Here is a 144,179-nt window from a genome sequence, read left to right as displayed (position 1 = left end):
TGCATTGAACTACAAAGTCGTGGCTTCCTTATTGTAATATTGCATACAACATCCGTCAATATGAAAAGATGATTTAAAATAATATTGCCTTGAGTTATTATCCTCTAGCCCAATGAGGTTACCTTCTCTCATTCCTCAACACTTCAAAAGATCCTTAGCATTAGGATCTATTTTGATTAGGACCTCTCATGAGATGCCTGGGTAGCAAAAGGGTTCTCTTTAAAAGAGGTTCAAACATTATAGCCAAAATGACAATTAAGCCCTCTGAATAAAGTAATTGACCATGTATATCTATACAATTTATGTACTTGTATATAGATACATGAAAGCTAACCCTCAAAAATCTAGATTAGAAACTAAACATCCACATTTGTAACTCTTCTATTCAGGCAATGTCTACATGATCATTCGTGTTTACTAATCAGTCTTCAGCCTCTTATGTAAGCTTTTTCTCTCTTTGCTACACAGTACAATATTCACGTATATAAAATGACTACATATGTTCTTATATGTACCGAGAAAACAAAATATTTCCAAATATATGTATAAAACCAATACAAATAACATTACTTTGAAAAAAAATATATAACCTCTGGTAATTTTATTTTGTATGCCATTTACATGCTCTGTTCCAGTGGTTCTTAATTTCACCGGTCTTAATTGTTGTGATTAAAAGCTATTACACAGGCAAATCAGAAGAGGTTTGGTGGTTCTAAACAGCAGGCAGACACTAGCTGTAGTCCTTGATGCACCAACATAATTAAAAATGCAATCAAGTTGGAGAACTGGAGGTTAAAATAGAGGCAGCGTGAGTGGACATGAGTCTCAGAAACTAAACTGTCTGTTTGGAAAAGAGTCACTGGAAATAGCTGGTGCATCCATGTAATCTTGGTAAAATTCCTTTTTAAAATGCACATATTGAAAACAGATGAGAGTTATTAAGGAACGACACTAAGTATTACATGACGTTAAATATTTTGGCTGATAAGATTTCAGAGAAAAAAATAATCCTTTTTCGTGCAGATAGCAACAGTAAACTCTCCGCCTAAAAATCGTGCTAAAAATTTCCATATCACAGCTGCCCAAAGTGCATAACAAGGAGAATATTAGTAATGTCCAGATGCACATAAATCTACAGGGATGCCTGTTGCCAACAGCAAAATGAAAGGGATGACAGTGTCAATCACATCCAATAGACTATGTTAATGCTTTTCAAACAGTTCTTTCACACTCAAAAATAGTACTCATTAATAATGTATGGTCCGGTATGAAGGAGAAGGAATGTTGCCTACAAAACCGATAGAATTCATTGTTCATTGCTATACTCATGTGAACAATAAAGCCCATTTCTGAAGGACAATTTTTCTTTTGTCTTTAGGATTGTGCTAAAATGATTTCAAACCTATTATACTAATTGGGCCCTTTAGTTTACGAGCGTGTGGTGCAAATGTTGCACTTTAAGAGACTTCTCTCCCCCACTGCCTCCATCACCCCTCCTGCCCTGACTGGCATTTCTGGATTGTATGAGTAACTTACCAAGCTGTTGTTTGAGCAGCTGTCAGGAAGGTGGGCCTGTGGGTTTGCAGATATATTTTGAGGCTAACAGATTGTAAGCTCACACATGAGAACAGAAGAAATACTTAGAATCTGAAAAGGTTATCCACCCCTTGGAGACTAATCTCCTAATATATTATTTTTGTCAGAAAGCACCTCAATTGCTTCTGAAACAAGCCCATTATTTTTGCCTCACAAACCATTCAGAGTGATGTTTAGAACTGCCTGCTTATAGAAAATGGTCCTTTTATACCTGTGTGAATTCAAGTTTTATTTACTTTCAGCCACTTCCCTTTGTTCTATCATCTGAAGTGACAGTCTGCATTTGAAACAGCGACTTGTAATGTTCTTGCCCCAGAGGACAACCACACCAGCATGAGATAAATCAGTACACTTTCCTCCCTTGCCCTTAGAGAAGAAACAGACAGAATAGGGTAGACTATCAAAATCCTTTGCTTTTTTGGGCTGCTCAACATAAACAATCCCTTCAGTTTTTCACCAACTGTAAAAGAGACTTTTTTTTTTCCTCACTTCCTAGATGTACTTTTTTCTTCCTCTCTTTTCCACATACGTATATACACAAATACATACGGCACCAAGTGTATCAAACAACCTGCTGGTCCCAGCAGCTTCTCCCTGTACACTGAGGACAACAGCAGGAGTTCAGGTTTCACAGGCCCTGATCTTTCCAGTCAATTTAAAGTTAAGACTTTCAGTTTCTTTTTAGACCAATTTACAGCACTGCCACAGGAAGAATAGAGAAAGAATGCTGGTAAATGTTGCATCCTAGTAGCCCTCAACCTCACAGTCTGTTTTCATTTTATAAAGCACAAAACTTATACTCTGACCCCTTTTGACATCCCTCATATCTCATCCTAATCTGTGAGAACCTGTCTTAATCTTCCTTTGGCACAGTTTAAATCTATGACTGTTGCTAAAACAGATACTACTTGCCTACTGATTTGTTTGTCTTTTTGTTTTTTGTTTTTTTTTTTTTTTCCCCTAAGTACAAAAGCCTTTTTATATTTTAAAACCCCTTCAAGTGGACTCCACGTTTTTATGAGGTCCAGTGCATGAAGTATCAAGTCAGGGAGAACTTCAGTCTCTGTATTAAGGAATTTTTCCTTGTACATGTTCTTTTATATATTTTTTTTCTTTGTTTATTGTCTAATTTATGATATTTTTTGTTACATATACTTCAAGTAATACATTAGAGTATTTTGAGATTATAAGCCTAGAAAGAGGACTAGCTCAGGTTAAATGAAAATTAATTTGGAAGATCTCAGTCAGAAGGTAAATACAGAGCTCTCCAGAAAGCAATTACTGAAAAAGGACTTTCAAACAAGAGAAAATTGTGTAATATCTGGTACACTTCACAATATGTGATTGCAGTCAAGATAATCGGAAGTATTTGTATATTCCTTATTAACATGAATCCCATTTAAAAATGCTGGCTAGATACAATAAGGGATTTATACACCACCTAACTCAAGATGTGTGTTCATGAATTCTGCATAGCTATAGTGGGCTGAATTAAACTTTTCAACTGAGACTGGAAAGAGGTAAAACAGTAGAAGATGCTTGAAACCAATTCAGGGTTACCTCTTAAGGGATGCCAAGCACCAGTATATGCCTCAAAATTCCTCATCATTTAGGATTCCAGAAGATTCACTCCAGTGTCCTCTTTCTAGATAGGTGCCTCCATCATGTCTTCTCTGTGTGGCTGCTAGGACAAGGAGAAATGAGAAGACAGGTAAACATAGGTGGTCAGCAGGTGAGAGTAATCAACAGGAACAAGCCAAGGAAATGGATTCCATCAGCTTGCAATAGGCCTGGCTGCTCAGCAAGGCTGAAACATCCTGAACAGCAACTGTAGTAGACAGGAAATAACCAGAGTGTATAAAAGTTACCTTTCCAAAGGAAAGAGACTGTAAATTGTTACTGAGAGAGCTTTTCTTATCCTGTTCACCTACTTTGTCAGAGTTTTCTTCTTCTATTAGTAAAAATGCAGTTTGTTAGCTATGTCATTTTTATATGCAACTGAAAAGAGTTATCTGACTGATCATCATAATGTTCAGTAAAAATTTTGTGTCTTTCTATGTTTTTGGAAAGATTTTTATTAGACTAGAACCAGATCTTGCTGCTGACAATGAAGCCTGGCAGAAGGGTTATGCAGACTTCACTCTTTTGTATTATAGCATTGCTATATATATATTTACATATAGATAGGCTTTGCTAATATTTCTACATAGCAACATTGCAGAAGTTCTCACATAAGTAAGATCAAAATTCTCTATAATCATTAGCCTGAGAAAATTTAAACATTAGATATTTTTTTCCACCTCCCAGAAATATCCTGACCAGATTCCTATAGGCTGCTCTTCCTAAAGATAACTTTCTCTCTCCCACCACTCTACAGGAAAATATCAAGTCTCCTTGTGTAGTTTCTAATGAAAAAATATCAAGACACAATACTGTATAATCAATAATTTGACCTTTTGTAGGGCAATTGAAGTGTCTTCTGTTTCAGAGGCAAGAAAGAAGTCTGCAGTGGTTGAGACAGGAAGAAGGTGATGACTTGCCTCCTTTTTAAGAAAACTCCATCTATCAGGGCATTTGGTAGAAAACCTTATGATTATGATATCAGTTCTGACAATACCAAGGTAATCCAAGGTAATGCCAAGGCAAATTTAGACGGACAAAAGTTGCTGCCTGCATCGTGGAGGAACATTACACTGATCAAGTTTCAATCACAGTTTGTACTGGCACAGGCCTTGGAATCCCCAGGATTTGTTTAAAATCATGTGAGACATTTCAATATCTCATTTTGCATGAGGTCTTTTAAGATTCAGCCCAAATTCTGTAGCTTCAATTAATCAGGATTTTCCTAGATGCTTTTATTTTCAAATTCAAATTAATATCTACGTGAGAATGTCATTTTGATGAAACTGAAAATAGAAATGCATTGATTTGTTATAGTTTAGCATGTTTTGATTGGTTCTTCATTCTAGAAAATATGTGATCCTTAAACATCACTGTCTTTGTATATATTTTGATAGCTACTATGTACCATCCCTGAGGATCAATTTTTTTTGAACTATTCATATTATCAAACCTTATGATGTCAGATATTTGGTCAGGACTGACTCAGAAGCCTTTCTTAGTAGAATAAATTTAAATGGAAATAACCAGTACTTTAAGAACATAGGCATTCTTGACCACAGTGAAAGCATCATTTCCGGTGGTTGGAAAATTCACTATGGAAGGTCACAGTAAGAGTTCATTATTGTAGAAAACAATATGTAGTTTCCATCAGACATCTAGCACATATAGTACATAAAAAAATCATAGAATGTCCTGAGTTGGAATGAACGCACCAGGATCATGAAGTCCAACTCCTGTCCATGCTTACCATAGGATGTTGCAATATAGTCATATCCAGTTTTCCTTAAATCTGAGGAAAAAAATACTTCAGCTGTATAGGGAAGTTTTAAAAAACATGGACTTACACTAAAAAATGTTACAGAACTTCTTGCAGTAAGAAATCTGTGTATACACAAGTTGACACCATTTTAAAATAGTTGAAATGAATTATTGCTCACCAAAAGACTCTATGTACCTAATTTAACATTAATGGAAATGATACTTTAACTTCTGAATCTATTTACTAACTATTTACTTAATCATCCATTTTGTGGGAGCAAAAGGAGAAAGTAGAAAAACACGTAGCAGACAGAGTTAATCTGACACAAATGGCATCATATAAGAAAAGCATATGGAGTTTGCAGGACAAAAGTAATTTTCTATATAACATCTGGTGCCAGTTATGGACTATGTTCTTGGGAATGCTTATGTGGAGAAGTGAAAAAATCATGGAAGCCAATGACATTGTAGAATACCATCTTACTTATGGCTGATATACAGTCAGGACTTCACTTGCAATTTGAGCTGAACAATACTATTTTCAAATTATACTTGTATAGTTTTTCTCTTCACCACTTCTTTAATATTTACGGGATAGCTTTTTATCTAGTAGAGAAGGAGGAAGATTCACTGGTTTGGAAATCTGCTGGTCAAGACAGATTTTAAAAAAGCATAATATATGCATATTGCATTCCAAAGTTGTTAAACGCCATGCAAAGACATATCAAGTATTTTGATTCCTAGGGAATATGTACTTCACCCGCATCCATCAGTTGCTACCTGCCAATTCTTCCCACTTTCCTTACTAGTGCCTCTCTAGGCAATCTCTAGCTGTGGTGGACTTCAATCCCTCATTCCTGTGAAACATCAGTATATAGTAAGTCATATTTACTTCCTTTTGGACTCTCCATTTAATAAACAAAACAAAACAAAACAAAACAAAAACAAAAACAAAAACAAAAACAAAACATGCAAAACATGGAGATGCTTCATTTACCCTGTTTTCTACAGCTGCAAAATCAGAGTAGTTCACCTTCAGTGAAAGACATTGAAAGAGAGATGGAGACTGTAACACTCCTTTTTCTTCTTCCTTGGCACATGTTGTTAATTTTGTTGAAGTCAAAGCATTTCACAATGAGTTGAGCTGCAGCTGTGATGTGTCAACAAGATCTTTCATTTCATACATTCTACAGCCAAACAGTAGGTATATGACAAACTTTTTGGTTCAAAAACATGCATGCAACATGCCACAAATTAGCTTAGCCGTCTCTGACAGTTTGTATAAACATTTTCCTTCTTCTCAAGCATTGTCACACATGGCATTCATAATCTGTTAGAAGACAAACTCTGCCCATTTTTTTTCCATCCTCTGAATCTGCAAACTTCCAAGGAGAAGCAAATGAAAGGTAGATTGGTTGAGGTTTTTTTGTTTGTTTGGATGTTTATTGGGGAGGAAGATTGCAGGAATTTTTCCTGTTTCAATTATTTTGCATAGACTATTCAGCTTTGGTAGCACTATCCAAGTGCCAGTTTAAGCTCAGCCTGACAGAAGTAGAGTAGAAGAAATGTCCAGATCCTGTACAGGTGACTCAGAGAGATAACATGTCCTACTTGCTTGCTTTGTTGCTATGTGTGAGGGGTGGGAGTGGGAGGGAAAAGGCAGAAGGAAGTAAATTACTGCAGTCCTTGAAAAGTCTATTGTGGTCAGAGAATAAAGTCAGGACTTGTACAAAAGCTCTGCTGAGTCCTTTTCATGTTCACCTTCTCTCTGTGCAGTTATTGGAGAGCGGACTCATTCAGAGGTCAGCAGCTGTGCCTTGAAACAGACTTGATATGGGTCCCAGGTGCATCTTCCTGCACCAGTCAGATGGAAGAGGTATGAGGGAAGGGCTTCAGTAATAACACAAACCCAATGTTAATACAATGGAATGGTAGGGATAAGTGCTCTTTGTAGAGGACAATGCAGTGTATAATGTTCCTGAAATGCATCAAAGGTGTAAAATATCAGAAGTTATCGCTTGAAGAAATTGTATAGAAAGAGTTCAAATTTATCTTAAAAAAAAAAATAAAAAAAAGCAAAGATTTCAGGATGTGAAAAGGATTTTTTTCTACTTTAAACTTTGTAAATGATCCTATAAATTAAATTCCTGTTAGATGAGAAAAGTAGGAAAAAGAATAAAACACAAGTATTTGGTAATATTCCTACTAATGGGTATTTTATTGAGTCTTTTATATTTTATATTCTCTTTCAAAACACTTCTCTACATTTTATATGTTAAATGCTTATTTTATTACTGAAAAGAACAGTTACATGAAACTGTAAAAGGCATTCACAAAATGGTAGTGACTACCATTTGAATTGCCAGTAGTGTGGCACTTGGAAAACCAAGCAAAACTAAATTGATTTTAATAACATTTCTATTAGAATTAAGCAGAAGGGTAGTGGCATAAGAAAACACATTGCATATCAGCTAGACAGTATAGCAGAATCTGTTGCTGGAACACAGATAACAGCAAAAAGATAAAGAGTACAGAGTAGACATGTTTAGAGTATATACACCATGTACTACAGTAAAGTTTCAGTCTTTATCATCTCATGTTTTATATGAATTATATAAGTTAACTACTATGCAATATTTAGTTTTTCAAATGTATTTACCTTCTCAGAGTCCAATACTAGTAACATATATTCAGTGTGGGATGATCTGTACATCCTTTGTAGCCTCCACAGCCACTTGTGTAAGGAAAAAATAGGTTGCAGAAAGAAAACGTGTCTTGAGTACAATCACCTACTTATTTCAGGTGCATGCATGGGCCATTTTATGAAGTCCTTGTGGATGGGAAATAGAAGGGAATGAGCAATTGCAGCAAGCAGTGGGCAGCTTGAAACTATTGTCAAAAACACCACCACCTACTTTATGGCAAAGCTTCAATCTAGGCATGTATATTTCCGCAATAATATTATATATTTCCAAAGACATGCCATTTAAGCAGACTAAGGAGATTGAAAAAGGCAGACATTCAGAGAGAGAAGCCTGGTGGAAATGTTTATGGTGTGCAAAATGTTTTCATTCTCAACAATAGAAAAATGTTCCTTCCCTTATTCACATCTAAAACAAAATGAAGAATGGAAAGCCACAAGGATGGTAGAGCTGCTGCATCATACACTTAGTTACTGATGATACAATCACCATAGAATAGAATCAGAAAAACAGGTTAGAAGGAACTACAAGGTTCACGTGGTCCAACCTTTCTTGGCAAAAGCACAGTCTAGAGAAGATGGCCCAGTACCCTATCCAGATGAATCTTAAAAGTTTCCAATGTTGGGGAATCCACCACTTCTATGGGGAGATTATTCCAATGAAAGATTTTTTTCATTTTAAAAAATTTCCCGCTCGTGTCTAATCAGAATCTCCCCAATAGTAACTTGTACGCATTAACTCACTTCCATGTGACTCCTTGTAAAAATGGAGTCTCCATTTTTTTTGTAACCACCCTTTAAATACTGGAACATGGTGACGAGGTCTCTCTTAAACCTTCTTTTCTCAAGGCAGAACAAGCCCAGTTCACTCAGCCTTTCCTCATATGGCAGCTTCTCAGTTCTTTGAACATCTTTGTGGCCCTTCTCTGGACCCTCTCCAGCCTGTCCGTAATTTTTTTTTTCTATAGGAAGTATAACAATAAGAAAAAGTAGACCAGTAATCACTTACTACTATAGAAAATATGATCATATAAAATGTAAGGATGCTACAATTTCAAAAGGAAACAAAACTGGGTAAAAGCATGACAAAAAAAAAAAATCTTCTTGAGTCAAATGATGAGAGGATAACTACAGGGGTGGGGAAAAAAAAAAAAAGAAAAAAAAGAAAGAAAAAGAATACATGGGATTACATACATACATGCAAGAGTTTGCAATATGACAGAGATTGAACTTCAAGCCAGCAAAACAGTTAGAAAGTTCTGGGTAAAAATTTCAAGATGTTTCTTAAGAATCCAAACCAATTATCTATAAATGACTTGGGGATTTTGGAATTGTCATGACTTCTGCAAGTAACTGAAAAAAGATTATTGCATAAACTATGTATTTTAAGTGTCAAAATGGCATATCAAATTAAAACAAAGACAGTAGAAACCTGAAAACACAACATTTTCTTGGTAAATGGTTCAGAAATATGGCAAGGATTTAAACTCACCAGGAAAATATTTTCTTATCAGTTGTTAGTGCAGACCTTGCATTTATTTAATGTGTCTCATTCTCAGAAAGTCACTTTCTCATACATGTACGCAGCTAAAAATGCAAATACACAGATGCACAGAGACACAACTCCCCACATACCTCAGTAGCGATGACATTTTCTCTTTTGGAAGGTAACCAGTATTTACTTGCACAAGCCAGTATATTATTTACCAAAGAGCAATAAGACACATTTTTCTATTTGAGTACACATGTAGAAGTTATGTCCAAGTCAATGAAATTTTTTGTCTGTGAAAATTACAAAATGAATACCTGATAGAAAATCCATTAAGGAAAGAAAACAGTAACCAAATCTGGGTACTAGTCCAAACTTCATCTTTATTTACTCAATATATTTATTTTTTAGGCAGTTTTCTAAATTTACAAGTGTTTGCATAAATGGTCTTTTTCAATTACTAACCAGTAATTTACTACAATTATTTGCCTTTGTGTCGCCAGCATTAGATATTCCTCTTAACAGATTGGTTTATGTTCACATTTAATATAGACATTTCAGCTTGAATAAATCCCAGAGGTCTGACCCTGGATATAGCCAATAAACAAAGTCTCAAAATCTGTTTTAATGCAATAAGTATGGATTTTTGTGTGCTAAACAATCTTAGAACGTAATCCCTTCAGTGTCTGATTAATCAATAATATAAACATTAGCTGCTGCCTCTTGTCTCATAACATTAGAGCAGAAACAGTCTCTTTGTTTGAGAATCAGGGCCTAGCTCTCTGAAAATCTTTAATTAATATAAGTTCATAGGCAAGAAATTATAAATAGTATTTTATATATATGTGTCTATCTAATCAGTGAGACACAAAGAGGAAATTATTAGTATGGAAACACTACAAAATATATTATTAGGATTCAGTGATGTGATTATAAATTTGACTGTGTAGCACATGTAGAGAAAGGGAAACTAATGCAAAAGAAAAAGCTTTCCCAGAAATTACATATGTGGAATGTAGAAAGATACTTTGAAATTACCCAGATTCTGCGTCCCTCTGTATTCATGGAATTTCTCTTTTTACAATCTGGTGGCTATGGTCAGAAGTTGAAGACAGGATGTGACCCTGTATAATTGTCATTGATCAAATTACCTTTTAGTAATAATAGTGCTAAGTATGCATACCAGAATAATACATAATTTCATTAGAAAACAATGTGTTAGGACAGTTCGGTCCATAGGTCTGTCATTACATGTCTGTGAGATAAGGTGGTTACATTTCTTACTTCAGGAGAGACCTTGATTCCACTGTGAATACAATATATCAATGCCCATTGATGCACTCTAACGATAAACAACACAGCTTAGCTCACATGCATTTGACCATTTTTTCTTTCCTCTCTTAAGGCAGCATGTCCTTATTCATCCACTCTTTTGGGAACTGTCCCAGTAAGGTATTATCTTGAGACCACGTCTATGTATTATCTGATGACTGAGGTAGCCAATGTCAAATCTGTGTCAGAAATCATGCTAAGAAACACTGAGAACTTTGGCCAGGGCTTGAGCAAATGTCCACATCCCGTTTTGCTTACCACTATTGACACAGTCAGAGAAACCAGACTACAGACTCTCAGTGGAGAGTTATAGTTAATCAAACATACATGAGATTTGGACAGCCATTGCTTTAACGTATTTTTGACATCCCTTGGTGGGTGGACATGTTGGTCCCCTGTAGCTGTCTGTCTGATAATTTATTGAACATGGTTGACATTTTCTAGGTATATGACTACCAATAGCAATCAAATTATAGTGCCCAGGTACTGCCAATAGAATTTTATCCTTCAGTTGCTAACATACCAAAGAACAACATGCATAATTTCATAATTTTATTTACTCTTTTTTAAATTATTATTTGGTTTTGTCAGGTTTTTGTTTGTTTGTTTGTTTGTTTCCTTGTTTTTCCTAGAAGACATGGGGGTTAATACAACATTTATGCCAGTTTAAGTATAAAGGATGTGTATTTTTGAATATATATAAAGAGTTCTTCTTTAAGATGTTATACATTGCCTTTTTGCTCTTTGTGATGTGAATCACTTTGCATAGTCCAATGTGATACATAACAATAGAACTGATTCTGAGAAAAAATATTCAACAAAAATTAGCAGGTAAGGTAAAAGGATATTTTTTTTTTACCAATAGTGGTCAGATGAGGCATAATATTTTCTTCACTATGTTTTATGGAGATTGAGACTGAAGTTGTGGTCAGCCCACAGGGAATGAGAGGTGTGTATACATGGAGAGAGGAGAGTAGTTTCACTGTTGGAGTCAATTGCATTATTTCTACTAAAAAGCAGACAGACATTTTAATTGAAGAGACTAAAATACAAACTGTCAAGTTCAAACTAGGGTTTAGCCAACAAGAGGTGAAAGAGACTTAATCTGTGTCTATGAGGTCCATACTAGATCCTGTAGGAGCACAGCCTGAGTTTCACAATTCAGCAACCAAGCCAGGCTGTGGACCAGGCTACCACAGGAAGGTGACAGCACTGGTTTGCACCTTGGTGAATGCAGTACTCCTAGAACAGTGCTAGGAAGTTCATTTGTTCACTTTTGAACCAAAGAGAATTTCCTCCTCCAAGTGTCTTCTATCTCCGCATCTCTGTACTTTGGTCTTGTGCAAAATATGGGCATATTACTACAAGGCCAGCATTTAAGTCTGTCCAGTGAACCAAGACATAATTCTCCTTCCAGCAAGATAGCTGAGCTATATAAGCTTCTCCCATCTGGAAATCACAAAATATATATTTATTCCTGGTAAGACAAAGCAGTGTGATCGTAATGTCTTGGTTTTTACTGTCTCTCAAATACTGAATGATATAAAGTGTGACAAGCTAGAGCTATATTTCTGTCTGCAAATGTACATCATGAGTATAAGATAATGAATGTAATGGAAATGTATATTTCTACTAGAACATGCCAGTTCCATCACAATCATGAAGATAAAACCTAGTACATGGCACAGCCAACATTTTGACTGGTTACCAAGCAATTTCAAGATAATAAAAACCCTGCACTCTCTAGGCACAGTATACATTTTCTCCAGTGTTTGCTTCACATTGATTTAGGAAGCAAATAAAAAAGTGATACATCATTTTTCTGAGAAGGAGGTTTAGCTTTTTACTTTTCATTTACATGACTTCATGAAACCACAGTACTTTAGTACTAACACAGTCAAATCTGAGAGTCACCACTACACACAGGTGTGTTCAGCGATAACCAGAGTGTAAAATTGTGTTGCATATCTCCTGCTGCTACTTCAACACAGGAGCTTTAGCTTTGCTGCTCTAGTGTGGATGGTTCTCATTAGAAGCCAAAATGAATTTAGCAGTTTGACTTCTTTTGAGGAAATATATTCTGACAAATATCTGGAAACATTCTAGGGAAAGAATGTCTCATGTCAAACATGTTGATCAGATGTATTGATACAATGCTGTCAAAATTTAAGACAGCATTCCTCCCTACCAAATGACCCAAAATTTCAATGGATTGATGTCAAAATATTGTGCAATGAAAGCCTGAAATTTAAGCTCCAGTACAATCAATTCTGGCTGTCCAGATGAACAGAATGAGAAAACACTTCCTTGTCATTTTCATACACTTTTCTAGAGAACCCTATTTAGTAGTTTACGGGGTATGCATTACAAAGGCACAAAGAGTTTTGCAGAAGATCCAGTGAAACAATAAATATGTGCATGATATTGGTCAGAAGAGATATGTATGACAACATTCCAACTAACAAGTGAATATGGGGAATATATTTTAGGTTCAAATGCAAATAACATGTTTTCCTTAAGACTGAACAACAAGAGTAATTATAACAATAAGGGAAATGACAACAACATGTCCATTCAATCGAATTCTGGGGTGGGAAAAGAAAATATAAATAAAATTAAAGCTCCAATCTCAATGTAGCTTTAAGTGATGCCAAAAATGTTATCCAGGAGAAAAAACATTGGAAAGATAAGAAGAAACTCATATGGTATAAATCATTGCTAGTTTACTGCCTTCAGTGGTTTCTGCTGGCTGGGAAACACTCTCAAGTTCCTTAGGTGTACTCTGGTAAATCTTGAAAAGAAACTTCCCAGAGCCTTTAAAGTGAGAAAATCCTCTTCCTATGAATGATTAACAATTTCAAACTCTACGGTTTTAGTTGTCACAACTATAACCATACTACCTTAGTTGCCTTAGTTGAAAACAGAAAGAAGCCATATTCCCATCACAATACTGCCTTCTGATTAGATTAGTCCCAGGATCAAGCCATTACAACTTCCATGCTCTCAGGCAGGAATAAATTTTCATCTGGCTTAATATAATATTTATCCTGAAATCAAATGTCTTTCCCTCATACCGGTCACTTATAACTGTGGGAAATACAATTGTGGTATTATTTTCCCAGTCAGCTGTATTCTGCATCTTAGTGCCTCCTGCTGATATTAGTCTCCATAAGGCTCAAAGGCTTAGTTACACCTATAGCACTTCCAAAGAGTTTGAAGAGCTCTACAGGACTACATTTTCTGAAGCATCAATATAGTTTGATAAATATACACTTTCAAGATTACTAAGTTAGCTCAAAAACTTTAAAGTGATAAGCTCGTAAAAAATAGAGTGATAATAATGTTAAATTGGAGTTCCTTTGTGCTGTTACATTAAAAATATTATGATTTTAACAGGACAAATATTGTCTTTATTGAAATTAATACTAAAGGGATTGTTATATAATTAATAATTGTTACACTGAAAGTGTTTGGGAGAAAGAGAGGAAAACAGTACTCAAAAAAACTGTGAGGAAAGGTCCTATTGTTTTATTCAGTATCAGGACTTCAAGTCAGTGAAAAAGGCCAAGCTTGAAATACTATTAGATTAGAATATATTTTGGGGCTTATTTCAAAATAAGGAAAATGTTTAGGTTAGAACCCATCTAAAATCCAACTTACAGGACCTAGAAGCTTGTAACTGAAATCCTGATCACATTTGTTTAAAGATTTTTGTTCCAATCTAGTAATTTGGTAAGTGGCCTGGAAACTGGATTAAAGGAAATCCCTTTGAACACAGAAAGAACAGGTCTCTCGTTAGAAACTAGAATTACGGCTAAGTGAAGATATCATAGTAGAAGGGACAATTGGAAGGCTCCATGGATTTCCTTCTCAGGAGGCACTGGATGACATTTCTGTTCACCTGAGCATTGAAAACCCTCTTAGGTTCCACCTAAGGCAACTCACTCTGGATTTCAGCAGCAGTTGAAGCCACTCAGCTGTATGAGGATTCTTCCTGCCCACCCTGGCATTTCCAAAGGCTCAGCTGCAGGCTCCCATGCACAGATGCAGTCCCTGCTTTCAGGAATGTGGGTGCATTGAGTACAAGATGAAAAAAAACAAAACAAAACAAAACAAAAAAACAGACAGAATCCCAGGAGGATTTCTGGACAGTAAATGAGTGTCCTGAACTTTAATCTAGGACCAGAGTCCCTTTCATCTGGCCTTGTGGCTGTTGCATTGCTGAGAGTAGTACTGTTCAGAGCACTGGTATCATTGAAGAGTCCCAAGGCAGGGCATGGCCTGAAGCTCAGACCTGTTGTCTTGACACATACAGATGTTCTGACCAGAGAGATATGATGTCTCCTTTGTGTCCTCACAGACAAGGAACTGGATACTAGGTGAAGAGAGACACATAGTATTTCCCGTTAATTTCCTACTTTCTGGACAAGAGAGTATCTAATAGGTATTTATTTTTAGCAAGCTAGATCATCCTCTGAGGGTCTCTACATTCAATAGGTAGACAAAACGGAGTACTCAGGTTGCAGGGGATGGATTCTCCTCCATGGTCTTCAGAGATTATGACTTTTTTCACTGAATATTTTGATGCACTGAATGCTGTCCCACTGCCTTCCTGAAGGCCACACGTCAAACTTTAAAGTTGAAGATGGCTTTTTATGTCAGATTGTTTTTTTTCAAATGTAATGTGGTTACTTCCTTGTAAAATTATATCTATTTTTATTTTCTCCCATTGTACTCTTTGATACAATCTTTGGCACAACAATATTTGAAAAAGCCCCTTTTTTTCTTTTTTTTTTTTTTCTTTTGAGCCAGCACATTATTGTCTGAAGCTGTAAAATCATTGGTCACTTCTAAATATTAGAATTAGTATCCTGGGTTTCTTCCTCTACCCATTAGGACATGCATTTGTTTCCTGAGAACTAGATTATCTGGAAACCCAGCTTCCATTTTATATTGATCTTCAGTGCTTATAAAATAATTCTTTACTCCTGAACTGCAAAGGAACTAACTTTAATGGGAGATTAAACCTAATAAAACTTTACACAGTGCAATAGATCTCAGTTACTTTCAGTATGACTGTTTACACTGCCAGTATCTAAAGCAAACATTTCCTGACCCATTTTTGGCTCCTTTTCAGTATTGTGTTATATTTAATGTAACACTTATAGGCCAAGTCAATTTGGCAAAGCTGAATTTCCTCTGAACGTGTTGGTTGTCAGGGAGCTACTATTCAGGTCAGTTTTGTAAATACAGCTCTGAAAGGGTAGGTATGGCTGGATGTAGAGATACTTGTTCCTAAAACTGCTTCTTGTGCAAATCATACTTGTGCAATACCATAGAATAGTAGTGTATAATGGGTGGATTCCTGAATAAAAACATTGTTCTGCTCTGTTAAAAGACCAGGAGGACTTATTTTTCTGCTGCTTAACCTCAGTCTGGGGCTCAGCCAATGGCCTAGTCACAAGCCTGCAGCCTACAAATACTACTCAGTGCTAATAATGGTAAGAATAATTCCTCCATCTTTGATGTCCCTTGCTCTGCCTCTGTGTAACTACTCCTTCATTATCCTAGATATCGTTTTCCTCTTTTCTCCTTCCTCTACTTGCTGCTCTCCTGATGCCTACTGGTTTATGCTAAAGACCTATTAATTGCATCTCTGAACCATCTGAAGTTTAAATAGACTCTCCTCCCACTCCTATCTCTCATTTTTTTCCAAACCTCAGTGGTGTTTCTTAGCCAGCAATGAGTTTTTCCACTTATTGCTACTTCAAGCTTTCCAAAAGACTCAGGTATCTTTTTCTTTTCATGTCTCAGGTGTTTTATTCATACTGAATATAAAATATCACAGAATCACAGAATCACAGAATCGACTGGGTTGGAAAAGACCTCAGAGATCATAGAGTCCAACCCTTGGTCCAACTCTAGTCCGTTTACTAGATCATGGCACTAAGTGCTATGTCCAATCTCAATTTAAAAACCTCCAGGGACAGCGAGTCCACTACCTCCCTGGGCAGGCCATTCCAATGCCTGACCACTCTCTCTGTAAAGAATTTCTTTCTAATATCCAGCCTAAATTTCCCCTGGCAGAGTTTAAGCCCATACCCCCTTGTCCTATTGCTAACTGCCTGGGAGAAGAGACCAATCCCCACATGGCTATAACTTCCCTTCAGGTAGTTATAGAGAGTGATGAGGTCACCTCTAAGCCTCCTCTTCTCTAGACTAAACAACCCCAGCTCCCTCAGCCTCTCCCCATAGGTCTTATGTTCAAGTCCCTTCACCAGTCTTGTTGCCCTTCTCTGGACCCGATCCAGCACTTCAATGTCTTTCCTGAACTGAGGGGCCCAGAACTGAACACAACACTCCAGGTGTGGCCTCACCAATGCAGAGTACAGGGGAAGGATCACTTCCCTTGTCCTGCTGACCACGCTATTTTTGATACAGGACAGGATACCATTGGCCCTCTTGGCCACCTGGGCACACTGTTGGCTCATGTTGAGCTTCCTGTCAATTAGCACCCCCAGGTCCCTTTCCGTCTGACTGCTCTCCAGCCACTCTGCGCCCAGCCTGTAGCGCTGCAGGGGGTTGTTGTGGCCAAAGTGCAGCACCCGGCATTTGGCCTTACTGAACTTCATCCCATTGGAATCAGCCCATTTTTCCAGTCTATCCAGATCCCTCTGCAGAGCCCTCCTGCCTTCCAGCAGGTCATCACTCCCTCCCAACTTAGTGTCATCAGCAAATTTGTTGATGATGGTCTCAATCCCCTCATCTAAATCGTCAATAAAGATGTTAAACAGCACTGGACCCAACACTGACTCCTGGGGAACACCACTAGTGACTGGCCGCCAGCTGGATGCAGCCCCATTCACCAGCACTCTCTGGGCCCGGCCCTCCAGCCAGTTCTTAACCCAGCGTAGAGTACACTTGTCCAAGCTATGTGCTACCAGCTTTTGCAAGAGTATATTATGGGAGACAGTGTCAAAGGCCTTGCTGAAGTCCAGATAGACCACATCCACGGCTTTCCCCTCATCCACCAGGTGAGTCACCTGATCATAAAAGGAGATCAGGTTGGTCAGACAGGACCTGCCCCTCCTAAACCCATGCTGGCTGGGTCTGATCCCTTGTCCATCCTGAAGGTGCTGTGTGATTCCATCCAGGATGATCTGCTCCATAACCCTGCCAGGCACCGAGGTCAGGCTGACAGGCCTGTAGTTGCCAGGGTCAGCTCTACAGCCCTTTTTGTGGACTGGGGTAACATTGGCCAATTTCTAATCATATGGGACCTCCCCAGTGAGCCAGGACTGTTGGAAGATGATGGAGAGTGGCTTGGCAAGTTCTTCTGCTAGCTCCCTCATCACCCTAGGGTGGATCTCATCTGGTCCCATAGACTTGTGAAGATCCAGATGGCTCAGTAAATCACCAACTATTTCCTCTTGGAATACAAGGGGCCTATTTTGCTTCCTATCTCTGTCAACCACCTCCAGAGATGAGTTGTCCTGAGGGCCACCTGTCTTACTGGTAAAAACTGAGGCAAAGTAGGTATTGAGTACCTCAGCTTTCTCCTCATCTTTGTTAACTATATTTCCCTCAAAGTCCAACAGAGAATGGAGGTTTTCCTTGCCCCTCCTTTTGTTATTAACATATTTGAAGAAGGACTTTTTATTATCCCTGACAGAATTGACCAAATTAACTTCAAATTTGACTTTTGTTTCCCTGATTTTTTTTCTGCATGATCTAGCTATTTCCATAAATTCTTCATAAGTAGCCAGCCCTTTTTTCCACAGTCGGTAAAGTCTCTTTTTTTTCTGATTTCATTCAGAATCTCCCTGTTTAGCCAAGCCGGTTGTCTTCCCCGCCAGCTAGCCTTTCGGCACACTGGTATAGCCTGTTCCTGTGCACTCAAAACCACCTGCTTGAAGCATGTCCAACCCTCCTGGGCCCCCTTGTTTTTAAGCATTGTTTCCCAGGGTATGCTCTGAACTAGACTTCTGAATAGGCAAAAATCTGCCCTCCGGAAGTCCAGCGTAGAGGTTTTGTTAATGGTTCTCCCTGCATCTCTGAGTATTGAAAATTCTATTATTTCATGGTCGCTATGCCCCAGGCGGCCTCCAACCACTACATCTCCCACCAGCCCTTCTCTGTTTGTAAACAGTAGGTCTAGCGCGGTCTTGCCCTTGGTAGGCTCATTTACCAGCTGATGAAGGAAGTTGTCCTCTATACACTCTAGGAACTTCCTGGACTGCCTCTTCTGTGCAGTATTGAGCTCTCAGCAGATATCCGGCAGGTTAAAGTCACCCACAAGAACAAGTGCAGTCGATTTTGAGACATCTGCCAGCTGCTTGTAGAATAATTCATCCCCTTCATCATCCTGGTTGGGTGGTCTGTAACAGACACCCACGAGGATGTCAGCCTTATTGAACTTCCCTCTGATTCTGGTCCACAGGCACTCAACCTTGTCACTGCTGACCTCAAGTTTAACAGTCGAGTGACTCTCTAACATATAAAGTCATCATATGAGTCATCCCACCATGTTTCTGTGATGGCAACTATGTCATAGCTTTCCTGCTGCACGATGGCTTCCAGCTCCTCTTGTTTGTTGCCCATACTGCGTGCATTAGTGTACATGCACTTCAAGTGGGCTGCTGATTTCCCTCTTAATTTGGGCTTTCCATCCTTAGGCTGATCTTTGGAGAGCCCAGTTTCAATCCCTTCATCCTTCAAACCTAATTTAAAGCCCTCCTGATCAGCCCTGCCAACTTATGGGCTATAGTCCTCTTATTCTCCCTAGAAGGATGAAGCCCATCTGATTTGAGGAGACTAGGTACCACGGAGTTTGACCCATGGTCAAAAAACCCAAAATTTTGATGGTGACACCAATCCTTAAGCCACCTGTTGATGAGATGGGCTTTTCTACTCCTCTCTTTATTTAGCTCCTTATCCATCCCAGATAGCACAGGAACTGAGGCAAATATCACTTGTGCTCCCGTCCCGTGAACTGACCAAAAATTTCATTACAAACAGTCTAGATATGGGTTGTATTCCAGAAAAATTTTCAGGTTGCTTACTTTGTTTTGCCTTCAGTCTGTCATCAAACTTCAATCTGTATGATCTCTTGTAGCTTGAGTCTTAGGTTACCCAGCTTAAAGTGTTAATTCTACTTACAGTAGAAGAAAAAATAAACAGCTGAGGATATATGTTCAATTAATTAGCATAAATAAAATGTGAAATATATAACAAACCCTGGGTGCTGTGTTTCTTTTTTTTTTTTTTTTTTCAAGATGTTTTAAAAGTCCTCAATGAAAATTAAATCTGCTTTAGCTCTGTGGAAAATCAAAACCCATTAAACTTGCTCAAACAGATAACAAAAATATTTGCATATCTAAAAGTTAATACAATGCAAAGTAAAAGTAGATTGGAAAATACAATATAGGGAGTTAATTTTTTTCCCAGCATTCTAGATTCAGATAGATGTGAATTTTTAAGTTATTGTTACTGTGTAACTGTGTAACTGAGAAACAGCAGATCTTTTTGGGAGGGAATAAAGGAGACACACAGGGGAAAAAAATTACATCCTCTTGAAGGGCTTTACAGAGGAACATATATATTCTAAATTAATTACAGGTAAGTATTATCTGGTGCCGAAGTTATATATATTTACAGTACACCTTTTACAATAATTCTTTCATGTCAGTGTTGGAAGTATAATTTACATCCTAACAAGTGCATCAATCTTCCTTTGAACTTGAAGAAAGGTGCCCCTATGGGTATGATATATTCCTGTATATGCAACAGTTTATCCTTTTGCAATTTCTGTGTTAATTTTGAAAAATAAAAAATAGCACTTAACTTTGAATTCTCCATCCATAAGCAAAAAAATAGATAACACAAAATTAAATGTGTTCTAGCAAGCAAGAAAATTGTACTCATGGAAGACTCCGAAACCTGCTTTCAATATTTTAGTAAGGTGTTTTTAAATTCAGAAATATTATATGAATTACATTAATTATAATAATAGGAAATAAAATATTTAAATAAACTATTACAAAATTAACATCAATTTGCCTTTTCTTCTCTTTATCTTAATTACATTGTAGATAGAACGTAGATCTGCTTGGCTTTGCGTCAAGCTCTAGACCTGCAAATCTGAATTTCATTTGAAATCAAATTTGAAGGTCAGCTTTTCCTAAAATCTTCTGGAAATAAAACTTCTACTGAAGTCTTTTTCTGATGGGCCAAAGATTACAAAAAAAACAAAAACAAAAACAAAACAAAAACAAAACCCAAAACAAAACAGAAAAAAAAAAAACAACAACCAAAACTAACACAAACAAACAAACACAAAAACCAGACAAGCCTTAATTATATGGTTCTGCAAAATATGTAAACCCCACTTTTGTTTTGTTACTATGATCTGGTGAGAAGGAATACAGACAGGATGTTTCACACAAAATCCTGTTCTCATGACATCTGAGAAAGCTTCAGAGCTCAAAGTAATTCAGATAAATTTGGATGTGAAATTGAATAATGTATTAAAAACCTATGAGCTTTGGAATATTTGTCTTAAACAAGCTGAAGGTTCAGCCGTCCCTGCAGTTTAATTCACAGAGTGGTTTTTCTCCTTTATTTATTAACTATGCCTATAAATAAAGTATTTTTATCTTTTTTTTTTTTTTTATATCTTGAAATCAGGTATACAACTGTCATTGAATATATTCCAAAGATACTTTTTAAAGTTTATGTCATAAAAATACAGAGTGAAATTCACAGAAAACATTCATGACTCTCATTCAGAGAATTTCCAAATTTAAAAATGTACGTGCTAGCAAGAAATACAGAGAAGCAAATTACAGAACACTTGTAATCTCCCATCTATGTGTGCCTGTCACTATAAATGCATAATAACTGATTCCTCAAGAGATGCAGAAGGACAAATGTATGCAGTCAGAATTAAGCCATCAGGAAGGAGACAGTAATACATTCACATAAATAATAATTTTTTGATAATAGCTTTATAAACCTGTTGTTGTTTGAAATCTTTCACAATGAACACCTACTTCTTGGCTTGTAGAACACAGATATAATTGTCCGAACTGATAAAGTGCAGAGGGACAAATAATTGCAAGGCTAGTATTTAAAAACACATGTAGCACCAGAAGGAATAATGACAAATAATAAATAATTCATAAAAGCTACAGGGATAATTTAAAGAGGATACAGGCCTGGGGTGCTGCCTGAAGGTGCTGTCATGGTGCCTGATACATCCTTTTTTCAGTTTCAGGCAACTTCAGCTTCTCAGTTGGTACAGAGTATTCTGCTGGATTTTAATTTCAAACCATGGGGCCTGTATTATTTCTGCATCTGTTTGTGGGACATCATTTAAAACTGTGTCTTTCCGCAGGGAGTTTTAGTATCTGCTGTCACTCACAATGATGCTGTCATTCCCACTCTGCGCATGTGAGGCATAATTAGCATTGCTTAGTAATCTGTATCCTCTGGTCTGGCACTGTTCTGCTTTATAATGCACTGTTTTCTTTTTACAGTTGACTGCAAAAGCAAAGAGGAATTATCTTTGTGCTTTGGGTGTAGGCTTTCCTATAAGAGTGACATTTAGGCAATGACTGCATGTACTGCATCTCCTTCCTCTGTCAGGAATCTACAATGTCAGTTCGTGAGATCACTGAAAATAATCATAATTAATTTCTTGTTGATTGACAGGCTAATTCCTTCTTGGAATAATATGCAAAGGCAATTATCAGTCAGTGGTAGCCACATGTCTACGTAAATTGTGTTAGAGATGCTCAAGGCAGAGGGTTATGCTTGTGTGGCTGTAAAAGCTTGTGCCATAATTCATACTGTTAAATCATGATCAGTTAGAGGGTTTAATCAAAGTTGTTTTGTGTTTGAAAAAGCCTTTCCTGAAGTATGTTTCTTTTAACCATATTGGTTTTGGGAGGGTTTTCTGCAAGAATGAAACAAGCCTTCTACTGTCAAATTGGAAGCACTATCTTCTGATGACACTTAAAAAAAAAAAAGAAAGAACTTATTAATACTGTAAAAATATTCAATTTCTACATTTTGTATTGACTACATCAAGTTTTCATTTAGGACTGATTTTTTAAAAATAAATCATATTTCCATATGTAGCTCAGAAAATACAATATGCCCAAATCACATTCATATTATTTCTACCTTAGCAGCACTTTTTGATCAAATCAAAATTGATTGTTTTCTAATCAAAAATGTTAACCTTTTCAATTTTTGTTCCAGTCTGGAATTAAAAAAAGAAAGGTATTAAGGAAATTGCCACGCTCAGAAAGATTTACTGTTTCTATTCATATGTAAAATTAATGCCTTACTAGAGGCAAATTAATTGATTTTATGAGTTATTTTCATCATTTACCTATATAAAATTTCAGCCACACATCCAGGAGGCTTTTAATATATACTGATGAGGAAATATAGAATAGCTTATAAAAAATGTACACAATTTGAAAGAAGCAGAGTTCAATTTCAAAGTAGTCAAATCCTATTTATTGTGACTCCCAGCTAAATTTACACACAGAAAATCAGGAAGACCCTGTCTGCCACATTTTCCAGCTAGATGTCTTTAAGTGCCTGACTATCTCAGAGATGTCAGAGGGATACTACTTTTATTAGGGGAATCACCTCTTGGACTGTTTCTGTTAAAAAGTGAGCATTTTTGTGGGGCTGACCACATATGTAATTCAAAGGTGAGAACTTAGATATTTTAATGAACTTGGTGTGGTAGAATTCATCTTAACATCACTGGAGCCAGCAGAGTTACATCAATTGGTACCAGAACAAAATCTTTATTTTAAAACATAGATGGTGCTGATATTTTTGGAAAACATTTCTCAAGCTTCACATATTTTTAATTTATTGGGCACTTTCAGGGACATCTTCTATTCACATACTGGAAATGAAGGATAATGCAATTATCCTAAGGACCAGTATTGTGGTAAAGAATTACAAAGTGAAATCTATATACATACATGTAGACATATATGCACCTATGTATGCACATTTTTTACATATATATATATATGTATACATTCTTGCTTAGACAAAATAAAAAGTTCTTACCTTAAGATGATGAATTTTGGCTCTCTGGTTGTCAGGACAAAACACTTCACTTTCACAAATTTCAAATGTATCTGTCATATTATGCAAAATGTCCTCCATTTGATTTAGATGAGAAGTCTTTTTAAAGCACATTTTATAATGATACCTTTTTTGGGAAAGAAAACAAAAAAGATTGAATACTTGCCCACTTTATAAACTGGTCACATTTATGATGGTAAATAACATCCAGCCATCACTTCATGATTTGCTTTTTCTCCTCAAAGTTTTACTCCATTTCTTTATTAGACATGACCAAAAAAAAAAAAAATCTCTAGCAATTCAGGCATTCTGAAGTTGGAGATTGTGTCCCCTATGATACACAATGAACTCTCTAAGGAGCTCAGAAAGTACAGTCTATTGTTTTTATGCGGCTTTTTTAGACTGCTTCCTGGAGCAAATCCTTAGTCCAACACATTTCCTAATCACTTTGAAAAACATGTTTCATTTTGGTTTATTTGGGATGTATGGGGTGGTTTTGCATGGGTGTTTTGGGGGTTTTGGGTGTTTTTTTGTTTGATTTTTTTTTTTTTCCTTTATAAGTTGTTTTATGTCCTTGAATTTACCCCTGGGCCCAATAGCCATCTCTACTTCTCATTTCTAATCCCTGAACACTCTTAATCAAGTCTTCAGTAGTTTTAATTATTATTCAACGTCTCATTTAGGATTAAAATTTTTCTATGATTGTACAATGAATACAGATCATGAAATTCACATTGTAGAATTACAATTAAAAGAATAATCCCTCCAACAAAGTTTAGAACAATTTAAACTACCCAGGAATTAACAGAGCTAAGTAGATGGGAAAGAGATTTATGGCTTGGCTAAACATCCTGAAAGTTAAAACAGATTTGTAAGTATTCCTAGGGAAAAAGAAATAGTTACGTTGAACCAAATGTGAAATCTGTCAGGTTTGATAAGCTGTTTTGTATTGTGGCCACTTCAAAGACTTTCAGAAAAAAAGGTCTAAGAACCTCACAGCAAGAGAGTGTAGAATAATCTGAATTTATAGTTAGATCTCTTCCCAGTCTTTGATATCAGATAAAGCTTAAACCCTGAAGGTAAAGATCTCTTCAATAAAATTGGTATTAATTTTAAAAATCCCATGTACTCTTGATATCAATCTGTAAGTTCAGCATTTTTTTGTTTAAGATCGTGGCTGCAGAAACTGCAGTCTCCAGAGGAGTAAAAGATTTCCAGGAAAATCAGAATAACTGGGCACAAATTAAAAATGTAAATGCATGATAAAATCATCAGTGATGAAAAATGTGTACAAAAATGCAGTGTCTCGAGTCTTTTTTGCTATAACCAGAGTGTCACCTTCTAAGGCTCATTAGATAAATTATCCTTAGACTTACAAAAAACAAGTGTCTCACCTATCTAATAAAATACATGTATTTTAACTCTATAGTAAGTTCATTATCCTGGTAGTAATTGTAAAGATGCTTGCAAATAAGCATCTTGGTAAAACAGCTGAGGAGGGAAAAAAAGATGAATTCAAAAACAGCATGTGTTGAGCTCATGCTCTTCTCAGGAAGCAAAAATTTTTTATTTCCTATTAATGAGGATTAAGAAACATACATGGCCCTGTGCAAAAGGAACTTTTGATGAGCCTTGATGCCAAAATTCCTACTGTAGACTGCTTTGTAGGATTCATTGTGATCAAGGCCATACAGAAGGACAAGATGCTTCAACATAGGACTAGTCCATTAACACTCAAGTTACCTCTTTCCCCATGTGGGCAGCTTACGTTCACACTCCTGTCAGTACAGGCTGCTGGGGGGCTAAGGTAGCACACGCTGCCTCTGCATAGGCTAAGCAGTATTTTCCCCATGTTTGAGGAATATGTATGTTTTTGGCTGAGTTGTAATTCTTCAGACTTCACCAGTTCATCTGCTTTCACACACTTTTCACATCTCGATGTCTTTCCTAGTCCACCCTTCTCTACTCGGAGTAGTAGCGTGCATTTGGATTTTCTGCATTATCTTGTTCTTTCTTGGCCTTTCCACAGCTCTCTGAATTGGAAGTATTTTGTGGCTTTTTATTCAAAATTGCTTTACAGTGTTTTCCTCACTTGGAAATTTTTGAGCACATTAAACTGCATTGTGACAGTGACAAAATAACTTGAGAAGGAAATATTCCTGTTTTGTAAAAGAAAATCCCCCAGTGTAAATGGCTGAGTGTCTTAACACAGTTGATTAGGAAAAAATGCTCTGAAATTCTCAGAACGGACTTGAAAAAAGTCTTATCTGTCAAAGAAGGAGTGGGAGGTGAGGCAAAAGAAAGGAATTAAGCCATTCAGAAGAGGGTTTCCTGGCAGGTGGCTCAATTTGTGCCACTTCAGCAAAGAGAGTGAAACAAACAAACAAGCAAAAAATTACAAAGCACTCAAGGTGATTTATTAAGTTGTTTCCATTAATGTTTGAGGATGTCATTAAAAAGCTAAAATATTGAGTTTTCCATGTATTAGACATGAGCCACTGCATTACACTGAGATATAGCTTGGCATTGCATTGTATCATTCTTGGAGACTGCTTAAAACCATCCTATGTTGTCTGTCATCAGTGTTCAATGTGGGACTTCCTGCAAGTTTTCAAAGACAATAATGAAACCTGGGGATTGTATCCTTTTCAGCAAGTGAGTCAACAAAACATCACAGATGTTCATTACCATATGAATTTAGCACAATTTCTAAATCCCCAGAACACAGTTATCTCTAAATTTACCCTTTATAGTGAATGGAAGAAAGTTGTTATTTTATTTTTCTGAAAGAGGAATTGTGATAAGCAAAGTGCTGGAAATAATCACGTGAAATTCACTGTAACATAAGACTTTCTGGTACAGAAAAGAAAAAAAAAACACACTTTTTTATTTTTGAGAAACAGAGAAGGATATAATATTTTTTAGTAGAATAATACAATACACAGTATTTTCCCTCTCAAGAAAAAAAAAAAATCTGTATGAGGGAATAGAAATTATATGAGAAAACCCATTTTACACCACATTTATATTCCATTTAATAGTGAAGAAAATAAGGATGATGTCTTTCGAAGGCACTTGTAAGCTCAACAATAGAGCTCCTGATGTGATCCAACTCCATCCTCAGAACTGCTCAGGTGAGAGAGGGGCTTGTTAGAGAGGATGCAGAGCTGTACTAGTAGCTGCAGTACGGGCTTGAAAATCTGACAAAAACACAGTTCAGTAGAAGAAACTCTGTTTGCAAATAACATGTAGTTATACTCTCAGAAATATTCATTTGCCTACAGCCTTATGTTGTTGAGCAGTTTTGGCTGAAGTCGAACAGCACTGTCCCATATGGTTCCTGAAGATGGGTCAGTAACCAGCATGGACCACAGCACTTCTCATTAACTAGGTAGAAATTCTGGTAGCATGAACATAAGCTTTCCTGTGTCAGATAGCATAGCTGATGGCTGTGTTTAAATTAAAGCCTTCATGCTCCCAAATAAACTGAAAAATGTATTTTCCTCTTCCTTTTTCTGCTCTTATTTCTGCATTATTTTTCCTTTAAACCCAGCTAGAGCTAGATATTCCCCTCTAACAAGATCCCTGTTTCTCTAAACTGATCTTCTTCAGCATGTCTAGCATTTTTTATGCCATTACAAGTTTTTTATGCCTGTATTTCAAAAATATACTTTAGACAAAGCAAACAGAAACAAACAAACAAACAAACAAACAAAAACATAGAATATGGTGATTACTTTAAACAGCCATTTAATCTTTCAGAAATTCAGATGCAGTGAAGAAAGAAGCCTGAATATAAGACAAGAGGCATAAAAATACAGAATAAAAATTCAAATGTTCCATTCTGGGACCATGACCATACAGAGATCTATATATGGGTAGGCAGGTTGCAGGAAGCATTCAGCTGGCTGAAAACCTGAACACAGCACAGAGTAATTCTTTCTAGAAGTGCCAGCTACAGCTAAAACTTCACATTGTGATGAGCAGGTACACTGCTTATTATTACAAAGCTGAGTTTGATTTTTCTCCAAGACCTGGTATAAAAAGAAGAGGAAAAGAAAATTCAGCTGATGAACACACCAGAGTAAAAAAGAAATCAACTGTATTTATCTGTAGTGTGAAACAATCCCTATACATAGTTACATGAATTTGTAGAGGTCATGGTATTTTATTCCTAATATTTACTAGCTTTCCATTTACAAGATAGCCGTATTTGCTGTCCTGTAACTCTGAAAAACAACCAAGAAATACCAGTGAGTGTGAGGTTTCTTCCTGATTTAAGCCAGGTGAGATGAAACAAAATGCCAGTAGTATGTAATCTCAGAGATCTGGCGTTAGCTGAGAATCATGTAGCCACAGATTTTAATCACTAAATTCAACAAAAATTCAGACAACCTTTCTCAATCACATTCTGGCATGAAGAAACTAGATTAATTTATTAGAATTGCACAACCACCTTGTATAAATATGGGGGGGGGGGGGGGCACGGAGTAGGTGTACATCTATTTTAAATTAAAATTTCTGTTTTCTACCCATAGAGGAGTAGGCGGCTTTTGGTGCTACATGGATCAATGGCATCCACACAATTGTGTGGTCAGCAGTCACATGGGATAATTTGACTTCCCCAAACAACTCTTTGACTAGGAGCTAAATGAAATGGTTGGCACTGAGTCATGTAACTCGGGGGATGATGCCTAAAGAAGCCACGAGCTTTCTCAGCTATTTAATTATTTAATTAGTGGGCATTGATTCATATAGCACAAAGCAATCAACCTGATAACTAGACTAATCAAATAATTTTATATCAGTTAAGTAAAAATGGTCACATTTATTCTACATTTCTGCATAATTAATTAGTTCAATTGAAACTGAAGGTGTAAGTGTCTGACCTATTTCGGCCAAACATCACCCTCCATAAGACCTGGAAGTAAATAAGAATGATAATATTTATAACTTCCCTACTGCCAAACTGCAAGTGCAAATGTTGCTTGCTCTGTTCTTTATTTATGCTTGAAACACTTGTTCTGACAAATAATGTGATCGCTGATCCTTCAGGATTTGGTATAATCGGTAGAAGCAGGTCAGCTAAATGGTTAATCCTGGTTTGTCTATAGTGCTAATGAAACTCCAGCATTACCACTTCTCTTCCATACTCAGGGAATACAACTGACCAGTACCCTTGCATGTTCCACCCCCACCCTTTCCCCACCTACTGAAAGACACTTCTGCAACCTCTTTCCATGTGAAAGTATAGTTTCTTTTGTACTCCAGGAAATACAAAGTTAAATCCTAACCAGCTGAGGATCTGTCCCAGTTGCTTATTCTGTGTTAACTACTGCCTAGCACTCCTGCTGAGGCAAAATGCCTTGTCAGTACCTCCTGCAGTGGGCCATATCTTAAAGTGACATACTAATCGTTAATTAACAGATCACAATTTTAAAAAATAAACTCCAAACAGCTCATTATGGTGACATTTAAATCACTCCATTCAGTTAAATAGGATGACAGTTTATTTAATAATGATCAGAATGTTCCTTTTTTTTCTATTGCTCTTTTTCTCTTTTTAGCAGCATTCTGATACAAAGAAGATACTGTCGACAAACACAATTGAAATAGTCTCTTTATGAAAAAAAAATTGTGCAAGCTGATTTGACTCAGGCTAGTATTGTTTCTTGAAGGACAGGAGGAACAGCTAAGAGAAAAATCTGCTTCTTTTAGGAGCCAACTCCACATGCCTTTACAGTGCAAAATAGTAATAATTGAAAAAAATAACCGTTTGGCTGAATGAGGATTGTAGGATTCAGCTGACTTCACAGTTTTAGGGGTATTATTTTTTATTTTTAAGCATGATTGGCTCCTATTAAACGTGAGGAGCAAACTACATTGCTGGATATATTTTCATGGAAGGAAGCATCCTTCTGTATGATCCCCAGATGAAAAGCTGTCATCCGTCTTCTGAATAGGTTTTATCCTCTTCTCCTTCAATGGCTAGTTTTTTGAAACTGCAGAAGACTCCAAGCAACTCTTTATAATTCCCTAAATAAAGACATCAGAGTATTGGCAGAAGCAGTACATGAACAGAAATGGGCAGCTGTCTTTGAGAGGGGAAAGAAAAAAAATAAAGGGAAAAAAAAAAAACAACAAACCAAAACACGCTTACCAGCTTAGTTAAAAGCTGTGAAATGTTATTATTGAGTGTATGTCAATGTGATGTGTCCTTCCAGTTTAAAATGGTGCTTTAAAATGATGCTTCAAGCAGAAGATTTCTCATTTATGATATATTAGCCTAAGTCTATGAACTGTTCTGTGGAAAGAGTTTTACCAGTCCATCAAAGGTAATTAAAAGCAGAGAGTAAACTTCAAAGACAAAGTGCAAATTGAATTGGAGAAAAAAAAAAAAAAAATAAAAAGGAAGAAGAAAGAAAGCAAGGTAAAAAAAAATTCCTTTCATTTGAGAACATTTAAAAAGGCATCTATTGATATCATGCTACACAGAAGGTTTTAAAGACATGTAAACTATCCCCTGAATTTTTATTCTGTTTTAGAGAATTGATGTAAAAAGATGTGTAAGGTTGCAGTGTTAACTGTTATATTGCACATTATTTATGGTGTCTCATTATTAGATAATGCATTCTACTAATAGCTTGGACATTTATTGTTAAAAATGTCACACACGCACCTTTTTTTTTATTTTTTTCCCATGGATCAGTTCTACTGCTCATCAAATAATTCATTCTTTTTGTATAGTGCTGTTTCCTAAATAGCTGTGCCAAGTATTCATTCTGTTCTGTGGAATGTACAACTTAATTTTTTCTCTGCATGTGCTCGTTATGGCAGTCTTTAATTACAGGATCAGATAATATTTCTCACATAACACAGTCTGGATTTTCACCCCTTTTTTTTTTTTCCCTGGAATATTCAAAGACATTGGCAATAAATACAATGAAGTGGAAAATGAAAATTTTATTACCATTATTTGAAGCATTGAAGCAGTTGACAAAAAAAATCTTTAAAAATAGGATATTTTGTATTAAATAAAGCATATCTTTCCCCTCCCCCATCTTTATTATCTTTCAAAACTGGCCAAACATCTTGCATAAACAATCTTAACACAGAAAATAATAACCAGTAATAAGGAAAATTACTGTACTAATAAATATCATATTCAGAGAGAATAAACCTGCAAAATTTCAATCCAAATGCTGAAAGTTTCAGAAACCTATGAGAGATTAGAATGGACTATACTGACAAACATGATTCACTTAACTACAGAGGTTGGTACAGCTCCCGTTATAACAAGCAGAAAACATCTTTGCTGTCTTTAGTCAACTCTAGAGCAAAGGAAAATTGTTTAAATATGCTGTAGTATAAATGGATGAGAATTTGTTTACTTAGTGAGTAATTCTGCACATTTTCAAAATCATAATGCATGGAGCTATTTTTTACTCTGGTATTTTTTACGTATTATGCTCCAAAGCCTATTATAATTCCAATAAAATCTTAGATCCTTTCAAGTCAAGATAGGGTTAAAATATTAAATCATTATGATTTAGTAGTGAGTGAAAATCTTATTTCCTTCCCTGTTCCCTTTCGCCCCTTCCCTCCCCCACAAGGGGAAAGGACTTATTAGAAGTTCCAGTTTCTTTTTATCTTAATCCAAAGCTCATCAAAATAAATAGTTGTATTTCCATTACCCTCTATTATAATTAATAATAGCTATTTTGATGGATAAACAGAGTGGATATATGTCTGACACTAACACAGCTTTACAGAGAACCAGTGATATCTCTGTTTCCTAACTGCTTGTTCGTAGTTTATGGCTATTTACATCAGGCAAGAGAAGCACTTGAGCTATAGGAAAAGAATGAAGGGAAGAAAGTGAATAACAGGAAACAACATAGTGGTTTTAGTTTATGTTTCTATTCTGTTTTGATCTAATTTAAAATTAAAAGGCAATATGTAGAATGTAACGTATTTCTGAAGATAAAACAGATGTCTTATATGAAAATGAATCTCCTAAGAATAATATCAGAAGACGCCAAAAGTTAAAACAGCAAATCAATTTTAAAGTAGTAAAGCAGTGATTTAATAAAATTTGAAATAGATAGAGATTTAATATAGTAATAAAACCAGCAGAGAAAGATGGACAAAAAAGTGTATAAGCTGATATATTTTTATTTTTCCTCTCTCCATTGTTTGTTACATTTCCTTGTTCAGTGTTAGCTTACAATTAGGTATGAACTGTAGGCTTTCTTAGTGTTTATATTTTTTACACAGAACCACTTGTGCATAAAGTTAAGCATATTTTTCAAAAGGATCATAATTTATTTGCAAATGGTTGTTTCTTTATTCTTTATTCTGAAAATTCCAGACAAAGTTATTCTTTTTTCGTTTAGCAAGCATTTTTTTGTTAGAAAAAAAAAGGGGGGGGGGGGATGAAAACACAGTCCTGATACACTGCAATAGATCTATGATTCCATATCTGTGTTTTGCTTTTCAGTTTAGCCAATGGTTGTAAACTGGAAGAAATATTTGCTTTCTGAATGTTATTTCTACAGATATTTAGTAACTGTCTCTTGAGCTCAGCACTACTTTAAGACCAAATGAGAACTGTCTACATGAAAAGTTTTTTCTCAGACCTTTAATGTTGGAAGGGTGAAACACATGGAGTAGGACAGGACCACACTTAAAAGGCACAAATGATTGTTACTTGGCTTGATAGTTCATAATTAAATGTTGCTTCTGGTAAATGTCTACTGCTACATTTCATCATCTGGACAGAGCACAGATGTGTAGCCTCTGCAACTCTACCTGATCTATGGAGAGTGCATGCCTTTTTTCATATTTATTTGTCACTATCTGTTGCAAACAGAATAAGGAATTTTCTATGGGAGAGAAAAAAAATGATAAATACTAATCCTGAATAAAGACTTCAGAAAATGACCGCTTCTTTCACATCACCTTGTGAAGAAATTGGTATCAGGCCAGAATCTAACACAGTGTACTTATCCTCTGAGAATGCCACTCGCAATGGCAAAGTAACAAATACCTGAATGACTGTAAGCAAAATTTTGTTGTCTTTTACACCTGCTCATTTTTATATAAATGCCAATGACAGGAGTATATTTCTCAGTGTCTGAACATTCACCTCCAAGCCTCGAATCAAACCAAACATCTTTAAATCTCCTTCAAGAAGAAATAATATATTTATTTAACTGTCAATCCATGTTTAATGATTATTAGGGCAACCAATTAATTAAAATGAAGTGCATGAAAATGAATGCAATTAAAATGAAACGAGAGATGGGACTACAGCCTCTGTACTTGGATTGGTCTACCTTGTAACTTTTATGTCCTTAGTGATCATTTTCAATGAGGTCTGAGAAGAAGAAGTAGCTCAAAGATGTGCATGTTCTAAAAGTTTTGTTAACTCTAGAGATAAAGTAAAGGACAGAAATTATTGTTCCCTCCGAGGAAAGAACAATTATAACTCAGCCAATTTGAAGTGCATATGAAGACGCTGGGGAGACTGAGAGCTCAGAGCTGTGAGTTCTGTACGTGTGGGAGGGGGCATGGAATTGGTTAGGAATACAGGATACAGTCTCATAGGAGAACTGGCTTCATTAATTCTGCTAATTTAACTTAGCTTTAGCTTTAACTCCTAAGCACAGTAACAATGAGCTGAGAGCCCTTACATATGTGAACGCACATTGTAAATTGGTTATTACAAGTCTGTCTTATAGCTACGTTTATATCTATACGTGCATATAGTTATATATCTGTATGTGCATACATGTATGTGTGTCTGTACGTACATATATAAATATGTATACATACATGCAAATATGTTTATGAGCTTGTAATAGAGAAGGTGCCAGTAGATGGCACTCAAGAATGTATAACGTACAAGTTTGTTGGCTGCCTTTTCATGAGGAAATCAGTGTGAAATCTAATCAGATTCTTGAAACAACAATGGTCTCCATTCAAGACAAAAGCATAATTAAGTCTCTACTTGAAACTAATACAATAGTTCTATAACCTCCAAAAAGTATTTCTCTGCATTGTCTAGGGAGCATTTGCATGTACTAGGGCTCAGGTGGAATGATTGTTACCACCGTGGCTGCCCCCAAAGTATTAAGTAAAAAGATTCAGATGTTTATTTTTGTCTCTGACACCACTTGTCCTGGTATGATACTACAGTATCAAGATAAACTTTCTTATGACCTGAATTAGGGCAGCTGCATCCAAACTGCCTGATTGCAGTTGACCTAGCCATGCTAACCTTTGTGTATTCTGGACATAGTCCAGCTCACTCAAGACAAAACATTGAAGAAGACTTTTCTGATAATCTACATAGACAATCCAGTCCTTGGGCCTGTTTAGTTTCTGGATATTTGTATTTCTTATTTAGTTCTCTCTCACTCTGCCATATCCCCAGATTCTTCTTGGAAGGAGATCTGAGCACAGAGCTGTGAATTGAACCACACTGCATGAGCAAAGCTCACCAGATCTGGACAGCTGGAATAAAAGAAATCCCAGCCCCTCCATAGAACAGAAGCAGGACATTTAAAAAAAAAAAAAAAAAATGGAGGTAGGGGGGAAGAAGGGAGTGAAAGGAACACCGGAACACCAGCTTTTGCCATAGGAAGAGAGAAGCTTGAGGAATCAAAAATGAAAAATGACACACAGACTGGAAAACCACTGAGACCATGGCCTTGTGAAGATCCCATTTTCAACCACATACTGGATAAAAGTGACTTGAAGTCACAAGCAAAGAAACACTCTTTATTGTTAGCGATAGTTGGTTGTTTGTTTTATATTTTTTTTGTTTATTTCTACTGCGTTCAGGAAAACAAGCTCCAGTTATCTAAAAATAAACAACATTTATGATACTTTGTTTCATCACCAAAATTCCTTTCCTATGAGACATCTCTCTCAGGTCTAAAAACCTAATCTGACTGCTCAGATTTCAGATGACAAGAGGTAGCCATAGTATACAGCCTCCATTTGGAAGACCAAGGAATGTGTGTTACAAGTTGCTTCCTTTCTGAAAGTCTGAAGCTTTACACCTTCCTCATTCAATCTTAAAAAATTAAACCTTGAGTGGGACCTAGTTTGGGAGCACAATCTTTCAAAAGGCTCAGAGAAAAGCAAATTCATTCCTACATATCAGTCTAGCTTGAACTTGCTCATTGTCATGCTTGTGCATACTTTACTCTCTTGTATCTTCATTTTTGTTAAAAAGGCCTTGTTTTGGTATCTAAGTCTTATGTGGCATCCAATGAAGTCACTTGTACTGTTCTAATTTCCATGAATAATCTGATTCATAAACACACCTTGAACACATAATATACATAAATAGAGAGAGGAATCTGAACATTTATTCCGCAACATAAAATGTTTGGATCAACCACAAGAGCTTTCCACGAGAAATTTTTCTGCCTGTCAACTATTTAAATTAGCCAGAAAGACAGAAATCCTGAAAAAAACACCTTTGTCTTAAAGACTACGTAGAAACCAGAAAACTAGCAATGCTGACTTCTTGCAAATGAAGCTGTTTCTTTTTTTTTTTTAACAAATAAATAAATTCTGAGATACGCTACACTCAGAAGAAACTCTCATTCCTGATCTACTTTTCACACATTTTTTTCTTTTTTAATAAAAAGACTAGCAGAATAAACAGAGGAAAGAAGAGGTGAATCTGTTGAGAGGCTCTCTAATGACTGCTTACTGCAGCATTTTTTGCATGATGTCTTAATTAACTAGTTTTGCTATATATCTGCTATCCTTAGCGAGTACTTATGAAAATTTTTATGTATATTCACACATGAAGCTTTGAACACAGCTTTTAAGATACAAGGGCTTTTTTTTCTCCTTTTTTTTTTTTTCCTGATGCTTTTCCTCTAACTCTCTTAGCAATCAGCTAACCCTAATTATATTTAGTCTACAAAAGGCTGCTGTATGCTAGTGTAATACGCCACCTGAGAGATACCTCCTTGAAGTTTGGTAGAGTTTAATAAAAAACTAGTTAGTGAAGGCTAAATCCCAGAAAGAACTAATGCCACAAAGTCACTTCAGTTACATGGGAATTCTCCCTTTACAGTACAGGCACATGCTACTCCTAAAAGCTCTAACTGGTTTGATGCATTCTTGTTTCTTGCTACATTTTCTGTTCAGCCACAGTTATTTAAGAAATACTATTTTAGATTCGTAGGAGTTTTACAAGCGTTCTGTAAATTGCTTAGACACTTTTATGTAAAACAGAAGGGTTTATTTTCTTTCATCCATCAAAATAACAAAAATAACTTCTCTCTTCTCTCACATCCCAAATGGCTAATCACTTAAATTACCTAAGAAAAGAACATGGTTTTATAAAAGTCTATTAACTATTATATAAAGCATAATATGATTCATTGAATAAGGACTGAGGTACATATATAATGAAAATTAGTCATCTGCTTATGTTTTCTGTTGACACTCAACTATTGTAGGAATGACTAAACTAACCTACACAAATATGAATGGCAACGTTCTTATGACATAAAAATCTAAAATAAGGCCATAAAAGAATTTGGTATGCAAAGCAGCATGGCAAACTTCTCACTTTCCTTCTAGAATTCTCCTATTCCATAATCTATTCCAGTGGACCAGAATTTTCTACATATGACAGTTTCATGCATGGGCTGTATAACACAATAATCACACATGCAAATATCAGTAAAGGTGCTCTTTTCTTTAAGACATGAGGCCATTGTGGTATCATGTCTGACTATACTTTGAAAGGCAAATGACTGTCACCTGAGCAGTCACAAAGCAACAGTGATTGCCATGAACCACATTACCTTTATTACTTTTAAAACATAATTTAAATTATTAACAAATTATTTTAAGGTACTTTCAAAGATTAAATTATGAACCTGATGATGTTAAGAGATTTTTAAATCTCTTTTAAAGAGAATTGAGCTGCACTATTTTGTACCCTCTGAGAACTGAGAAAAGAGTCTTTGGTAATAACTTGTATTTATTAAATATTCTGTGGACCAGTACTAATATTCATAAACAAGAAACAGAGTAAATTAACCTGTACAAAATCCAGGTATATCAGTTCCAATAATGGAGGTATTTTATTCATATACCTAAAAAATATTTCTAATCTGCCTTATTTCAGGTTAGAGATAGGAACCTAAGCACTATATATTTTTTTCTATTTTTTTTCTCCCAGGCTGTCTGTATCTACATTAGTGACTATCAACCTGTGAAAAGAGCACTCTGTTCTTATTAAAGGCAAAGCTGCAATCCAAAGTAGGTCAAAAGAAAGGAGCACCTGACACAGAACATAGCTTCCAGAAATCATAGCTAGAAAAGAAAAACACCCATCTGTAGTGACAATGCTAATGACAAGCTGAACCTAGGTGAAAAGGTTCCTTTCAGGAAAGAACTAAGGAGGAGGGGTAGTGCAATAAATACAGTGGCACATGCCTGCGTGCCTGAAGAGTTTCTTCTCGCTCAGCCCTGATACCCCTCCATCAATCATGGCTGATGCCAGCATTACATTCTAATTCCTAAGACACATCTCCTGTCATCCGGAAAGATCAAGGGGGAGTCTTGCTCAGGGACCAGGGAACATGTTAATCGCAATCTTACCCCTTTGTTTGTAAATCCTTCACAAGGTTCCAATTGCAGTGAATTAATTAAATTGGTTCTCATATAAAGATACTGATTCTACCTGTTTCTTTCCCAAAAAAAAAAAAAAAAAAAAAAAGTCTTAAAAGAAATACATCTTAGGCAGCCAGCACTTCAAGAATATGAATATGATCTTGAAGCATTACGATTACAGAGCACTGGGAATCTACATGTATTTTCTCTCATACGAGAACTGCATTAACATTTCACTTACTTAACTTCCCAGTAGAATTCTGAAGGTATCATTTATAAGAATTGCATAGGTAACATAGGAAGAAGAGAGGATTGATTGATTCAGGAGGGAAAATCATATTTCTTTCAGGCATATTCCTAAATTGCTTGACACACATTTGCTTATGTGTGAAGGCTATACTTGAAGGAAAGCTGACATCTGAGCTTGAATAAAATACATTTCAAGGTAGAACTGGGAGAATTAGTACGGGAAGAGCTGAGATTCAGACTGCAGAAATGTTATATATAGAATCAAGAAATTTACACCGAATTTACACCTAATTTAAACCACTTTATAATCCAATACAATTTCATTAAACAGACTTATTTCAATTTCACACTGGTTTATCGAAGCTTAATTCAAGCCATTTCCTGGAAGCTTGTTCCCAATTGACTTAGACAATGTCTACCTTAAAGACTTTGTTACTGTTTAAATAGCCAAGGTACAGACAGTGAACTTAAACTCACATATCTGAGCTGGCATAAATCCCTACTAGAGATTCTCTTCTACCAGCAAAGATGTCCTTTGGCTTGATTTGCTTCAAGATAGTGAATTTATTATATTGATACAAAGGTTCAGTTTGATAATGGCTCCATTAGGAGCACTTTGCTGGTTTACTGTATTGGTATTTCTGTAATGGTAAAGTGTTTCTTGTATAGATGCTTCTGGATATGAAATTGAATCAAACTTGATTTAAACCCAAAATAAAAACATCATCCCAGCTTCCCATGTATAAACAAACCCTGTGAAATAAAATGAGTCTGTTAGTCCTGTTAAAGACTATTTTCCCAAGGCAAACATTTTATGATGGCAAAAAAAGAAAGTATTAAACCTCATTTTGGATTAAGTAATGGTGAAAGCCATATTCAAAGCTGTCAAAAATCCCAGACTGCCCCTGAAGTTAACACATCTGAACTCCTCCAGAGTATCTGCAAAAATGTATCAACTTCTTTCATCTCTATGAAGATATGGATGTTCAAAAGGATTTCCAGAATGATTTAACTATGCAACAAAATGGAACATGTAAAAGTTCATTTCTATGTCTCTTTCATCCTTGAGGGGGGCATCAATGATTTGGGAGTTTAAAGTTATTTAAAAAAAAAAAAAAAAAGCTTTAAAGAAAAGATTTTAGAGTAACATCACTTGTTACAGTGTTACTGGTAGTGCTGTTTCAAGAACTGATCCAAAATCTCTACATCAAAGTAAATTAGCATTGCCTTCAAACTTAGATTCTTATATGAAAGCAATATTTCTTTCTACATTGTGAATTTTCTGCCATGAAAAGTCAGTGCTAGATCTGTTTAAAGTTCCCTTGTGGATTTGCTAGGGTGAATTTTCCTTGTAGTTTTATTCTGAACATCATATTAAAATTTTAGAGCTAATATACATAAATATTCAAACCCTTTTAGCCTGATTTTAATGAAATCATGTGTTCATTCTTACCTTCCAGAATTCTAGAATTAGAACGTCACTTTCACCTTTTTCATTTTTTTTTTTCCTTTTGTGAGTTAAATTATTGTAGTCTATCAATAAGCATTCACCTATTTGATATGGATGCAAAAATCATGTCAGGTGAAAATGGCTCATGTCCACACAAGCGTGGAAAATACAGTACACTGAAGACATTTCTTCTACTTATTGTCTTCATGTCGCAGCTGCAAAAGCAGGTAGAGCTTGATTTAGGCTCTTTAATTTTTTTTTTTCTTGTTAAAACTTGATGATATTTCATGTAGCCCTGAAAAAAAACCAACAACAACAATAACAAAAACCCAAAACAACACCAACAACAAAACAAAAAAACCCTACCATGGTGGGTTCCTTAAGTATTTTTTCAAATCTGATGGATGCAGGAAGATATTCTTTGTTGTGCTGTACTAAAACACAGAGACATGTATGGTCCCAGAGTATGTATCAACACGAATGGTGGGTGAATATGTAGACATCCATGTCAAAGTCTTCTTCATATTTTAACATGTTAAATTTGTGGCCTCTGTGTGTTTCTGAGATGATGAATTCCATAGTTCCTGAAACATATGATAAGACAAACCCAATTATTTTAATTACTTCTTAATTTTTGTTTTCTTTAAGAAGAACCCATGTGCCTTCTTTGTGAATTCCATCTCCTTAGATTTGCTGGTCCAAAATAATTTTATAATAGCTACCATGCCCTGTCATGTCACTTCATGGGAGGAATAGCATACTGCACAGTTTTAAGAGTCTTTGGTGAATGACTAAAGGAATTTTGCTGTCTGAGACCCTACTTTCTATGTGTTTATTTAGAAGCTAAGAGAAGTATTCCAGTAAGCAGCTCACCTCCACAAAAGCCAGGCTAATGTTCTGGTGTGCTAATTTTATCTATCCATATATTTACCTCGTTCTTTATTACCACACTTTAGTACAGAGCAGAAGTTGTTGGCTTTCATGCTGAGGGAAACTATTTTTGGAGACTTGCTATCTTCAACTTTTAAAATTATTATTATTTGTCTTATTTTTCTGTGAACTGAAATCAAAGTGGATTACTTGCAATAGTTTAGGTCAGCTGCCCCACTGCCTGGGAGAGGGGTAGGACAAACCCTGGGAAGTGACCACTTCAGCAATTGCTTTCCAATTTTCCATTGTTCTTGGGTCAACAACCTAAACCCTTATGTTGCCAGTTCCCAAGATACTTTTGGAGGTCTTTTTGAAGACTCTATGCCATTTAATTTTTTCTAGTATTGAGATAAATGCTAACAATGAGCTTAGTAGTCCAGGAGTTTCGCAGATGGGCTACTTTAGTATGCTTATGAATATCACTGTTGTATTTATTTGTTTAATGAAACAATTTTAAAGAACTTCTCAACTCAACTCCTCTTAAAAAAAAATGAAAAAAAAAAAATCCTTGTAGTTTTTTATCTTTCTTTGATATGAAAATAAATACAATAAGTTAGCCTGACTAATGGTCTCTGTTCATGCTTCTTCCATATCTTGATCAGTATTAGTCCTCAGGAGCTTCTTGCTTCTGAAGTGTTTGGAAATATTATATTATTAGTCACTGTTTCATACCTCTGTATCCTGTCTTACTGTAATTTTATATGTAAATTTCAAGAACTGTTGTTTCCAGAATTTTCTACTGTCCTTGATTATTTTCTACTGTCCTTGATTAGAAGCTACTTTCTCTTTCTGGAAGAGGTCCTTTCTAGTTGAATGTTCCACTTCCAGATAGATGCAGACCATGGAGAGGGAGGGCAAAAGTAAGTAGAAAGACTTACCAGCAGATTAAAAAGTATGATTTTCAAACTGGGGAGAGTGAAGAAACCAAGGGGCGAGGGGCAGGGTAGGGGAGAAGTAGACAATAGTGAATGGGAACATTAAAACCAGTAGTCAGGTGCACAAGAGGCTACTATAAGAAGGAAAGTACTTTGTATTCTGTATCCATGATGGTCTAGGACAAGTAATTGACTTCAACAGCAGTAAGAAAATTTCAGGTTGGGTGGAAATAAAATTTTCCGAGTGTAGTGATAACGAATCTCTGAACTAGGTTATATGTGGAGGCTGTGTCCAGCACTGGAGGTCTTTCAGAACAGCACAGAAATATATACACTGGACATTGTATAAGTATAGCTGATTCTGACTTGGCCAGGGGACATGTTAAATTTCAGACTGAGGCCTCTTTCTTACCTGTATTTCTCTGATTTTATTATTCAAAGAACTTCCTGGGTTCTGAGTTTTTAGCAAGGTGGCTTATGGCATCTCCCTTCAGAGTCTGTTTCTTTTATTTGTGCCATATATAGACCCTCTAACATGGCTAATTTAATCTCTATGGCACTTGTTTAGCCTTGCTTAAGAGCCTTTTAATTAACTTACATATGTTATGGAATTATTATTTAAAAAATAATGCTATTTTGGGCCTTATTCCTTCATGAGACAGCCTATATTTTCTTAATTTTAAGCATTATAAGACAGTAAATTTTCTAAGTCAATTTAGTTTGAAAAATTTTAGTTTCTTATTAATTTTTTGTATGTGAAAGGCTTATTTTTGATTAGTTAACATACCACAGCATCTAGAGGAGGTAATGACAGATAATGACAATGATATAATCAGTCCTACCACTGATTTTTGTAAACCTGTTGATAAAAGTTTCTTATAAAAGGTGGCATATATACTTTCATAAAACAACAGATATCGTGGAACTCCTTAGAGCAAGTAAAATAGATCAGCTACTGTAGGTGTAATTTTTAATGTAAATTCATTTTCTCTTGTGTAATGTAATTTCCTTTTATTTGCTATAATGTGTAACTTCCCCTAATCCTTTCCTGCTAAAGATTTTCATTTTTGTCATCTTAATGCAGAATGGTTGCTTCATTTTCTTCTCTGCTTTGGCAGGATCTTCTATAGCACTACCATATCGCAGGACCCAGTTTATTTCCTGTTTCTTTATGAACGGGTGAAAGCAGTAGATATTTTCCTAAGCGAAACATGTAGATTCTTGGCATATCAGGAATAACAAGCAATGAAGCTTGTTTCTAAGTGATCCAAAGAACATTACTGTCTATTTTTGAAGTTGTGCAGATGAAGCAACCCAGATATTCTTCTAGAAGAAGATATTTTAGTGCTGGATTTTTAAAGATCCTTGGAGCGGATTCCTCTTACCTAATTCTTGACACTTGCAGTATAGAGATGTACATCTAAGCTTTACATTTTGGTTTCCTTTTCTTCCAAATGGAAGTCCTTTTAGGAAGTAATTAACCTGGCCTATACTATTTGACTATTTTAGGATGAGGTGTGGTAGTCTCAACAGGAACCTGCTTGTTTCCGATGATGAAAAATTAATTCAGAGATGGATATATGAAAATCTCTGGAGTTTGTGTTTAGTTAAATGAATCCCAGTCTTTATGCTGTATTATACTCCATATTTAAAATCATGGCTTTGTACAGGGCCTAAAGAATCCATCAAATCTAGCAGATAATTTTGAAGGTGTTGGGTGTCTAGGTCTGTGTTCTACAAAAAAAACATGAAGTGGAGCCTGGCATAATTATGAACTTTTCTAAATGTGTCTTCATTATGTATAACTAGGCTGGTTTAATAAATAGGCTTTGTGAGCAAACCCTGAGATCTGCACAGCTATATTTGAGATGTGCATTTGTGCATTTGCATCAGTGAAGCATTGGTAGGAGGTGGAATATTTAATGTTCTACCAAGTGGCTTGACACGGATCTTTAAATTATATATCTAATACATAAGGCCCACAAACCATTTAGAGGTATCATTTTTTCTGAACTATCCTATAGTAAAACCCAAGCCACATCTTAAGCTAACAGCATTCCTCTCACTAGTGGTATCTGAAACAGGATTAAATGAAGAAGAATCTGCTTGCTGTCTAAATATCTTATAATCTGTATGATTCTCATTTAGGTGACTGGATGATATACAGCCTTAAACCTGAACTAGAGATCAGGTTTGAGAAACATATATCAGCTCTTTCTTTTCACAATCACTAATATCTCACCTATTTTACTCACTAATTTTATGATGAGATGAACCTGAAGTACTGATATTTTCCTGTTGCAAGATAGAGAACCTTGTTTAGATGAAGTTCCTTTTAAAAGTTTTGCTAATTTTTTAATAATTTTACTCTATAAATGTAGTTTGACTTCTACAGGACTGTAGATGGGAGCTCTTTTCTGAGAGGAAACACCCAATGTTTCTGTTCTACTTCTTTTTGCTCCCAAACCCATTCAGGGAATCGAGCAACAAGGTTTTGCAAAATAGGAGTTCCATCCCACTGACAGCAATATAAGGCAGTCATAGGTTATCCTATGCTGCAGCTAATATTCTATGTAAATGTCATGAAAAAGTTTATATTAATATCTAGAAATCCTTTAATAACTTTCTTACCTCCTTGGGCTATGTAGTAGTTGTCAAAAGATACATTTCAAGGGATCTTGACAATTAAGAAAAGGCAATGTGATTGTCTAAGTTGTTTTGAAATTTTGGCTTGCCACCCCCACAAAACTAAACAAAGGCTCACTCTGCCTTTTAGGTCAGGCCAATACAGGCCAAGCTTGAGCTCTGATTTGCCCCATACGAGGAAATATAATGGAGTGGAAGCAGCAGCTACTTAATATAGGAGTTAAAATTACCCGTGACTGAAGTGAGCACATCAATCAAAAGTTTTGGCATGTAATGAGCTAGAAAAAAACTGGTGTGGCAGGTTTGGGGGCAGGAAAAGGCTTCACTCTGTATTCAGCAGTTTCCAAATTACCATGACATCCCTTTGCATAAACCACCCGACTTCCAGCAGGTGGATTTTACAGGCATTGTGCTGCCAGCACAAAGATGGATCAAGTGGGAGCATTCAAAATAGCTTCCTGTTTTGTGTTCTTTAAATCAGAATTCCATGAAGTCTGCCAAAATTCTTAACATTTTTAGAAGCAAGACTATAAAATAATAAAAGGGACAGAAAATCCAGAATGAAAAATGTGACAGGTTTAATCCATTACACAAGCAACTGTGTGTGCTTTCTGTGCCCTGAAAAACCCATGGTTTCAGTACAGAGAGCTACATTAAAATGAATCAGAAAGAAATGCTCTAATCTTTCTGAGGTGTCTTCCTAATGCATGCACGTCATTCAGTGTTCATCGCAATAACACACAGCATCTCTGTTCATGCAACCTAAATGCTTTTTGATTTATCATTCCTGTCTTCATCTTTTAGGAAAAGATACTGACATGTTTACACGCCAAAAATCATTAGCTAAAAAATCTCTTCTAAATATATAATGATTGCAAAAGTGCATTTGGGAAGAGATCAGATGCATGTTATGACATTTCTCTATAAATGCCTCCCAGGCATCTATATATAGGGGATCAAATTATTTTTTCAGATTCCCACATGGTAGTGTGAGTTGTGTAGGAAATCCTTGCAATCATCCCGAGGAAGATCACAGACAGTGCAGGGCTTTAGAGTGCGCTTCTAAGTTGGAACATTGGAGGCCCTCTGTTGTGGGATTTTTTTCTCCTTTTGTTTTGTTTTGTTTTGTTTTTCTTAACCAGGTATCCTAAGGTTTAAAAGCAGACTACACATTTGCACTTTCTATCCTCTTTGTTTAAAAAGAAAGCCATGTTTGTGTACATTTCAAGAAATATTAAAACATTTCTCAAGGAGTGTTGATTAAGACTGCAGATGCTGCAGGACTGCTAACTTACCCAACTGGATGTTCACTGCAAAGTGCACAACACAGATGTTCATAGAATTGCTGGAAAAATCCATGGTCACAGGATTTCCAGCTGTGTGGAATGACGGTCTAGTTTGGGGATACATTGGGCCATAAAATAAAGCATTAGAGACTGGAAACAGTTCATTTGGGATTGTTTTCCTTTTTTCTTGTTTAAGTCACTGCATGACAAGACCTCAAAATTTCAGCCAGGAGGAGAGATAAGGTGGAAGACAAGAAAGAGGAGAAGGAAAGTTGAAAATCTACAAGAACTACAGGAACAGACACCTTTTGAAGTGAGATAAGTTAAAAACTTAATGAAGATATTTTCCAGAAACTAAATAAAGGGCTTTAGTCAATAAGGAGTTTTAAAGTAAAATTAGAACATGCCTTGAAGGCTGATTCAGTGTCTCGTACTGGACATATCATTGCCAGCTGGCAAAATCTTAGGTGAAATCTAAGCTTCATTACAATCTATAGATGTTTGCCATTGATTTCTGTGGAGGCAGGATTTCCCCTCAGCTTCTCCTCATCAGCGTATTACTGGAAACTTCACCTCTGTTTTTCCTTTCTGACACAACAATGTGAATGTCAGCACACAAGAGACAGTTGGCCCCTTAAAACAATTTCAGCTGTGACTCCTACTTCTCGTTCCTGTCCTTCTGTCCTCATATCATCTGTTCCTCCTCTCCCCACAAACAAGTTTTTTATGAACCCTTTTCTCTTCATAAAAGTGCATTCAGTAACAGGCTCAAAAGAAAAGACCCTCATCAGTCACTTAATTTGTTATGCTATGTGTGAAAGCAGAAGTCGGGGACATTATTTTTAAGAGTGTAGAATTTTACAGGAATAGAAATATTAAAAAACAGATAATCCACTGGTCTTATTGTTTTGCTTTCATAACTATTCCTTTTCTGTGGTCAGAGATGAATTTTTAAAAAAATCTTCATTAAAGGCCATATGTTTGACGTCTGGCACTTAAATGATATATACCGGCTCTAGATCAAGAGGATTCTCCTGAAGTCTGTTTTTTTCCCCCTCAGTGACTAAATCCACAACCCCCTCACATCCCCTACCTTCCTCCTTCCCTACCTTTAATGGGATAAAGTCTTCTGAGCTAAAGCCAAAAATTGTTTTGAATTTAATCTGTGGTATTGTCTGTCTGTGTCTCCTTTTAAGGACTGATAGCAATTTGTTGTTCTGCATATTTCATGCAACTTAAAATGGAATCCAAACATTCCATTAATATAGGTAAAACATAAGAATAATGAAACTGTTACTTGTATCTGTAACAAAAAGCTGATCTAACAAAAATATTTGAAGGAACTTCAGTGTGAGCTACATCAAATTCTGTGTTCCTTGCATCAATTTTTGTATTTTCTCTTTTTTCTTTTTTTTTTTTGTGTATGTGGCCAATTACTATAAACAATTTCAAAGTCTAAAACTTGTAAATAATTGTTAAGTTACTTATATACTTCAACCTCTATATCCAATATGTTCCTTTTAAAATTTTTTCCATAGTCCTATGGCTTTTCTGGGGTGCAGGGGGAGAAGGTAAAAGAAGTAATGCATAGGCACTTTTATGGATGAGCTCTTTGTAAAGGAGAACAACAACCTGCCTGCATTAAGACTCAAAGTCAAGAAAAAACAAAAATCAAATGAGTTATTGAAAATATGCTTAAAGAAAGTAAATGAGCTTATAATTATTATTCAAAAAGAAAATATTTTAAACAAGACAAGTTGGTTAAATCAGTACCTGGTTTTGCCTAAATGAAAGAGATGGAGATGAAGACTTATTTTTCCTACTAGCCAGGGATAATGCCTCTTTAAGCTAAGGGAATTAAATCTGTGTTTTCATCCGTCTTTTCCCCCTGCCGTACATAATCACTGTCTGTCACACTTTGATGTCATAATCATCCACTGAAGCTTCACTGTTAAACAGTAAATCTGCTTAGCACACCAAAAAAAAAAAAAGAAAAAAAAAGTACTTGCTTTTTATTACCTCAGTGGCAACAAATTTCACTTACTTATGTGTGGTATTATGTTACCCTGGTCTTAATGAAAATATTTTGAAATGCAAAAGTGAGTTTTTAAAACTATACCTTAATCAGTTCAAGTAGGAACAGCAACTGTTTGCTATGAAGTGAGGATAAAGAGTCCTTTCTTGTGTATAATGCATGTAAGCAGCATGAACTTGGTGTCAAATAGTACTTTACAATATCTTTTTGCGATCATTTTTCCATACAAGGAACACCTCTAAACCTTGGTGTGGATTTCAGCTGGGAATGAAATACTCTTTTATGTATTTAGATTTTCAAAATGATTGGTTTACATTTGGATCAGCTGGCCCAAAATGAAGTCAGTATCCAGTTCATTTCTGGAACAAAATTGAAAGCTGCCATCCATTTGATGTTACATTTTTAATGCCAAGTGAAAGTGCTAGCTCCTGTTTAAAATGTTTCATTATTTATCTGCACCAGCCTCATTTTTTTGTTGTTGTTTTTCTTCTTTTTGATTCCTGTCCTGTTTTTATCTAACCTACTGAGCCATTTAATGTATGATTCACTGCATGCCTCTGTTAAGATTAATTACAATAATTGGTGAAGAGAAAGGACTTTCTTATTCCCAGTAATTGTTGACATTCTCCTGCTGGACACCATAGTGTTTGATCAGCTATTATGAGACAGAAAAAATAAGAAATCAAAGGGTGAATGGAGAAAGAAGAATGAGACAATCTGTGCTCAGTATAAGTAGCCCACATTCTGTCTTTTGCAGCTTTTCCGTTTTTGCTGTAGAAGCCAATTCCACTGTTCCTAAAAATGCTGACAAAAGAGGCTTCTCAATATAAAAAGTATAACTGAATGTTAGTATCAAACTTTAGGAAGTCACCTCTATCACACAATGTTCGCTTCCTGATTTTATCCTTGATATATTACCAATAAATATTTTTTAAAATAATAATGCTAATATTATTATTAGCAACAATAGCAACAACAATGATTTTCCAACATTATCCTAACACAATGTTGTTGGCAAGCACTCCTGAACTGGTACTTATTTTATATATTGTGTCTGTAGAGGACCTGTAGCCAGATGCCAAAAATACCTCTTTGCTCCATAGAATACTCAACGTTCTATTATTATGTTAAGGAGTTGATAATTTTATTTTAATTATCCTTTGGTAGTATAATACAATACTTACAGTGCAAACTGCTTTCCCTATTATATTTCTCTGGTGCTTTTCCTACCTATTGGGTTTTCAAACGGTATTTCTCTATAAAGTATAGGGGTAGAAACTGTGGCTTCAATATATTTACATTCAATGCAAATAGTATAATATAAAATCCATTGGTTCACTCAACAGAGATAGTAGAAAAGATTTTTGCATCTCATTATCCATATCATGTAGCAATTTTAACCTAGTTTATACTTTAACTGCCTCAGTAACAGCCAGAATAGCCAAGGAAAAAGAGGCTCATTTGTGCATAATACCTACATTTGAGCAGCTGCACTAAAAAGCCATGAAAGAAATCCACATGAAGGATTGATCAAGAGTGCAGATAACCTGTACTGGTGTTAAACAAAAACGATGCTGAAAATCTCATCTCAAGCTTACCAACGTGAACCTAAAGTTTCTCTCATTCTCTACTCTTAATGACAGAACACTAAATAGAAAATAGATAAATGAGGTTCTTGTAAACACAGACAATGAATTGATGAATTTCTTAAAATGAAGAAAAAATTGGAACCATAAGACAGCCTCTTTTGGATCAAGGAAAGAAACAGTAGCTGTTCTCAGTAAAACTGCCTGTCCGCTTGAATATGACGATCTCATTTTCTTTCATATTGTTCTGAATACACCAGTTTAATAACAGTATGGACACTTTAATGCGTAATAGTCTATATGAAAAAAGGAAGGAAATAAATTATATGTGGGTTTCTTTTAAGATCCGGCAACTATTGTTTGAGTTTCTATGCCTGTTCTTTCATTATCCCAAAATGAGTTTCCTTTCAGAGACAGCAGAATGATTTGACACAACAAAACAAATAGCTCTCCTCCCCCTCCCTGTTAGACCCACAAGCCACGTGCAGGTCCACAGTGCTGCACTGAGCACAGTGTGTTGTATAAATTAGTCAATTCATGCTTCTCTGCAAAAGGGGACTCAGCTTAATGGTGCATGCTGCTTTTAAATGTACACTTTTAAAATTATTTTTCCCCTTGGCACTTGTGAGTGTGAGGAACCATTAACATTAGCTCAACCCAAGCCCTCTTCAAGGAAGCGTGCCTCAGTCAATCTCCGTCACTGCTAAGTAAACACCGTCCTGATGCACAAGGTGTCTTCTGCCTTTAGGAGAAATTAGGCCATGAAAAAGAGGATTGCGTTTGCATAGTAATTTGGGGGTATATAAAGGGATGCCTTCTGTCTATTGACTTTATCAGCCTTCTTCAGTAGCAGCCACAGTGCGGAAATTATACCACAGAATTCATATATCAACTGATGCATTTTTAAATAAGTATCAAAGAAGAGAGTTGATTTCCACACCATAGGGCTGCTGTTGCTTGTTTTAAAGTCTGATATAATTCAGGCCACAGTTCAATAAAGTTATCAGACGCATTTGAAAGGTAAATATCTAAATATATGTACTGACTCCAATAGAACTGCTGACATCTTGAAGTCACAAGTTAAACAAGCATTGCACAGTGGAGTAATGTCTTTTGATAAATGTAGTGATATGGTTAGGGAATGAAAGACTAACTTTTCAGCACAAAGTCCATTTCTCTGTTCTGCTACCAGTCAGACTAGTGAAAGATCACTGCCCATAAGCCTTGCTTCCTTTTCTGAACCTTGGCCATCATAGCTAACTTTCCCCTCCACTCTTAATTTTAGGTATATATTTAAGAACTTGCTGCATCAGAGACTCAGTGAAAGCTCTGAGATATTTTACAGTATTTCAAAGGACAACCAGCTTATACAATTTTTAAAGTTAGTACTGATGCAGCTGTATTCTAAGTCTACATTTTGGCTCTAACCTTTCACTACATGTGAGCATAGGCCATGTGACTCCTGGCTAATCTTACCTGCGGTAGTGAAAACAACAGTGTGACCTGGACTCCTGTTATTGTCATAAACATCTGATGTGCAGAAGGAGGAAGTCATATGTATGGTGGCTTACCTACACCGTCAAAGTATTCATCTCCTAATATATCTTTTACCTATTTATATTATCATAGAATCATAGAATCATTTCAGTTGGAAGAGAACCTTAGGATCAAGTCCAACCATAATAAAACCTAACTCTAGCACTAAACTATGTCCCTGAGAACCTCGTCTAAACACGTTTTAAACACATCCAAGGATGGTTACCTCAACACTGTCCTGGGCAGCCTGTTCTCTTTGACTAATTTTACGTGTGTAACCATTTAAAAAATAATGTTTTTTTAATAGCAGAAATCATTCAGGTTGTCAAACTTCTTTCTAAGAAGCTTTGTTCTCTGAAATTATTCAGTCACTTCTGAAAAAAGATTCAGAACTAGGAAAGACACACAGAAAAGTAACAGAGGTGGGCACAGTTGTGGAAGTGTTTCTAAATAAAGACTAGTTTGGAAAAGAGGCCACAAAAAGACACAGGATACAGTCCTATAAAATCATGAATTCTAAAAGGAAGTTTAATGGTAAATCTGTTTTTCACACTACAAGATCCAGGTAATATTTAATAAATTGATCAGTCAGCTGGTTTAAAACAAAGAAAGGGAATCACATTTCTTAAACCCATATATATGGACAATATATGGATTTAATATTTATTGTCACAAAATGAAAATACTGTGTCTTATGGTGTAATTCCTGGCAATGTGCAAAAATGAATAGCATGTAAGTATGTCATAATTCTGTTATTATTTCTGTCTTGACATCATCTCAGTTGTAGGTTACAAAGTAGAACTTATATCCTGGAAAGCAAAGTCTAAGAAAAGTGGGTGTAAATTACTATATGCTTCTGGCATTTATAGACAGGTACTGCAGTCCAGCTAGTACTTCTGAAAGTTCTCTCTTGTTTATAACAACCACTGTTTGTTCTTTAAGTTTTCTGAAATACTATATGCATAAAACATAAATGCACTATGACTGGACAACTTAGTACAGATCACAGAGCAAAGATAACTAAACTGTCTCTGACATGTTTGACTAAATGGTTAACAACTTCCAGTGATCATGTGAATGGCTATTTTTTGTCTGTTTGTTTTTAATAGATATTTCTACTTTTTCTCTCTCATTGCTATAATTTCAAAGACATACATTGAAGGCCAGCAGTGCCTCTCATATACTTTTTGTAAGAATGCAAAGCACATCACTTCCACGAAGCTTCTGTGGAGAATCTGATCACAAGAGGCACAGAATTTTGTTATTAATGACAAAAGGAATACATACATCAATGTCCCAAATGTACATCTGTTTATCTTTGTACAAAGGAGCTTTCTCAAGCAGCTTTTTCAAGTGAAAGGCATAGGGATAGGCTTCTTCTCATAATTTAATGTATCTTGAAGTCTTTGAGCTGCTTTGTTATTTTTGTCTTTCTACACATTCCATGTGACTCAGCATCATGATGCTTTGCCCACTGCCAAAAAAAAAAGACTTATCTTCTAAGGAAATTTCAGGTATCTAAAACTGATCTTTGATGTTTGTGATTATAAAATTCTTTTTACTCGTAATTTTTGCTACTCTCCAGTTATGCCTGATATTAAAGGGTAGTGTGGCCTCGTGCTCATTATAGCATTAACAGATACCCCCATGCCTGTGAGACATCGCAGTAGCTAATCCATTTTGCAGGGAAATACTTAGTTTATTTGTAATAAGCATATTCTGAAAGTCAGTGAAAATTTAACTTTCTCAATTTCTCTGTGGAGGAGAACCAAGAAAAATAATCTGTCAGTCCATCTGATTTGCTGACCAAACATATTTCCTGCCAGGCAGGTAAAAAATCACATCTTGCAGACAAGTAATAATATCTACACTCTGTACTGTTGATCACTCCAGTGGCCATAAAAAGTTTAATCCCACTACCTTATTGCCTCTACAATTAAAAGAGTCTTGTTTCATTTGTAGGTGTTGGATTAAGCAAACAGACAACCATTCTTCAATTTTCCTAGGTTTTGTTTCACGGAGAATCAGAAATGCAATATGTAGCCACTGGCTTTCTTTTCCTTGTTTACTTAACTGGCAGTAGCATTATCTCTGTTTTAAATTCAACAACATAGCTGTGTATTTTGTAAAACATGTCTTACATGCCAAACGGTCATACAGTGGTGCATTATTGTGAATTCTACTTTTAGGACTAAAACAGGTTCAAGCCAGTTTCTTAATGATTTTGCTCCATTCTCCTGATCCTCCATCTTTCTAGCAGAGCTACTCCGCCATCAGAACTCTGAGTCTTGATGCACACTTAGTAAGTATGCTTTTCACACCAATAGATTTCACATCATTCCCATATAAAGAAGAAAATGCAATTGTCAATATAAGTCCATCTTGAAGACCCAGCATGACTTGTACTGACATCAAAGGTGCATAAAGTCTTCACAAAAGGATCATAGAAAATAAAGTTGTATTGGTGCTGATGTTATGCAGTAGTAAGAGCTTTTTGAGAATTATGATTTTAAAAGACTTGAATACAAAAGAACATTTAGTGGCTTTTTATTGACATAATTCTTTTATATCTGTGAAAAGTGTTCCTACAGGTCAATTAGAAAAAGATATTAGAATCAAAAATGCTTATTAGAACAAATTCAATGATACCTCACAACAAGCTTTTACAGAACTAGAAAAACTTCAGTCCTAAACATTGCACTCAAAGCTTAAAAGTAATTGTGGTAGATATCTGGCAGATTATGAGTACTACTGGTATAACAATAACAGGAACAAAATTAATAAACCAGCTTTGAAGATGTAATTTTTAATGAGTTTTGACTACTTTTCTTCTTTAATTTTTAAAATTGACAAAGACTACATCCCTAAAGTTAGTAAGTTGTACCGTTACTTTAGCTGTTATTTAGCTCCTGCATTTCTTAGCTGAATGATAATTTTGAATCAGAACAACATCCCATGCTTCTGGATGAAATATTTAAAAATGAAGAAATCATAAAGCTTTTCAAACACACTTCCTATAAAAAGAAGCACAGGAATGTAATTATATTCTTGGTCTTTAAATACAGTTTATTAACTTTATATGTAATGAACATCAAATGAAATATAATGTTCTTTGTGACTGGTTTTTGAATGACATTTTAATATTTTTTTTTCATAAAGCAAACTCTTTTTTGTTATGAGATATACTGCTCAATTCAATTAGTTTATTTTGATGACTGGTTGGTATTTATTGGTAGCTTCTCTTGACGTTCCCGTAAAAGGTCTTCTTTGACCATCAGTTCCAGGAATATACTTTTACATATTTTATTCATTGCTGTCTTCACATCTTCTCTAGGTAAGAGAGAGAATTTTCCCTTTCCAAATACTGAAAGTCATTGTTGGTCCTTGCGTAAGCATGTATATTAGAAGTATGGTCCTGGCACTGACATGTAGAAATGACTGTTTATTGTATAATTCATTAATCATTAATCTTGCTTTTTTCTCTGTATGTTTTATCTGTTAAGGCTTTTACTGTCTTAAGGACGTGAATTCTTTGAGCCATAGTCTGTCTTTTTCTTTTGTATGTGTACAGTGCCTCACAAAGTAAAATCTCATTCTGTTGTATAGAAGTAAACAATAAAAATGGAAATCACAATAGTAAAATAAGGTCTTGAATTAATGGCTGAATAAAGCACGGTTTCCTGCTAAAAGAACAAAAAGTGAATCTTCACTGACAGCAGGGAATGAGAACACAAAAATTCACACAGAACTCCTCTTCCTTTTCCCACAGACACATATATACGGATAGAAAGAAGAGGGAGAACAGAAAGATTTATTCAAGATAATATGATAACATTACTATCTACAACAATTCACCTGCAGAGACTTACTTAATTTTCATTTTATAGACACTGAATAAATAAGCACTTGAACAGTATTCCTGTGATTCCAAAGTATAAGTCTCTACAGAAGAACTGAGTCAAAAAGAAAGCAAACTCTGTAAAGACTTGATGAATTATACACTCTTCATTTGCACAGATTAAGAAACTGTAAATACAAGTCAGAGTTTACATAAAACATTTAAGGTCATTGTTTGTTGTACTCTTCTAAAATGCAGGGGTTACAGCACTGTAGACAAGGATATGATTTGTTCAATAAATACATAATACTGAAAAAGAAGAAAAAGGTATAAACGATTTGGCCATTAGCTGAATGCCAACGCTGAATTGGCAGTGAAAAGTATATGAGTTTTATAAAGAGCTAATTAAAGAATTCTGTGTAGGTGCAGTGCTTTGAAGATGGTGGTCATCCTGGAATTCCAGTTTGTGTTCCTTATCCTGGTGTGCTATTGTGCCAGATTTGCCACCTGCACAGTTAAGAAACAGAAGTCCCAAAGACTCTGGGTTATAAATTCCTGGTGAGGCTGGATACCTCATTCCCCATGGAAGATCTTTCCCTGGGGGATGGCTAGACTTCCCAACAGGAAAAGCTAGAGTTTCTATGAAAAAATGGCACAGGGGAATGCTCCCACACCTACATTCAAGAAAATGCACATTTGTCCAACTTTTTAATTTACACCTGACAGATCAAGGCATATCTAACAATAAGGAGTATCTGATACAAAAACATGCTTAAATATTTTTATATGTGCACACAAAAGAACTCATAAACTGGACTCAATTGTAAGCATGATCTATTTTTTTGAAGTTTGTTTGTTTGTTTTGGTTTGGTTTTTGTTTGTTTGTTTGTGTTTTTTAAATAAATAAAAACTAGGCTTCCCATGAACTATAACATTTGTTCATCTGATATTCTTAGAACCACTTCAGGATCAAACGGAGTTAGCAATCAAATGATAATTAGTCTTCAGATAAGAATTAATACATCTCTAAAATAAATTACTATACTTATCAGAGGTGTGTGTGTGTGCTCATCACTGATGTAAACATGACAAATGGTCATGTAAACTCCCCCTTTGAAATTCATAGTAATTGTTGTAAATGCATTTGTTTCCTTTAATTAACAAATTCTGGAAAAAAAAAAAAAAAGCCGAAATAAGAATACCTTTTTCATAACATGATGTCTGTGGTTGGAATTTAAGTTAATTTCTCTGTATTTCTTTTGGTGACTCAGTATAAATACACATGGAAATAATGTTTTATGTTAATTTTAAAAATGAAAATATATATTCAAGACCAAACAAATGAACAAAAACAATGAAATGTGAACTGGTAGCATTTTTTCATGAAATAGAAAAATTGTAAGACAGGTTGCAGTAATGAAATAAGTTTGTTGTGTGTATTCCAGCTGAAATTAAAAATAAAAATTGAATTAGCACTGAGAAGAAGAGGAAGGAACATTTTGCTCTGGACTAAACATTCATGTGATTTCACCACACTGAAATGGAAGTTATTTTGTTTCAATTTATATTTTTTCAGTAGAATAGTTTGAAATCTTAAGTAAGTTAGAACAAAAATGATATGTATGTTTTAATTATCCAGACAATTAAGTATCTTGGTTAAATTTTCAGGATTGCTAGCTGCTTTCCATGGTTGAATGATGAAAACAAATTGTCCTCTCAATTTCCTTCCTGTCTTCTCAAACCACAGGGTCATTAGCTTACTGGTGCTCTGATTACAGGGAATTGTTTATGCTGTCAAGTTTTAGATCAAGATAATATGACCAAGACATTTTATCTCAACCCTGAACTTCTATTTATTCAGTTCCATAGCCAATGGACAAGATAACTGAAAAATGCTGCCGTATCTTTCCTTTCATAAATATGGGATGTCTAATCATAGAATCATAGAGTAGTTTGGGTTGGAAAGGACTTTCAAAGGTCATCTAGTCCAACTCCCTGCAATGAGGAGGGACATCTTCAACTAGATCAGGTTGCTCAGAGCCCTGTCCAGCCTGGTCTTGAATGTTTCCAGGATAGGACATCTACCGTCTTTCTGGGAACATGTTCCACTATTTTACCACCCTCACTGTAAAAAATTTCTTTCTCATGTCTAGACTAAAAGATGTGTTTAATCTCTGCCACTGTAACTGTAGTGGTTGGTGTACTGTGTATAATCCTACAGAAGAGCACTAGATTATTATAAAAACTGCTACTATTCTTACACATAGAATAATGGATTTCCTAATTAAAAAAAAAAAAAATCCACGAGTATGAACTACCTAGCACATTGTAGTCAGTCGAATTTTAGTCAATTCACAAAGCCTTTTAAGTTATAATAAAAAAAAATAAAAAAACTCACTTTATATGGATTGATATTTGCTGACAGAGATTCAGATTACTTTAGGATTATTTTGTTGTTATTTGTTTGCTTGTTTGTTAATAAATGTAACCTTCTCTTCCCTACTAAACAAAAACAATCTCTCTGAAACATGTAAAGCTGCTTTCTATTTTTGGTATAAACTTAGGAATTATCAAGTTTTGAGAAAAAAAAGATAGAGAAAACAAACAAACAAACAAAACAACACAATAGAGGGAAAGCAGCTGGAAAAAATCTGTATAAAAAACAACAATGTCCATGACGTAAGAAGAAATCAGAAATTTAAGGTTGAGAACAACAGATAGGTGTGTGGTATGAATGAATGTAAATTCTGACCTTAAATAGTAACTAGGAGAAAGACCATTTTTTCCCTACAAGACTGATACATTTATTTTGTCACGAACTTAAAATTAGTATAAGGGTTTTTTCTGACCTATCTCATTTTGAATAAGTAAATCCACACCAGAATATTTCTGATTCAGATCACATTAATAGGCTAATTATCTACTTAGGAAAATTAATTAGGATTTCCCCTGTAACCTTTTCTCTGAAGATTCTGGAGTGCACTGAGAGGCTCTGACTTACTATAAAATTGGTAGACCTGGGTCCAAAATTTTCATTGCAATAGAAGATATACCTTACTTTGTAGGTTAAAATTCTACCAATGGCCTTGAAGAGAAAGGTTCTATGTGAAAATGGGCATTGCCCTTGTGATCAAATTACCTGTAGGACCACATTTCTTCTTTCTGGAGGAACAGACAAATCTGAGACTAATTTAGAATAGTCTCATATTAAAGTAGTCAGAAGGACATCAACAATGGCATGAGCTGCTTTACTCTTAACAATTTCTGTGTAACCATGTCTTCACTGTATTTATTCTCTTCTATCCTGGCTATTTCCTATGTACCAGGCAAAGTTTCTGTGCTCTAATTATCATATTGAAGGAGAATTATCTCTAAATTTGGCATAGCTTCTTATAGCCACCAGGATATCATAAAAATAATTATGCAAAATAAAAAATGTTGTATTTTTATTTTTAATTTGGAATTGTTTATTAAAGATTAATATGCTAATTGTCTTTCTTAATACAGCTAATGTCTGTCCTAAATGAACTAACTCATCCTTTCAGTTGTAATTGTATGAACAACACTATATTTATACCCTCTCCAGTGGATAAGGAGCACCAATTGGGTACTTGATCCATGCAATGGAGTCAAAATTTAAACTAGGCTCACAGTACTTTGCCACAGCTCATAAGCATGACCCATGTCATGTGCTAGGTACAAACTCTAAGATACTTCTTGATAAACACACTATATTCCAGAAGAACGCAAATCCAGAAGAAAGACTTGGAGGCAGAGACAGAGGTAATATCTTTTGTTGAGCAAGCAGACATGATAGGGACAAGAATATGAGTTTGGGGAATATGATCTCTTCAGGAGATGCCTCAAGATGAATTTTCTATCTGCAATCTTGGTTGCATCTCCTAAAAGAGGAAATAACAAAGGAATGAAGCAATCTAGAGAAAAACTTCCATTTTTAGAGCTTTTCTTCCTATATCTACTAAAATATGACTAGCTTTAGTCTCTACAGTACTTTTCGGGCAAATATATAATCTGGATCAGAGTTGAAAGTGAGCATATTTTGATCAATATTATTTTATGTGTGGGCAAAACAAATAAGAAAACAAGATCAGTTTCTGTATTCCCTGTTCTTGATAGAGATGCTTGTTTAAAAAATATTGTTTTCCTCATTACAAAATAAGACTTTCTGAATTAGGGTTATTAAGATTAGATTATTAAATTAACATTGTTGAACATTTTGCACAGTTGTTCTCTGTGAAATGCTTGAAGCCATGCTTTAGAGGATACCCAGTTCAATGGGAAAAGTTTGAAAGAACAGAGAAGTTTATTTGTTATAGCTGAAAGTATCATGACTTAGTCTCCTAACCCAAGTTATGTATACTCATCTGGTCATTCTAACACTGAGCTCATATCTTGAGGTTAAAATATAGAGCGCAGATATCTTAAAAAAAGATAGATGTCTAACCTGTGACCAGAGACATGGAAGGCCTACACTGGTAGTCTGAAAGAAGTACAGAAAGAGTCTCTATATCCAGAGCAGGCTCATTATCCATGAAACATTGCAGAACATTTGCTATTCTACCCTAAAAATATGAGTGGCTGCCTGGTTGTGGGCCGGATGCCAATGATATGCCTGGATGTCTCAGTATCAGTATATTCAGTATACATGTTACAAAAGTGATTTCCAGAAGAAATGATTGATGTCTTTTGTACTACAGCAAGAAAATGGTCCAATATTGGAAGCACAGATGATTTAAAGCCAGGATATAAAGCTCCGGTATTAGTCATAAATTTATTTTTCAATATTCAGGCCAAGGTATTAGCAAACAACAAAATGTGGCTCACATACATATGAGAACAGTTTTAATGAAGAATTTTATTCAAGCTTATTTCGTTACTTTCTTCTTGAAGTGTGAACTGTGAATTAAGTTGCATACAAAAGGTTTTCACTGCTCTGAATTACCTGTTTCACCTTGAAAAGCCACACAAAATGAAGCTCTTAAAGCCTTTTGAAAATGACCTTTTTCCTCAGCAATGATTTATCTTTCCCCTCAAAAATCCCTTTTACAAAAGGGAGTATGATTAAAGGAAGCCAAGCAGCACAAACACTCGGTGAAGATCCTGCTTATCTGGAACTCACTTGACAATGTATGTTTTTGGGGTCGGGAATGCTGCAGGTTCAAGGGATAATTCTGCCTTTCAAGCACTTCAATTTATTTCATGCCTGAGCACTGTCATTGTACACAGACAAGATGAAACGCATCGTTGTGTAAAGAAATTGAAATGAAATCCTACTTGACCCAGCAGGATGGGGCATTATGTTTGACTCAGTAGTGATTCCTGGAATAATATCTAATTCCAGGAGGAAAATTTCTTGATATGGCCACCTGCTGTGAGTGTCTTTGTCCAGGGATCACAAGTTGTTCTGGGTGACTGGGCTCAGGACATGCCTAGAAGAAAGCGGCCAGCCTCCTGCTGGCATTTAGATCTCTTCATTTTCTGCATGCTGCCATTCAGTGGGAATGAGTGAATGAAGAGCAGGGAAAAGCTGAAGCACTTCCACAGGAAGACACACGCTCCAGTAGAAACCAGAGCTAAAACCCATTTGACCCAGGTTTCTTCAGAAGGGGGAATATCTGAAATTAAGAGTCATTGTGTTTTTCCTTGACAGGCAAGTTTTTAATTTTTTTTGGTCACGCAGTCCAGTCACTGGTATGTCATTCCCTACTTGGTCCCTGTGAAGTGTTTACTTTGAAAAGGCTGCACAGCACCAGATTAAATAAAATGGGAGCGCTCCATGTCTCACAAGAGGGAATCGTGCAGACAGCTTTATTACTTCTGTCAGAGAACAAAGGTTTTCCCAGTGTGCAGGGGATTATTAGGCCAGCAGCAAATAAACGGAATGTGCAGCATCAAAACTTCAAATATGACTAACAGAGAGGAGAGGAGGAGAGAATCCATAATTGATTTCTCTGCTGCTACAGTTACGAAGAATAAAACTATACAGGTGATGCCATCTATCCAGCTTCACTGTTGGGGGAGAATCCAATTTTTATTCAAAATTCCATAACTGACGCTAATATAATTTCTACAGAAATTGATAATTACATCCTCTACATAACAGTCCATCTGTATAGTATCAAAATATATTAGAAAAAACATTTATTCCTGCTATCAAAAAAGACTAGTCTTTTCTTCCATTTAGTATTTGCTTAAGACTCTTGAGAACTTCAGTACAAGAGCCAGCATTTATTTATTGAATTGACTAAATGATTCTTCCTTGAAAATGTATCCTAACACAGGCAGCCTGTTTCTTCTTTCTTCTTCCTTTTTTTTTTTTTCTTTCTTTTTGTTTTAATAAGTTTTTAACAGAAAAACCCTGTTCTCCCTCTCTTACTATTTTCTCTATTTTTGTCAGTGTTTCCTACATTTGCCAGCTGGAGCTGGGATCAAGGAATTTTAAAAATTTCTTTAGTCTGAGGTGCCACATTTCCTGAATTAGCAGGTTTATACTGTGCAGGTGAAAGGACCAATTGCACAGATACTATTTATGCCATGTTATGAGGTGAGTTTCTGAATATCATTGAAATCATAGAACATCATATCTTGTAAAAAAAAGATACTGGAATCACAACCTGCATGATACATGTACATGGCAAAAAATGGAAAAGATGTGGAGCATGCTCTGTCTGGCAGCATGCTGATTTCTTTCTCTATAGAAGTAAAACTAGCTCATAATTTAAAAAAAAAAAAAAAAGTAGTTAAAAGCTAGAGGAAGAAAAAAAATACCTGTGACAAACATTTGCTTTATTTTCACAGTAAATTCTACTTTCTGTTATATCCTTACACTTTAAACTGATGGCAGTGCACCAGCCTAAACTGAGTTCTAAATTTACCCTTTGATGTTTCAACTGCAGACACTGCAGTCAGGAACCAGCGAAAAAGTGTGTTTGCTGCGGTGTATTATTCAACTTCTGTGCATCTCCCTTGCCCTGTGCAATAGGCTTTGTGTTACAGTGTTTGATTTTGCAAAAGCATGAGGACCCAAAATGTAATAAGAGACTGGATAGGCTTAAAATTGTTATTTCCTAAATGCCAAGAACAGTTTGGAGCCATGAATTCCGCAGGCTATGAAGTAATCCTAGTGTCTATAATGAAAATAATCTGTCAGACACAGACATGTCAATTTACATTAAAAGAAAAGAAATCTCATTCACAAGCTCAACATCTAGCATTTAGGAACAAATTCTGCTCCTGTTCAGATCAGCAAGAGTTTTTGCCATCAACTTGAACAAAAGTAGTATCCACACCCTTCAGGTCACATTTTCAGTGCCAGCTTCCTTAGCTTTATGGTACAGTTTGGCACTGGCAACGCATTGTATCTCGATTATATACACCTGCAATTAAGTATCAGCAAAATAAGATAAATCAGGTTATAACCCTTCTTAAAAGAGAGTCTTTAATGTGATACTAAAAGATGACTACTCATAACAACAGGCATTTTTAGTCACCCAAATGATAAGTTTATATTTGACCCATCAGAATCCAAATGATGTTGTGTATGTGGCACTGTAAATGTCTTAATTTCCAGGGGAATAATCCCCTGAACTGCTGATTTTCCAACTGAAACAAACCGGCTTTGTTGTTTAATCCCCTTGATACTTAACATAGCACATATAGTGCAAGTGTTTTCTAGCTGATTGTAAGATTTTCTAATCACAAAAGGAACAAATAATTTTAACAACATTAAGCTGTCTGTCGAACAAATTATAGACATAATCATAGAAACCAAAGTACTAATCAAACTCTTGACCTCTGTATTTTTAGTACAAGCCCATGTCAGGATAGGCCTGTTGTCATGTCGGCATATTGCTCAGGAAGGAAAATGTGGTACAATCATTCCTGTGACTGTATTTTTGTTACAACTTCATGCACCTACTGTTCCTACACCTAATCTTGGATGGTGTCCTGTAGTGAAAGTGATTTAGCTATAAGGAACAGATTTTGAGGAAAGAAGGAAAATTATTATAGTTCAGTTCAGGTCTGCTACTTCATACATTTAAATACCTTGAAGTAAATGATAATTGCAATGAAGCTGGAAAAAATGGTAATTCTTTTGTTAAGTCCATAATTTGAATTTGTTTTCTGTTTGACTGTGAAAATAAACAGATGATTTGAAAAGCTGAAGCTGAAATTGGAGATATTACATGAAAATAGGACATCAGTTCATGTCTAGCCAAGAGGATGAGAAAGGAGAAAGTGATCCATGAGCAGGAAAACTGAGGCAAGTCCAGAGACAAGATGCAATTTCATGAATTATTTTTTCTGCATGAATATACTCGTAGGGAGAGCCTACTCCTTCACTGACAGCAGTTGCAGAATCACAGAATGTTAGGGACCTTGAAAGATCATCTAGTTCAATCCCCCTGCCAGAGCAGGAACACCTAAGTCATGTCACACAGGAAGGCATCCAGCTGGGTTTTGAATGTCTCCAGAGAAGGAGATCCCACAACCTCCCTTGGCAGCTTGTTCCAGTGTTCTATCACCCTCACTGAGAAGAATTTTCTTCTCATATTTAAGTGGAACCTCCTGCGTTTCAGTTTGCACTCATTGCCCCTTGTTTTTTTCATTGGTTGTCACCGAGAAGAGCCTGGCGCCATCCCTATGACACTCACTTTACATATTTATGATGATATCTAAACAAGAATCAGAAACAGAAAATCTAATGGAGGAAGAAGGAACTGAAGTGGGAAGTCCATTTCACATTGAAATAAACAGTACAAATGCATGGAGTTTATAGAGTTGACCCTAGCTTCCACAAACATGGACTGAAGCTTTGCTTTGGACACTTCTCTAACAAACATATGGCCTTATTAAAGTATTTTCTGATTTAAAGTCCTCTTAATAACACAAGAGAGGAAGGATGTTTATCACACACACAGAATGACAGAGAATGCTTTTGAATTTTTAGTCACAGAAAGAGTACTGTGTATGCTACTTTGTTAAGTTAGATATCTTTGAGTAAGCTACACCAAGAAACAAGAGGTTGTTTGGATTTTTTTTAATTTTAACTAAAATGCTCTTTGGAGGAAGAGTTGCTTTCTGACAAGTGGGTGTCCTAAGAAAGTGCTTCATTTAGTTTTGCAGGAACCTTTTATTTCACAGCCGTTATGCACTAAAAAAAAAAAAAAAAATATAATAAAAATTAGAATCACAGATTTTCCCTCTAGCAATAAGTCAACTTATAGTGTCAGATATCAATAACAGTACAGGGACAGCAATCAATAAACAGAATTTGTCTGCTTTTCTGAAGTAGCCAAGTTCTCCTGTGACATTCTAGAAGGTATTGGTGTATTTCTTTTTCCTCTGAAAAGCAGAATGAAAAATTCATATCCTTTAAGCAACAGGGGTGCCTAAGTTTAAAAGATTCAAAAGTTACATTCACCTAAACATCCATAATTCAGGAATTAAATCTAATCTGAGATTCCCCTCTCAGGGAAATGTTATACATGTTGTTACAATGTGGTTCAGAGAGTTTGAGAATCCAGTTGTCCTCTGACGTTCACTGGCACTTATTGGCATTTTATATGATCAGTCATCTAGATTTAAAATTTCTGGGGGTCAAAAATAATATCGTGCCTTTAATTTTGGCTGTACATCTCTATGTATATCTATATGCTATAAGAAGATATTTAAGAAATACATCCCCATTCTTCCCAGGTGCTTCAAATTACAGGGTGTGAATCAAAACCCCAGAGTGCTTCAGATTTGAATGATTCCAGGGCTTCAGAGATGTGCCATGCTCTTTGAAGCAAGATTAAAAAAGAAATGCTTAAAGCACCAGGAAATTTGAAAGGCATTTCCTCAAAACACAGCACAAATGCTCCCAGACCTGCTTCAGTATGAGTGGTGTCAGGTACAGAGGTGCAGGTGGAAAAGAAAAAAAGATCCTCAGTTCTGAATACAGCTGAACAACTGTAACATTAGAAGTCTCAGCTGTGAAAAGAAAACAAACCCAAGGGACCTTTCCTCATGGTTTTGCTGGATGTAGTTGTTGTTGTTCCCCATTTCCAGCTCAGTAGTGGGGCTGAGCACATATTCAACAGAGACAAGTACACAGACCTGAAAAGATCATCCACAATCCATGTCCAGGCCCTCGACCTTTTTTGTCCAGTCTTCAGCTCTGACCTTGAGCTCTGATCAGATTCTGGTCTCCTTGTAATCCAGCTCACCAGCTACTCCAGAGTAAAGTGCATTACCAAATTACACACGTACATGCATAAAGTGTCACATAGGAAATACAGTTTACTAAGAGGATAGGACGAATTTCAACAACCAGATGCAGGTCTTGACAAGAAGACTATAGAGATGCTGTTTACACATGATGGGCACATTTTGTCCTCCCTCCTCCCCATTTTCCCACACTTGTTCCTGCATAATCCACTTTTATCTTTCCTTTTTTTTTCCACCCATGACCCTCTTTCTAAACTTTTCGTAATACATTTAGCAAGTTTTTTACATTTTCAAACCTCCCTTACAACATCCACTTATGTTAGTTTTCTCTATGATAATCTCACTTTCCCTTCTTTTAATCACTTACTTTGTTCTGGCTGAATGTCTCTGAGGTTGTGCTTGAGTGGTTCCTTCCATGTTCCAACAATTTAAGTGGATGAAGTGACCTAAAAGTTCTCCTCTTTGGTACTGGCTCCTCCCTATTCTGCTTTTTGTGAGCTAAATATGTGTTCTTACAAAGAGTACAGAAAAAACTCTTCCATGTTGGTAGATCAGATCCATCCCAATGGAACTGTCTAGCTGGCCTAAATTTTGTCTGACAGATTTTTATTTTTTTATTGTTAAGATATAAAGTTGTCCCATTGAGTCTAAATCTACACACAACATTTAATTTTGCTTCTAATAAGCAGGCTGAGTCCTGCACCATTCCTCAAAATAACAGGGTAAAACCCAAGTCCTACATTGCCCCTTTCAACAGTTTTAAAACTCAGTATAGCTATTAATTCCCAAAACAATTATTTTCTCTACAGTACTCTCATCTTTTTTTTCTCTGCTGGGTTAGGAACTGGCTGGAGGGCCGGGCCCAGAGAGTGCTGGTGAATGGGGCTGCATCTAGTGGTATCCCCCAGGGGTCAGTGTTGGGTCCAGTCCTGTTTAGCATCTTTATTGATGATTTAAATGAAGGGATTGATACCATCATCAGCAAATTTGCTGATGACACCAAGTTGGGAGGGAGTGTCGACCTGCTGGAAGGCAGGAGGGCTCTGCAGAGGGATCTGGATAGACTGTAAAAATGGGCTGATTCCAATGGGAGGAAGTTCAACAAGGTCAAGTGCCGGGGCCTGCACTTTGGCCACAGCAACCCCCTGCAGCGCTACAGGCTGGGCACAGAGTGGCTGGAGAGTAGTCAGACAGAAAGGGACTTCAGGGTACTAATTGACATGAGTCAACAGTGTGCCCAGGTGGCCAAGAAGGCCAATGGTATCCTGTCCTGTATCAAAAATAGCGTGGTCAGCAGGACAAGGGAAGTGATCCTTCCCCTGTACTCTGCATTGGTGAGACCACACCTGGAGTATCGTGTTCAGTTCTGGGTCCCTCAGTTCAGGAAAGACATTGAAGTGCTGGAGTGGGTCCAGAGAAGAGCAACAAGACTGGTGAAGGGACTTGAACACAATAACTATGGGGAGAGGCTGAGGGAGCTGGGGTTGTTTAGTCTACAAAAGAGGAGGCTTAGAGGTGACCTCATCACTCTCTATAACTACCTGAAGGGAAGTTATAGCCAGGTGGGGACTGGTCTCTTCTCCCAGGCAGTTAGCAATAGGACAAGGGGGCATGGGCTTAAACTCTGCCAGGGGAACTTTAGGCTGGATATTAGAAAGAAATTCTTTACAGAGAGAGTGGTCAGGCATTGGAATGGCCTGCCCAGGGAGGTGGTGGACTAACTGTTCCTGGAGGTTTTTAAACTGAGATTGGACATGGCACTTAGTGCCATGATCTAGTAAATGGACTGAAGTTGGACCAAGGGTTGGACTTGATGATCTCTGAGGTGTTTTCCAACCCAGTCAATTCTGTGATCTGCTAGTGTGACTCAAGGACCTACCGGAAGAAACTTGGATCAGAATTGTAATATTTATTTTTCAAAAGACTGAACTAAATATCCCTGCATTAATATGTAGCATCTTAGAACTGTTCACATTTTTCTTTCGCACTTCGTCTCCACTGAAGAATTATGCCTCCTCCTATCCACTTCATGAAAACTTACCTGAATTTGCAGAAGAAAGGGGCAGAATCTGTTACCAGTTCAAACTTTTGACATTTTTTACACACTTTCAGTACTAGAAAATAATGGCAGGAGGGCAACTGGAAACTTACTGTTTATAATTATCATCCCTCCCATGATTGTAATTAACTATTCTCAGCTACTGTTGACATGTGCAGTTAATGTACAGCACAAGGATATCAAATGTTGCTTGAAAATCAGTTGAGTGACAAGTTTTTAAGATGACTCTCCAGAAGGGTTGCACTAAGAACTATTCCTTGAGAATTCACAATTCAAAGACCTGAGATCATTTTCATCATTATCCAAGAAGTCAGAAATGCTAATTCTTTAAACATTTTTCATGTTTCTTTGCCTAAAATTGATTTTCAAAATATAAATTCCTTATCACAGTCTGCTTATTCTTAAAATCTACTGATGGAATAAACCATTCAATAATATTTTTATTTACCTGCACCAGGATTGTTATGCTCCTTTGAATTTTTTATTATGTGCTTTTATTTCTTTTTTAATTGTCTGAAAGATTTTAATGTCCCAAAGCCAGACAAGTGTGAATGGACAGAATTCATGGTATATTCCAGGTGGTTGAATTCCAGAGTGAGTGTTTACAGTCTTAGTGTATCCAAAAGCACTTTTCTCAAAGCATGTTTTCAGTTTCTAAGGAAAAAGTAGTATCTTTACTTTGATGCATAAATCAAGCTTCTGCTACGCTATCCATATTTGTATGAATATTTGTTTCCTAGATGACATTCCTGCAAAAGACAGAAACACTTCATGGTTCTTGGGTTGATACTATAATCCGTTTAAAAAAAAAAATAAAAATAAAAAATTGAAGATATAGTTGATAATTAAAACATTTTTACTACGACCTTAATCATGTCCATGTAGCATTGGGTGAGGAGATGGAAGGGAAGAAGAGTCCTCAGTCCATGAGAAAAGGAAAAAGGTTGCACAGGTTTAATCACAGAATTGAGAGTGAGATCATTCCTGTGCCTGAGCCTGGAAGAAACTGTGGTATTATAGCTGTAATGTGTTCAGCATCTTAAGTAGCCTTCACACCTGTCAAAGAATGTGTGTGCATGCAAACTTTGAGAAGATCCTTTAGGAGTTATAGTTAAAAATTCTCAGTAGGTGTTTGTTCTCACGATGATGATTAGATTTTAATTAACACAAGAGAAGTCAAACTCCCAGAGCCTCAATTACTTACCAGCTTGGACAGTGGATGATATTCATATCAACAAGACATAAATGGAAAACTGAATACATGCTGGAACTTAATTAGCATTTTCAAAATCAGTAAGCAATCACCTATATTTTAACACTGCCAGATGATCTGGATATACTCTGTAAAATGTTGTTGGACACAGAAACATTCAAAACCCCAATGATCAACACAAGATTCTATGCGTATGTTGTAGTTTTCATGTAAACTTTTAAAGAGTTCACTGCTTACCTCTATAAACTGCGAACTATAGTACAGTTGCTGTCTGCATAGATTATGTCCCAGAATACAAAGACTAGGTTTTTGTTTTATTTTGGTTTTATTATAGCATGTATGCAATGTTCTATTTCATTAGAAAGTTTATCTATTTTTTTTGCAAAATTTCTCCAGTGGTTTACAGATTATTTTTAAGCATTCAGTTGTATCACAGTATCACAGTATCACAGTATGTTTGGGATTGGAAGGGACCTCAAAAGATCATCTAGTCAAATCCCCCTGCTGGAGCAGGAACACCTAGGTGAGGTCACACAGGAACATGTCCAGGCGGGTTTTGAATGTCTCCAGAGAAGGAGACTCCACAACCTCCCTGGGCAGCCTGTTCCAATGCTCTGTCACCCTCACTGAGAAGAAGTTTCTTCTCAAATTTAAGCGGAACCTCTTGTGTTCCAGCTTGATCCCATTACCCCTTGTCCTATCATTGTTTGCCACCGAGAAGAGCCTGGCTCCATCCTCATGGCACTCACCCTTTATATATTTATAAACATTGATAAGGTCCCCCCTTAGTCTCCTCTTCTCCAAACTAAAGAGACCCAGCTCCCTCAGCCTTTCTTCATAAGGGAGGTGCTCCACTCCCTCAATCATCTTCGTTGCCCTACGCTGGACCCTCTCCAGCAGTTCCCTGTCCTTCTGGAACTGAGGGGCCCAGAACTGGACACAATATTCCAGATGTGGTCTCACCAGGGCGGAGTAGAGGGGAAGGAGGACCTCTCTCGATCTACTAACCACCCCCCTTCTAATACACCCCAGGATGCCATTGGCCTTCCTGGCCACAAGGGCACAGTGCTGGCTCATGGTCATCCTGCTGTCCACCAGGACCCCCAGGTCCCTTTCCCCTACACTGCTCTCTAATATGTAATTTCCCAACCTATACTGGAACCTGGGGATTGATACTGAAAGATTCACAGGCTAACTTAGGTCATCTAGTCCAGTCCTCAACTCAAAGCAGGGTAAAACTACAGCAAGTTGCTTATGACCACATCTACTGGAGTTTGAAAATCACAAATAACAGAAACTCTGCAACCTCTCTGGGTAATCTAATTTAGAGATTAACAACCTTCTTAACAAAAAAAAAAAATGAGCAAACAAACAAACAAAGTTTTCTTATGTCTGGTCAGTTTACCTCTGTTCTAATTTCTCTCCATTGCCTCTTATCCTGTCACTGTGCATCACTAGACATCTCTAATAGTCTGGCTCTGTCTTATTTATATCCTCCCACAAAACAGACGAAAATAGTAAATGCATCTCCCTTAATCTTCCTCTCTTTGGGCTGAATAAACCCACTTCTCTCTGCTTCTCAGTGTATGTCACATGCTCCAGCATGTCTACACCATGTTGGAGGCCCACTGGAATCGTTTCAGTATCGCTGTTTTTTTCTTGCACTGGCAAACAAAACTGCACACAGTACATTTCATATGGCATCATAAGTGCAAGGTAGAGAAAAACTGCTTCCCTAGACTTACTGTCTTATACTCTTGCTAGCGCAGGTCAGTATGTTGTTGATCGTCATTTCTGTAAGGTCAGTGTTGCCCCATGATCAGCTTGTTGTCTGCCTGAGACTTCAGTTCCTTTTCTGTGGAGGTGTTTTCAATTCTTTTGGTGTCCAGCCTGTACTGCTGCACTTCACAGTTGTCTTTGAAGTTCTTCCTGAGGTTTCTATCTGTCCATTTCTCCAGACAGTCAAGTCCTCTCTGAATAGCAGCTCTGCCCTCCCAAATATTGTCTTCTTATTCCAACTTGGCATTGCTGGCATTCATAGTGAGGGAGAACTCTATCCCCTCATCAAGATTGCTAATAAATGCATTAAGTAGTATTGACCCTATCACTAGTAGCCAGCATGGTTTGTACTACTAATGATAAACCTTAAGTCTGGTAGTCCACTGTGTAAACACTCTTTGCCTGTATCTCACCAATTTGGCTGTAAGAATATTATAGGAGATTGTGCTGAAGGTGTTAATGCAGTCACCAGTATAAGGCAACCACTGTTCTCCTTTTATGCATTGAGCTTGACCTCTCATTACATAAGACAATAAGACTGGTAAGACAAAAATTGCTCTGAGCAAACCCATCCTGCTTTTTTCCTGCTATTTTTCTTGCCATTTGTGTGCTTGGAAATGGCTGCCACAGGGATTTGCTCCATAATCTTTCCAGGGACTGAAATGACACTGACTTGCCAGAGGTTATTTAAGACACTCTGTCTTGCGTTTCTTGAAGATGATTGTGATGTTTGCCTTTTTCCACCCACCTCTGCATCATTTGATAATCCTGCTGAGTATCAATGTAGCTATAAGTAATCATTGAGGATTATATTAATGTGATCCTGTATGTTTTTCTGGCAACAGGCACTACGAATAAAATTAATCTCATTTAACCTTTAAGTACCTGCAGTGTACACTTCTGATTCTGAGCTAGTACAATATAGAGCTTTTACATCTAAACAATTATTTTTGAGTCAGTGGAAAGACACAGGCACTTGTTGTGTATAAGTCATCTTACAGCAGAACTTGTTTAGACTAGAAAACATATGAGAATGTAATTTCCTGATGAAAATCAAGGTAAAATGAATTATGAAGAATTTATTGCCAAGTTTCATTTCCATCACCACATGAATATCAACTTTGTTAGTTTTATGGAAATTGTCAGAACATAGAGACATAGTGACAACGCATACAGAAGATACAATTTCCAAGTCTCATGGTATTTTCAGAAACATCTACTTATATATATATATATATATATATATATATATATATATGACTCAATGACTTTGAAAGATGCTTGCATTCTATGTCAAATTCCACCACCAGCTAAACAAAGCTTTGGTTCTAACAGTAATGTTCTTGATTATAACCCTGAGACTAGTTCTAGATTATAGATTATAACCCTGGCTAGTTCTTACTCGGAAGAAAAAAATATTTCTTTGATTAATAACAAGTTAAATTCTCCATGCCATCTTGTTAGAGGAACTTCAAGATCCTAGTGTCCCTGTTCCCTTTAACTTACCAGACCTGCTGCTATGGATGGTTTATAATAACTGTCTGAGGTATATATTTATAGTGTCTGTATACACACACACACACACATATATGTATGTATGCGTATGGTGGAAAATTAATCAAATGCTAACTAATAATTCAAAACAAGCTACCAGTTAATGTGGTTATAAAATCACCTTTGGAAGACCTAAAGAAAGAAGTGAAAGACTTCAACTGCCATATGTTTTTGTTTGTTTGTTTTCTGGTTTTTGTTTGGTTTTGCTGTGTTTTTTTTTTTTTTCAATTTGATAGATAACAGTACCTTTGTTATTTGAAAATGTATACAGTATTTATATATATGTGTGTGTATTACACAGTATAATTACACAGAGTAAAGACTTTGGTTAAGAATAAGGAAGAACTTATAATTTAAGGAAAAGGATTTAAGGAATGTTATGATCCCCAAATGAAGAAAAATACTTTTTTCTCAGGTAATTAAGATTTCAGATTAAAGCTAAATCACACAAACAGATAATATAATGATGATACATTTAGATTTTTGGTATATTATTATTATTTGCTGGGAGAAAAATGATTTTTAAAGTCAAATTAGCCATTTGGGGTTTTTATTGTTGTCATTCTGTGAAGTGGATGACAGAAAAGGAACTTGACTGAATATGAGTGCAGATGACAAAATAAAATAAAAAAACACACAAACAAACAAAAACAAACAAACAAACAAAAACAACTCTGCAGATCAGGCAAGAAACTGAACAGAAGAGAAACACCTAAAAAGTACCATTAACCATGCTGAAAGCCAAACAGAAGGGCTACTGCAGAGGTTAAGGAAACCCATACAGTGTAAAAGAGGAATCAATGTTTTCTTGCAGCAAACTCTGGCATATTATTTGCAGAGCAGACTGCATCTTTCCAGCAGGATATCAACTAATTGTCTCTGACAGAGAAAATCCACCAGGATAGATACAACGAACAAGGCCTGTGGAGCCCTAACATTTTCTAGGGACCAAAGATAGCTAGGTTTTGATAAGGTTGAAGAATTTTTCACAGCTACTTAAACAATACAGAAAGTGCATTCTTCAATTTGAAGATCTCTAAAATATTTCCAAAGTAGACTTAAACACCTTTAGGTATTTTACGATTGAGCATTATTTACATGTATCTATATCTATGTGTGTGATGTATTAGCATCATTTAGCAGCCAAATGCCCACCTAGCCACTCACTGACTCCCCCTCCTCAGCAGGACAAGGGGAGATAAGAGGCCAGGAAAGCTGATGGTTTGAATACAGACAGGGAGATTGCTTACCAATTACTGTTGCAGGTAAAACAGACTTGAGGAAAATTAATTTATTACCAATCAAAATAGATCCACATAGTTGGAAACAAAAAGACAAACATTAAAACAATGCCTGTCATCTCCCTTCTCCCAGGCTTAACTTCACTGCTTCACTGCAGGTTGCTCTGCCTGCTCCTCCAAGTAGTGCAGAGAGGGGATAGTTATGGTCAGTACTGCAGTTTCTCTGCAACCCCTTCCCTCCTCTCACACTTATCCTCTGCTGCAGCCTGGATCCTTCACAGGCTGCAGGAAATATCCAACATCTACTCCTTTTTCTTCTCTGACCTTGGTGTTTCTTCTTTTCTTTTTTTTTTTCCTTTTCTTTTATTTTCCTTTTCTTTTATTTTCCCTTTCCTTTCCTTTCCTTTCCTTTCCTTTCCTTTCCTTTCCTTTCCTTTCCTTTCCTTTCCTTTCCTTTCCTTTCCTTTCCTTTCCTTTCCTTTCCTTTCCTTTCCTTCCCTTCCCTTCCCTTCCCTTCCCTTCCCTTCCCTTCCCTTCCCTTCCCTTCCCTTCCCTTCCCTTTTTCTCCCTTCTCTGCAGAAGCAGCATAGGGCAGCCCTAGCTTCTTCTCACAAAGGCCACTCCTGCAGCCCCAGGCCACTACCAAAACTCTGTTGCCTAAAATCAATACAGTCTGTAGGATGGTTCCCTTAAAAGCAGTTCATGTATCATTAAGGGTTCTTTCTTGAAGACAAACAATGACTCCTCAGATAATTGTATTCTTAACTTTCTGCCTATCTTTGCAAATTGTTATTTTGGTTTAATAAACTGTACAAATGCATATTTGTACAGCCTCATGTAGAGGTATCTGATTTATCTTCATGGAGCATTAACCCAAAGTGAAGAGCTCTAACCAATATTGACTCAAGCTGATACATCCTCATAGATCAGTGCAACATCAGTTACCCACCTTAACCTTATCACCTAAACCCCTTAACATAACCTTATCACTGTGTGTGGTGTTAGAATTGTAAAATATTTTAAATGCTTTCTTTTTCATTCTTCTGTCTTGGGAGCAATCGTGTGCAGATGCAATATAATGCCTTCTTACTTGAGCACAAGCTTGAACGTTACTTAGTGGTACATCTTTTTGAAACATGTTATCATAATTCATAGACCATACCTGAGTTTCTAGAGGAACCCATTTACACTTACTCCCTACACTGTGTGGCATCTCAAGCATTTTCAACTCTTGCCTTCACAATAAAAAATATTTCAGTCACTATTTTAAATATAACACAGTATGGTGCAGATGTGCTTATTACAATAAAGGCTGTGTTAATTATAGAATATTCAAATTAGACACAGGCACAACTAATCAATTTTGCATTGCTAGGTGTTTGGATTACAGTTCTAGGTGGGAAATAACAGGTAGAAAGAAATGCAATCTGATGATTAAGATGGATTACAGTTCTAGGTGGGAAATAACAGGTAGAAAGAAATGCAATCTGATGATTAAGATGAAAATGTCCAAAAGGGTAAACCCTACCTTCTAAAAAACATTATCTTCTGTACTGGCACAGTTGAAATGAGAATTAGTAAAAAAAAAAGAGAGGGGACTGATGAAACTAATTTTCTGTGGGGGCTTTTAGAATCAATCCCCACCTGTAATGAATTAGGCCAAATCTATAGACATTGAGGACACATTTCACATGTTGTTTTCTCAAATGTATTTAAATTTAGGTTACCAAGGAGGAGGGGAGGCTTGAATTTTCAAACAGTGTGACTCTCTTTTGATGGATTATATTAAATCCTACTGCTTCACTTGTCATATTATGATTTTTTTTTAATAGATAAGAGAACTAAGAACACCTAGACAACATTTTAAAGCATTTCTATAGAAAAGAAGGAATAAATTAAATACCTCAAGGTATGCCTTTGAACTTTCAGTGACTTGAGATAGAAGTGTACTATCAGAAAACGAATGATGACCTTTAGGATTAGTGAGAAAAGGAAAAAAAAAGAAAAAAAAAAGAAAAAGACAAAGCTTCAGATAATACTTACATAAGGAAAGAAGGAAAGTCTTACAGTTTTCCAGGCAATTAGCACTGAAGTGTCCCTGTTGTCTCTTCAGTGAAACAGTGTCTCTGTTTCTGCAGCAAATGTATGTGGTGTGCACTCAAAAGACTGTTTGGCTGTTGATTTCAGATGTTATGACTTGTCACTTTTGGCAGTTGGCAGAAAATAGTCTATAAATTAGTCAGTAGAGTGAACATTAAATTCACACATTAAATTCATAAGCATTAAATGAATTAATAGAATCCAGAAGCAGGTCTGTGGAGAAGCAATCCTGGGTGAAGACAGAAATTACGTGATCAAGGAAAGAAAAGCATCTCTTTTTAAAGCTATGTAAGGAAGACTGTGTTAATAAAAATGTTTGCAGATCTGGTTATAGGTAAGCCTAGCAAGGAGGAAAGTGGACCTGAGAGAGAGATGAGCAAAGAGGCGGTGGGTGCTCCCCTGAGAATATGGAAGAAGGCACATTCTATTGGGTATTTTGTGTTCTGTTGTATTCCTGCAACCTTTAAGGTCAAACTTGTTGCTGCATCTGATTGTTTTCTGTTCCGAAAGATAACATGTTATCTGAGATGATTTCAATGGAACTTTGTAGGTTTTACTTTAAGCAATTCATCCCAATAATGTGAGATATAACACTGTGAAAGTTTTGGGGTTGTTTGTTTGGTTGTTGTTGTTGGTGGTTTTGGTTTGATTTGGTTTTTTGTGTGTGTTTTTTTCCATTTCTTTGTTTGTTTGGAATTTTGTTTGTTTGTTTATTTTCTTTTCTTTTTCTATTTTTTTTCCTCCTAACAGATGAATTTGTTTCCAGTTAATTTGATTTCAGAAACAAAAGAAAATCACAGTTTTGAAATGGAGTGATTTTCACACGTTAGGAAACTCTCTCATTTTATTTTGAGGGAGTTGTTTGTTGGTTATTTACAGAGCTGTCTTTAGTGGGAAACAAAATGTCCAGTTAGTCTATTTGCTTCTTTGAATTTCTTAAAGTTCCTGGAATTGCATCAGTTCAGTGATACTTCATGGGTACATACAGTACATTATTGGGCTACAACTGGTCACACAGCAATGTGTGTTATGGAGTGATTCAGAATTCCAGTGGATGGTGCACTTTGTCACCACCTCAAAGAAGTTGACTTTTTAAAGGAGATTTTATTTCCTGGAGGCAGCTGGAAGTTTCACATTTGCCAAAGGCAAACAACAAACCAGTAGTTCAGCAAATCTCGAACTGTTTGTTTAAATTTAAAATGTAATAAAATTAAGAAAAAAGAGAGACATATCAGGGAATCAGTTAGAATATATTTATTTATTTTACATACAGTCTACATCTTTGTGCACAGAGATGGGAGAATATTGTGTAGGGAAATACAGAAATAGGACGGAATATTTTGACTCCGCTTTGCACAGCTAAGTCAATAACATTTTGGATTTAGACAGGGAGTTTGACATTGTTGTAAATGTAAAACATGCAAAATGCAATCAACTAATGTTAGATACAATAAAAACAAAAAAAAATCAATCTGACTTCTGTAAGGTCTTATAAATCTCTTACACCACAATCAATTTGCCAGTGCTTGTATGGCCCTAAGCATCAGACAAGACTGCCATTTTTTCGTTGAAAAATAACTGTTTATCAGGGCCATAATTCCTGATACATATAAAATTGATTTCTTCTATATTGCAAGTGTGTTAGCATCTGATGACAAAGACATTATAAAAATCTCACTTCTCAGACACTGGCCACCAGTCTTTTTACTGTACAACTGAATGGTCTCTTGCCTAAGGCTACTAGCAGAGCTACTTCATGAAAGACAGATGAAATACCATCGAGAAAACATAGTCCCCACCTTTCCCATTCCTCCCACTGTGGAGCTGGTGCTTCTCACTGCGGGTGTTGCCTTTATGGCATGGCTACTAAACACAAAGATGGAGAAGTTGATCATCAAGACAGATTTCCTGCCAAGAAAGACAGCAATGTATGTAACCAGCACACCAGAAAATAATATGTGACCATGGAGTTTATAAAGAGAGTATTTTAACATAAATCTGACCTAAGGCACTATAGCAAAATTTAACTAGGCATTCAGATCCAAACTGTGCAAATAACATCTCTCTGGTGTCACAGGTGTGGAAATTGCATGTCATTTCTGCACTATGGGAAATAATTGGATTATTGTACTATAGCACTGTGCATATCAGCTGTTATTTGTTTTATTCTTTTATTGGAACTTAGGTCACTGTTATGGAAGATCTGCAACTCAGCAGAGGGAATGAAATAAAAACTAGTTTTGTTACCACATGGTTTGAGTCGTTGTACAACCAGTGCAAAGGGTCATACTTTACAGAAATTTTCCCAAAGAGATGAGCATTGTTTGGCAGCAATTTTATTTTGATTTATTTTCATTATTTATTTTTTAATTTACTATATATCTAATATACACAAAACTATGGACATAAATACCAAGTCCCACCATTATATTTAGTTATATAATTATTGTTATTATCAATCTGGTATTGTGCTACATATTTTACAAAAAATCTTAAGTACAATTATTTGTAATAATTTCTCATATTGCTTGGACAAATATATATAAAGAGCTGGTTACAACAAGCAACAAAAACAGTGAGAGAGTAGAAAAATATTCAGAATGCCTAACAAATTCAATTGTGGTTCCACACTGGTTTGATGAATGAATAGTAAACTTGTTTCCTTAATTTTTAGTATGCATTTTCTAATGTTTAATGAAAAGCAAATCGCTAAAACATTGTCTAACTAGGCACAGTGGAATAACATAATATGAGGAAGAAAACATAGTAGGAATCCAGGTGTCACCCACTCTATAGATCTACCAACTCGCCATATGCTGCTTTTTACCTAATGAATATTGGGGAAAGTGAGACAGTATAGCCAGATATGATAAATGAACTACCACACTGTAGATATATTTTATTTGGAACATTCTTCTGGGAGAAGAAAAAATTAAAAATAAAAAAAAAAGAAAATGCAACTTCTTATGCCCATTAGTCAGAGAAGAGAATCCATCTCGACCCATCTCCTATGTCTCCCTAGGACATATTCTAATCAGTGAACTTTTCATTATATATAAGTATATCCTTTAGTTGGAAAAGATGAACAGAGGAATGCCTAGCAGGGAATATGTGTGAGAGAGAACATTTAGCTTCTTATACCTTTAAAGAGGCATTCCCTGAAGCAGATATTTTGTGGTTTAGAGAATTTTGCTGAGAGAAACCAAGCAAACAAAAATTAAAGAAACAGAGCATCTACAGAGATTATATTGTACCAAAGCTGATGGGTTGTCTAAGAAAACTAAACTGGATGATAATGTCTTTTGAAGATCTACACTTTTCAGTTCTTGTATGACCTATTAGATAGAATATGAAACAAATCCACATGAGTCCAAGGAACAATCAGGTCTTTGTACCATTGCTCCTCTGACCAGCCCCAGAGCCAGTGCTGGTCTGGGTCTGAGCAGGAACATGCCCTGAATATTTTTGTGGAAGCACCCTGAGCATAAGTATGAATGAGTAACCTTTCCAAGTGATACCTAATGGTCAGCCTCAGATATCTTTTTGTGAATTGTAATTGCTCTCTTCCATTCCAGTTTCTTGTAGGGTGGAAGTGCAGAGTTAGGGGTTCTAAGAAAATCTTTGAAGACTCTGAAGACACTTTCTTGTGTTCCAAAGGGTGCTTTTAATTCAAACCAAAACAAAACACAAACAAACAAAAAAACCCAAACAAGTTAAAGGATGAGAGTTTAGAGGCCTTCATGGTGGGCAGGCCTTTCTGTTAACTTTATCAGCTTGCTAGGATAACTCCTTAAAAAAATACTAATCAGAAAGTAACAACAGGTGTTAAAATTCCTAAAGAGACAATACCCATCCAGCGGACAATGAAGCTGCTACAATAATAAATAAAGCTTCCCGGTTTAGTCAGGTTCTTTTATACTCAATCTGGAAGGCAGTCAGTGGTGAAGCTGTAACTGAGTTCTGTAATGTATTGTAAAAAAAATACTTCTTTATGTTACACACTAAAAAGGAAGACATAAAGTACATTGTGTTTTTGTAATGCTATACAGACTGAGAATTAAATGCCAAGAAATTTTTTCACTCATCCAAGTCAGAAAAATCAAAATAATAATGATAATCAGGGAAAAGCATAATTAAAGAAAAAAAAGTTCAGAGAACATTTGAGCAACACATAACTGTGCAGGTAAAAGAGAGATCATGTGAAAAAGGAACATGCATCTTCAAAGTAGCATGTAGTTAAAATGTATATGCTTAATCTTAGGTTACAGTCCTAAACACACCAGTTCAGCAGTTGTCTACTCTTTTATAATTGACAGATTGTACCTTAAAGCTTTATAAGTTACAGGGTGTTTTATTAGGACATTTCAGTTATGACAGAGATTAGCAATGGAGCATGTATCTCAGGATCCAGAAACCAGGACAATCTTCTTTCCTTGTTATCCAAGAGGCTTGATATAGTGGTCATACACAAAATGCTTTGAAAGCTCCCTCAAGGGATTAATCTTAAAACAGAAGGTAGTGACGAACAAATATTTATTTTAAAACTAAAGAACAGAGTAGTAACCTTTCTAGCCTCTTTAAAATAGCCTTGAGAAAATATTTCCTCAGACCAAGGGGATACAAAGTCGTATATCTCACCAGGAGTTTTCTAAACGTTTATAAAGAGGATATTTTGCAAGGGTTATTTTTAAATCCTCCTGTTAAAGCTGTATCACTGGATAGAAGTGAATCCAATGGTGAAAGTATGGAGGGAGTAAACATGAGTCTTTTCAAATGGAAAGTCAAAACTTTCACTTCATCCTCTTATGGTCATTTCTGTATATTTCCAGAGATATTTTTATGTAGAATAAGGAGATATTTCTAGGTATAAGCACCCATGATCTTTTTACTCTCAGGGTAAAGACCTGGTCAGGACTTACGAGTATCAGCTGTTCTCTGGGTTTTTGCCCAACTAATCTTGAATTCTCTTCTCTATAGCACCAATAAGAGTTTATATGTCCTGCACCAACTTCCTCACCACTCTTCTTATGCCACTGTCTGATAAGAAAAGATAGATTTGAATTTATTCAGATGGAAAAGGAATAAGGATTCCCATTCTTGAGAATGACTGCCTTATTGACTTGAATTGTGGTGCCATTTTGAGGTTCTAAGAGATGCTTGACATGTTGAACAGACCCACTAATAGGGTCAGAGATCAAAGACTCCATTGTTAAAATTTTCTATGATTTAAAGCTAAACAGTCATTAAAAAATAAAGGTTAAATCCAGTTCCTAAATGGATGGAAATGGAAATTTGAAAAGCAGATTCCAAACATATGATAAAGGAAGCTGTCTTTGAATATCAGAGAGCTGAATTCAGTTCAGCGGTGTCAAATACAAATTTTAAATAACAAGAAATATTTATAGGAATATGGAAAATCAAGGTTTCTTTCTAACCAAGAAGCTTTCAATTTACTGTTTAGCTAAGTAGGGTAATGAAGCAATGAAACTTTATACCTGAAGCTATTCTACTTCTAATTTTCTACAATGCCACTGGCATTGATGAGTTGCATGGTTAAAATTATCAGGGAAAACAAATTAAACATTACTTTAAATGGAGGCTAAGTGTACAATTTATATATTACACATCTCCAGCTATAGTTTTTAGCCAGGTATGTTCGAGGCTGCATTTCAGTTAAAATTGATCTCACTTTCATGCATATGTGAACCTATTATCTGTTTTAAAAATATTTTTATAGCAGTGACTCAAAATTGTTACACTATACTTCCTCTTGGCTATCTAAAATTGTTGGTGACCAAGGGAGCTGATCTGAGTTTGAACTTTTTAGCTTTGGAGATATTTTTCTGTGCTTGCCTTATTATTTGTTTAGCCCACTGGCATGAATAAGCAGAATTTTCCAGTGCTAGAAGCATATGTACCAGCAGAGAGAGCTTGCTCTTGTTGCTGAAAGTCAAGAAATAAGAATGACTATTCTCTGAAGGCTAGCTAGGTTTTTAATTATATTATTTTTCAAAAGAAAGCTGCAAGGCCTCGAAGTAAAATACTATGATGCAAATGGTAATCACAGAATTGTGGTTCTGTGTTATTTACAGATACGTCAACATTAATGGTGCAAGATCTTCAGATGTGTACTAATTACAACAATGCAGTCTGAGGAACTAGAGGAAGTTGCCAGCAGCCAAGGAATGATTAATGCTGTGGATTGAAGTCTGTACATGCGCAATCCTGAAAATATAAGAAATCTGATTGGGGGAGACCTTTAATTAAAATTTCTCCCACTGAGGAAAACAAAAGTCTGTTGTCTGTGTCAGAGCAGACCAAGGATCATTGCTTCACTTTTAAGACTCTGCCATCAACTCCTGCTTTAAGTAAGTAATCGTCAGTAGATATCAATCTCTCAATCAAGTGTTGACAAAACTGCACATGGAAATGCTGCCTCTGTTGCACATGAATTCTTTCAATTCTCTGATGTGTTTTCTATCATTCATTGTAAATGATGCCTTTAGGTAAGTGTGGTATCCATGAATTTTGCTAACATGGAGTTGTTGAGTTACTCTTGTGTAGTTCCTTTTCCCTAAAGAAAAGCCTGAAATTACATAGACAATCAAATGTACTTAAAAAGCATGCAGTTATTTGGCCTTCTCCAGCTGTGCCTCTCCTAGGGAGAGAATTTCTTCTCTGTTTCTTGCCACCAAAAGCTGACAGCCTGTTCTCAAAGCAAGTGAGAGAAAAGAGAAAGAATAAATTCAGGAACTGTGGAACGGAATCTGAGCAAAATTTTGATTGTCTGTTCAGCACGGTTGTAGTATGCTTTGAAAACAGTAGTAGTTTGGAGGCAAGAAAGTGAAATGGAAAACATTACTGACCTACTTAATGACCAGCTTAGCTTCTGCAAATCCCTCTTCAGACTGTGACAGCTTTTGCCCATTACTGATGAGGTGCAGGTTAAACCAGCTGAATCAGAGAAAAGATAACAGGATCTGTAGGCCTCATCATCAGCTTTCCTAATGAAACAAGTTTTCTGTTGCAGAAATCATATGTTTTTTAACAGCTCAAAACAGCACATAAATGTTAGATGATCAGGGCTTTCTTACATTTCTCTTCATTGCAGATTACTATTTACTGATGTAACTGAAAAAACATTTTTGTGCAACACTAGAAGTGTGGTAGGCGTTGTTTTGTTAAGCTACAGGCTCCAATGTAGTTGTATCATAGGACAAAAGAAATGTTATTAAAATTTTCTGCTTCAACAATGTATGAAGCAACAGCTTGAAGCCTGAACTATGCAAGAGTTTCTGTATAGCTGGCTCATTGTGACCTACCTTATATATGATGTCTGACTGAGTTATGCAGAAATCTTAATGCTAATAACCAGTTCTTTCTGTGTTCTTCTCATTCATGGTTGAATTCTACTGTTTTCTCTAGGGCATAACAAACCTTTTTCTTTTCCCAGAACACAGGATTAGATAAAATATTAATTCAGTGCCTGACTTTCCTGCTCAACTGAAGTGTGTATCAGTTCACTGTGGTTAGGAAGGTATATAGCCTGGTATATTGTAACTGTAGTGCTTTCCCAGGGACCTTCAGGAACAGAGTGTGTTTTTCAATGTCCGTTAGAAAAGTAAGTGCTCAGATCTATACTTCATTTCATTTTTATGCCTTGAATTTGCAAACATAGGTTTGTGATTGTGCTTTTGACTTGAATAAGAAAACCTGCAAATATTTGAACAATCTAAATTTAAAAACTCTATATTTTACATATTACCTTTTAAAACTAAAGACTTGCTTATCATAAATATCTTCTCATGTGGCAAACACGAACCAAATAACAAGAAGAATAATAAAAGTGCTTACAATTCTACCTCTACAGCAGGTCATAGGTTCAATGCCTCCTAATATTCCTTGAAAAGAAGATACTTTGGACACTCATTTTCAGACCTTTACAATGCTTCTTTTCTCTCTCTCCTTAAACTTCAAGAAATAAAGAACAATGGTATGTAGCTCTCTTCCCACCTTTCACAGTGACTGAAATAAAGTCTACTGTGATCTTGTCTTTCCCTCAAATCAGAGAGAATAATGCAACTTTTTTTTTTTTTTTTTTTAAATACTGCAAGCAATCTAGATTTGAGAAAATGTGCTGAACTGTAGCTGTCACTTGGAACTTAAAGTTTGTATAGATAATGACCAAGGTTTGTAAATCTTTCCTGTCATCTGGTCATTGAAAACTTACGGCCACTAAACACTTAAATTGCACCTTCAGGAAGTAAGAAGAAAAGGGGAGCTCTGGGAGTAATTTATAGAGGAAAGTGGCAATTGTATTATGTCTCTTCATTGCATAATGTCAGGCTGGCAACTGAGTCTCAGAGAATCAAGCAGTATCTGCTGCAACAGCTTGTGTTGACTCTCTTCATCCCAGAATGAAGCACATGCTCTTCAGCCTTGCTGCTAATCTGACGGTCTATGCCTTTGCGTGTGAGCTTGTGAGCTGCTTTTACCCATGCAGTCTAAGTTGGCTAATCTTGATATATTCCATTTGGGTAGAAAGATCATTACCCACTGAATATGCCAAACTGCCTGTCTTAAGAGAATGCAGTTTGACATTCAGATCTCAGCTGAGCTGGTAGAGGTTGCAGGTTATAAAATGTAAGTAACACAACAATAATCTGCATGTTGTTAAGAAATACAGAACAAAGGACTATTCTACTGTCATACTTAGTTTTCAGAGGGTAACAGTACATTTAGCTCAAATAAAGCACTCGTTCCTTGCCTTTGACAGATGAGAACTTTTGACCTGCTACTAGCTGGTGACCACTTGATATCCTGGTGCATGAATATCGATTTCTTTTAGCTCTGTGCAGTGTTGAATCTCACAAAAGGTTAATTTGATTTTAAGCTTTTATTGGAATCTCTGCTAAATATTGTGCAGAAGTGAGTTCTTCGGATTAATTATCTCTTAAAAGAATAACAATACCAGTTTTAAAAGTGTTGTTTTTAAATGTCAGACTAACATCCAGCACCTATTTTATAGAAATAAATATACTAGAACACCAGGTGTACTTTCACTATATCTGTTTTTCTATTTTCTGTTTTCTAAATTCTCCTAAATTCTTCATCTCTGCTTCCAGAGAATACACAGCCCACTCACTCCACCACTACCTAGTCATTGGTGCCCCTTCAGATCTTTTATATTCATGACACTTTCAGTCTTTTTGTAATGATGTGATCAAAACTGAAGACAGTATCTGTGGCATGTCATCATCCTCCAGTCCCTAATGATATAAAGATCTTTTCCACATGGTCCAACTATGCGATGTCTTGCTCCCAGTGCAGTCTTTCCAGGAAGCATTCTGCCAATGTAGAATTAATGTGGCATGGTTCAGACCTTGAGTTTTCTCTTTGCAATTAGAAAGGTATGAAAATATTAATTTTCTTTGTGTGACTATTGATATATAAGAAATTATAGTCTTCATGCATACAGAAATTCACTATTCTGTCTTATTTCTACTTAGATTTAGAAATAACATTGGGGGGAAAACCTTCAGTTTATGACTATTCAGTCATAAACTTCAGGGGCAAAATCTTCAGTTTATGACTATTTCAGGCATCCTGCTTCTGTTGACTTTGGCTTAAAAATGTTGTCTACACATCTGCACAAGGGACTGAGTCTCAAAAGCAGCCAACTGGCTGAATATCTTAAAGGAATAAATCCCATTGACATAAGTGTTTTCTTTCTGAAGTAAAGACCAGCAGACTATTACAATTACGTATAAAAAAACACTGCAATATTTTAAAATTGACTGAAAAGTGTTCCTGCTGAACTGAGAATCAAAAGCATTTGTCCCTCCCCTCCTCATACCTCCTTGTACAAGGTTTGAATAGTCTGATTTTGTGTATGAAGGTTCCAGGGGTTTGGAAGTAACAGACTTTATTGCCATAAGCACTGGGAAAGTTGTAAGGTTGCAAAGCTTCTGGCCTGTCTGCCACTTCTTTGACTGAAGATTTCAGGCTGGCTGGATCTGTACTAAAATAGGTGCTATTACATTGGTAGTATCTGAAGGCTTTGATAAAGCATCATGAACTCATTAAACTAGGGGTGCCCTCATATTTATGGCGGAAACAAAATAGTTATTTTCACACAGAAATTACAAGGAAGAAAGGAAGAAAGAAAAAGAAAAGAAAGAAGGAAAACCAGGTTCAGTAATATATCTTGCCTGCTCCATGTATTAATAGCACACAGCACCAATTCATCTTTTTTTGAGGGGATTGCCTTATTCTCTTCAATGGTTCCCAAAAGGAATTCATCAGAAAGCTAACACAGGCTATTAAGATACAGAGACTCTGTGTGAGCTCTCCACATGCATCTGAATCATCCCAACTCTCTGGTGGGTATAGTGCATTGTGCATGACAAATAATTTTGTGTTAACTGGGACCTACTAAGTCTGATAAATTAGATGTATTCAAGACACTTGCCTTGGGGAATATGTAAAATATAATATGTTTTTAGTATTTTTGAAAATAATTCCCAGTTCTCAAAACTCTGACAGAACAATTTTCTCTAGTTTTCTGGCAACTGGATGTTATTTTCAAATGACTCTAGCTCCAGAGATGCCAAATGGAAACAAGAAAGCACAAATTTATACCTTTATACCTCAGGAAAACAAACAAACAAACAAACAAACAAAAAACAACAAAACAAAACAAAAACCACAAAAAATGCTAAAAATAACACATAAACCAGAGCTTACTCTTAAGGCCCCACAGCCATAACAATATGCTTGACCAGCTCATAGCTTTCATTACAATCTTCCCAGAAATGGAAACGTATCCTTAAGTTCACTGCAGTGTAACAGATCACTCAATCAATCTAGTCTTGCATTTTTGTGTTAAGATTAAGTTATATAAATCTTGATCTATCTGTTGTTATTTTAGCCACTACCATTAGATATTTTTAGACCTTCAGAGATACTTATGCTCATAGGAAGCCAAATAGGCCCCTTGTATTCCAGGAGGAAATAGCTGGTGATTTACTGAGCCATCTGGATCCTCACAAGTCTATGGGACCAGGTGAGATCCATCCTAGCGTGATGAGGGAGCTAGCAGAAGAACTTGCCAAGCCGCTCTCCATCACTTCCAACAGTCCTGGCTCACTGGGGAGGTCCCATATGATTGGAAATTGGCCAGTGTTACCCCAGTCCACAAAAAGGGCTGCAGAGCTGACCTTGGCAACTACAGGCCTGTCAGCCTGACCTCGGTGCCTGGCAGGGTTATGGAGCAGATCATCCTGAATGGAATCACACAGCACCTTCAGGATGGACAAGGGATCAGACCCAGCCAGCATGGGTTTAGGAGGGGCAGGTCCTGTCTGACCAACCTGATCTCCTTTTATGATCAGGTGACCCAGCTGGTGGATGAGGGGAAAGCCGTGGATGTGGTCTATCTGGACTTCAGCAAGGCCTTTGACACTGTCTCCCATAATATACTCTTGCAAAAGCTGGTAGCCCATGGCTTGGACAAGTGTACTCTACGCTGGGTTAAGAACTGACTGGAGGGCTGGGCCCAGAGAGTGCTGGTGAATGGGGCTGCATCCAGCTGGCGGCCAGTCACTAGTGGTGTTCCCCAGGGGCCAGTGTTGGGTCCAGTCCTGTTTACCATCTTTATTGATGATTTAGATGAGGGGATTGAGACCATCATCAGCAAATTTGCTGATGACACCAAGTTGGGAGGGAGTGTCGACCTGCTGGAAGGCAGGAGGGCTCTGCAGATGGATCTGGATAGACTGTAAAAATGGGCTGATTCCAATGGGATGAAGTTCAATAAGGCCAAGTGCCAGGTGCTGCACTTTGGTCACAACAGCCCCCTGCAGTGCTACAGGCTGGGCGCAGAGTGGCTCGAGAGCAGTCAGACGGAAAAGGACCTGGGGGTACTAATTGACAGGAAGCTCAACATGGGCCAACAGTGTGCCCAGGTGGCCAAGAAGGCCAACAGTATCCTGTCCTGTATCAAAAATAGCGTGGTCAGCAGGACAAGGGAAGTGATCCTTCCCCTGTACTCTGCATTGGTGAGGCCACACCTAGAGTATTGTGTTCAGTTCTGGGCCCCTCAGTTCAGGAAAGACATTGAAGTGCTGGATCGGGTCCAGAGAAGAGCAACACGACAGGTGAAGGGACTTGAAAATAAGACCTATGGGGAGAGGCTGAGGGAGCTGGGGTTGTTTAGTCTAGAGAAGAGGAGGCTTAGAGGTGACCTCATCACTCTCTATAACTACCTGAAGGGAAGTTATAGCCATGTGGGGATTGGTCTCTTCTCCCAGGCAGTTAGCAACAGGACAAGGGGGCATGGGCTTAAACTCTGCCAGGGGAAATTTAGGCTGGATATTAGAAAGAAATTCTTTACAGAGAGAGTGGTCAGGCATTGGAATGGCCTGCCCAGGGAGGTAATGGACTCGCCGTCCCTGGAGGTTTTTAAACTGAGATTGGACATGGCACTTAGTGCCATGATCTAGTAAACGGACTAGAGTTGGACCAAGGGTTGGACTTGATGATCTCTGAGGTCTTTTCCAACCCACTCGATTCTGTGATTCTGTGATTCTGTGATATCTTCAAAAGTTTGATTATCACAGAAGCACAGAATGTTAGGGATTGGAAGAGACCTTGAAAGATCGTCTAGTCCAATACCCTTGCTGGAGCAGGAACACCTAGATGAGGCTACACAGGAATGTGTCCAGGCGGGTTTTGAAGGTCTCCACAACCTCCCTGGGCAGCCTGTTCCAGTGTTCTATCACCCTCACTGTGAAGAAGTTTATTCTCATATTTAAATGAAACCTCCTGTGTTCCAGCTTGCACCCATTGCCCCTTTTCCTATCATTGGTTGTCACTGAGAAGAGCCTGGCTTCATCCTCTTGGCACTCACCCTTTACATATTCATAAACATTAATAAGGTCACCCCTCAGTCTCCTCCAAGCTAAAGAGACCCAGCTCCCTTGGCCTTTCCCCATAAGGGAGATGTTCCACTCCTTTAATCATCTTTGTAGCCCTTCACTGGACCCTCTCCAGCAGTTCCCTGTCCTTCTTGAAGTGATGGGCCCAGAGCTGGACACAATATTCCAGATGTGGTCTCACCAGGGCAGAGTAGAACAGGAAGAGAACTTCTCTCGGCCTACTAACCACCACCCTTCTAATACACCCCGGGATGCTATTGGCCTTCCTGGACATAAGGGCACAGTGCTGGCTCATGGTCATTCCGTTGTTCACCAAGACCCCCAGGCCCCTTTCCCCTACACTGCTCTCCAAATGTGTGTTTGGAAAAAATGACTGAAATTAAAAAGCTGTTGCAAGCAAACTGGAAAATATTTCCAAAATACTCTTAAAGACAGTCCCTCTTACTATCTTCTTAAATAAAAAATCTCTCTGCTCTATCTCTTATTTATTTTCTTCTCTTTTTCCTTTATTTTCATTATTCTTGGAAGGAAAATGACAAGCAGACATTAAAATGAGTATATAAATTTTTTCTAAAAATGGCTAATTGTAAAGACTTGTAGATATCTGAAAGGTGATTTCTTCAAGAAATGTGGCTAAAAACAAAAAGATGATTTTAAACCCAAGCTTTGGGACTTGATATTTCAGTAGATTTTTAGTGAGCATTAAATACTCTGGATTGTGTATAACCCCGTATTTCACGTTACAATATCTATTCTTCTCTTCCAGAAGATATTATAATTTAGTGCCAGTCTAGTGTTATCCCACTACCAGTTAAGCTATAATAACATCTACAAATAGATGTAAATCAGTGAAATAATAGTTATGGACTGATTTTTGTTATGTTTTGGGTTTTTTTTTCTGTAAGTGCTGTGTTGTCATTTTTGGTACTCCATATCAATGTCTGGGGTTTTTTTAATATTTATACTTTTGACTTTATTTTATTTTTTGTAACCTGTAGTAACAGAAGTAATTAAACCTCAAGATTCTTTCATTGTCCTCCAAGACTCTTTCCGAAGTCACTTGGAGGAAGTTCAGTGTCTTAAGTATTGCCATAAAATAGCTCAAGTTCAAAAACACAGAGAAAGCAGATTTTCCAGGTAAATTCTGAAAGTTTAATCTTGAAAGTTTTTATTATTTTTCAGCAATTTCAGTCCATCTTTTACTGTTTTTCAAAAATTATTACTGATATATCAACAAACTGTAAAACTACACACTCCTAGTAAATGTAAAAAATAGTCTGTATAATACTCCTCTCTTGGTAAATCTGAATTGGCTGCAGGCAGCTTTTCTCCCAAGTAGACCTCATAAATTACCAAAATACTTACATGGACAACAACTTTGTTGCATTATTAGGAAGAGATGGGAATCTGAACTTGATGAATATGTTCTCATGACATGAACATATCAAGTGTTTGACTTAGCTTGCCCTTTATTTGAGGTAATGGGATGTGTACCTTGCCAAATAGTAGGTGGCTAGTATGAAAAATATTCTCACATGGAAACCTTTCTCAGACCTTAACGTATTTCCAAGAGCTGCTTAAACATCCACAATTTCATGGTCTAAGCCTTGCGTATTTCCACCAGGCAGATCTAATTGACACAGGGCTTCAGATGGGAGACAGACAGCAGGGAGTGGTACCATACACTAAATGTACAATATTGAGGCCTGAAGAGAGAAGAAAAAGAGAAAATGAAAGAGTTATAGTCAGAACACTGTGACATGCCTCTCTAAGATGCTAGTAGCCCAGTTCTCCTGTCTTTCACCCTGATATGAAATATAAGTAACTTCACTGGGATATTAAAACAGTGAAAAGCATGACATAGGCATGTCTTCACTAGGAGTGAGAGCCAGTGATAAACACTCACAGGCCAACATCCTGCTTTAAGGTTCCTCTTACCTAAAAATTCAGACAGCAAAACATATTCAAGTTACTCATCTTAAATGATGCTACATGTACATGATGTATATAACATAATGTTACATACTATATGTGGGGTTTGTTTGAATGGCAATAAGCAAATTTTCACTTGCAACATTTTTCACTGAGTGGAGAGGAATTTAGTTAACCATCTCAGTACATGGTGATAATTGTGAAAAGGCATGAGAATGTTATCATTAATGGTATATGACTGGTATTGGTGGAGCATGGCTTAAAAGGTTGAATTTCACTGGAAACCTTTGTTGGAACTCAGTTTTGAAAGTCTATTTATTTAAAGTATTCAGACTGCTTAAATAAGATTACTAACCCTTTGCGGAAAAGTAAAATGTAACTTTTAATTACCCTATTAAGGTGTCTTGCACTCATCTTACCAACTGAATTTTGTGACAAAATTCTTTAGTGTCACAATGGCTTTACTGTATTTTAAAATTTCTCCTTTTAATCATTCTGCCCTATTCTTCTAACAACTCCAGAAAATTTAGGAAAATATGAGAAAAAGGATTGTATTCCCTAGACATATTCATTTTTTTTATGTGACAGAGTTACATTTATTTAGAGAGTATGGCCCAGCCACTTGACCTCTCACAGATAGACCTTGAGGTTTACGAGCCAAAGAGAACAATTGACAACTCAATTGCCCATAATAAATTAAAAGCAAATTGAATTGTTGTAATATGCCTTTATATTATAGTCAATATTTCCAACTGCTGTGTTCCAACTAAAGTTCTGTTATATTTACAGTATAGTCTTTTATGACAAAAGTACTACTCAACTCTTACATCCAGAGCAGGCACTGTGAGGAAAAATACAATAAAACATAAAATTCATAAAAATAAAAATATAAAGTTTCAGGGTAATAGTCATAATAGGCTAGTACTGCATATGATGAAAAGCATTATCTGTGCCCTTGGAACATATCACAGCTATGCAAGACATTAATAACTTCATGCGTGCTTCCTTATGATATACAATGCATGAAATAAATCAAAATGATTTTTCTGTGATAAAGCCAGCTATATTATACCTAGAGGTAGTCAATTAAGAAATAAGACATGACACTGGGTATATTGCACTAATTCATCTTGAGCTCAGTCATGAAAGGTATTGAGTTATCTCTCTCAAGTTTTCCCCCACCCACACCCAAGACTGAAGCTGAAGCTGTTCAGTACCTCACAGCATTAAGCCCCTATAATTTACATTTTTATCTGATGTATTCTGAGAGAATTTTTCCAGCTACTTGGGTACAAGCTTCCATTCAGTGGCTGGTTTTGAGTGCAAAATTATGAATTACCTTCAAAGCATTAATCACTCATCTTTAAGTTTGGCCCGAGCTAGAACTATATATTTCTCAAGAATAAATAATGTTTAAATACAGTTTGGCTGCTTGTGTATAGCTACTGGAATACTTGTAGTTCCAAGTTAAGGGAGTAAAGATATATAAAACCAGAATAAGTATGTCGGAGACTGTTTACCTCTTTTCTAAATAATCTCTTTTCCTGATTTTTATTGACATGTATGTACATTATATGACTGCTGATATGTACAGCTTACCTTGCCTTAAAGCTGGGGTGAAACTGGATCAGATCTCATTTTACCAGAAAGGCCTGTTTCAATAGCTAAAGGGCTAGAAAGGACCATGGGAATTTGTCTGCAGGAAAAGATGTACCAGTGGACTGAACAGAAGACAGCTGCACAAATATCCCTTTATGATTTAATAAAACCATGGCTATATGGACTGTGCAGTTTCTTTTGTTTTTTCTCTCTTTTCTCATTTTAGATGGGATGTCCTCCTATTTCTGGATGGAGATGGGTCTCAAGTCCTTTTAAGTTCTAGGTTGTGTGATTCTGCACCTGCTCATGTAGTTTATAACTTCTACTAACCAAGCTGAACCTCACATACCGGAGCTCCTTGGCTACAGCATGGATGATGGTCAAAAAGACTTTTTAGATGGAATGAAGTTTTACTGAAATCCCTAAATATCATTTGTCTATTCAAGCAGCTGTAAATGCTTCTATTTCTTCTCATTATTGATAAACTTTTCTACAAATGGCCTAACAAATTAGATTGGAGAAATCTTATGGCAGTGACCAGAACACTATAGAAAGTATTTCTTGCTATTGTATTCTGTTTATTATAGATATGAAAGTCTCGTTATCAGACTGAGAGCAACTAACAGTTAACCACAGAGAAGACACAGAGATAGGGAGGAACCCTTACTTAGGAAAATGACTGTATGTTTGCTTTAAAGTGTGTGCTTAAGTGCCATTAAATATCTAAAGGAAGATCACTGTGCATGAAAAAGTAAATGTCACCTGTAGGTTATATAACAATATGTAATCTTACAACCCATTTTAACAGAAGACACCCAAAATGTGAAATACATCTCATAGCCCAAGCCCAGAGAAGACTGACAATTAAGCTTCTGTAAAAATTATCTGTATTTATTACATACTAAGTTAAAATAGTTACATATATATTGAGCCTCTGAGACAATCACTATGAAAGGAGTGTGCATAAAGGAATCAGATTCCTAGGTACAGAAATGTTTTTCTTATGTTCAGGCCTTCTTAAGGTGGTTTAGAAGTCTAAAGACCTCAACCTAAACATACTAGTTTTCACTTTTCTTCACTGCGTAAATTGAAGGCGTTATAAAGAAGTGTTTGGATATCTCCTCCAAACATGCCATGAAAAATTCCATCATCAACATCCCATTAACATTTTTTATGCTCAGTTTACAAGGCTAGTTAAAAAACTTTTAGTTGAAAAAAAATAATTATAGATGTCTGGAGTAAATTTGCGAGAATAATGATGAATTTGCATGTTGCCAAGACATGCATTATGGTACCACAGAAGATACTGTTAATTACCAGATTTTACACTTATTCAGTAGGCAGAGAAACTGTGTTTCAGCCATTCAAATGTTGCCCATTTATGCCAGCAGGAAATACAACCCAAGTCCCCATGCTACTGAAATTCTTGCAGCAAGTGATGATATGTAGTTTAAAAAGAGAATTACAAGTTCATTAGGCAATACTGCCTTTACATCTCAGAGATCAAAGTTGCAAGAAAGAGCTGCAGGCCATGCCAGCATTGCTATTTTGCTTCTCTCCAGGCCCTGTGTGATCTTATTTTCTTTTAGTGCTCTACTGTACTGATGAAAAGATAAATCTCTTGTCACTTTCTTTTTAATGCAAAAATAAAGAAATTTCTAGTGCCACCTGTTGGTATAATGTTGAAACACTTAACAAGAAAATTGGTTCACCACATGTAGGATAAAAAGTGGAAAATGTGACCTGTTGAGTATCAGAGGAGGAAATAATCTGTTCACTATGATTTTTTTTTTTTTTTAATTCTGTCTTCTTTTTTGAAAACAAGTACTTTAAGTACTTAAAAAAGGAAAAATAGTTCTGATCCATTGCTTAGCACGAACATAAATCCTCTCCTGCATCACAAGGTATTTAAGGAGTAATACTGGAGTTAAAAAATAAGTCAGATCATAAGTTCAGTTAAATTAGGCTAAAATAGAACCAACATAGTTGTTGATAAGACGGGTGAGAGGAGGAAAACACAGGAATTATCAATGCAGGAATATTATTAGCAAAAGAATGAAAAGTCATAAGGTGTTACATAGAGGTTGGTATCTATTTTTTTGACTTCTTGCTGTAAGATATTTCTCTGACTACAGAAAGAGCAGACAACAAAATTCAAAACAGTTACAGAAATTAAGGAATCATTAGTATCTTGCTAGGGATTCATCACTCCAAACCACTGCTGTTTTTAAGATTCTAGTTATAACAGTTTTTTTTTTTGTTTTGTTTTATTTTGGTTTTGTTTTTGTTTGTTTTTTTTTTTGTTTGTTTGTTTGTTTTTTTTTTGTTTGTTTGTTTTTTGTTTTGTTTTGTTTTGTTTTGTTTTGTTTTGTTTTGTTATTTCCTTAGAGTCAAAGCAGACACAGTGCCTTATCTTTGGATGGAAGGAATTACCTTCTTGCGATAACTATCTTTCTCCATTGACCACAGAAGACTAGATTACTAGCTTAGACTAACTGAGATAGCTTATGGTAGATGTATCCTACTGCTCAGATGCAAGGATGAGATTAAAAACAAAACAAAACACTTCACCTTCATTGAATAAGGTATTTAAGTATGTGCCTAGGTTCAAGAATGGGAACAACACTACCAAAGTCAATTGAATTGTTCATTAAAGACATTGTCAGGGAAAAGGAAATACTATTGACAAAAAGTTTCAAATTGTTTTCATTTAATGAAATTAAAATTGAGCTCTTTTTCATTTTCTTGAAAACACTCATGACATGTTGATCAATGTACTTATAAACAATTATTAAAATATTTACTGAAGTCTGTTCTTATTAAAAAAAAAAATGAAAATCAGCCATTTAAAAAAACCTTCCTTTGATTTCTACAAATATTGATTAAATTTTGAGGTAAAAATCATGATAATCAACATATCTGAAATAAATCTATACTCACACAGGGTAATTTGTGTAGAGCCAAAGCCAGATTTTAATGAAGGAAATTTTTGTATGAGACACTTGGGTCATCCCTATATCATCTATCTATACTCTTGAAGCACAATGGTAAAGCCAATTAATAAATGTTTCATCCATTCAACCTAGGAAAGTCAAATGGGAATACACACAGTATGTTAGGAGTTTAAATTCTGCCTTCATTTTTTCAGCCCACTTTTCATAAACCAGCTCTGTCCTTTGAGCCTCATTGAGATTTACCTGGTCACCTACTCCTGAAATATAGTGATTCTTCTAGTTACTTAAAAAATCAGTGTCAGAAAAGGAGCAAATGAAAAAGTATTACCAAAAGAGGCAAATTTATAACAGAGAACATGAATTAACAGAAACCCCCAGGATGCAGGTGGAGAACACAGGTCAAAAAGTCAAATTGGAAAAGTAGAGAATGAGAATCAGACTAATAGAAAGAAGTAGGGCTGGACAATAACAGCTTGTTGTGTCTTCTGCTAAAGTCAGTGGCAAAAGTCTTATTGCCTTAAAAAGGAAAAGATCAGACTATCTTTACAGCCTGTGTTTATTCTGCTGTTGAGTTGGTATTCATGCTTCTATTTAAGTCGAAGTCCATGATGTAGTGCTTCCTTCATTTTATCTAGTGTCTCCTCCTCTGCATTCCTCTGTGCTTTTTTTTCCTCTGCATGGATGCTAGCTATGCTGAATTCAGTTACACTGGTGCTTGTATATTTGATTAAAAGATAGTTGTCTGAGTTATTTGAAGTTGTGCTAGGAGAAAGACTTCATCGTTCAAGGGTTATTATTACTCTGTCTCACGCTCTATTTCTCTCTTTCTCTCCTAAGGTACTGCAGTGCCTATAATGAAGTGAATCCAAATGACTACTTTGAGACTGGCAAAGAACCTGACATGCACACAAAATATTCTTTTAGCATTGGTCTGAACTAATAATCCAAAGGGATTTTCTATTTCATTTATGGCATTTGATTCTCCCAGGTGTTTTTCTCCTAATGTGATTGCACTGATGCAAAATCAGAAGTATTGGTAAGAAGGCCAGCATGATTTCAGTCTGCAGGATTTCATAAAAAATTCCATAGAAGGCTTAACCCACCTCTGGATAGTAATGGGCGCAGTCTGATGGAGTAGTAACAACACAGAAGGCATTAGCATCTGCAGGGAAAAATCCCTCCCATGTCCCTTTTTTCACCATAAAGATGCAAGAGGCTGTGGGCTTCCCTCAGTGGCTGTAAGGGAGGTGTAGTGGTGTGGCTGCTTGGCACTTAAGTTTCTCTTCCCTTCATACTGATCCAACTGTCACAAGGAACAGGTAGGTTAAAGCCTCTGCTATGAAGTACTAAATCAGATTATGATATTTTGTCAGTAAAAGAAAGCTTAGGGATAAATTCACACAATTTAAGGTTTTAATAAAACCTGTGAAACTCAGGATGACATTTAGAGTTTTCTCCTTTTTTTTTTTTTTTTTTTAATCCACTAAAAAGTAAAGCTAGCAGAGAAGCTGGAGTAGGGATATCAGCAGATCCTGGCAACATTTCCACTGGAATGGGCTGTATTTTTTTCTTTTATGTTTGATCAGTATTTTTTCCATCCTCCAGCACTTGTCGCTCAGTCTTTCCATCAGCCTTCCTCATACTTCTCCTTGCCCTGTCTCTTACATCTCTTTAAAATTAAATGCTTTTAAAAACAAAACAAAACAAAAAACATTTCCAACAAGTCAAGAAGGCAACATGATGTGGTTTCAGGTGAATATAGCCACCTTTTTGTACATTTTGATTTTTTCTCCTCCTTCCTTGCAACCGCTTAACAGGTAAGTTTCAGCGCTGGAGTGATGACAATGGTTCTGTGTTGGATGACACGTGTGGATTTGGGCATGCTTTTGAAACCAAACTGTGACTATTGATTCTGGGTAGAAGTATGTCTATAGCTGAGGAAAGGCTTTTCAGCGGTCTTGTACCTGCAGTTTTGAGTGTGTAACTGTAACATGGGAAGGCTTAATGTAAGGAAAGTTAGGAATGGTACAATTCTCAGCTTGGAATGTTGCTAGGACTATCAGCTTAAGCCACCTCCACCCCACAGGAGACAGTGTGGGTATACCGCTATCGGAGGACGTTGGCCTTGTTAGCAAAAGTACAGAATAACATAACCACAGAACTTGGCACAGGACCTAACCTGAAAGCATCCAATTGTTGGTTAACTTCTCCGTGTCCATAGAAAGAAAAAGCACTAAGCAATAATAATGCAAGACTAATTGTCATGATGGACAGTTCTGAATTTAATTAATTTTTTTTTTTCCCCACTGAAGAGGTTGTGTAAAATATAAGCACAATCCTACTGGAAAGCTGAGCACAGGGCTATCCACATTCAAGTCCTCCATAATCTTTAAAAAGATATAAAAAAAGATGTCTAGATCACGCCTTTACCAAGAAAAGTTGGACCAGATAATCCTTGTGGTCCCTTCCAACCTGGTATTCTGCTGTTGAATTTCAGCTGTTTTTCAATATGTTCTAAAGCTAGGCTTTCTGACCCTGTCCCTCTGTTGTGCTGACATACAGTGCAATAGGCAAAATAGGTTAGTCTAGATAATTAGGAGCAAACTATTGAGATAACATTGCATGCTTTTGAAGGTACGCATATGGAGACATAGGCCAAGATATAAGCTATGTGGACAAGATTGGTGAGTAGAGGCTTCACTTTGTTTTAAGTGAGTATACCTACCTGAGCATCAGAGGAAATTCATGTCAGGATAAAACAGTTTTTGTGTTGCTGCAATAGCTAAAGAGCATTGACCCAAGGAAAGAGGTTCTCAGTATGAACTACTTACTTAGGACATATTCACTGAGAATACTTTGCTTCTAATTTAAAAGCAAATATTAATTTCCCTTCACTCCTTTCTTTGCCTCCCCCAAAAAATTGTAGTAATTCAGTCTATGGGGTTTTTACTAAGCAAAATACAATGTAAAGGTTTCAGAAGAACTTTAACAGTGGAGACGACCTCTGAGAGAATCACTAAATCCTATCACAGTATCACAGTATGTTTGGGATTGGAAGGGACCTCAAAAGATCATCTAGTCCAATCCCCCTGCTGGAGCAGGAACGCCTAGGTGAGGTCGCACAGGAACACGTCCAGGTGGGTTTTGAATGTCTCCAGAGAAGAAGACTCCACAACCCCCCTGGGCAGCCTGTTCCAGTGCTCTGGCACCCTCACTGAGAAGAAGTTTTTTCTCAAATTTAAGTGGAACCTCTTGCGTTCCAGCTTGATTCCATTACCCCTTGTCCTATCATTGTTTGCCACCAAGAAGAGCCTGGCTCCATCCTCATGGCACTCACCCTTTATATATTTACAAACATTAATAAGGTCACCCCTCAGTCATCTTGGTTGCCCTATGCTAGACCCTCTCCAGCAGTTCCCTGTCCTTCTTGAACTGAGGGGCCCAGAACTGGACACAATATTCCAGATGTGGTCTCACCAGGGCGGAGTAGAGGGGAAGGAGAACCTCTCTCGATCTACTAACCACCCCCCTTGTAATACACCCCAGGATGCCATTGGCCTTCCTGCCCACAAAGGCACAGTGCTAGCTCATGCTCATCCTGCTGTCCACCAGGACCCCCAGGTCCCTTTCCCCTACACTGCTCTCTAATATGTAATTTCCCAACCTATACTGGAACCTGGGGTTGCTCTTGCCCAGATGCAGGACCCTACACTTTTCCTAGGCTATTTCACTTTTGCAATCAATGCCCATTCTGAGTACAGAGGCCTAAATTTGGGTCGCCTTACCAAGGTTAGAATTATAGGCACTTTGTAGTACTGCAGTTCTCTTCCAGATTCTCTTTCCACTGTGAAGCTCCAGGACAATGTTAATGGCAGGTGTAGTCCTAAAACTAGGTCAAGACTAGGTCTGTAATGTACAGAGAGTATTCATACAAACTAAGTGGAGAAGCAAAACTAGTGTGTTTTCAAGTAGTGCTCGACATTTTTTGAACTCTCTTATAGTTTTCCCTATGAATGTTGAGTTAAATTGATTTTATGTACATCAGCGTATTGGTGGCACCCTACCTTTCCCCTCTATAAATAGACATGCTCTACTGTACAAATTTTTAGCTTACCAAATTACAAATTATCTTTTCTTTTTTTTTTTTAAGTTAAATACATCAAAAGACAAAAATCCTGTGGGAAAATTATGCCCCATTCCATAACTCCTTTTGTTGCTAAATAGAACTTTAAACCTCTTCAATGCCTTTATAAGGAGCTTTGCTTCTCAGATGCATTAACCCACCCACTTCCTCTCCATATCCTATTGTCACCCTCTTTGAGGTTTATTTCCCTGTTTGTCCTTTTCAAATGCTAGCATTTGTAAAAAGGGTCTTTCAAAGACATTGTGCTCAAGCCTTGATGGCAAAGGATCTACTCATTGATACAACTGCCCACACTTCTTTCACTCTTTGTGAAAAGGAGTCTAAAAAATAACAAATATTAAGCTACTAGAATGGACTTTGTTTTAGAGCAACTTATTTGTTTCCCTCCAGCAGCTTAAAAAAAGGGATATTTTCCAGGGAATGGATTTCTCCCATTGAAGTTGATACAAATTTTGCCTTTAAAATAGGTGGCAGCAGAAGTTGGCCTAGGCTGGTTTGTACAGCTCAAGGATGCATTCTATATCTATATAGCCCAAGACATGTCTATGCAAATCTTCATGAGAAACAGTATGAAAATATTAGTCTGGTTTTTTTACAATATAGAAATGGAAATAATTGCATGCTTATATAGTACTTACCCATTTCTTTATTGGATGTAAAAGCCTGAAAACTTCAGCATATATGCTTGCAGGAGACAGGTCATGTATTTCATAAACTGGATTTTCAGCTCAGGTAAAGCAGTGTAAATCAGGAGTAATTCCATTACAGATAATTAAGTTAGTATACCAGTATAAGCCTGGAAGAAGTGTGTGAAGATTGAAACCCCATAATTACATTTGTTTCCAGAACAGGTAGAGCCTCATCGATATTTAAAAGGACATTGTTCAATAAATTAGTACCAAATGAAACACTGCAAAGAACAGAAGCTAACAAGATATCATGTCTGTAGACCCATTTTAACAATATTTTTTTATCTATTTAAACTTTGCCTTAAAAATAAGGAAGTTCAAAACCACTGAAGACTAGCACAATCTGACACTATCAGATCCACAGGTATTTAAAAAATGAAACCAAGAAAATACCTACATTTTAACAAATGAGTGAAAATGCAAAGATTTCTAACTTTATTTTAGGGTTTTTTTTTGTTGTTGTTGGTTGGAGTTTTTTTGTTCATTTAAAAAAAATCTTTATATATTCTTAATATTCAAAAATTGTATTATCAAAGTAGTTTTGAAGTTTCAAATAGGATTTGTATGAGCTTTGGGTGGCTTTATCACCATCTGTGAATTCCTTTTAAGTTATCCCTAATGAATTGAAGTGTTCAAGGTTAAAAATAAATGGCTTAGGAAACAAGCTTAAGCAAACAGTAAATGATAAAAAGTGAACACTGAAAAAGCATCATTTTCTAAAATGTTGTTATTGAAAGAGATATGAATGTCTGATTAACCAAGGAGCACCAAATTATTATTTGAAAAATGTTTAACTTTAATCAATCTAATTGCTAGTTTAAGTGAGAAAAAGAATCAGGATTGCTTGTTTATTTGTTTAATCTACAGAGTATATTTTTTCTATGAATTATGAGATTAAAGTAATTTATAGTCAACATTATTTCTGCTTTAAAACTTTTTTTTTTTAATCAGATAGCAAGTTTATCAGTCTCCAACAACATGCTAACAATGAAACAAATGGAATACAATTTAATGATTTTTTTTTGTCAAGATAATTAAATAAAAAGAAATATTATCCTTGCTTAATCTACACAGGAATCTACACCTTGTTTCTGCAATATACTTCAACATGACTAGCGTAGTTTTTAATCCTAGTGTTCAGTAATATTTGATCAATCACTGACTGGCAAATAATCTGAAGCTTCCATTTTTAAGGGCCTTCCTCCTCTTAAGTATTCCCTTGCTTTTGATTTTCATTAAGTAGTTATTGATGCAATTGTGTGTTACCCTTTTCAGTCCTCAGTTCACTATTTCTCATTGTCATTCTGGTGTTTTAGAGGACTGGTTCATATTTAATCATTTTGCTGTATGATAATAAACATCAGATTTCATCCTTGTCAGCTTCCAGATTAAGGGATAAAACAAGGGAAGAAACTTTCGGATTAAGGGATCAATTAAGGAATAGTTACCTGGACAATGAAATTGGTGAGTTAGCAAAATAGGTGGATTTACTAGCTTTGGTTCTTGGACTTATTTCAAGACTAAAGGTGAATGGGTCAAAGGAAGGGAAATATTATCTTTGTGTTTTCTTAACCCCTGGATTTATTAGAAAGATAACCTGCTATTGGAGAAAACCTAAAATAATGTCATGATATTCTAATTTGCACCATCTGTTGGTAATTGCCAATTCCCTGATATTTCAAATGGCTGAGAGGATGGAACAAAGATGGATAAGCTTGGTGCATGCCAATCAGTTTTCTTTGTAATGGGGGGATCTACAGCAGCTGAAAAAGAATTTAAAGTGCTTTGAGAGCCATAACAGAAATAACACCATGAGCTACTAAATTGTCACAAAACAGAAACTCAGGATAAATATTTCTATCTCTCTATACTTTGCAACAGCAGCCACGGAACTGTACTTTGCATTTTTCCTCAAGGATGGTATTTAACAAAATACAGCATATGAAAACAGAATATGTTGTTTCTCAGTCCTGAAGATATTTCCCTGAGTACATAAATTTAAATGCTTTTGTGAAGAATGTGCCTGGACAGCCAAGCATCTCTTATTGGATTAGCATAACTAGAATTGATGTTATCTAGGTTGTACTTACTTTTAAGACCTCCCTACTACAAATCTCTGTTATTAAACAGCTAGAGCCAGATGAATCAGTCAGTTGAATCAAAATAAACAACTTTTAAGCACAAGAGCAATATGAGGATCACTATAAATTAACTGTAGATTTAACTTTCCCAATAATCCAAAGGGAAATAGTGGATGATCTGCTGCACTACTTAGACACACACAAGTCTATGGGGCCACATGGGATCCATCCAAAGATGCTGAGGGAGCTGGCAGAGCTGTTCACTAAGCCACTTTCAATTATTTATTAGCAATCCTAGCTAACTGGGGAGGTCCCAGTTGATTGGAAGTTGGCTAATGTGACACCCATCTACGAGAAGGGTCAGAAGGAGGGTGTGGAAAACCACAGGCCTGTCAGTCTGACCTCAGTGCCAGGGAAGGTTATGGAACAGATCATCTTGAGTGCCATCACATGGCACATCTAAGATAAATATGTGATGAGGCCCAATCAGCGTGGGTTTATGAAAGGCATGTCCTGCTTGACCATCCTGATCTCCTTCCATGACAAGGTGACCTATTTAGCAGATGAGAGAAAAGCTGTGAATGTTGTGTTCTTCAGTAAAGACTTCAGTAAAGCCTTTGACACTGTATCCCACAGCATTCTCCTGGAGAAACTGGCAGCTCATGGCCTGGACGGGTATGCTCTGCCCTGGTGAGACCACATCTGGAATATTGTGTCCAGTTCTGGGCCCCTCAGTTCAAGAAGGACAGGGAGCTGCTGGAGAGAGTCCAGTGCAGGGCAACAAAGATGATTAAGGGAGTGCAGCACCTCCCTTATGAGGAAAGCCTAAGGGAGCTGTCTCTCTTTAGCTTGGAGGAGACTGAGGGATCACCTTATTAATGTTTACAAGTGAGTGTCATGAGGATGAAGCCAGGTTCTTCTTGGTGACAACCAACGGTAGGACAAGGGGTAATGAGTTCAAACTGGAACACAAGAGGTTCCACTTTGAGAAGAAACTTCTTCTCAGTGAGGGTAACAGAACACTGGAACAGGCTGCCCAGGGAGGTTGTGGAGACATTCAAAACCTGCCTGGACGCCTTCCTGTGTAACCTCATCTAGGTGTTCCTGCTCCAGCAGGGGGATTGGACTAGATAATCTTTCAAGGTCCCTTCCAATTCCTAACATTCTGTGATTCTGTGCTCTTCACTGGGTAAAGAACTGGCTGGATGGCCAGGCCCAAAGAGCTGTGGTGAACGGAATAAAATTCAGTTGGCAGCCAGTCATGAGTGGTGTTCCCCAGGGCTCAGTGTTGGGGCCGGTTCTGTTTAATATCTTTATCAATGACCTGGACAAGGGGACTGAGTGTACCCTCAGTAAGTTTGAAGACGGCACCAAGCATGGTGGTGTTGTTGATCTGCTGGAGGATAGGAAGTTCTCTATGGAGGGATCTGGACTAGCTGGATTGTTGGGCTGAGGCCAGCTGTATGAGGTTCAACAAGGCCAAGTGGGTCACAACAACCCCATGCAATGCGGGAGGCTCCCGGAAGAGTGGCTGGAGAGGTGCCTGGAGGAAAAGCATCTCAGGGCATTGATTGACAACCAGCTGAATATGAGCCAGCATTGTGCCCAAAAAGGCCAACAGCATCCTGACTTGTATTAAGAATAGTGTGGCCAGCAGGACTAGGAGATTGACCATCCCTCCTCCTCAGTGCTAATGGGGCTGCACCATGAATCCTGTGTTCAGTTTTGGGTCCCTCACTATAGGAAAGACACTGAGGTACTGGAGAGAGTTCAGAGTAGGGCAACGAGGATGCTGAGAGGTCTGGAGCACAAGTCTGATGAGGAGCAGCTGAAAGAATTAGGGCTGTTTAGTCTAGAGAAAGGAGGCTGAGGGGAGACCTTATTGCTCTCTGCAACTATCTGAAAGGAGGGCGTTGGTCTCTTCTCCCAAGTAGTCAGTGATAGGATGAGAGGAAATTACTTCAAGTCACAATAGGGAAGGTTTAGATTGAATATTAGGAAACATTTATTCACAGAAAGGGTGAAGCAGTGGAACAGGCTGCCCAGGGAAGTGGTAGAGTCACCATACCTGGAGATGTTTAAAATGTGCATAGACAAGGCTCTTAGGGACATGGTTTAGTGCTAGATTTAGGTTATGCTTGGACTTGATGATCTTGAGGGTCTCTTCTGACCAAAATGATTTTATGATTCTATAGTAGTTCTCTCCATCATTTTTTGTCAGGCTGTGGACAGACACTGAAGAGAGCTATCATTCCAGATGTTACTTTCCCTCAGCTAGAGGGCACAATCTTAAACCCCAGCAAATGGACTAGCTCCCATGAACACTTCCTAATCTGCATCAAACAGAAATAATCTGGGTTAGTTTGAAGAATTTAAATTAGAAGCAACCACATTGTTCTTACCATTGACACAGTTGAGAGGGCAGGACCTCTCACTAGTGGGAACTGAGGAGCAGATTTGAGCCCTTCTACTTGTAAAAACAAGCATTAATCTTCTTTTTGTTCAGCCTAATCCTGTATTCTGAGCAGTAGATGCAGCTAGTATGACTGCTAATGCAAGTTTAAAAAAAAAAAAAAATAAATCCATTTTTGAAGAACATTTTCGCCAACCAAAATTTTTGGCATTTTCCATAGGAACTCACATTTAATACTCTAAACAATCAGGGTAGTTCTTCAGTAGGCGTGTGTCTTATCTTGTTTGAAAAGGAGGTGTACTAGACTTAAAAGAAAAGAAGCATAGAGAATTGGCACTCTTTTCAAAAAGCAATTCTTTGGATCTTTCTTATTCCCTGGTGTTTGTATATCTAAATGGTTTTATTTCTATGTATGAACTTATGGAAGTACTCTAACTATATTGCGGGGAATTAGACTGATGATATAGATGATCTATAGATAGAATCACATTCAATTGCTGAAGTTGCTTTTCTATTTATGTATGATCAACATAATTTATAGAAAAAAAGATCTTGACTCTGCTGCTATAGCTGCTTTGATAACTCTATGTCTGTGAGGGGAACTCTGGTTTACAATAGTTTCACAACTGAATATCATGTAAATACAGTAAGACCTATGTAAAGAAATATAATCATGTTAATGGTTTAAGAGAGTCTTGTACCAGGAAAGATATGAAAAACTTCCTCATATCTGAAGACAGAGAGTGTGAAAGCAACTACTGACAGCTGAAGGTGAAAGAGAATGTATTCTTTCTGTTTACTTACCCTTGGCAGGGTTTAAATTGTTTCAAGATGAAGGAGTTTTTTGCTGGAACTGAGACGATTTAAACCTGTTCGTTTTGCTGCTGATCTTTTTATAGCATCTGTAACATTAGCTTCTGGTCAGGTAACTGTTTGCTAATGGGCAATAGAACACCAACTAATTCTAGAAAGAACAAAGACAGATATTGTACGACCGATATTCAGGTAGAGATGTACTGATTATTAGTTCTCTGAGCCTGCCATTGACTAAAGCAACTAAAGAACATCTGCAGCCAGACTGCCTTAATGGTGATAATTTCACAAGTTAATCAGGGGTGGGTTTGTTCCATATTTAGAGAAGAGACTTTTCATAGAAAGACATGATGATCTTGAAAATACTATGCATATTTTTTTTTATATGGACACTCTTTCCTCTTAATATCTTCAGAAAATGAATAAATAAGGAGAAATTAAAATTAAAGCCTAACTAAGTTTACAGCGCTAGTATAGATTTTATCAATGTAGTCTGTTGCTTGTACCAGATACCAGTTGTTTTTCCTGTCAAAACTCTCATTATTCCATTTGTTGGACTCCTTTCCCTCTCTTCCTTCTGAAAACAGCAGTGCCTACTTCACCAGAGAGTCATCAAACCACATGAAGCACTCATTCTTTAGTTGGTGAGTAATTATAATATAAACTGCTGGTTATGGCACACAAACAGAAAAAAAAAAAAAAAAAAAAAAAAGAAAAAAAAAGAAAAAAAAAGTGAGTGTCTGTTGTTTGTCTGTTGTTCCATTCACATTATAAATAAAGATAAACGAAGAGACTCTATTTGTTAATAAGTTTCTCTCTTTTGAAAGGTCAACTGTTGGTAAACTACAGGGAGCAAAGAGTGAAAACAACAAAGCATTCAGGAACTCCAATGGAAAGGGGATCTAGGTTTTATTTAAACCAAGGCAGCAAAGTAATCTGAATCACATAACCAAAAGAGCAGGAGGATAAATTTTTCAGTTCTCCAGACCTAACTGGGTAAATAGGTGACTTGAAGAAATACTGGAATGAAAAGAGATCAAGTACCATCAGATCAGAAAGAAGAATATATGGGGACAAAGTGGGAAAAAAAAAAAAAAAAAAGAGAGAAAAAAAGGAGAAACTGGGAAGGATTATACTTCTCTATAGTACTGTACTTCCTATATACAACTAAGGTAGATGCAAAATATAACGATCTTAAAGTGTTCAAATCAAAGGAACCAAATAATTTCTATTCCAGAACTTGGAGTTAAATGTAACATAGAATTGCAGACTTCACAGCCAGAAATTGTTATAATTTTTTATTCCCTGAGTTGTTTCATATTAGTGGAGAACAGAAGATAAAGTATGAAAAGGAAGACAGAGTGACAACCCATTAGTTTGATAAATAATAATATGCAAAGCTTCTTCTGAAACACATTTTGAAAGAAAGAATAAGATATTGCCAGTCTAACCTGATAGAATTCATTGAAAAATAATTGATTTTCTAGGCAGGGAAAGAGAACAGATCTAATCAATCTGATACCACACAGGAATTGTTACTTAAGAAGAGGAGAAAAACGGGATTAATCTGTGAATTATAAAGTGGTCAAGGAGGACTGGGGTTGATAGGGATAAAGAACAGGAAGGAACTCAAGTAGTGGAAGGCTGCCACTGCACTTACCCAATGATTGGTCTCTTGAGTGGTTTTATTAATATTTTCTGTAATAACCTTGAAAGAAATATGATATTGAGTTAAATGAAATATGTAACTTGTTAGGAAAATTGGAGTATCACACAGAAAGAATTGGATGACCCTGAGTACTAGAAAAATAGGAATAGAATGAAATTCAATAATACAAAATACATGGTCATGCATTTAGGAATTAATAACAAGTTTTTTCAGTAAATCAGGAATTCATCACTTGGAAATGACAGAGGAAGAGAATCTGTCTCTACACATTGTAGACAAATATGTGGCATCAAGATAGCACGACCATGAAAAAGACAAATGTGATCCTACAAAGTACCATTTGAAGCATTGTCAGAGGAGATAGGCAGGAATCAATGACATTGTACAAGGTCAAAGTAAAATGTGGTCAAAAATATTGTATATATTTCTGATCACGTACAGTCAAAAAAAGTTACATTCAGGCTGGAATAGGTTGAAGAAGGGCACCTAAGACTAGGAGAAAGCCTTTTTTACAAGAAGAAACAAAATGTTCTTTGGTAGTTTAGACATAGGTAGGAAGGCCAAGAAGGACTGAAATTACATACAAAGAGTGAATGCCCAGAAAAAAAAAAACAATCAAAACTGTTTAAAGCGAACAAGGAAACAAAACACCACAACAAGAACAATAAAATCTGACCTATTTTTAAAGTGGAACTTGTTTAACTTATTAAAAGTTTTATCTGATATAACTACTTGTAATATCAGGAGCTGAACTACATTAAAAAATTAATTTCATCCTAGTCCTAAATTCCTAAATATTTGATGACTTACCAGTGAGATGGACTTATCACTGGATAATGTAAATCAAAATTACAGACTTCAACCCTTTGTCATTCTCATTGAATTATATTTAGCACATCAATTTAGTAGTGAAATTGGAAGTCTTTATTTTGTGCATACATTTCCAATTTTTATTTTTCATAATTTTTCTAAGCCAAGGGCTTCTTTGTGTGAAGTCAGTGCTGGTCTATTACTGTATTTTTCATTCACCTTCTGAATTTTAAAAGGTATGTTTACAGAGTAGGTTAGTAACTGGCAAGATTGCAGGTGTGAAGACTCTGTCACAACATACTGTTTCAGGACTTTCCAGGGACTCTAGTTAGAGCTGTGTACATTGCATTGTGAAGGTAGGAACCATCTGTTTCTAATGGGATAAAGCTTCTGTTTCTAACCCTGCAGGCCTGAAAGATATTGAACTTACAGACTGACTTACATTTAAAGGCAGAATGCATTTGGAAAGGAAGTATGTGAAAAAGAAGGCAGCAATTCTCTCGCAGTTACTGCTTGAAATGACTCTGAGCTTGTGAATGAAAGAAATAATACATGAAGAAATGACAGAATGCAGGAGAGACTAAAACATTACATTAAATTAATTTATCACAGTGCTCTAAAATTATGATGTAGTTAAACTTATGACATGGTTATCACTCACAGAACTGTTTAAACAGTCCATTCATTAGGAGAAAACTGATTCTAGAATTTGTCCGTTCATGAAGATAGTGCAGCAAAAAAATCAGGTATCCAAGGACCTACGGGTAGTTAGATCATATAACCTGAATTTAGTAAAATTTTCTAAGGAAAAAGCTGAATGTATAAGAACGCAAAGACCTCTACTAGGTGTTATTTGTTGGAGAATAAATTTAAACAAGGCAAAACAAAAGGTAATGCAAAGCAATGCAAAACTCTGTTCCCCTCTATTGATATTTCAGTATAAACTGGAGAGGAATCCAGCTACATAATAGTGGTGATTAAGTACTTCCTTTCCAAAAAATGTACGGAATTGGTCCTTGGAAGCATCACGTAAACTCTCTGCATGCTCAGTAGTGCAAGATGACCCTAGAGGCTTGGAAAGGGATACACTGTAGGCTTCACTTAGATTCTGCTTCAGGAGAGAGAGCTCATGCTGGCAGTACTCTACATACTGCTGATATTCCATATTCTGTACTGGCAGTATATAGAATAGAGGCGTCTCCTTCCATTATGTCATCCTGAAATAAAGATCTAACTCTTCTTGCTTCTTCTCCTGACAACTGAAGAACAAAGGAGAAACATTAATTGCCTTCAACCTTTGGGATCCATCCTGCTCAAAGCTACCCTTGCTGAACTGCTAGCCACCCTTTACACAGAAAATTCGCAGTTAGGGCAGCCTTGGGGGATGAAGAGGGATAGCAGACCCAGAGTAAGGGCAACAAATTCATTCTCATTCCTCTAAGCCATCTAGTTCCTTTCTTCCCAGATAAAAATCAGTGATTCTTTCCTCTTGCCCTGTGACTCTTAACTGTTTGATGGTAAAGAGGCTGAGTGTGGAAAACCTCCACAGGCCTTATGCTTTGGGCACTCTACCAGCACGTAAGTGTTCAGCTTCCTTTTTTGAGTAGCCTAGGACCTAGAATAAGGTTCTAACATTTGCCTAGAACAGCTCTCTATAGAAAAAAGAAAATTAAATACCAATCAACAGCCAGCAGGATGCTAATTATAGTCCTATAGTTCATGTTTGTCAAGCTTCTCTAAAGACTTTGACAGAACTCATGTCTGTTTGCACTGCCCAGTGTGAATGCAGTTCCCATATCTGGGCAATTAAAATTAAGCACCCAGGGGGCTTTCATCTAAGAGTGAAAAAACCTAATTTAAATACCCTAGGAATTAGACCATTTCTAAAAGTACATAAGTATTGGATTTCTTTTAGGGACTTTGATGAAGCTTAGGCAGAATGTATGTCACCTTGAATTCCTAGACTTGGATTTCCAAAATACAAGGCAACTAGGGATGGATTAATGAGGCTTAATATTATGAAAATAAAATTAATGATACATGTGGAGATAATACTTCACAACACAGACCAGCAGGAGACTATTCTAAACTAGAAGCCTGAGTTCTGTGGAAGTTCAAAGGTGCAACTGAATGTATTATTTTATTAGCACATAGTTACAGTTTTCAGAACTGTGGAAATTCTGTTTTCTTACAAGATACTCTAGCCAGATATTGGAAACCTCACCCAAACACAGTTTGTCCTGCTGAAACCCCTGAGATAATCATCTTTCCCAAAAGTCAAAACAATAATATGCAAGAGCAACAAAATTGTCAGAAACATGGAATTCCTGCACCAAATGAAATTAAAAGGGCCTATTCTAGTTAGACCTCAACCCTATAAAGAGTTCACATTCCTATCTTTAACTGTGCGAATAGTCATATTGATTTCATATTTAAAAATGTTCACAGGATTAAGGTTTAAATTGGGGTCAGATGTTTCTAGTCACTTCTGTTGTCCTTCTTGAACTCTGTGGCACTACTTTTACACTCAAAATTAAATGTTTGCAAGGTCAGAGATTCAGTCTGGAACTAATGAAAGTAGAAGCAGATATGATAGAGAAGTATGTTTGTATCTTATATTGTTAAAAAAAAAATCAAATAAAATCAAAAGCTTATCTTTATGTCCAAGCTATGAAGCTGCCTAGACTGAATTGCACAAAAGGTCTTTGTGAATAGTCCCTCAGGAACCTGGAATTCTGCCTCATGAGATTTAGAAAACCAAAATGGTATAGGCCACAGGAGAGATTTGTATGCTAGTCTTCAGTTTTGTGTCTGCCTAATATAGTTAATAACATGAAATTTTGTACAGTTAATGCAAATACCTTTCACAAGCCTGGGGAAATCAGGGCACCTAAAAGAGGATGTAAAACCAAAAGGGTGTGGCTAAAGCTCTGTGGCAGCCTGAGCTACTCTAATTGCTGATCTTGCTTTTTTCTCCACTGTTGGGTGGGATTTTAAGTTCCCTCTTAGCCCTGTCTCCACCATTGGCTTTACTGTGGTCCTTCAGTACACTGATCAGTCACTTTTATTGTCCAGTTTTCTGTAGATATATTGAGTCAAGGCAGTTCATGAAAGAGAACAACAAGTGCCAGTGCCTTTCAAAAGGAAACCATAGCAGTGTCTAGCCATGGGGAGAAAAACTAGGGCAACAGCAGGCAGTTATGAGCTTGAAGTGTCATGGATCTATTGAACAGCTCAGTTTCACCAGAAATTCTTAAATTATATACTCCTTCTCCAAAGACAGACAATGGCTGTTCAGTTTTCATAAATTCAATTTTTAAATCTTTAATACTGAGAAATGTCTAACTGGAAATTCACAGGTCTTGGATTAAGCATTAGCATTAAGATTGGTACCTTTAAAAAATACATAAATTTAGAGTTACGTGTGTTTGTTTTTTTGTGGGTTTGGTCGGTTGGTTGGCTGGGGTTTTTTACTAGATATTTGCCCTGACCTACCTTTATCCCACTTAGAGCACTCACTTACAATATGACAAGGTATATTCAGCTCCCATTCCCCCATCTCTCTTCCTGCTTTCTGAAAGTGGTATAAACTATCACCTACTATGTAAATTGAAACCACCTGGTTAAAGAGGTGGTTAAAGAATGGTACTTCCATTCTTACATGATGAAGCTGTTCCACCCTTTCTGGATTATTTATGTGTTCCCTTGAGAAGGCAGTGGTCCCATATTCCAGGGGAGCGCTCTAACCAGCAGGTTGTTGACTCCTTCTGTTATCCTTCTGGCCCTATGGATATTCAGTTATTTCCTGGAGGGTTACACAGAAGAGGCTGAGAAACTCCCATCCTGGAACCCAGGCAGATATGAGTTCAGTCAGAAGGGGAGCGAAGCTTAGCTCCCTCACTTCTCACCAACCATTGAATTGCCCCTTTGCCTTTCTTATGGACTGGCTACCCTTTAAATCCACCCAGGTACAGGTGTTTCAAAAAGATGGACCCAATTTGAAATCACTATATCCCTGCAACCACAAATTTTTAGTTATTGTCTCAGTGTTGTCCGTACAGCAGGTGGAAGGAACATTGAACATTTATTAAAAATGTTACTACAACTTGATAACTCATTAAACTGTTTGTAATTTTTTTTTTGTAATTATAACATATCACATCCATCTCTTTGAAACAGCCTGTTGTTCAGAAAATATATATTTTATTAATCAAGCTGGGATTTAGACAGAATCTTGGTATCTCACAGTTTAATGCTTATAGAATTAAACTGTTGTACATGCCAGGATTAAATGCCTGAGACTTCACTACTGGGAATTTAGGTGCCCGAGGGCTTTAACCTTCACTCCTACTGTTTGTCACGAGGGGGAAAGTTGTGAAACCTGGTGGTACCATGAACAAAGGTGTCTTTTATTGATCAGGTATTAAGTCTTTCTATCATACATCACAGCTTCATCTGCAGAGTTTCCCTTCTCTCAGGAATATAATCACTAGAACACAATAGTACATCTCTTTTTTTTTTTTTTAGGCAAATTGTATTTAATAATCAAATAGAGGTGACAGGTATGACTCTGAATGCAGTTTGCAATTTTCTTTAGTAAGTATAAGTACAAGTACTTTAATGCCTAAGACAATAAATTGCTGATTACTAGTTACAGAAGAAATATTTTTTTGTGTGGCAATGTAAGTTCATTAGGGGTTATTTTCCCCTGAGCAGTTTTAATGAAGGCTCTGCTATGTTTCTTCTTCTGTTATCTTTTTGAACTCAGTATCCCCATCAGGATGCATACACTTTCTGCATTGCTTTTCCAAGAATGTGCTAACAAAACCAAAGAAATTGTATAGTATGCTTAAAACACACACTGAGAACTAAAGGACATAATCAGCTTACTTGGATTTTGCTAATATGCCTGTCTATTCATTTGATAGGAATTAACATAAACCCCAAATATAAGTAATTTAGAAACACGGGCTTTTGGAAAACCTATGAAAAGTGAATACTTAAGTCATGTAAGCACTTTTGAAAATCTCACCCCACAGATGGGATTCATCCCTCTTAGTGCAGCTATGTAAAAGCTAGCCTAGCCCAAGCAAGCTGTCTGGCTTCCTTTTGTAATCAGTAGAGAGATAGCTATATCCAGAAAGCAATTTTTCTACTTACTATGTCTCAATGAAAGGCAAGGAGAAGTCCAAGGAGAAGCCTAATTTTTATATGATTAACATTAGGTGAGATGAGCCCTGCATTTGACTTTCTCTAACACTCAATTCTTGTCAAGATTAACAGGATTAATATTTTCTGATTTGTTATAGAGTAATGACAAAAACTGGAGCGTATATAATACAATTCTACTTCATTCCTCAACCCAGACTCCTGACACAGTGGTCATTGTGCTAAATCACTCAAAACTTTGCCAGGTTTAGGATGATAATTGTAGAGGAGAGGAAGTCTGCATCACTTAAAAATTCAAAAATACTTAGGCTGACATTCTTAACTTTCCGTATTTCTTCCTGATATATATACAAGGTCAATAATGCATGCAGTGCAAGGAAACAGTTAAAAGTAAAGAAGCTGTCATTGGTTTTCATTATTATTGATTTTTTTTACAATTAATAAAATTACATATCTGTTTCCCAGGATGTTAATATTCACTGTGATTTTTAAATGCATTTTTGTCAAAGATTTCTTTTACATTTTTCAGCCAAAACAAAAATTACAATCTACATGTATTTACCAATATCCAAAAATATTTATAGGAACTCCTGATTTTTTCAATTGTAATGAAATATTTGAAAAAAATCTGAATCTGCATCAAATTCAGTCCTTCATCACTGAAATTGACACTGAAATGGTGAAATGGACATTCATTTCACCTTGTACAAAATATACACATGAAATTTTCTTTATTTTAAAGAACATCTTCAACCTGTGTGTACTACTTTAAAGCATCCTTTAAAGCAACTCTAAAGCTTTATAAGCAATGTAAATACTTAACAAGAAGTATTTTTTGTATAACATAAAACACTCTCTGGCACTTCATAATAGCCTTTTCAATGTGTATTTCCTTTGTGTTCACAGCACTGTGATTTGAGTATGTGGATATATCTGAATCTGGATGCAGCTGTGTGAAGGATTCAGCTGATGGCAGCAAAAACAGATTCAGCTGTGACAGAAAGGAACTTGGGTTTCTATAGTAGTTTCACCAGCAGAAGTCGAAAGAAGCTTGGACGCAGCCGGTGAGATGATTTTGCATTCCCTATAGACTAAGGAGTATATTTACTGTGGGACTGTAACTCTGGAATGTGTCAGTTGGGCCATTGGAATCAGGTAGCAGCAGTTGCAGGAATGATAACAGAGTAAATCTGGGAATGGAAACTACTGCTACCTGTCTGCTTCAGGTATGCTCATTTAGTTAACATGGCAGCCAAAACAAATCAATCCTCATTGCTATTTTAACATGATTTTGAGCTAACACATGTGCCTATACTTGCATTATATTCATAATTCTTACCTACAGTGTCATCAGAGCCTAAGTGAGATCAGATTTTGTTCCTCATGATGCGTTGTACAATATTGTCTGGGAAAAAAAAAAAAAAAAAACAACAAACAACCAAACATTTTATTATTATTTATTTAAGTTATTTACTAGTATTGCTATTTCCTGTCAAATTCCATCTTGCTGGTTTCTTTCACCCTTGCTGAGTATCGTCCCCACTCTCACAGAGCTGCCTGCTCGCTGCCTATCACAGACAGGCTGAAACACCTGGGTGCTCTTCCTGCACAGCTGTACACATGCCACTGCCCAGCCGTCTGCAGAGTGCTCCATATGGCCATTTCTCCTGTAGAGTGGGCTGATAGGCAGCTCTGTTTAAGAGGGAATGTTGATTGTAGCATTAGAAAATGCTGCATTAGGATTAGCTATAAAAAGAACAGCATCAAACCTCTTCCCCAAGCCCAACCCTTATCTCAAGTTCATGGAGATTTTGCTTACCTGTTTGTTTGAGGAAGGATTTTTTCTTTATTTTTTGAGTTTCTATGCCTTCTTCTGCCACCTGTGGCCAAATGCCACTACAGTGGCTGTTCTTGCCATGTTTATTCCTGGTCTGTAAATGGAACATATTCAAAATTCCATTTCAGAATTCGCTCTTGTGAGATTAATTCTAGCCCAGCCCAGATAATAGGTAGGGATACAAGTGTCTAGAAAGCAAACAGAAAAAAAAAATCAATTAAATCCTGAAACATCAACAATACATGACATTCAGATGGTTCAGAAAAAATTTCATGTATGAGGCAATGTCTTAACACTGAATCTAATACCTTTACAAGTCGCAGGGGTCCCCCCCTTGTAATTTTATGTAGAGTATACACTACAGTACAGTATAAAACTACAAACACTGTCAGGGAAAGTTTGGGATATGGTGGGGAGAAAGGAGTTGACGCATTATGAGTAAGAAGGCGGCACTGAAAAATCTCAGCTGATGTAAACTTTCATTGCGCTTGAAGTCAGTGCCTTCAAAGGAGTTAAAATGATGCCTTAATTCAGATTAATTGACCACATACATCTTACACATGTTCATAGTGCTGAATTATGTTTTTGTCCTTTCCTTCTCTTATTTTATTCCTGAATTTTCAGCATTGATTTACCACATAAGAATTACAATGTGACTATTAGAGACAGCACCACATTTTTAACCTACATAGTAATGGGCACAAAAAAGGTTTCTCATCAAAGAGAGCTGCAAGCAACGTCTTCCCCTCCTCCTCTTCTTTCTTTCCAGCTCAATTAAGAAACAACATGTTTTTCCTCTCAGTGCTTGCCTTTTATCTATTCCTCTTCTCATGTTTCTCTGTTATTTTTTCTCCTTCATGGTATAGCAATGGTGCTGAATGCTGATGAGATAATACTACATTTAACCCCACACAGTCCTTGTCCTAATTTCTTCAAGTACTAGAAACATGACCTGCACTTTTTGAGGTTCCTTGCTAGCGCAGGGAGCTGATACAAATCTCACAACGTCCCCACTTACTCCAAGACCAGAGAATGCAGAATAATTCTGCTCCCTGATTAGCAGAAATTGGAAAGCAGTATACTCTGCATCAAAAGCAGACATTGTTAGACTTTTGGTTTATTACTTAGTTTTCTCAAAAAGAAAAAAAAAAAGGGGGGGACATTTATTTGCAAGACAATCACTGCTCTATACGAACGCTTTCAATCACAGTTTTCCGTAAGAAAAGTGGAAGACTGTATCAGAAAATTACTTTTATGAACATCACTTTTTGTCACCCACTGGGAGTATACAGAATTGTCCTATGTCTGAAAATGTTTAGTTTTTGTAATATTCAAATTATGGTTGTTTGAAAAATGGTAAATATAATGGCATATGATTTTTTCCAACAAAATGAAAAATGTTAGAATTCTTCCTTGATGTTAATAATATTTTGTGTTGCTATTTATATTTGCAGACATCACTGAATTTAGAAGTTTTTCCTGAATTGTATTTGTAAAAGCTTGAAAGCTTATCTCATGAAAGAATTTCCTTTATGATATGGATAAGTATATTAATATCAAAATAATATTTTATTATTTAATACATACTCTTTCTGCAATGTCTGCTATAAACTACGTGTTCCTCCATGTCACTCAAATATACACACTAATTTGAAAAGGCTGTTGATTAAAACACACATAGCAATGCATGCAAAGTTTAACGAGTTTTTTTATTTCTCACTGAAGAGTGAAAACTGTTCTTCTGAAATGTGATGTTTTCTTCATTTTCTAACAGGCATTGGTTGCCAATTAATATGTACTATCAAAGTTTTCATGAACAGAACAAAGGAAGGAAGAAATGTTGACTGGTTTAATTGTGAAGGTAACACGAAACTGAGGTTTTAGTCTCCACTTAAAACTACTAGAACAGTACAGTTCCTAATTCTTTTTTTTCTCTTTCTTAAATTTTTAAGAAAAAAACAAACCACCGTGTCAAAATACTTTTGTTCTTGGCTCTCAGAGTCTCTTTCTATCCTGCTTTTTATTATTTCTTCAAATATCTCTCCAAACACAAACATTTGCATCTTTTAAACTTTTTTTTGTGCTATACATCACAATCAACCTTCTGAGTTTGCTCACAAGTTCACAAAACACTGAGCTCCCAAGTGTACAAAAATGTAGAAAAGTAAGCTAAACCTTGTAGAGTTGTAAGGACAGATTACACTGCTGGATGAAACGGTCATCTGAATATCCTTTAACAGCATTTTCTTACCAGATAACCACTGGTAGAAAAGCATCACTATTGAACAAACTGTTAAAGTCTTCCAAGTTTTCTTTGTGATTATTATAGAAAATCCTGTGGGCTCTCTACAAACTGTATCATGACTTATAAAAAAGTCTTACAGAAAAATATGTGGGCAGTATAATTTGTTAAGGAAGCACACAGCCAGTTTTCAGCATCCTTTCTGGGAGCACTGGGAACACTGCACTTGCTGAAATCTCACTCTTTACAGCAGGGCTTATTGCCAGGTAGAAACTACCATCCTTACTAATTTAATAACACAGGATATTGGTTTCACATATACTGATGACAGATTGAAATCTAATGGCCTACAGGTGATAATGTGAAAAAATAATAACCTGCATACATAACAAAACTTTGTGCATATAGTGACAGCCACTGTCTGCAAGGGAGACAGAAAGAGTGTCCTTCAATATTGAAGTGTACATATATATTTATATATATATTTTTTTTAATTATTTTTTTTAACTACAAACATTATAGAAAAGGTTCTAAATATACCAACAATGTATGAGAATGGGAATTCTGACACTACTGTATAATTAATTTATGTTGTACAGATGTTAGACGAAATCAACCAACCATACAGGAATAAAGATCTTTAGAGAACGGAACAATTAATTGTCGTTGTATTTGCCAGTGAGAATCTACAGAAACAGTTATTTTTTTTAGAATGAATTTAAACTCTCTGCTTTAGAAAAAGGATGCCTGGCACCTAATAATTAGCAAACCAGAATCTATGCACCAAATTATTATAATGTACATATTCATTTCATTAGATTCACACCACCGTGTGGTGTAAAGCGGGAATAATTAAACACCAGATGGTGGTCTAAACTCCAATAGTGAGAGCTCATGCATAATGCATGAGAATGGGATTTACTGTTGTTTTTATCCATTTGAAGCCATTATGCTACTCTTGGACCCAAAACGATATCTCAGAGAAAAAGGTCTCTCTGGACTGAGAATTCCTCTGCACCAAACAATTTGTTCATTTGCTCTGTCATATCCTCATCAGTTATCTTCCTGCTCAACTTCCAGAATTTCCGAGAACACATTATTTTCTGGCAGTGCTCAAAAAACTCCTGATTTTTTTCCGTAATAGAGAAGCACCCGAGCTTACAGGATATTATTTTATGTTTCTGCCAGCAGTATAAAGTTTAAGATTAGGACCTTTGGAAATTGAATCTGATTTTTAATGATTGTAGTGTCACATTTCGAGCCTGAAATACTTTTAAAATGTCATTAACTGAGGTGTCATTAATCATTTAGATTTTTTTGACCATTAAAATATCTTTTTTTTTTCATTAAAGAAGTAATGAATATGAAAGTGAAGACAGGATATATAGTATATTAATGGCTGGAATGGAGAGCAGATTAGCATGCTTAATTCTCCTTCAGTCATGACATTCCACTTAGGTGTTTGTATTGCTCTTGTGTAAAACAATGCTAATTAAAAACCAAATGAGTAGCTCCTCTCCTAATCAGTCCTGGTAAAAGAAAACAAGGACATTAACTTCTGTATATTTTGCTCCTTCGCCACTACCAAGTGAGTCATAATCAGGAAGACTAGAAATCAGTGTAGACTTTTTTTAATTCTGCATGATGAAACATATTTTTGATAAAGAATTTTGATGTCCACAGCATTCACAGAAGCTGCCAGCCCCCGAGAACAGAACATTGCTTTGCCCACTCTGTACCACTGTATGAAGGACACAGGGTCTAATGCTCAGTTGCTTCTGATTAGTCCTGCTTCCCTGCATTTGACAGTTCCCCTTACCTTCTGGTATCCCATTTGTCTGTCCAGAAAAGGATAACCAGGATGCCAGAAGATCCAGCTGTTTCCCAGATTTGACAGCTATACACATTAGCAACAATTCCTATGTTATTATTTCTCAGCAAGCCTTGTGAAAGATGTGTGCCTTCCAGCACCCGTTTGAAATATGAGGAGCTCCTTGTCTAGATGACACTCAGCACATGTTTGGAAAGTATATATATGAGAAATAGAGGTAATTTTAAGACATTAGTAGTGAGTCAGCTCAAGGGTAAATGCAGTTCCACTTCTAACTGGGAGGACAGGACACAGCATTATAGCTGCATCCCATACCAGAGGATGGGATATTGTGGCTCACATGGCTTTGAAGGGAAAATTGTCAAAAGTTTTCTACCTGATATGAAGTAGCTCTACACAGATAGCTAAACATATGGTGTACATGATAGCTAGTACAAAAGCAAACCTCCCTTGCCTCTAGCTTGTATTGTCTGAAGTCCCAGAGACATTCACAGGATTAGGTACTAGAATTAGACAATGAAAACTTTTCTCAGATCACCTAATAAGCCTATGTCTGTCTGCAATTCATCCTTTGCCTCAGTGGCCCTTCTGCCAGCTGAGACCATTCAGAGAGAGGATAGCTCAGAACAGGAGATTTTATAGGACCTTTTGTGTTGGTCCTTCTACACTGGAATGACCTATGAGATGTTGGGAAAGCGTGGTGACCCGGCAAGCTTTGAAGCAGCCATAACTTTCCGAAACAACTTAGGTTTTCATACAGAATCAAGTTTCAAGTAGCTGACTCCATTTTGCCAAAACCTGCTACTGAAATCACAGTGAGGTCCCAAACCATCTACCAAAGAACAGTTTAATAGGTTTCACTCACCACTGCAACTCCACCTCCTTAAGACACCCAGTCTGTGTTTGGCTCAGGAGGAAGTGCCTTCTCCTTCTCTGTTCTCTCTGGATCCCAGTCTTCTGTACCATCCTTTACAGATCAACCTAATTCCTGCAGGCTCCATGATCACTGTTTGCAACGGCTTAAGGGTGATTTAGTAGCACAGTCCTTTTTCCCATTTTTATTTTTTTTTTTTCATTTAAATGCAGCTCAATTAGTCTGAGCTTATGTCTACAGTAACAATGCTTTACTTCAGTACTGCACTGCCAAAGGGCTTCTGTGTGGATGCATCCGTATCAGCCAAATCTGCCCTTATGTAAGTAGAATAATACCATACCACGTGCTATTCTGCTGGTCTAAGTGTAGGTGCTCTTGGAACAGCATAGTTTTCCACTGGCACAGCTGTTTCAGCCCTTAGTTTTGCCCTCACTGCAGTACACAGCTGTGCTGTCAGAGCTCTGCATTATGGGTGTATAGCTTCAGAAGCACACTGACAGAGTAATACTCACTGCCAGGATTAGCACTGTTTTCATGGTCCTGGGATTTGAGTAATTTGGAAAAAAAGAATTTTTTTAAAATTAAATTCTTTTCCTTGGAGGAGTTTTATGAAAGCTGAATAATTTTAGTGAAGCCTAAACCAAATATAATCTAACATAACCAGATAATATTGATGAAGAACTTCCTCTGAAAAGGATTTTTGACGAAAATTGTAAGTTCTGAAATACCAACATTTCTGAAAGCTTTAAGCAAAAGAAAAGGGTTTCCACTTGTGAAAATCTAAATTATTTCATTTCATTCAGTAGTGTCCTATTCAATTTCTAACTCCTCCAAAATATACAATTTCTAATAAATGACTTATTTCTCTAAGGGGTTATGGAAAGTGCAGCTCAAGTCACTGTGTTTTGTTTTGCAATGGACTCCTTTGAAAACTCTGCCCACTTCAGCACAGCGCAACATTTTTATCACAAGTTTTAAGGCTCCGTGTACTAGAGAACACGCTCATGAGGATGAAAATCCCCACAGACCGGATTCACAAAAACCTGGAGAAAAAACAATTTCCTGTTGGGTTACCCTGAAACATTTTTTTAGTAAAGTGAATATTGATATAATACATTTTACAAGTGCAGTTTACTTGTGCTTAGGGTCCAAAAATAATACTGTCACAATTGTGATAAGCCAAATCTATTAATAGTACTTCCTACCTCTTGCTGAGCTCAAGCACAATCACACTAACCATGAAGTGAAGGCTGGAACTAAGTCTCAGTGCAGCAGCATGAGCAGGTCTCTTCATGAAGGGCTGTGAGGATGTATTCCAGAGCTACTCTCTGAGCACAACACAACTGCTTGCTGGTGAAGTTTAATATGTGATATTTGTCTATGTTTGTGGAGGGCTGAAAACTTTTCTTCTAAAAAGCTCAAACTATACTGTCCATTTATTTCTCTTTTCCCAACACATCTAAGTCAACATATTTTGTTTGAGACAGAAGGAAAAGATTAAGAGAGTCTGTCAAGCCATCCAGACACATAGTCCTAGAGGTAAGGGAAAGGAGAGCATTCTGCTGTCTCTGTAACTTCTATACAAGGGCCACATCCCTTATCATTGCTGCTGTTGCCCTGCTGACTCCTGGATTAAGCAAGAAAATAAGTCTCCTTCTTCCCAGCTCCTCCTTCTTCAAAAGAGGAGGACAGAAACTGACACTTGGGGCAGAAAGGATAAAGCTCACCACATCAGGATTTTTTTTCGTATTACCTGTCCCTTATTAATTCTTTTTTTTTTTTTTCTCTTATTCAAATTTCTACTTTTTTTTTTTTTTTTTTTAACCTAAGACATTCAGAATTTGATGAAAGATAACTCTTGTTTTCCTTCAAATTCGCTGCTCCTATTTTTCCATGAACTTAGTGGAAAACTCTTCCAAACTGATAATTTCTCAGAGTTTTCCTGGATCTGGTTAAAATTGAGAGTTTATAGGAAGTGTAAATAAGAAGTATAAACTGTGTAGTTTAATTAGCACTGGAACAAATAAGATTTTGTTGTAGTTTTGTGGCATACTACAAGCTATTTTGTAAAATTATACCTGCCTTTCCTCAGAATACAAGAACAAATGGTAATCAATGAGACTGCAAGGTGAAAAAAATCAGAGTGGATCAAAATATATATTTGGAAAAAAAATTATCCGTGGAACTGACTGTCACAGGTGAATTGTTAAAAGGATTTAGATAAGTGTATGGGAAAAAAAAAACCCATATAGCTCTATGGCAAAAAGTGTTAAAACAAAACTAAAGCAACACTTTTGGAAAACCTTGAAATATTTTATGCTTCAGACATAAACAGAGATTTAAAGAGGAGGGAAAAGGAGCCATTCATCAGGTGGATAATTAAATAGGGGCTCACTACAATGTTTCTTGGAACTTTTCTTTGAAGAAACTGGCATTACAGTTACAGCTAGCTGTTCATGGGTTAGAGGAACAAGTGATCTGATTCAATACAGGAGTTCCCATGACTTTACCAGCAAAATTGAAATAGAATAGCCTTCCTAGAAACTTATTTTACTGGGGTTTCAGCCTGGTATGAAAGCCAGGCCTCAGTAACTGATTTTGAAAGATTCAGGTATAGGCAAACCTGAAGTTGGTAGAAACCTTTTCTCTTTCTATATGCTCCCAAAGTGTATAATAAATCTACCCAGCTGCTACAACCAATGAAATATGAATGTAAATGTCATATCCTTAGCTTGGGTTTATCTCCTGTAGACAGCAGATGAGGAGTCTTGTAAAATGGAGGAGGTAGAAAGAGCTAGTAATAGCCAAAGGAGATTTTGATAGGTTAGGGCAAAGTAGCATGCCTGACTATTTATGGACAGTATGAGGGCTTGTATATCAACTAACTATATCCTAGAAGGATGTGACCAGTAGATAACTGTTCACTGATTTCATTTTCTGCGTTCAGTTTTGTTATTATCATTACTACTACACTTAGTTACAGTTCAATAAGTAATTAGTAACTCTATTAACCTAAGAATCTTGTCTTTTTTTAGCAGGTTAACATGGTTTTGTTTACTCTGACCTTAACAATATGCTAATTTTGAAACTCTGTAAAAAACATTGGTTTTTATTTTCAAAATATCAATTTTTGTTACATCACACAAGGAAACCAGGCAAAAAAATCACTCTGATGTTTATTAGGATAGTTATAACAACTGGGGTGTAAAAATGCAGTTTCCACTATGCTAACATCCATGATGTAGATAAAATTGTATAAACAGAAGATAATTCTTCATGTTTGGATTACATTAGAGATGGCATAACTACTGCTGTACAGGCATTTCTTTAGTGTGACTCCTCTCTGCTATCTCTACGAAGCTACAATAGAGACATCAACATTTCAACTAATCAGCCTGGACTCCCTGCAGACTCAACGGAGGTATAATTTATCTTCCGTGTTTCAGACACCTACTTCAGGATATCATGAACTGTGTCCTGAAAGAGCTAATATACAGTGCTATCAACTACACAGGCTGGTTATCTCAGATATTCACCACCAATATCTATTCAGCATATCCTTTGTCTGACCACTACACTAGCAGGGTTATTGCAACAGTTCTGTAACATAAATTTTTGAATCTAGCAGTAGTGGTCAAAGATGTTATTGCGCAGGGCACAGTAACTGGATTGTGGTTGTCCTTCCAGCAGCTCAGCTGTTAAAGTCAGTTGATGTAATAAGACATATATCTTTCTACAAGAAACTGCTTGGCTACTAAACAATATCTCCAAAAGAGGTAGCTAAGACATGAAAGTTAAATACGTTACTGAAGACCATAAAATAAATTAAGGAGGAGTAAAGGTTTGTAACTTTGGGGTACCCACTCCTACAACGAAATGCAGAGTGTAAAAGTAGTTTTTTGAATGTTTCAGAAAAACAATCAAATGTTACTGTTTGGGTATAGAGGACTGTGATACTTAAAGATGTGGCTATCAGATGAGGGATTAAACTAAGTGGCTGTCACAGGCCTCAGCACAAGCTCCAAAACTATACTTGTTGCAGCAGCTGTAAGACTGCTAGACAATGAGTCAGTGTGCTGACCAGAAATGTTTCTGTTCTTCTACCAGTGCTTGAAAAAAATCTCACAATTGCAACTGAGAGTCAGCGGAGGATTTCATTCTGAGTGTTAGCTAAAGGGCTGCTGATAAAACAAATGTCCCACAGGATGCTATTGCTTTTTATTACAGAGGCCTAGAATGGGTTCAAACAATTAGCTGTCAAGGGATGTTTTTAAGCACGCTACTGTACAGAAGCATATAAGATAGAGAGGAAGGAGAAAGCCTTGTAAATAATGTGTAGAGTGTTCATGTGGCATTCACAGTGGGTAAAACTGAAGTCATGCAGGGATATGCATCACCTGGACCATATCTGAAAAATTACACTGTTGAATTTTAGTTCTTATATCTATCAGCTCTATATGAAAGTTTGCTATACTATGAATTTGTCCCAGGTTATAGGGGATAGTTGGGTTTTTTTTTCATTTTAGCTACCAGAACTCATTTCCATTGCTGCATTCTACACACATTTTATAATAAATTACCAAAATGCAACTGGAGACATCACAAATATTGTCTTATCTTACAGGACTGGGATTTATTTAAACCTGATTTATTGACAGGCTGTGTTGGAAATACGGAGAGAAATTATGTTATTAACATTGTTTGCATATAATCTTCTAGCCTCAGGGATGCTGAATATTAAAGCTGGCAAAAAAATGACTGCTTATTACAAAACAGTAGAGAACATACATTGAGTAGAGTAAGTAAAATTCTCTGAACACACCTATATGACCTGGAGTCCATTTTCTAAGATTTTTGGCTCTGCTAGACTTAGGCCCTGTAGAGATCTAAACTTATTCAAAATGTGACTTGCATGTTTTGAAAACCTTATCTGCTATGAGTATTTCCACATTACATTTAATACTCCTTCTATCTTTTGGCTAGACTAAGATCTAGTTAAAAAGAAAAAAAAAAAAAAAAGACAGTAGACCAACTTTCTACCATTTGAACATCTAATGCATAGACTACAGATAATTTTTACTTTTATGACTTTTATTTCAGGAACTGTATAATGTTTAGCCAAAATTAACCTGTACACATTTTATTTAGTGCAGTCTTGGAATTTATCTCACTCTTTCCACCATCAAACTGAAAAATACAATAACATAGGGTAGAAACACAGGAACTCTCCTTACAGACCTTATGTTCTGTATTTCAAACAATTCATTAAGGTACTTCGAGTAAAGTCCATAGAGTTATTTTAGTGTGGAAATACAGCTTAATTCCCTACTTACACTGCTAAAGTGATATCTCATATTCTTAATAAGTAACCTTTAAATTACTGTTAGAGAAACGATCTGCTCTTTAAGAAAATGTTGTCAGTGGGCTTATAATGAAGGCTGCAGCACATATGTAGAGTCTAGTGACTAGGTGACATGCTCATCAGTAAGCATATCTTAGAGTTGTTGGAAAACTTCCAGAAATGGCTTAGAACAATGAAAGCTGGCTGAAGAATTGTACTATCTTCGGCATGCCTTAGTGTACCAGGATGTATGGCATACTATTCTTGTGACATCTCCTATCTGTTACTCTAGGCATCTCTTGGCATGCTCTCTGTTGTCTCCCAAGAGTCTAAGCCTTTCCATATGTTTTATGCTGACCTTAGGACTGAACTCAATTGGCTGTTCAGCTTGGAGTGAGGAAGACAAACAGCTGTATTAGGAAAGCTAAAGGAGCAGCAGTCTCCAGCACAAGTGTTTTTGTGGATCCAACTTAAGTGCACAAATAAGAAAGTGTCTAGCAAACAAGTTATCTAGATTTTGTCACATTCTGAAGTAAAGACATATCATAAATGCTTTTGCATGTCTGAGCCTGGGTCACTTTCGAACTTAGGAGTTTGATGAGTTTGAAAATTTTATGGCTAATAAGAGGGCCATAAAAAGAAAATATTTACTAATTAACATCGGCTAACAAAAAGGGAGCTGTGTCATCTGAATTTGTTAATTAAGTTGCATGTGAGATGTTAGTAAATCTCTACCATAGTTTTTCAAACAGACTTTTAGCTTTACAGCTAGGGGAGAGTGTAGCAAAAGCTTACCTTTTCCTCCTAATTCTTTTTAAATCCTCTTTGTCTTAAGCTAGAGGTCTGTTTTGATAATTATCTGAGACCTCCAGACTGCCACGGAGTGGGATATTGCTTTGAGTATATGATTGCTAAAAATAGTTTGCATTCATACCTCTCATTTTAACTGGATCTGTGACTATTAAGTGACTGCATTGTCAGTCTCCAGCGGAATTTCCCAGGGAGGCAACTGGCCTCCTGGTTGAGTCAGAGCAACAGAGCAGCCTGTGGTCTTCAGGGTTTGGGCAGCTGAGGGAGAGGGAATGGAAAATTGAAAACTCTTATATCACATCCACCACTGGTGGATTAACTCTTTACAAACACTGTGAATAGTAAATGTTTATTAACAGAGGTCCCTTTAACTAGGCTGTACTAGAGAATAATGACCCATAGAGCTATGCTGGCAAAACTTGAACTAATAACCATGGTGAGGTCTGATATCTCTGAATGTAAAGTTTTATACATTTGATTTTATTATCTCTTTTAGCATGGTATATATCTTCCATGTTTTTCTCTAATAATGTCAGGTTAAGATCATGATAACTATTCTTACTTGCAATTAACTAAGTAGAAATGCATTTCTTCTTCCCTGGCTTAATACTGTTGAAAATATCCTTTTTATGTAATGGTGTTATCGTGTTTTGCACCAATATTGCTGGTAATCTCACCTCATCAAGAAAGTATTCCAGGAATCATTTCAGAGAAGCCACCAATCAGTGCAGTAATGTTTCATTTCCAAAATTATCCCCTTTAGGTCTGTTACTGGAAACATCACAAACAGCATTTATCTGCAGTAGTAGGGATTCATGTTTCTCCTGACTATTCTCCTGTTTAAATTACTGTTTCTATTTAAAAACATCAGGCTTGATCCAATTCTCAGGTCCAAGGAATTTGCTTTATGCCATTCTTCCTAGCCAAGGAAGACTAATTAATCCCAGTGGAGAAAACTTTCACTACCATTCATTTCTTTTTGCAATTCTTCAGTCTCTTTTTACCTCTGTCCCAATTCACGATGTATTTTTAGGGGCAAGTAAGTACAGGAAGAACAGCTGAGGTGTTATTCTCTGCAGGTAGTCTCTAATTTCTTTGGAGATTCACCCCAGAGAATGGGATTGTTTGTTTATCCCCAGATTCCTATTCATCTCTTCATGCACTTCTACCAGCTGCAGACATGTATTCTTGGACTTGGGTTGTAAATCTCCCTTGTTTTTCTGCTGGGACTTTCATTGGTAAAAGTCACTACATTTGTTAATGAAAAAACAGGGATAATGGATATTTATTGAATAGATTTTCATTGTGCATTGGTTATAACATGTATCATTTTCACTTACAAACCTCATGGATGCTTTATCAAAACATTAAAAAATAAACAATTAAAAAAAAAAGTAATGGACCAAAGATTGCAGCAGAGTTTAAAGTCATATGGACAGGCAGACAATCTAGATAGATGTCACTTGGCACTAGATGACAGTAAGATGCCTTATGCTGTTCACTGAATGATGAATGACAAATCTTATTGTTATACAGATGCTTAACTCACTGGTGTGCATTATAATTTTGAAGATGCCATCTGATTTTCAGAGATTAGTATGCTATACAGCTATAGATACGTTGCAGGCGGTAGGAACTGGAACTGTTTTATTTTTTCCTGTTGTTTGTTGCCTGACAGCTTTGACTCCAACACCCATTCATTATAGCAAACTGAATTTATAGAGGTCTGGACTTTGGCTTTTGCTTCAGTGGAAAAACCCAGGTTCTCATTTATTGGATTTGCAAAGGAGATATAATGTGTCTAGCACATACACAGAGATATTATTGATAGAAACATATTAGCAGACCATGGTGAAGTTAACTGGCACTGAAAAATAAAAAACAGGTGATAAGAGAATATTTGCATGTTGCTCACTTAAACGTATCTTCAAGTTTGTTAATGTCCCCATTCAGCTTGGCATAGGCCTTAGAAGTACTGTGTAATGGGGATAAATTCCCAAACAATGTGGGAAAGAACATCTGCTGAGGGGTTTATGTAATTTTCCACTCAATTTGTTCTGTCAAGAAGATAAAGTATTTCACTCCTTTGAAGAGACCAGTACTATGGGTTAAAAACTAAAACTTAAAATGGCACAAATTCACTACGAAGCAAACTTTCTTTGTTAGATCTGTTTTTCTCTATTTTTCCCTGCACCAAGTCACTTCAGTTTGCTTTTTTTTTTCCTCTTCCTTTTATTTTCTTCTCTGTTTGCTGGGATAAAATGTACAAGGATCCGGGAAACAAGAAATGCGACATCCCTAAACAACAAGACAGAACCATATTTCTCAAACACTGGGTGTACTTTCATCAAAACACTTGCACAAAGGCTGAATGGCTGTTTCTTACTTTACTGGTTTTCATTGAACATATTTGTCCTGTATTATGAATAAAACAATAAAATCGCACCTTTAACAATAGAATCACAATCTAGAAACTCTCAAAATTTGTAAGCTTGTGCTTCATATTTTTCACATCAGAGCAGACCAAGGAGAAATATTAAATACATTAAACTGAAAGGCTTTCAATATAGTACCTTTAGGGCTCCCCAAGCAGCACAATATGATTTATAAACTGTACTGAAATCCTTCTCCTATAGCACAGTAACTGTTATCATTGGTCTTGTTATTCATATTTCCTGTGGAGGAAATAGCTGTTATCAAATAGTATAAATATTAAATAATATCAAGTAGTACATCCTTTAATGCCTTTAGTGTGAACATGTTGCCCACCTGATTCATTATTTTCACTTTATTTACTTTACTCATGTGATACAAAAGCTATTACTAAAGGATTTTTACCCTTTAGCAACAGAAAGACAAAATATTAAAATTAAATATAGAAAGAGTTTGAAATTATGTGCTTAACTGACATGCAGCTTGTCAAATACCTTTTAGAATTCCATGAGAGCAGCATGCTTTACTACAGCAAATCTGAATAGGCTCACTGTGCTAGGAAAGATGAGCATACTTCTTTACTCTTCTCAAAAATATGTAATATTTTCATTCCTCAAAACATTTAAGCAGAGCTAAAAGCTTTTGCGTCAGCTCCAGGAGGACATGAAGACAAGGGTTAAATATATGGAGATAAACTAATGAATTAGCTGTCCTAACAGCTATTTCTGTGTTTGTTTTCCAAGCTGACTGAACCAGAAAGTATGGACACTCAAACAGAAGAGCATGTTGTCACATAACTCCCACATGAGACCCAGAGAGAAAAATATTTGAATCATAGACCGTCAGAGGCTGACAAAGCTCTCGGTCAATTGCTAACTGGCCTTGCACAGCAGTACCTGAGACAACTTGGTTTTGGTGAGTTGATAGCAAAGGTCCTAGAGAGCCAATATGTGCTGAACTCATATAGTTAGATTTGAATTGCCTGAAAAGCCAGGGATTAAATGTTGGGTCTGAATCTCTGGATTCCCCTTATTCACCTCCTCACCTTAAATCATGGCGAGCAATTTCCTTTTGTATGCCATTATGAAATTTAATTTTTAAAGGAATTATTTTCTTATTTATTATCTATTTCACAAAGTTTTAGCTCCTTGAGGTAGTAACTGTTTTATTTGTCTATTTTAAGTGTACTGTTGCTATTTAAGAAATTAATAAGAAATAAACTTGTGGTCAGATTACTGTACAACTCAGTGCTGTTATAACGGTATAGACATACACACAAAGAAAAGGAAAAGACACAATACTATGTCATCCTTTGCAGGAACATTTTGTTAGCAAATTTTGGAGAAAAAAAATGAAAAGAGAAATTATGCCTTTGGTTATGTATGTACATAAGAATCACATTATTTGCAAGTGTAAGTGGGATGATTTCATATAGATTCTATATTAATTTCATGATGTCTTCTGTTACAGTGAAAAACATTGATTTCTGTATAAAAATGAATATAGAAGCTCTGGGAGGTAATATTGGAAAAATAAAGGAAGAACCTACAGACAGTTAAAACAATAGGGACAATTCTTTCATGAATGAGAGGGGGATATTGTATGGCATATAGTGTTGGAGGCACCAAAAATACCCTAAATGAAGAGAAAACAATTAACATTTTGAGATATTGAAGTCCTGACTAAACAGTAAACTTTTGATTACATTCAAAGTGGCATGCCATTAAGGTTTTTGGTGTATTGTCAGGACCCAAAAATAAAAAGTCCTGTGTAAATTGAAATGTTTTAGCTCTGTGCAGTTCCTTTCTCACCCCAACCAATTGCAGAGCCATTGCCACTCCATGATGTGAACTGGGTACATTCTGGAGCATGTACCAGCTAGCCAGGTGTGCCTGCAGCATGCTCTGCTTTGCTGGAGAGGCAGCCAGCTTGCAGTGATCTTTGCAAACCACAACACTTTGCTAGCCTTTGGTGCTGCTGCTGATTGCAGAACAGAAAAGAAAGATACAGGGAAAGAAGCTGCAGGGTTTAGAGAGCAGTAATTTTCTCATTTATAATTTTATCAGTGAAGCTGTCATCTTTTTTTCCACTGAGACCTCTTGCTTTTGCCCAGCAGAACAAGACTAAAGCCTGTGGTGAAATACGGTAATCTCACTGGTTTGTTTTGTTTCTCAGGAAAGGCAGCAAGAGGTGGGTAAAGTCTATATTGCTGGCAATGAATGTGAGCAAACTCCATTTGCTTGCATTTACCCCTGATTGCCTCACTCCCTGAAGCTGTCTCTGGTTTCAATCATGGTCAGTGTCACAGTCCATATCTCTTTCAGGCACTCAATGACCTGGAAACAGTCTGGCTAGAAGATTAACTAAGCTCTGGTGTGGAGACAATAGCTGAGAACTGTGTCTTTCCAGCACAGACCCAAGGAGGGTGAAATTCATCTGAAGAGGAAGCAAATTTTTTTGAAAGCTGGCTTGAAACTGTGAACCCTCACAGAATCTGAGGGCAATCATAAGTTTTCCCCATGTCCTTACCAAGTACAAAGTATGCTTCTTCACCCTGTCTTAGACAACTGACATTGCATCTTGACTTATTGTGTCCGCACATTCCTTTAACAGTGATATGGTTAAAAATAAGGGCAACAATGGGATATTCACTGCATGCTACAGTCTTCAGCTGCACAGATAATGGCAAAAGGAAATAAAACACAACAGCACAATGTTTATTGCATTCCAGCATGCAGTACTTATGCACTCAGGTATTACGGTGAGCAAACAAATATAAGAATGTAATGGAATAGAACTAATTACTGCTATTGACCCATGTAGATCTGAAAGCCTAAACTGCAAATCTAATGTCTTCAACTAAAAATGCCCCTATTTTATTCAGCACACTGACTCTCCCTGTGTGTATTCAGTATAATATCCACTTACTGGCATAGACTAGCTTTCAGTTTTTACTGGTGACAGTCCTACATAAGCAGTGAGCTCTGAGGAAAGGATTTTTCTTTTTTTTTAAATGCATCAATCTGCAGCATTAAATTCGTGTGGCAGGTTCACTCTTCAGCCTGAGTATACAAATTATACTCCTGGATACATATATCTGTGTAGCCCCATTGAAGGCATAGGCTTACACTAGAAACCCAGAGTAGAATTCATAAAACAGAAGGAAGCCAATATTGTAATTTAAGACAGCTTTTGCCCTTCAGAATATTTATTGTCAAGGATGAGGTATGAGCAAGAAAAAAAAAAAAATACGGCTTCACTCTTATATTCCAGATTTAGTTTGCAGTGGTAGCAAGTAGAAAAATAAAACTTTTTCATTCTTTTATTTGTTAAGCAGCACAAATTTTATATAAAAAATAGTCAAAGAGCAATAAAGATAAAATTTCTCACTAACAATGGCATAAAAGATGCTTTGCACTCAGATACAGTTTCCTGTGTATGTTTGTTTATATTTTGTTAAAATTTAAGTAGTAGAATATATTATTAAGATTATATTGTAATAAATTGTAATCACACATTCTTTTAACCCTAACTACTGCTGTAAATATAAATCTAGTTCCTTCAGATCATACATTACTTTAAAAAATATAGAACTATTCATCCTGTGGATTTTTTCTCTATGTATTTTAGATAAAATGAATCCATTTTCATGCCTGTGTCTCCCCATGGGACACAACAATTTGTGCCACAAACACAATTCAACATAGACCATTTCAACATAGCTACTAACTTGGACAAAGAAGCATGACCTTAGGTCACCTGTAAGATCCCTTTTTTTGGATACCACAGGGGACTGGGGGCAGTATTAGCAGCAAATTGCACAACTGGTCACGTATTTCATTCAAATTTTAAGTCCAATCTTGTGCTTTGTCCCCCACTGACATACACAACACAAAGTTATAGAGAGGTTTCAAAAGCTGAGACAAAAGTATTTTAATGTTTAAGCATAAAAATAAATAGAAGATGAGAACAGATAAAAGCACAGTATTTATGTTTCAACAAATGATGACTCATATTTAAAAATGTGAGTAAGCAATAATCTTCATAACCATAATGACAGTGGTTTGTACCCCATACTCATTCTGACTGAATCATTAAGAGTCAATTATTTCTTCAACTCAGAAACCACAGGATACAGTCAGCAGGTTGAAAGAAACCGTGCAGCAGCCCCACAAACTGACCATTATCTCTCAATGCCAGTCCTTCTTTACTACTCTGTTGTAGGGCAGTAGATTTTCATTTTAAACCACGTCCATTAACTATAGCAAAAATCCATTTCATTAAACCCCTGAAAGCATTACTGTTGGTTTCATTTAAGCAAACGGGCTGATGTGGCTTAAATAAACACTTATGTCTTCGAGAGATAGCCAGAACAAGTATGTCTCATGAAAAATAACAGCAGAGAGGTGATACCTAATTTGGGCATGTATTCATTTTCACAAGTTCTGAGAAAAGACATGTCTTTCACAGATAAAAGCGCAGTAAAGCAGTGTTGAACATTCAATTACAATGAGAAAATTCAGCATATGAACAAAGCAACTGTCGTGTGTGAATAAAGGAATCCTCATTTTCCTCTGGGTTGCTGAGATCTCTTCTAGCAGAGAGCCAGTACATGGCCATGTATGGTTCACATGCCAGAATGAAGTGGTGCTGGTGGTCAACAATTTTATAATTTTTCACTCTTTTCAACAGTCTTAGTTAAGCATTGCATCCCTTCTGCAGAAACATGGCCTTGGTGAAAAGCCCAGATATGGTGAACCTGAAGAATAACAGAAGTGACATGTCTTGTACTTTTCAGTATATACGACATTTGAATGTTTAAGCAACTATTGGTATAGACTATTTGCACATTGTTTGCATGGAAGGCCAAGTATATAAAACTGATCCCTTGGCACAGTGTGAATCCAATCACTTCCTGATACTAGAGTCCACCCTGGGGAGTTCTGCAACAAGAAAGAATAAATTTTGAAAAGACTGAGTTAATGAAGAAATGCAGAGAAAAAAAAAGAAAAATAATGAGGGACATGGGCCTAGAAAAAAATATATATTTACAGAATTCTATATAACAAAATTAGACAGATATTATTCTTCATTGGCTTAATACCGTCCACTATTGTTTCATGAACACAACAGTTTGGGCTTTGGTTTGTTTTAGTTTTCTTTTGGAATTCTGTTCACAGCAGGAAAAATCAACCTTTAAACCAAGAAAAAGTTAATCTTGGAAACTCAAATTTATCTCTCAACTAAAGAAAGTGTGTGGTCTTCAATGCCATGATATAAATTATATGGCCAAAGTAAAGCAGGAAGCTGGCAACAGTAAAAGAAATTCAACATGTATTTCCCACAGCTCAAATCTTAACATGGGAACAATTTTCACTGTATTTCTCCATTCATGACAAACAGCTTTGAGAAGTTCTGTGCACTGGGAAAAAGGCACAGGGCAGCAGCACAACAGCTTTAGACAGATATTTTCTGTATTTTGAATCAGAGTATATTGCTAGGGCTTCAGCTTATATTTGCATGAGAAGGATATAGCAGATACCATTCTCTGTGTCTGTGTGTAAGCAAGAACTCATTAAAACTAGATAGCATGTAAGGGAATTAAGCTCTCCAGTCTCACAGGATTTTAACAGGAACTGAGTGACTAACTTCCTGAGATATTGTTATTGCCTAATAATGTACTTGACTCTTATAAATTCTCCTCATACACATGAAATCTGAATAGTTTAAAATATTTTTCTCCAGAGGGAAAGTGGGTTCTTTTATTTCTTTCTGACCAGATGAAAGCTTAGCTTTATACAAATCTGCAAACAAAATCACCAGTCACAACAGTGTGCTTTGCTAGCATATGTATGTGATGAACCCCTAAGAAGAAAAAAATCCTTTTTATTCAGTTTACTCTCCCTTCATTTGGCCTATTGGCCATATCAAGTTAAATGTTAATTGCAGGCTACAGAGAGGTTACTTATCCCTTTGTAATCAAATATCTCATTCATTAAATACCTATGCAACAAAATAGCTGCTGTTGAAGATTTGACTGAACCTTTTGTTTTCATAGCAACAAGAAAGTGCTACCAATCAGGGTTAAACACAGAGAAAAATATTGTTTACACTTTAAAAAAAAATCATTTTAAGTAAGATTGTTAAGCCACAATTAAAAAATAGAGATATATTCAAGAAGACTTTTACTTTTACGAAAAGAGTTTTGGGATTCAATAAATCCACAGAGATTAAAAATACCTTTTTTCCCTCTCTCATTATTACTTTCTCATTATACATTGATTTGCTGTGTGACCTTAGGCAATTAATTTATGCTCTAGACAAAATTTTCCAACCTGAATATGTAAAATTAAACATCTGAATCTATTTTTAGGTGCTAAAATAAATGGCCTGATTTTAAGCGGTCATTTGTACCCCAAATATTCATTAAATTGACAGGGGCTCTGCCTGCCCTTTGCCTCTGAGTAACTCATTACTTTTTGGGTACATTAAGTATGGACGTAGATGTTTAGCTCCAGTTATCTGGTTGACAAATGCTATTCTCACGGTCCTCATGCAATGCAGTATGGTGTGAAGATGGTTGAGCTAGCAAGACCCAAACAAAACACTCTTGAAGAACTCAGTATAGCTTGGGGTCAGCAGCGATGTTGCTGTGCTCACGTCTCAGAACAGGACTCCCCAAAGATTTTTCTGGCAAAATAAGTTCAAATGTCACTCTCCTCATATAACAGGCATGACTGATGAGGTTTAATTTCCCTGGGTATAATCTTGTGCACTTCGCTGAGGTGCTTAATTTAGATATTGATGCACAAAAATGTGTTTGACCCTAGAAGGAGGCTGATGAGTTAGTCTACTCACCGCAGTGGAGAGAGAGTGTGCCTCTGAAATTACACAGAGGGAAATCCAGTCCTATTTTAAGTGTCTATCTTTCCACTGAGAGTGTAGAAAATTAATAGAAAATGTTAGGTGCTTCCATCCATCCAGGATCCAGGGTGTTTCAGCCCTCTTTTGAGAAAGATATCTGGTAAAGGTGACACTGTCTTATGTTTAATAGTCTAGTGGTTTGAATCCTCACTACGGAAATGAGAGATTTGCATTCCCAGCCCTGATCATCTTACAGGGGGCTGAATCCACTTCTCCTATAACCCACGAGAGTGACCTAACCACCATGTCATGAGTAATCTGAATGAGGCACTTACGGTTGGTTCCTTCTCTTGAGGCTGAGCTGCTGCATAGCTAGGAATGCAAAATTCATTAGTCTGGGAAAGCAGCAAGGAAACAAGTATCTGATTGTAATCACAGGGATATATCTGAGAAGGGGACGTCTCCAGCTTTCAGCCTTCTCCTGTGCAACTCAAACACGTCTCACCTTGGGCAGCAAGGGGACAAAAAAGAGAGGAAGCCCTGGAATACACTGTCGTCCTAAGCTCCCCATACTTATATCCCTCCCTTTCAAAGATTTGCTTTCTCATGTACTCTCTCCTGCAATCAGTGCTCTTGTTATTGACTTCACAGACACAGCTTCAGAAAATCACACCTGTTCAGGGTACCTCATATTTTCCTGCTTACCAAAGTGTCCTAGACATGTATGATACTCATACGGCTAAGAAGAGTCTCAAACATCCACTTCAGACATTTCACCACTTGTTTCTAAAAATAAAATGGGAAAAAAAAATGTTGCTTTTGGAAAGTAAGGTATTTTGGGCCAGGATTCAGAGCTCTATGAATTCAACAAAGTTCAAGGTTATCTGGTACATTGAACTGACAGTCTTTTAATGGAGAATAATAATATACATGTATTTGCCATATATTCAGATTTAAATCTGCCTGGATTGGTTTTCAAAGTATTTCTCAGACTTCTGTTGTACAGCACAACTTACGAAGATACCACACAGTAAGCATGATGGGATGGCCCACTCTACTGTCAGACACTGAATGTCATGATGTTAATCAAAACTTTGACTTAATTGATTAAACAATCTGCCTACAAATGGGTCTGGATATCAAACTGTAATCACTGACAGATGTTTAGGTCCAGTGGTTTCTCCAGTGTTCACAGGTCCAGTATGAGGCTTATCTGTATAACTCACAGTTCAGTTCCCACTGTCCCTTCTTGGTAGTCTTTTCTTTAAGGCAACAGCTCATGATTAAAGCTGTCTTTTTTTTTCTTGCTTTGTTTTTACACCAATGTAGTCCAAAGTTGGCTTGATTACTTGTGAATGGAGCAAAGAGAGAGACAGGACAAATATAGCTTAACTGTAGGAATAACTCTTAGAACATACTCTAGAAAAACAATTGTGCAGTTTTTCTTGTACCATTACTTGTCACTTGACCCATACATAAAGTTTAAGGTTTTTGGGGATCTTTTTCTAAATTGTCAGAAGCATGGGATAACTTCATCAGCTTAGTAGATATTTGGTAGTACTTCTCTCCAGAATCCTGCAAGTAGAGTTTTCACCTGTTATTTATTTGATGAAGCAATTGAAGCATTTACCTCTGTATAGACCTAATATATGGGCACCATCAGGTAAAAAAAAAAAAAAAAAAAGTGATACTCTGATACTCTGTATTAAGTAGCTTCATTCGGTAACTACAGAAATTCAATGTGTTGAAAATCTATACTTAGCTGAAGGGTATAAGTTTCAAGGGCTAATAGAAATTCATATGATTAATGGAGTAAAGTGATAAGAATTAAAAATAAATAAATAAAGTAGCTAGAAAAAAATAGGAAGACTACAATAAAAATATGTGAGATACTATCTGGTGGTGGTCAAAATCCTATCAAGTTATGATTTTTTTTTTAAAAGTGGGAAAATACATTATAATATGTCAGTTTCTACATAAGTGACAGGACCTAGCACTCCAGAGGCATCTCATCACTGCTGAACAGAGAAGAAGGATCACCTCCCTTGATCTGTTGGCAGTGCTCCCCTTCATACAGCCCAGAATGTTGTTTGTCTTTTGTGCCATAAGGACACACTGTTGTCTCATATTCAAAATGTTTGTCCACCAGGACCCCCAGATCTTTTTCTCCAAAGCTGCTTTCTACCCAGTTGGTCACCTGTGCTTACTGGTGCATGGGGTTATTCCTCATCAAAGGCAGGACTTTTCACACCCCTGTATGAGATTTTTCTTTACTCAGTTCTCCAACCTGTCCAGCTCTCCCTAAATGGCAGCATACTTGTCTGGTATATCAACCACTCCTCCCAGTTTCGTACCATCTGCAAATTTGCTGAGGGTACACTCTGTCCCATCATTCAGGTTATTAATAAAGAAGTTGAATGATATTGGCCCATTTGTGGCTTGCCTCTAAATTGATTTAGTGCTGCCAATCACAACCCTCTGGGCCCACTTGTTCAACCAGTTTTCAATACACCTTGCTGCCCACTTATCTAATCCCTAATTTGTCAATTTATCTATGAGTATATTGTGAAAGACAGTGTCAAATACCTTATTAAAGTCACGATAAGCAACATTCACTGCTCTTGCCTTGTTAGTCACCTCATTATAGAAAGTTGTCAGGTTGGTCAGGCATGACTTCCCCTTTATAAATCCACGCTGACAACTCCTGATCACCTTCTTGTCCTTCATGTGCTTGAAAATGTTTTCCAGGTTTAGTTGCTCCGTTACCTGTGTAGAGATTCAGATGAGGTTGATTGTCCTGTAATTCCTCAGATCTTCCTTCTTGTCCTTCCTGAAGAGAGGTGTGACATTTGCTCTCTTCAAGTTTTTGGGAACCTCCCTGGATCACCAATACCTTTCAAAGATAAACCATGGCATCAGCCAACTCCCTAAGCACTCATGGTTGCATCCCATCAGGTTCCATGGAGTTACATATGTCTAGCTTTTTTTAAGTTCCATAACCTGATCCTTCTCCATTGAGAGTGAGTCTTCCTTTCTCCAGATTCCATGACTATTCCAGTATTTGTTCTTCTATTATTTTCTTATGAACAGGCAATTTTCTTACAAATATGTCTTAATTTTCTTGTGTGCTGATTACCTATGTATTAGTAAAAACCCTTCGAATTTCATGGAGGGTCACTGGATTCATATTTTACCTTAGTTGTATTAGAGGCTTCCTTGTGTATAAAAAGCTTGCCATGTGCCATTTTTGGTGTCCTCCTGGGGGAAGTCTCATGAGGAAATATCAAGACATATTGTGGAGGAGGAAGAAATATGAGAGAGAAAATGAAGACAAGGAGAGAAACTCATCAAAGAAGACACAGGAAAGAGTAAGTAGAAAGATGTACTTATTTTAATAAATCCCAGGAGAAAGACTATTCAAACCTAGCTCTGACACTTGAAGACAGCAAAAGAGAAAATGGCAAAGTTTTTCTGTCAATTATTAAAAAGACAGAAGAAAAGGTAAATGGCTCTTCTTAAGCATACATTGACAGAAAATCTACCTAAAAAGCTTTCCTGGGTTCACTATGAAAGAAGACAGTGCTTGGAATGCCAGATGAAAGGTGATAAAGACTAATTAGTGACAGAGTTTCTGGCCTGTTAAAAGGCACAGCAGCCAAACATGAACAAAGTAAACATTAAGAGATCTTCTGAAGAGGTACTAATGAGTTATTCGCTACATTGAAAGCCTAATTTCTGTCAATTGGCTTACTCTATTTAAGCGGACTTTCCATATTTTTGTTAGATTCTTATTATTCATTCACTGCTTTACCAGATTACTGAAATCCTAATCAGGGTGAAACACAATAGCTTTCTAATCAATATGCACAGTATAGAAAAAGAAGCTATAAGGTAATGACTCTTGCAAAAGAACACTTCGAATATTCACTTCTCAGGAAGTCTCTGGTCAATTGTATTTTTTATCAAAATATTTTCCACCAATTTTTAGCAATTTCCTTTTATTACAAATTTCTAGTTTGTTGATGAAAACCAGAACCTGAAGTAGAATAATAAAGAAACATGTTTTTTTCAAACAAAAAGAAAAAGAAATACTATTATAAATAGTTTTAAATGCATCAAATGTCCTTATTATCCAATGCCATAAAAGGCAAGCCAAATGGTTAATATTAAATAATTTTCTACATATTTTTTTACATTTTTTTATGTAATTTTTTATATAAATTTGAAAGTTCTATTTTTAAATCCCATTAAAAAATCATGCACTTTTTTTAATCCTCTGGTATTTGTATGCATAGATGAATGTTCGTATGCTTAAATGTCATAATAATAAATCAGAATTCCTGTCTATTTGGTGGCCAAAAAGTGTTAGCTATTTTAGCCTTACAATTTCTTTTATATGCTCTGGATAAAGTCACAGATTGATAAGAAAAATAAACCACACAACATTTCACTAGAAACAATCATAACAAAAAAATAAAATTGTACTTACGATGAGTACTAGTAAGCACTGGTAAGAAACTGTTGACTACTTCAGAAGTTGCATCATTAGTTTCTTTAAATTTAGCAGTCTTTTATTTAAGAGTTTGTCACAATATTTTGAAGACTGAGCTTCCTCTTGATATCCAGGTGGCACAACAAAACATAATGTTTTGTAAAATTGAACAAAAGTAAAAGAAGACAGCCAGCACTGTTCTTCACATGAATGACCCAACAAGGCCCAGTTCTTCTTTCCCCTCCTAAAAGGTGTAATTTATAAAAGGAGCAGAATAAAGTTAATTTGAAATCAATTAAAGTTATTTTACTTGAAAAATAATCTAGTTATCCTTCACAGGGAGTCACTTGAAAAGGAAAATTGCAAAAGTTTATCATATCAGAGGCCAGCTGCCATGCAAAATAGCAATAAATAAGTCATAAAGAGTAAATTTCATCTAAATATTTAAGTTTTCACACTCATCTGAGAGTTAAATAGAACCTTTAAGGCTGCTTGTCTATTTTATTCTCCTTAATGCAAAGATTCCTCAACAGGAGAATGTCACCTTCACTGTATAATTGAGTAGGGACTCTCATTGTCACACCACTCTTGCATACCATTCATCTATTAACTGAAAAGACAATATCTGGCCCTCTCAGAATGTGGCTTCTAGTTAGAAAGTCTAGTAAGACTTTAATGGGCCTGAAAAATACTGGTTTGATGCTTGTCCAGTGGTTGAAGGAGACCTAGAAATCAGGTCTTTAAAATTCTGGAATGAGTGAACTGATCATGGACCCAAAAAACATGCAACACCTCATCTATCAAAAAAGAAGAGCGTTAGTCCAATGTACTGAAATACACAACATCAAAGCACAATGACAAGAGCAAATGTTACAAGTACAAATATACATTCACAGTTCACTATTACACATTTTCACATCTCAGAATCACTGTAGTTTGGGTGAAATATTTAGGCAGTCAGCATGCTACAGAAATTAAGGATGACACTAAATTGTCATATCGAAGTCTCTAATTTCACAGTACCTGACTGAAATTTTAGGATCTTGACCTGAGGGCACAAGAATCATTCCACCTAATTTTAGGTCTTCACAGTCAATGAAGAGAGAGAAGTGCTCCAGAGGAAAATATTCACCCTTTTTGCCTTCAACAGCAATTTTAGGATGGGATACATCACCCTGTGCATTGTTTCCTAAATGGTGTTAACAGAATTTAAAGTAGACACTGAACATTTTTAAACTAGACTTTCTGATACTTTTGGAGTAATTCTGTTGTATTTCCAGAAGGCAATCCATACTATTCAGGAAGACCTTGATATCCTTCTCTCTAAATTGGAGAGATATGGATTTGATGGGTGGACTGTTCAGCGGATGAGGAATGAGCTAGATGTTGTCACCCAGAGAGTAGTGGTCAATGGCACAATGTCTGGATGGACACCAGTAACAAGTGGTGTCCCTCAGGGGTCTGTACTGGGACCAGTACTATTCAATATCTTCATCAATGACATAAACAATGGGATTTAGTGCACCCTCAGCAAGTTTGCGGATGACACCAAGCTGAGTGGTGCAGTTGTTGGGATGCCATCCAGAGAGACCTGCATGAGCTCGAGAAGTAGGCCCATGCCAGCTGCATGAGGTTCAACAAGGCCAAGTGCAAGGTCCTGCACCTTTGTCGAGGCAACTTCCAGTATCAATACAGGCTGGGGGATGAAGGGATTGAGAGCAGCCCTACATAGAAGGCTTTGGGGATACTGGTGGATGAAAGATTGGAAGTGAGCCAGCAGTGTGCACTTGCAACTTAAAAGGTCAATTCTATCTTGGGTTGCATTAAAAAAATCATGGCCAGGAGGTCGAGGGAGGTGATTCTGCCCCTCTGCTCCACTTTGGTGAAACCCCACCTGGAGTACTGCTTCCAGCTCTGGAGCCCTCAGTACAGAAAAGACATGGACCTATCAGAGAGGGTCCAGAGGAAGGCCACAAAAATTATCAGAGGGATGGAACACCTCTCCTATGAGGACAGGCTGAGAGAGTTGAGCTTGTTCAGCCTGGAGAAGAAAAGGCTCCGAAGAGACCTTATTGTGGACATTCATCACTTAAAAGGGGCCTATAAGAAAGATGGGGAGAGATTTTTAGTAGGGCCTGTTGTGACAGGACAAGCGGCAATAGTTTCAAACTAAAAGAGGGAGATTCAGGCTAGACATGAGGAAAAAAAATTACAGTGAGGGTGGTGAAATACTGTAACCTGTTACCCAGAGAGGTGTTAGATGCCTCATCCTGGAAACATTCAAGGCCAGGCTAGACAGGGCTGTGAACAACTTAGATGTTTGTGAAATAATCTGTCCCTCTTCTTCAGACTAACTATTCTGCTGGAGACCTTGCACATGAGATTGACATTAGAGTATGAAGCACAGTTTTATCCCTATGTAAGAGAGTGTTCAACTTGCTATGTTGGTATCAGATTTCCTTTTGCTTCCTGGTAGTGCCTCCCACACTTCTTTTTTTTGCCCGAGACACTCGTAGCAACCCTCATTGTTAGAAATGTGGTAACATTCTTGCTGGGAGGGAAATGTTGATCACCTCAGCTCAAACAGTAATTAGGATCCTGAGTTCCCAGCTTCCCAGGTTACTTCTCAAGGTCTTGCATTATTATACAGAAGTTTTGCACTACTGCTTTTCTTGATCATGCTTATCTTATCCAAGTTGAGTGGATTTCAGCTGCCCATCCATCTATAAGTAGACCTCATCAGGGCATCAAGAAGGATGCCCTTGAAACAGGCATGTCTTAAGTATGAATGAGTAAGCTTGTTTTCATGTAACTTGGAGGCTGGATAAGGAATAACCAAATTAATTGGATGTCTCTTGTACTAATAATGCTAGCAGGAAGCATGTAGGCAGACTGGCATACTGGCTGCTATTTAGGAGACTTTTAGGTAGTCAAATTGCACCCTAAGCAAAATTTAGAAATAGTCTTTTTCTGTAATGTTTATTATGCTTATCAGTCTTTTTAAAAATATTGCTTTGCCATGAGTCTTGATTTCTTCATCACATATCTGACTGTCATCTTACATTACTTATTTCCTCATAGCAAGTCTTTCCACAGGGTGTTGCAATCTTTTTCACCAAGTTCCTCAAGCCAAATGCTTAAATCATCAAGTCCTTTTATTGAGTCCTTAAATGAATTGTGTTTTACACTGCACTTAGAGCACTATGTCAATATCTTGTTCTAAAAACATGCATTTTAGTTTAAATTGTAACATGAGTGGCAGACTTGTAGTTCTCACTTGACTGTCTGCAACAAATAGACAGAGGTTTCATGTCCTGAACTATAAATGAGGTAACAACACCCATCTTGGTTACACAGAGGAACAAAACAGTATACAGAAAGACGTCCTGTCAGACAGGGAAAGCAGTAAGTAGATTAAAAAAAACCCAACTATATGTATATATATATATATATATATATATATACACACACACATATATATATATATATAGTGACAGAAAAATATTGAAAAATGAAAATCTTCCTCCTTTATAGGGCTGATCATCTGCCAATCACCTCACGAAATTAATATAATACAATATTAAATGCCATGACTAACATAGTTATATCTGCAGAAATTCAAAACTTTTCTTAATCAATCCAAGTGCAATAAAGTAATGATAATATTCTAACAGGAATTTGTCTCCAGCAATTTCTTAGTTACATATACTTATTCTTTTCCAAAGCCTGATTATCTAATCAGTGTTGTTACGATAAATCATAATGGTTCAAACTACTGTGACAGCAATGTCTTGAATCTCATTCTATCACATTTCTTATATTACACAAATCAGGCAAAGATTAAGAATAAATCACCGAATAGGGATCTCCAAATCAAGGCAGTGACTAGAGTGTCAGATATCACAAGAAATGAAAGCTCCTGACTCAAGTAAGGTAAATCTGTTTGAATAAGAGCAAATACTGTCCTATCTGTGCACAGCTTCAAGAAACCATTATTTTAGTAATAAATATGAAAAGCTATGCAAAGACATAAATCTTTCTTCTACAAAGCAGGAAGAAATGATAGTACTTTTTTCTTTCTTAAAGTTAGATTTCTCTCTGGCTGAAGTTTATTTATTTCCTGATTAAATGGAAAATAAAAGAGTTCACCAACATTTCTCTTATTCTTTCCTGTGCCTGGAGGAGAGATGAACTTGTAAACTGAGGAAATAAAATAAGAAAAAGAGTAGATACTGAAGTTGATATCCTAGAAGAATTCCTTCTTTCTTCCTTTCCAAAGTGTAAACATTCAAGATTTCTAGATTTTGAACCAAGAGACTTGGGGTGTCTAAACATAAAGCTGATAGCAATAGTGGAAGAACACATTTTCACCTAAATACACAGGGAGAATACAAAGCAAGGACTCGTAACAAATTATGATCTTCTGAAACCAAATTAGAATTAACAAGCTTGAGAGGTGAATCATTAAGCCCAATAATAATACTTTATCATAATACGTCCTCTACAGAAGGATATTGATTAAACAAACATTAAGCGCTTTTTTGTCAAGGGTTAAAAATTGGATTGTTGAACCTTGGTCCAGGTTAATGGATCATACTTGGTGCTGTCTGAGGTGGGTTAAGAGAATAACGTTCTCCACAGATTTACACCAGGACAATGGTATGACCTATGCAGATAGAATTTAGAAATATATGTCACATATTTCACATATATATCAATATATATAATATCTGAAACATCTTTTAAAATCTTGCAGGATTGGTAGCTCCGCAAAGTAAACATTTTAATATTCTACCATTATTATTTTACTTAAGATACTCATTTGGTTCAAATTTCACTTTTTAAAGTATTCTGCATCTTAGTGTTGAAGATCTCAAACTTTTTTGTTGCCATTTATTCTTGTCATCTCCAAGACTGATGTCTAAGGCACATTCAAATAGTACACTTGCTTGTTCTTGAAATTCTTGAAGCTGAATAACATGGCACACTTGTGTCACTTACACTCTTTCAGACATTAAAGATGCTTCTTCATCTTGCTATTGAGCCTAGGTGTCTCAATGTGTTGTTACTAAGCCACACGATCACCTTCAAGAATAATGTACTAGCATCCCACATATTATTATTGGTGCTCATGTGTAATACGTTAGCATGCCAACTTTTACTTTGGAAAAAGCTATTCAGAGCTGTTATTTGTGAGCATCAGAGCACTGTAGAATGATCTACAGTGGGGAAATTGAAAAGACATTCTTACAAAGGTAATCAACTTTTCTTTGTTGGCTTTTTCATATTATTTTACTCAGTAAGGTTTTGGTGTGTTTATCCATTTCTGTAGACTGGCTCATCCAAATGTTTTGGTAACTTCATGTATGTGTCAAAGGTCCTCTGTGGGAATTCTGTGGGAAATATGTAGAATGACCTGCCCATAAGGAACAAGGAAAACATCACAGCATGAGAGAGCTTGGAAGTTAAAATGAAATATTTTCAGCTCTGTCTGTAAAGCTTTAAAAGCACTGCAATAGGAATTTTGTGTTCACAGAGTAGTTGCACTTCTATGATCAGATTCTAGTTCAAAAATTTCATTTCAATATTGCTAGGTAATCAACAGTTTAAAAATGTATTATGGTATAAAAGAAAAAAAAGAAAAGAACAGACAAGGTTGTTTCCATTCGCACATTCTTCACTGTAAACTTATATAAGAAAATTATCTCTCTTCAGGCTTCTGTTGGCTGGTACTTTCTAACAAATGAAAGGGAAAATTTATTGTCAGACAGCCATGTAGAATCTCCAATGACATATGTGATGAGCTGACAAAACTGTCACCGGTTGTTGCCCTTAACTGTGAAGGAAATAGAGATGTGAAGATCCTGAGAGATTCACTACTTGCTTCAGTTCTTCCTGTACCAACAGAATGAATCAGTTTTTGACATGTTATAGTACCTGAACTGCCAAACACGAACAACAACATAAGCCACTTAAGGTTAGGTTCTTCTTTCTGAGGTTGGTACGAGAGTTGCTCTGTGTATCAGAAGAGTGGTATGAGATAGTAACTACTTAAAAACAAACAAACAAAGCAAAGAAACACACCTCAATTTAATTCAAACTAAAGATGCAGTTGAGTACGCTTCTGATAGCTCACCAGATCACCAGAAGTAATATTTGAGCAGCAATCAGTTAAAATCAGGAAGGCTGACTGACAGATTTCCCACAACTCTAAATGCATTTGATGGGAAAAGTATGTCATTAATATTCGTAATATCTAAGCTTAGAAGAAAGGCAATTTGTACAACTAAAAATGTACTGTAAATACATTATTTTTCCTCCTAGGTAAATGGCACTATGCTAATCTCTGTGGCAATCAC

At 36.5% G+C, this 144,179-nt stretch overlaps 1 long non-coding RNA gene across 2 annotated transcripts; it reads right to left on the bottom strand.

The window, feature by feature from the left end:
- Positions 1-75,136: 75,136 nt before the first annotated feature.
- LOC110356266 (uncharacterized) lies at positions 75,137-118,246 on the bottom strand. 2 transcript variants are annotated; one of them, XR_010471246.1, is made up of 6 exons: positions 117,872-118,246; positions 112,916-113,121; positions 112,436-112,501; positions 98,091-98,248; positions 88,378-88,529; positions 75,137-75,793 (listed from the first exon to the last, which is right to left on the bottom strand). It is a non-coding gene; the product is annotated as an uncharacterized LOC110356266 (long non-coding RNA). The 2 variants fall into 2 exon arrangements; XR_010471247.1 differs by lacking the exon at positions 98,091-98,248 and having other exon boundaries at positions 117,872-118,243.
- Between the last annotated feature and the right edge of the window lie 25,933 nt (positions 118,247-144,179).

The sequence above is a fragment of the Columba livia genome, chromosome 3, assembly GCF_036013475.1.
Source record: "Columba livia isolate bColLiv1 breed racing homer chromosome 3, bColLiv1.pat.W.v2, whole genome shotgun sequence".
Taxonomy (NCBI): Eukaryota; Metazoa; Chordata; class Aves; order Columbiformes; family Columbidae; genus Columba; species Columba livia.
Note: the sequence above shows the minus strand (reverse complement) of the source record. Positions and strands in the feature narration are given on the sequence as shown.